The sequence below is a fragment of the Emys orbicularis genome, chromosome 8, assembly GCF_028017835.1.
Source record: "Emys orbicularis isolate rEmyOrb1 chromosome 8, rEmyOrb1.hap1, whole genome shotgun sequence".
In the NCBI taxonomy this organism is placed as follows: domain Eukaryota; kingdom Metazoa; phylum Chordata; order Testudines; family Emydidae; genus Emys; species Emys orbicularis.
Window position 1 is genome coordinate 6,469,370 of NC_088690.1, and position 144,179 is coordinate 6,613,548.

The 144,179-nt window shown below is 43.9% G+C and overlaps 3 protein-coding genes across 4 annotated transcripts; 1 reads left to right on the forward strand and 2 right to left on the reverse strand.

Moving 5' to 3' along the window:
• Nucleotides 1–24,500: 24,500 nt before the first annotated feature.
• TAL1 (TAL bHLH transcription factor 1, erythroid differentiation factor) lies at nucleotides 24,501–41,197 on the reverse strand. 2 transcript variants are annotated; one of them, XM_065409792.1, is made up of 4 exons: nucleotides 41,049–41,197; nucleotides 35,429–35,848; nucleotides 34,021–34,112; nucleotides 24,501–28,170 (listed from the first exon to the last, which is right to left on the reverse strand). In XM_065409792.1, the coding sequence occupies exons 1-4, from the start codon at nucleotides 41,060–41,062 to the stop codon at nucleotides 27,752–27,754; spliced, it is 945 nt and encodes a 314-aa protein (XP_065265864.1). In that variant the 5' UTR covers nucleotides 41,063–41,197; the 3' UTR covers nucleotides 24,501–27,751. The 2 variants fall into 2 exon arrangements, with proteins under 2 accessions (XP_065265864.1, XP_065265865.1); XM_065409793.1 differs by lacking the exon at nucleotides 35,429–35,848 and having other exon boundaries at nucleotides 41,049–41,196.
• An 8,466-nt stretch (nucleotides 41,198–49,663) lies between these two features.
• Nucleotides 49,664–80,530, reverse strand: STIL (STIL centriolar assembly protein). The gene is given in 17 exon segments (XM_065409544.1): nucleotides 49,664–50,495; nucleotides 53,096–53,352; nucleotides 53,858–54,050; nucleotides 57,292–57,517; nucleotides 59,552–59,717; nucleotides 61,310–62,392; nucleotides 64,726–64,840; nucleotides 65,784–65,893; nucleotides 67,197–67,344; nucleotides 68,893–68,979; nucleotides 69,112–69,195; nucleotides 70,151–70,398; nucleotides 72,846–73,033; nucleotides 73,211–73,326; nucleotides 75,216–75,323; nucleotides 79,756–79,818; nucleotides 80,388–80,530. Coding segments are annotated over 17 exon segments (4,167 nt in total).
• A 4,611-nt stretch (nucleotides 80,531–85,141) lies between these two features.
• CMPK1 (cytidine/uridine monophosphate kinase 1) lies at nucleotides 85,142–102,875 on the forward strand. The gene is made up of 6 exons (XM_065409007.1): nucleotides 85,142–85,248; nucleotides 94,778–94,924; nucleotides 97,098–97,250; nucleotides 99,447–99,523; nucleotides 99,602–99,698; nucleotides 101,554–102,875. The coding sequence occupies exons 1-6, from the start codon at nucleotides 85,174–85,176 to the stop codon at nucleotides 101,593–101,595; spliced, it is 591 nt and encodes a 196-aa protein (XP_065265079.1). The 5' UTR covers nucleotides 85,142–85,173; the 3' UTR covers nucleotides 101,596–102,875.
• The last annotated feature ends 41,304 nt before the right edge of the window (nucleotides 102,876–144,179 follow it).

A 144,179-nucleotide genomic window follows, 5' to 3' on the forward strand; every position in this document is an offset into this window, starting at 1 on the left:
GCTAGGCCCACGGACTGAGCCCCGTTGGAGCGCCGATAATCTGCTTTGGCCTTCATTGTGTGGTTTGAAATTGGCAGAGTTGAGGCAAGTGCGATCAAATTTGCCTGATGTGAAATTAAGCACTAGTCTTATGTGGGGGCCACTGACCCTCAACACAAAGCTGGTTTTGTTGTATGTGGCTGACGTAGCCCTGATGGAGAAGCTATTCCCAGGCTGAGACGAAATTACACAGACCTACCCCCTCCAAAGCTATGGTGATATTATTATTAATCCCTTTTAATTATTATAATTTTAGTATTACAGTAGCGCCTGAGATCAGGCTCCCATTGTGCTAAGCACTGTGTCGCCACATAATCAGAGCCAGGCCCAGCCGCAGTGATCTTACCATCTGCAAAGAAGGGAGCATTTTCTTCAGCCTCGTTTTTCGGATGAGGAACGGAGAAATGGAGTGACTTCCACAGGGTCCCCCAGGGAGTCTCTGGAAGACCCAGGAATTGGGCCTAGACCAGGGGCGGGCAAACTTTTTGGTCTGTGGGCCGCATCGGGTTTTGTAAATAGTATGGAGGGCCGGTTAGGGGAGGGGGTCATGGCTTGGCCCCCACCTCCTATCTGTCCCCCCCCCCCGGACTCCTGCCCCATCCAACGCCCCCGTTCCCTGACGGCCCCTCTGAGACCCCTGCCCCACCACCACCACCCCGCTCCCTGTCCCCTGACTGCCCCCGGACCTCCACTGCCCCATCCAACCCCTCCTCTCATTCCTGATGGCCCCCCCCAGCACCCATGCCCCATCTAACCACTCCTTCTCCCTGTCCCCTGACTGCTCCCGGAACTCCTGCCCCTGATTGCCCCCTGCCGCCCCATCCAACCCCCCTTCCTTCCTGACTGCCCCCCGGGACCCCTGCCCCCATTCAACCCCCTGTTACCACCCCAACCCCTATCCACACCCCCGCCCCCGACCACCACCCCGAACTCCCCTGCCCTCTAGCCAACCACCCCTGTTCCCTGCCCCCTTACCGCACTGCCTGGAGCACCGGTGGCTGGCAACGCTACAGCCGCGCCACCCGGCTGGAGCCAGGCCACGCCGCCACTGCCACCACGCAGCACAGAGCACTGGGTCAGGCCAGGCTCTGCAGCTGCGCTGCCCCAGGAGCTCACAGCCCCGCTGACCAGAGCATTGCGCCGGCCGCGAAGCGAGCGAGCTGAGGCTGCGGGGGAGGGGGGACAGCAGGGGAGGGGCCGGGGTGAGCCTCCTGGGCCAGGAGCTCGGGGACCGGGCAGGACGGTCCCGTGGGCCGGATGTGGCCTGTGGGCCATAGTTTGCCCACCCCTGACCTAGACCCATGTCCAGTGCCTTAAAACAAGAGCAGCTTCCTGTCTAAATAAATAGGAATAAAGCAACTAGTTCATAGTTCAGTGCCCCTTTCTGAACAACAGCATCATAGCTAATATCACCCGCACAAACAGCACGTCAGGCCCAGAGAAGATACAGTTGGAGAGGAACCAACTTTCCCCCCTACATTTTGAAGTTACGGCTCTCACATGGGAGAAAAGTCGGAAGAATGAAACCACCCCATCTCATCGTGTGTACTTTAACAGAGCTGCGAGGCAGTGGTGGCGGAGAGAAATGTCCTATGAAAATAATTATCCCAGATGCCTGAATAGAAGAAAATTAAAAGCATAAACTATAATCAGATGTTAAGTTGCTTTTCTTCTACTAATTGAAATAATGTTCCCCACCCCCACCCCACCATACACTCTATCCCTTTCAGATGCTAATCCCTATCAAACATGGACTTACAATTACAAATTCATAGACATCTTTCCCAGGAGCAGAAATGATTTTGCCCCGTAACCTCTAAGATGAGGTCTTAATAGAAATTCACTAGCAGTAGCTGGTAAAGCTTCATTAGCCAGAGAGAATAGACAAGGGCAAGCAGCAGTGGTCCCTAACCACTCTAGGGAAAAATTAATTTAAATTACTTTGTAAAGTGACAAGGCCAGATAATGTGTTTCCTTCTTGGCTGATTGTTTTCCCACATCCTAATGCGCTTGTAGATTAGGTTGCCTTGCCTGTCTTGGTGGTGGGCCATATTGACATGCCTGTGATTTATTAACAACAGCATCCTCCTGGAAAACTCCGTATCCCGTGAGTTGGGAGGAGGTGAGCTGGATGTGTTTGCTTGCATATTTATTATTATTGTCAATTTTGGAGCAATATGCAAGCTGGTGCCCATCTGATGTTATTAAGGGAAGCATTCAGACTGCGACAGGTAGCAAACCTCTTGGGGGAAATTCACCTTCAACAGAACCCAGCAGAAGCACCTTTCTCAGCCAGGGCTCCCAGTCCAGAAGGGCATTTAAATGTTTTCCTGAACCAGTGTTTATGGACCTGACCCAAAGAAGACTGAAGTCTGAAGTCAATAGGAAGAGTCCCAGCTTTGGATCAGGTTTTTTGAGGCCAAATCCTGAGCCATCCCAACTCTTGTTGACTTCGCCGAAGTGCCTAGCTTGGCTCTGCTCCTGCTCCCCTTCACACCAATGGGAGTTTTGCTGTGGATTTCACTGGGAACCCTTCCATTCCAGTGCATTGTCTGTGTATAAACCACATTTTTTAAAATGGAACACTCAGTGACTAAGGTCTACAAATGAAACCACTGAGGACAATGGCGCAATAGGAGGTTTGGCAAAGGAAAATTGACAGTTGTAATTATTTACAGTGCTTTGCTTTTTCAGGGTTTCGGCTTTTTCTTTTGTTTTCTTAAAGCGCTCAACTGTAGCCAGCATTGCCCATTATTAACCTGAGAACTGTTGTGCAGAATAGGCTGGCTGGTGAAATCATCAACGGCAACGTGCGGATAATTCATTAAAGAGACAAAGGTTTCAAAAGGCCTTTCTGCAACTTGGGAGGGACGAACGGGACTGATCGTATGGGCTGATTAAATAGGGTTGCTACTGACCCTGGAGTCCTAGGAGACCACACTGAAGCCTGGAGGAGTTACAGGAGGAGCTACCTGAATTGGAGAGGGAATATATTTATTTATCTGAATATTTTGCTGGCAGAATTACTTAAACTGCTGGAGTGATTGTTCAACCCTTGGCTTACAGAGAGGATCACAATAGCTAGCTAGCTAGATAGATAGATAGATAGATAGATAGATAGAGGGGGTGTATGGGGATAGATAGATAGATAGATAGATAGAGGGGGTGTATGGGGATAGATAGATAGATAGATAGATAGATAGATAGATAGATAGATAGATAGATAGATAGATACTGTAAGACAGTCACCAGGACTAGATGCTTCAGAGGACGGTCTAAGCACCCCCCAGCAGTCAATGATGTCACACACACATCTGGGGTGACTTAGAACCAGCATGTTCAGGCTCAGATTGGGCTGAGTGCCTTTCGTTGGTCATTAGCACCGCCCTGCGGATGAGTGAAGGAAAAGCATGGATGAAAATAACACAGCACCAGACATAAGCAAATGCAACTCCACCAAGGCTGAGCGATGGATTTTGCCCATGCAGCATTGTTTATCTTCTAAGCATTTTGTAAAACTAATTGGTTAATCCTTCCCACCAGCCCCCGAGACATGGGCAGGCAACTAAGTATTCTTCTCCACCAGACTCCTTGTTGTTTTTGTAGATACAGACTAACACGGCTACCCCCTGATACTTCTCCTCCTTGTACAGCTAGAGGAACGGAGACACACACGGGTTAAGTGACTTGCTGAAGTCTACGAAGGGTGTGGGTGTCAGAGCCAGGATTAGATCTCAGGAGCTCCATGCTCCCACTAGACCAGGTCTTTGTCTCCAGGCTGAGACAAGAGTCCCAGCTTATATCCTTCATTTAGACGGTGACCAAACAAAATGGTTTTCTTGAATCCCCTTGCTCTGATTCTCTGGTATTCTGTCCCTTGGGCTTTAAGTCATTTTTACACGCCACATATTCTGGGGCCAGGCAGGACCCTGCTTGGCCACTGGCCTCAGTTGGAGCAGCCTCTTCTCTTGGTCCTCACCAAGCAGGGCCAGCTCCAGGCACCAGCGCTCCAAGCATGTGCTTGGGGCGGCACTTTCCAAGGGGCGCAAAAAGCCGGGAGCCGGCCCTGAGCGGAGGTGACCTGCGGCAGTGGGGGGTGCGGGGAGGGCCGCAGGAAGTAACCCTGGGGGGGGGCAGAGGAACCGCCCCCCACTGTCGCAGCTCACCTCCGCGCCGCCTGCTCCCCTGAGCGTGCCACCGCCACTCCACTTCTCCCCCCTCCCTCCCAGGCTTACCGCGCGAATCAGCCTTGGGGGGGGCAGAGGAACCGCTCCCCCCCCAGCTCACCTCCGCCTCCTCCCCCGAGCACGCCGCCACTCCTCCCCCCTCCCTGGGAGGGAGGGATAGGAGGAGAAATGCAGCGCGCCCGGGGGAGGAGGCGGGGCTGGGGATTTGGGGAAGGGGTTGGAATGGGGCGGGGAAGGGGCGGGGTTGGGGCGGAGCCGGGGGGGCGCGGGAAAATTTTTTTGCTTGGGGCAGCAAAAAACTTGGAGCCGGCCCTGTCACCAAGCCCTAGAAGCAGAGAATAGCTGTATGCAATGTGATCTGACCACGCTCCCTCCACATCCCTGGCCTGCCCTCTGTGTCCCACTCCCTGTGAGTCGGAAGCACCCATTCCCTTTGGAGGGGATTTGAAATCCACACCCCGCTCGCAATGTCACCAACACCCTCTCCATTTATTGGACCAAACCCCAGCTCCAAACAGCCCCGGGGCTTCTGAGCTCCGTCAACCCAGATTCAGCTGCAGGAGCCCGACTCCCCGGCGGGGACCCACCCCACTTCCAACCTGCACCCGTCAGTAATATTAAAAGACTGCCCTGCTTTTCTCAGCCACCCCAGGCCCTTCCCGAAAGGCAAACACCCCACCGTGGGACAGGAGCGTTATTCCCACCAATCGCTACAGCCAAGGCAATTCCCTAATTCAGCAGCAGGGAAAACAAAACCCACCTCCTACCCCCCCCTCAAAACAGACCCATCAGAAACCAGCGAAACCCATCTGATAACCCGCACTTCTATTAAACAAGCTCCAGTTGTTTCCTTATAAGTGTTCTCCAACCCCGGCAAGTGCCTCACAAAAGAGTCACTCTCCTCCTCTGTGGCTGTTAAACAGTCTTATTATGAACCAGTCTGCATCTGCTTCGTGGAGACTGCAACCGTGCGATTACCATAACAGAGACCCAGGATTTTGGCCTAGCCGCTTGGCTATAGCTTTGCAACAGGCAGGCGGGTTTGCTTGGTTTAAAAAAAAAAAAAATCTAACAAAACCACAAGCACTTAAGTCACTTTTTTGGCCATAGACCAAGCAAGCAGATGCAGGTACTAAAGGGGGGGGATGAATCTGAGCACATACATCTCTGCTTCCCATAATCACTATGGGCCTCCCATTGTAATGAGGCAGTGAGGAGGAAGCCAGAAATGCTGAATGGATTTCATATTAACCCAGGGGGACGTGATTTTTAAAGGTATGCGGGTACAGAGGGAACCATTATAAGGAAGCAGCGGCTGCGTGCCTCTGAAATGTCGAAGGTTCTTCCTCGCTGAGTGGGACTGTCACACGTACTGAGCCGTGAGAGTGTTGTAGGGCAGGGGGGCTAACAGCCGGGTGCCCCCAGGGGAGGCAGGAAGAGAAAGAGCTGAATAAAGCAGAGAAATGTCATTGTGTCATATGGTCTCTGGGAACAGCCATGCCCTTTACACTGACGGTGTGAATAGATTTCAAGGACAGAAGTCTGAGACCCCTGAGAGATGCTTTTGCCTGGGATCGAAGAGAAGAGCAGGTCTCCAGGATGGAGAGATCTATTAATTAAAAAAAATACAAAACAACAGAACACCACCGCCAAGAACAAGGCACTGCCCCATTCCCATTCTTCCCAATTGGAAAATACCAAGTTCTCATCCTGGGATTCCCAAATGATCCCTCTGACAATTGACAAACAAGTCTCCCAGGCCATGTGAAAGAGTCAACCATTTCAGGGTCTCACGGAGCAATGGTGCGGAATCAAATGGAGTATCAGTGACACAAATGGCTCTACTTCTTAAAGGCACAAAGTCCATCATGAAGGGCACCATTGCTACCGACAGGTCCTAATTGATTTCCCATGATTTCTTTTCCTTGGATTTTTGTGTTGAGATCAACATGTGATTGATCATGAAGGGCTGAAATCCAGATGTTCTAAATGAAGACAGGCATTTCTGGACAAGTCTGGCACCAGCGTGATTAGAGCTGGTGGAAAAATTATCCTCAAAACATTTTTTCAGTGGAAAAAACTTTTCAACTCCCACAACAATTTTTGTTCATCAACATTTTTTTCAAATGAAGCTAAAACTGAAAAATTGTGATGACCAAAAAAAAAGGGGGGGGGAGTGGTGGTGTGTGTTTTGGGGGTTATTTTTCTTCCTTTTTTCTTTATTATTTTTTCCCCTGGGGGGAAAATATGAAAAGAGCAGGAGAAAGGGAAAGGGGGAGGGAAACAAAGAAAAAAAATCATTTCACGTTATTGAAAAACCAAAAAATGCCATGAACAATGTTAAAATAAAATGAAAATGTTTTCTTTCTTTTCAAATTTTTTGCAAAAAACACTTCCTGATTGTTGACCAACCCTAGCTATGAGGCATGAGAACAAACAGCATATAGCTCTAAATGCAATTATTTCCAGAGGAAAAGTATGGCGTGGAGGCTATATAGCTGCTGCTGCCAGAAATAACGCCCACTAGATCTGTGCACTGGGCTAATTATTGTAAAGCGCTATCTAGCGTTTGCATACCACTGCCCTCTACTGGAAAGACACAGAACTCCATAGATGTTTGTCATAAGCCCTATGATGCTAACAGTAATTCCCCTTTAAGGGGCGGGGCCTGTGCTATCAACGCAGAGGTATGAGTTCTATTCCCACTGTTGCCAGGACTTTCAAAACTGCCACACTGTGCAGCACAGCAATAACCTTGACGCTCTAGGTGGCCACGGATTTATTATGTTACCATGGAACCACGGATGGAAAAGGCCTCTTAGAGTCATTCTAGCCCATTGCCTACAGTATATTTGCTAGTCCTGTGTCCAATCTAGTTTGAAAAGTTCCAAGCAACAAGGCCTCCATCATTTCTCCCTGGGAGACTATTCCACAGCCTAATGCATCTCACAGTCAGGATGTTTTTCTTCATCTTTGGCCTACTTACCTTTCCCTTTTTTAATTTCAACCCACTCTTCCTGACTTAGATGGTGCTGACATGGGTGTTATCCAGTCGCTGTCACTTGACCTAGCATTTCCATGTAAAAGAAGCCTTCTCTAAAACCTATAGAAATAGGCACGTTTTCAGATTTGTTTAAGTCAGTGTTGAAAAACTGCTGCGCTGTAAAATCAAAAGCTGGAGCACTCTGTGAGACGCACCTGAGTCGTCTCATTGTCGAAGGCGAATGATACACACAACATGAACAAACAAACCGCTAGACTGAAGAGCCCATTATCAAATAATTACTCCCCGTCTAGGTACTTAAAGACGGCGACTTGATTGCAGTCTTGGGGAACAAATATTTAATAATGGGCTCTTCAGTCTAGCAGCGAAAGATATAAATAACAGGATCCAACAGCTGCAAGTTGCAATACTTTCACTCACGTTGACCCACACCCCATTCCACACTAGCGCCATGGACATCAATGGGATAGTCCAGGTGTAAAATGCAATTCGCAGTCATAGATTCTAAGGCCAGAAGGGACCATTGTGATCACCTAGTCTGGCCTCCTGTGCAACCCAATCTAACAATGGCATATTACAATATAGCCCATTACAAGTTAGGGTTGCAGAACTCATGGGCAGTGGGCAGACTAGGCCTGGGGAGGCAGCCACCACCGACCTGGCCACCAGACGCCTGGGCTGTGGTGACCCCGCCTCTTCCCCTCCCTGCTGGGAGTGAGCTTCCGCCAGAAGCTTTTGCTTATTTATTATGCACCATGCAGGATCCCGGGTGGCTGAGGAGGAGTCCCCAGGGAGATTACTGATGAACCTGGGAAGCTGAGTAGCAGATGCCACCTCCTCTGCCACCCAGGAACCTGCATGGCGCATATAAAAGCTCTACGTTCGCCGCCCGCCACTGCCTGGCTGCTCCTCTCCAGCAATCCACCCCCCTCTCCAGAGGTCCCTGCTGCCGTTCACTGGTTCATCCTCTCCTCCCCGCTCAGCTGCCCCCCACTGCTCGCCACAGCCCTCCCCTTCTCCCCGCCACCACTCGAGGGGGGAGGAGGGATGCACACGGCAAGCGGCGTGGGGGTGAGGGAGGAGAGGGGAGAAGCGGTGGGCCACACGCGGCGAGTGGCGATGGAGGGACCGAGCCGGGAGGAGGGGGTGGAGGAAAGGAGGACGCACACAGCAAGTGGCGGGTGAGGGGGGCCGAGCGGGGAGGGGGGAGAAGAGGAGGGATGCACTTGGCGAGCTGGTAGGGGGTCGAGCAGGGGAGGGGCCAGGGAATTTAGCTGCCAAACTCTAACAAACCTCGACTGAGCATGTGCAAATTGAGATTTGACCAGAGGCTTATAAATGGGCTACCTGTGGGTTGATTTTCACAAAGATAGCAAAAAGCACATCCTCTCGACTCCTTGTTGTTAAGCGCTGAGGAACGTCATTGCTGCGGCAGCATTGTTACAGTCCTTGGCACTCCGAGGTCAGCGGCACTAGCCGACGGTGCAAGTGTATTCATTCACCAGTTAGTCACAGGAAAGACCACGGGCTCGGTTCAGGGGCAAAGGTGCTTGGCCGGTTAATTGTCGACAAAGCGCTCTATAGGGGCTCAGTCTACGGACCAGGACACTGCCCCCTTGGCTGGCCAAAGCTGCCTCTCCTATGACGTCTCCTTTTATACATTGACACAGACAAGTTCCGTACGACACTCCTGACGTGATTAGTTACCACCCTACACCTTGTACCTGCTAGTTCGAACACAACATCCTCGTCCGTTATCCTGTCACCCCATCCTTATCTTACGAGGGGTCGGCATGTTCCTCTACCATCTCTTAGGAATGTGTTTATGTAGTTACTTGACAACTCTTGGTGTTCTTGTACCATCCTCTGCAGTCAGGAGTGTGCTTACTTGATTAGCCAATATCTAGTGTGTTGTTATTTTGCCGACGCCAGGCCTACTCTGGTTCACAGCCTTTGATTCCCACTGTTAGTTATGCCAAGGGCTCCAGCAAGGCCTACACCCCTCTCCTCCCCCAGCCCAAGTTAAGTTCCTGCTCCAAAGAATGAAGGTGCTAGAGTTCCTCAATGAAATGGCTGTAAGAATTTTTTTAACATGGGCAAAACAACTGATATTTTGCCCTAATCTCATTCTCAGAAATGGCAGAGCCAATCTAGCTGAAACTTAAAACATAATTTAAAAAGTCAGTCTGTGGCACCGAATTAATTAAATTAAAAAAAATTAGCAGGTGCTTAGCACCCACCAGCAGCCAAGCTCTCCCCTCCCCGCCACCAGTGCCTCCCGCCTGCTGATGGCCCCGCTGCTCAACTCCATCCCCTCCCTCCCAGCGCCTCCTGCAAACAGCTGTTTCGTGGCATGCAGGAGGCACTGGGAGGGAGGGAGAGGAGCGGGAACGGGGTGCTCTCAGGGGAGGGGGCGGAAAGAGGTGGGGTGGAGTGGAGTGAGGGCAGGGGCTTGGGGAAAGGGGTGGAGCGGTGGTGGGGCGGGAAGAGGCGAGGTGGGGGCAGGGGCTTGGGGGAAGGGCTGGAGTGGGGGCAGGGCCTGGGGCAGACAGGGGCAGGGGTGTTGAGCACCCCCCCGGCTAGAGGGGAAGTTGGCGCCTATGCTGAGGCAGACGCCTTGCATGGGAAAGTTGAGCCCCAACAGTTAAAGTTTGGCAAAGTTCTAAGCTACTGAAAACTGCATCTCATCCTGGGAAGTGTCAGGCAACCTTCACCAAAGGCAGCGCGGCTCTATTCTGGGCACTGCTGTAATATAGTCAGACACTGAAAACAATAGTAGCTCCCAAGCAAATTGCCACTTCCCATTGCTATCCTATTGCAGCCGTCAGAATCCAATTAAAACCAGCACCGCAATCCTACCAGGTTCCTATCCCCAATGGCTTGACATCGTCTGACCTATAAAGACAATAACAGCTCAGACATCTTAGGGCATGAAGATCAAGACCAGAGAAGGAGCGTTTTCCTATATATACCCACACAAAACTAGCAGTGAAGCTGCCAGCTGGGAGCATTTATATTTGGTAAAACAATAGACCAGGCTCTGTGCCAGTTTACGAGAGTTGCTATTTTTGTGCATGTTCAATTTGTTTTACTAAAAGCTCAGTAGTGGTTCCAAGTTCTTTTGAATTTCTTTAGTGTGAGAGCCATGACTGGAGGTCCGAGAGCACATAGATAAGAGGCGATAACACGTTGGTGGCTATTATACAGTACACTGTGTTGTTAGTTACCATGCATTGGGTTAGTATTTTCTATTATTAGTATTTTCAGTCTTTGGCTCCCTTTCTTATTCACCCGTTGATATGCGTATAGAATCATAGAATCACAGAATCTCAGGGTTGGAAGGGACCTCAGGAGGTCATCTAGTCCAACCTCCTGTTCAAAGCAGGACCAACCCCAACTAAATCGTCCCAGCCAGGGCTTTGTCAAGCCTGACCTTGCAATAGTACTGGGCCATATCACATCAGTTTATAAGCAGAAGTCCACACTGACTGCCTTGCTTCAAAGTTTCTGCTTAAAACTGAAAACACTAACGGTTGTGTTTACATTTGAAAGGATTGGATTTTTATCAGTAAACATCGATTTCACTGTGCACCCCAAAAAGCGACCCTCCCAAAAATTATTTCTAGATATAAGAACTGAAATGTACAGAGAGGCAAAGAAAGAAAAATGCTACTTGAGCACTTATTACAGTTTGATTTAAGGATATGTAGTGTGTGTATTTTGACCTGCGATGTTGACAATTTGCGGTGGAACGGCTGAAAAGCTTTAACTCTGTGAATCTCAATGCCTACCATCATTAAATACTTATTGGCCGACACCTCCCACCCCAACCCCCCATAATGTCACACGACTGTGAATCAAAATCTAAAAAAAATGCTTAAAAATAAACATCGATGTTATCCACTGAAATTATAAAAAAAATAAAAATCGAATTCTGCCAAGCTCGGTCAGGTTGCATTATGCACCTCACATAATATTTGCAGCACAGATCTAGTCAGCATCCTCTCTTTCTCAGGAAGGCAGCGTTGTCTAGTGGATAGGACAGTGGAGAGCAAGTCAGGAGTCCTGTTTCTACTCCTGGCTGTGGCAATGTGCTGCACTGGGCTAGTCATTCCCTTCCCCCTGCTATGTCCCCTCTCACCCGTTGTGTGACTTTTCTATTATATGCTTTTCAGGGCAGGGGCTGCTTCTTACCATGTATTTGTACAGCACCTAACACAACAGAGCTTGTTGGAGTCTCTCGGTGCTAGCAAAATAATGTAATTAACAATAGGGACTAATGGGGCTCCCCTCCCTATAGTACCTCCGTGGCAGTGATAGCATGATGTCCTGTCGCATAAGAAGTGGGAAGCCGTGTTTCTCTCCACAAGCCTGTGGCTTTGGTTTGGAGGGCAGGTATGAAATCGGAAATGCAGACCGCTGATTTGCAAACCAGATGTTCAGCAAAGGGGAATCATTTTGAGTCTCCATGTGCGTTTCCTGATCCCAAGCAGGGCTCTCCCATCCCTGCCCAGAACATCTGCGATAGGAAGTCGCTAACAAGATACAATGTGGCCCCAGAGGAAACGTCATACAACGTTTCTCCATATTTACAGATCCCCTTTCCCTCTTCCTTGAGGAGAACGCAGATTTGGCACGCTGAAGAGAATTGACACTACGTTGTGTGCCGGTTGCTATAATATAACCGCTGGTTTGGGGTGTTAACGTTTTTCATTTCTGCTTCAGTGCATTTGCACGTATTTCTAAAAGCATTAAATACCTATGCTCCAGAATGGTCATACTGGCTCTCAAAGACTCACGCCACAGCATCAGATGCTATAAATGACCCTGTATGAGGAGGCAGGACAGCGTGTGAAAAGTGGCTTGCTCTGAAGCCCACTGAAGCTAACGGGAATCTTTCCACTGATTTCAATGGGCTTTGGATCAGTCCCAAAGCCCACAGTGTGTCATAGCAGATAATTGAAGGCTTTGGTTAGATTGTAGGTCATGACTGGGGCTGAAAGGTGCATAAGAGCTGCAGATATCAGGCCGGAGTCTGCTGGCGTTTGTACCAGTCATTTAGTCCCAATGACTTTAGTTGAGCTGTACCTGATTTACACCTTGGTTGTTTCATAGCGGGTGCACACGCTGTCTGTTTGAAGAGCCAGCTGTTGCTGCTTAAGGGAAGTGAGGGCTGGAAAGTGTGTATCAGATTGACTGGCAAGATCCGAATTCTAACTAAATAGTGGCAGTGGTGGTACTGACATACAGCCTAGGCCCTTTGCATGGGAGGATATTAGAACGGGTAGGATTTCTAACCAGTCAGTTTGGGCACTGATTTGAAGCAGGAACAACCAGCCCAGGATTAGACTATCAGGATCAAGGTGCATTGGCAGAGCAGAGGTCGTGCAGATTCAGAGCGTCCTGCATCGGCAGAGCTGTAGAAGACATAGCAGGTTTGTAGCGCTGGCGTAGGTCAGGACTGGGATGGATTCGCAGCACTATAGGGCAGGGAGGGGCTCAGTATGCAGAAAACCTTCTTGCTTCATGCCAGCTTCACCTAAGTATTTTAGTGCTTATACTTTCCAGAGCACCAAGGTCAGAAACTAAAAAAGAAATCATGTTAGAGAGGTGAGGGCAGTTGCTGTTTGACGGGGCAAGGCCAGATGGCTATAGGAAAGTAGTGAGAAACAGGTATGTTAGCCCCAGGCAAAACAAATCCCTGTTACCATGGTAACCAAATGGCAGTTGCTCCAGGTTAATCAACACACCTGGAGCCAATTAAGATCCTTCCAGAAAGCAGTGGAGACAGCTAGGTTGAGTGGGACACCTGAAGCCAATCAGGGGCTGGCTGAAACTAGTTAAAAACCTCCCAGTTAGTCAGGTGGGCATGCATGTCAGGAGCTGTGGGAGGAAGCTGTGCTGTTGGAGAGACCGAGCAGTACACACCATATCAGGCACAAGGAAGGAGGCCCTGAGGTACGGGTGAAGTGGAGCTTGAAGAAGTGGGGGCTGCTGCGGGGAAGTAGCCCAGGGAATTGTATGTGCCCTGTTTCTAAAGGTCAGCGACCACAGCTGATACTATTAGGGTCCCTGGGCTGGAGCCCGGAGTAGAGGGTGGGCCTGGGCTCCCCTCTTTGCCCCCTCCCCCGATTAATCACTGATACTAGGAGACAACAGAGACTGTGCGAGGGAGGGTTGCTTCTCCTCACCTCCCTCGCTGGCTTATGATGAAAATGGCTCAGTAGACTGTGACCCTTGCCTCTAGAGAGAGAAGGGCTACATGGAGGGTCACAGTGAGCCTCTGAGGCTAACAAAATCCACTAGGAAACGTGGGACACACGGAAACAAGGACAAAGATTTGTCACACTGTACAAAGTAACTTGAATGGGCATATATTGTTCCTTTGTATATTAACGAGGAAGTGCTGTCCAGCAGGAGGCACCCAGGATGCCTGGGTTCTATTTCCCAGCGCTGCCACTGATCTCACTGTGTGGTTTTGGGCACGTAACTTCACTGTGACGCAAGCTAGCCACCTTTAAATCAAGTATGACCAATAACAACACAAAAAGAAGGTTGACGTGTGGCCACGCCGAGATGCATCTTGAGACGGGAGCTCAGAAGCAACTAAACAGAAAAGCTGGTTAGAGGTGATGTTTTAAAGAGAAAAGTTAGCCCTGTGGTTAAAGTACTGGCCTAAAGGCAAATGGGTCAAATTCCTGGCTCTACCACAAAACGTCCTTTATGACCTTGGGCAAGTCACTTAATCCATCAGTCCCTCATTTTCTCCATCTGTAAAATGGGGTTAATAATCCCTGCTTTGTCTTGTCTCTAGATTGTAAGATCTTTAAGGCAGACACTATCTTGTGCTACATGCCTGGCCTCTAGTCACTACTGTAATACAAGTAATAACAAAGCATCTTCAGTAGGTGTGGCCTGGGAAAACTTTAATGACATGAGTAGTGTCATGATTTCAGTGGGACAACCCATGAGCATGCCTCATCATTGGGAGTGAGGGTCTGCAGGACGTGCCCTTTGTGTGCTGGGAGTGACAATTCCTGGCACGAGGAATCAGCAGACCTCGCCACTGCAAACCCAGCAGTTTCCCAGCACCCCTATCTAGACAAATCTCCCGCAAACAGATCAGAGTGCCCAGACACTTCTCACAGAGCTGCAGCCACTCCCTCCTCTTAACTGCTAGGTTCCCAAGGGATTCCCTTTCCCCATATCAGCAAAACAGAGTGTAAAAATAGAGGCAAGTCTGCACAAAAACAATGGCAAATTGTTCCCCGGAAAGGTCACGGTGGCTTCTTAGAACAACTCTCCATAACTAGCCCTGCAAGAAGCTAAAAAAAACAAACAACAAAAAACCAGCGACAAACTTGAAAACGACTCTATCAAGGCATCGATATCTGTATTTCCCTTCCCTAAGTCAAAGGGAGCATTATGAACCTTTGGTTACATTTGATAATAAGGTTCCATTTCTAAATGGCTTACAGAGACTTTACAGGCATGGAGTAGCCTGTGTCCGCTACTCTGTGGTTGTACTATGCCTCGCACAATGGGGCCGTGATCTGGGCTGGTCTCTAGGCACTACCATAATAAACATGATTAATTGTTACAAATGGTTATAAGCATATCAGTGCGAGGTGTTGAGGATCATTATACACGGCGGTTATAAGCAACTGTTGGACTCCATAACTACCTGTAGCAATTGTTGAACCATTTATTATTATATATCAGGGGCGGGGGAATAAAGAAAGGAAGGCAGCAGAGGAGACCCGGTGAAGATCCAGGGAGACGGCCCAATCCTGCATTCCAAGCGCAATTTTGAGGGGTTCGAGGAATGTAGAGCGTTGGGACCTGAATCAAGAAAACAGCCCAGTCCTGCATCCCTAATTCATGCAAGGAGGCCCGTTGAGGTCAGGGGGACACTCATGGGAGCCAGAACAAATGAGGTAAGTAAAAGTTGTAGGATTGGCCCCAGGGTTTTGGCAGCCTCTGTTAGCGTTTTGCAGTAGTGTCTACATTAGATCGGTGGTTCTCAACCAGGGCTCCAGGGCCCCCTAGGGGCCACGAGCAGGTTTCAGGGTGTCCACCAAGCAGGGCCAGCATTAGACACGCTGGGGCCCAGGACAGAAAACTGAGTCCCCCCACCCAGGGCTGAAGCCAAACCCTGAGCAGCTTAGCTTCACAGGGGGCCCTGTGGCGTGGGGCCCCAGGCAATTGCCCTGCTTGCTACCCCCTAACGCCGGCCCTGGCTTGTATATGCAACAAAACGTTTGTGGTACAGGGGGCCATAGAGTTTTTATAGCATGTTGGGGGAGCCTCAGAAAGAGAGGTTGAGAACTCCTGCATTAGATCATGGGCTTGATTCTCAATTAGGGGATGTCTACACAGCAAGGGAAAGGCGCGACTGTAGCACAGATAGGAATATCCATGCCCACTTTAATCTAGCTAGCACTGATCACAATAGTCAGGGACGCCGAGAGCGGGTTCGGGCCCCGGTGAAAAAAATTTTTTGGGCCCCCCAGCAAGGGCAGACTGGCTAAACAGGGCCGACGAAGGGTGGGGGGAGCCGGGGAAGCTGGGCCCCGAGCCCCCTTCCAGACCGCCGGGCCCCGGTAATTTGTACCGGCTTCCCCAACCTCTCGTCGGCCCATAGTGGTGACAACATGGCCAGAAGCCCATGCTGCCACATCTTCACTGCTATTGTTACCCGTGGTAGCTAGATTAAAGCTGGCGCATTTCAATCTGCCCATACTACAATCACACCTTGTGATGGGGTGTACAAACCCCACCCTGGGCAACAAGAGGTGAAGGGATTGTTTTGGGCTCAGCCAGCCCCGCCCCGCCACACCTGCCGCAAATGCTCCATCTGCCGGAGGAATTAAAAGGCAGGGGATTAGCTCATTGGGTGGCAGAGCTGGAGGGGAGCAGACCTGCTGCCCACAGCTCCAGCAGAGCAGAGCAGAGGGCAGCCTAAGACTCTGACACAGCTGCCCAAGGGGGCCCTCCCTGCGGGAATGGAGGACCCACCCTGGAGACAACCAGAGCGGGAAGTATCCTGTGGACTTTCGACATTGATAACCCCCTCTTACTTATTGTGGTTTGAGTTTCCCCACCAGGGAAAGGGAGTGGAAGGGCCCGGGCTCCCCTCCCTACAACCTCCCGGGCCGTGAGGAGTTGCAGCTGTGACCACTAGGCCATGCTCCTCAAGTGAGGACTGTTACACACTTTCACTTGCAGGGCAGACATACCCTCAGACACACTCACTTTAAAGCCCCTTTACACACGCAGTTATAACCATTTTAAGGCCTTAGTTTAACTGAGAATCAATGAGAAAAGACTCAAAACATCTTTTTTCTTTTTTTCACTTGCATTTCCCTCACCAGCCGCCACATGCCACAGTTAGCCATGCCGCAGTTCTTGAATGAGAGCTGCTAGGATACTGATCTCTGCTTAAATTAAATTAATAGAGATATCCTATCTCCTAGAGCTGGAAGGGACCTTGAAAAGTCATCGACTCCAGCCCCCTGCCTTCACTAGCAGGACCAAGTACTGATTTTGCCCCAGATCCCTAAGTTGCCCCGTCAAGGATTGAGCTCACAACCCTAGGTTGAGCAGGCCAATGCTCAAACCACTGAGCTATCCCGCCCCCCCTCTGGGATCATTTAGTAAATATGTCTGATATGGCCACTTTTTCTCCCCTGGGTCCAGTTAGTTTGATGCAGCTTTTGTCCTGCAGCAGGTATATTGAGGCAAGGCAGATAACTAGCTGAGCTCTGTCAAGCACATGGGAAAAGGGACATATTGAGTCATTTCGGAGAGCAATAAATTACTCGTTCCCATTGCTGATTCTGTATAATAATGAGGAGGTGAAGCTTTCTCATCACTCTCGAGGCTGGGAATGTTTGGATCCTGTGTTTAATTTATGACTGTGGGAATCCCATTAACAATACAGATACATGAAAAAAACACTGAATGGCAGTTTAGACTGTCCTGTAACATGATCATTCCAGAAAGACTGCCTTTTTTTTCTAATTATATACAGATAATCGAGCTTAAAGATGAAATCTTCAAAAGTCAGGGTGACCTTACTGTGTTTTTGGTTTTCTTTTGTCTGAACTAAGTATATTTACCAGCTTCTCCTTTGTATTTATTTATTTTTTAATCTAACCTCCATCCCAGTTTCTTTGATGGTTGCAAGCACTAAATAAGAACAGGCACTGGGGATTAAATTGACAAAAACAATGGATCGTGAGGAAGGACTTGAATATTTCTGGTTGGTTACACTGCGTATTCTGGTGCATCGTGAGATCTTTCTGAAAACGCCCAGCTGGAATTCTATCACTGAGCTTTTAGGGCATTACCTGGTAGACACTTGAATGAACAAACAAAAACAGAATGCATTTTTCGTGCCTTTGAATTTTTGGGCTTAGAGTTTATGAAACAAGAGGAGAACCACTGTTTGCCAAGACATTTCCCATGGTGAAAGCATGCCAAAATGCTGATCACCTTTGGAAAGGATGCATGTAGCCAATTAATTTGTCCTGACACTGTTATTTGTGAAGGCTCATCTCACAACTCTTTTCAGGGAGGTCCCTCCCTCCCCACTGGAAACATTTACTCTACCAGTTGCTGTGTGGTTTATTCCCTTGTAGGAGAAAATGATGCCCTAACATTCTATCTACAGGTCTCTAATCTGTTTCACGTAAGTAAGCATCAAAAAGAACAGTGATGTATATTGAGCCTGTGAATATATTTCAATTCTCCAAGCCCTGTAGTTCAAAAACCAAACAAATACATCTGGTCAAAAGCGGAATTATTTCCAGTGGGAAATTGTGAAGTATTTGGATGAGGTTTTTTCAGAATTCCCTGTGAAAATGTTTTGCAAAAAAACCCAAAAACAAACAGGGGGAAAGAAAACACAACACCCTACACACTTTTTGGTGTTCTAAATACCAAAAAAAAATTGGTAAAAAAAAATTGGGGATTTTATTTTTCATCAAAATGCAGAAAATTTTGGCCACTATGACCATTTTCCATGAAGGTTTTCATTGAGCTGTTTTGAGTGAAAAATGTCTCCGCTCTCCAACACTAGACAAAGGTTTGTCAGTAGCCAATGGCTGGAAGTTGAAGCAAGACAAATTCAAGCTGGAAATAAGGCATACATTTCTAGCAGTGAGGGCAATTAATCATTGAAACAGTTTACCAAGGGTTGTGGTGAATTCTCTATCACTGGCAATTTTTAAATCAAGATTGGATGTTTTTTCTAAAAGATCTGCTGTCGTTCCAACAGGAAATAGGTCAGAGACGTTTCGATAACCTGTGTTATATGGGAAGTCAGATAATATGGAACTCATGGGCCAAGCTCACATCTTAGGGACCATGGTGATCAAAATGGACAGTTGACAGCAAGCACCTGCACTCACCACAAGCCCCACCTCTGTATTAAAGATGTGGACAGCTGCAATCTGTTCTTCTTTGTACAAATAATGGGACTGAGCCTGCGTTCTCTGTGCATCCAAATTTCACATGGATTCCACTGGGAGATTTGGGTGTGTACGGAATGTCAGACTGGAGTCTTTAGAGCATTTGGTAAGCAGCCAACCCAGCCCTCGATAAGGGCCTGACCCTTGATTTCAGTGGGCTTTGGATCAGGACCTACGGAAACATTTGTAGGGCATTCTGTAGGGGCTCACTCATTTTCCACATGGGTTATTTCCAGCAGAGTGGGCTCTGAAGGCATTCGAGAATGTGGCACAATCAGCCAAGGCCCAGTAAAGTACTCCTGCCCCAGGGCAGACCTTGCCATCCACGCTGACAATATACATTGGTTCTATAAGGCTGAACTCTTCCACTATTGAGTAAACAGCTGCTGGCAGACATTTTGGGCCATCTCTACCTTGCAGGTGATTGGATTAAAGTAACATCTGAATGATTCCCCAGTGTCCTATTTTTAAACATGTCTTCACTCAGCAATGCCACTCTGAACAGCAGCTGGGAAACCATCACAAATAAGAACATATTTGATTCTTTTTATAACATGTTGCTTGTTTACGAGGAAGATGGATCCAACAGAGATGGGCCTGGACCAGTACCCAGGATTGAAAACTACCCCCCTACCTTTGGGAAAATTCAGATACAAGCATGGAGCTGAATGTTGCTTCTCTGCCTTTCTCTAGATTTGCGGGAAGGATTTGGACTGGCCCATTATAAACATCACCATACTTCTGGATCTGAATTTTGCAGCTAGAGTTGGAGCCAGATCATCCTCGAGCCTGGCTTTGATCCTGTTATTCTAGATTCATAGATTTTAAGGCCAGAAGGAAGCACTAGGCTCATTTAGTGTCTCATACTAAGCCGCCTGCATAACACGGGCCACAGCATTTCACTCATTTCTAAAGTGCGGAGAATTATTTTCCCCTAGTATTTCTTCATTTCTATTCATACTCCAGTCTTGGGCTATCAGTGGGTCGAATGCGTCTCCTGGATGCACTCAGGATAAGATTCTGCAGAAGGGCAGCACAGGGTCTATGCAGGCACTACCTAAGCAGACAGCTCCCATTAAAGTCCATGAGAGCCTCATATGCAGGATTTCTTCCCATATATTTATATTTCTTCTTTATACACTCATTTTATGCACATATCCTGGCACTCTCTTATTTTCACATGTTCACCTGAGGTAGATACTCTTTCTCTTTAATGCAGTATTGCATCTGTAGCCTGGATGTATATGAATTAAGATCTACTGCACTGGCATTTGTAGATTTGATCCAATCCTTTTTAAGGTCCCAATCTTGCAAAGCACTTAGGCACACACTTAGCTTTAAGCATGTGAGTAGCTGCTTTGAAAAATATCGAACTACTCGCATGCTTAATGTGAAACACGTGGTTAGGGGCTTTTCTGGATTGGGCTCTATCCTGGTCTGACTATCCCAGAGCACCCTCTCATGGCATGACACAGCATTTCACGTTGCTAATCATACCAGGAGATCAACACATCTATGTCCGCTGGCCTTCTGATGACATTCGTTGGGTTAGTCAATAACACGCTACGGGAGCACCATGTGAATGTTGTTGTCTTGTCCCCATGTCTGAAATCTCGCAAGCCTTTTGGGGGTTAGGCCAGCGCTCTGAACATGTTCTCGTGAAATCCTGACTCACCCTGGAAAGAATTCTGGGAGAAGGAGAACGTCCCAAACATACACCTGATTGCTGATTCCACAAAACAACGTACAGGCTTCACCCGTCCCCGGATATAATGGTACACACTGAGCCATTTTAGAACATTGCAAGGTGGCCACTGTCACCTCCCTTTCACCTTTGGAAGATGAGAGACAACGCACAATGGGACTGCGGCCGCCGGTCGCAAACTATGGAGCACACGGTAAATCAGCGCCCACTTCGATCGTTTGCCAGAGTTCCAGCAAGCCACGCCGAAAGCTACCCACCAACTCACTGATCTGGACTTCTCTTGCCCTCCAACCAAAGGATAGCACTTCGAGCTTCTGCCTCCCTCTCCCCAGGACTTCAGTGGTCTGCAGAGTTGGTGACTCGGCCCTCCAGCCAGGTCACCTTTTAGTTTCATCTCTTCCAGGGTGTCAATGTCCCAAACAAATAATGGCCCACAAAACAATGGCAGACACCACTTCTTCAGCGCCTCCTTTTCAGCCTCACTCTTCTTCCAGAGCAGCAGCTCCCAGGGCTGCCCCTGGAGTCCCTCAGCAACTCTCAAAAAACAGACACAGATACAAGCTACGTAACTTCCACCTAGCCTGGGCTTGAGCTTTGAGACCATCTTAGGTTCTCCCTCCACCCAGGTTCTGTCAAGCCCTTTTCACATAGCAAGAACTCCAGCGTCCCTCACTCCTGGATCTCCTTCCCCTCACTGCAGTGATCTCCTTCCTTTGCACTCCTCCATAAGCCTGCATTTGTAACGAGGTGAGGCCAATTAGAGCTCTAGAGATCTAGTTAATCCCTTCTTGGTTGGTGTGGGTTTTATACATGCCACCACCGGGATGTTAAATTCAGATCCTCACAGGTGCCTAACTCTCATTGATTTCAATGGGAGTTGGGCACCTAAACAACTCGGAGGATCTGGACCTTAGTCTGTTCATGGACTATTTTGTATGGTTTGAACTTAAACTGCTTTGCGAGGGGCCTGATCCCAATCCCACTGAAATCAGTGGGAGTCTTTCCATTGGCATCAGTGGGTTTGGGGTCAGGCCCTTTGTCCCAGTGTTATGATGGTGTTTTGCTGGTGCTTTTAATTTTAAACCAACAGCCCGTTCTCGAGCCCACGCAGAACAAAATGAGCAAAGGAGAACAGGTTCCTGAAGGCAGTTAAGTTTAAAAGAAATACACCGGGGAGGGTGAAGTTTTCCTGGCGAGGAAGAGGGATGGGGTAAGGTGTCAGGGAGAGATAAAATACATGCAAACTATCAGCTCTTTTCCCCGGCGGCTGTGGGATGACAGTGTACGAAAGGGCAGGGTGAAAAGCAGCTGTCAGGCAGCGATCAACCATGCTACCGATAAACATGCAATGGGTGTTTGCGCCACGTTGCTCACAGGCCAATGTCTCATCCACAGGCCAGTGAGCTTTCATAATAATAATTAAAAAAAACAACAACTCGGACAACTGTTTAAAGTGAAGAGTAGAACATGAACAATGTCTGACTTTGCTCCTCAGGGTGTTGCCAGCCAATCGCAGAAGGGGAAGATCAGCGTAATCCGAGTACTGTGCTCTGTTTCAGGCCCATCTGTGCCCTATTTTGGAAGCTTAAGGGGTGCATAGACCTCTTGCTGCTAAATGGTGAATTTCACCGAGAGAAACTAAAATCGGGTGGGTTTTTTTTTAATGAGCTTTCTGGAACTCTATACAAATTCAGGGAGGATTCTTAGATAATTTGCTGCAAATGGTTAATAGAAGAATGCTATTTTTATTCAAACAAATTATTATAGGATAATAGAAATTAGAAGTGGAAAAGACATATAGCTAGTCCAGTCCATGTCGCTGCAAGACTGCACCACATAATGCATGTGATGCTAGCCCTTATCAAATGAGCTGTGCAGTAAATGCAACAAAAATGATTAGGGGTATGGAGCGGCTTCAATACGAGGAAAGACTGGGACTGTTGAATTTAGGAAAGAGACGCATAAGGGGAATATGATCGAGGTCTACAAATGTGTGACTGGTGTGGAGAATGTCTATAAGAAAATGTTCTTGATCCCTTCATATAACACATGAACCAGGGGTCACCCCATGAAGTTAATCAGCAGCAGGTTTAAAACAAACAAAAGGAAGTATTTCTTCACACAACGGACAATCAACCTGTGGAACTCCTCGCCAGGGGATGGTGTGAAGGCCAAAAGAATTAGATAAGTCCATGGAGGATAGGTCCATCAGTGGCTATGCTAAGATGGTCAGGGACATAACTCCGTGGTCCGGGTATCCTTAAGTCTCCACCTGCCAGAAGCTGGGACTGGATGACAGCAGTGGATCACTCTAAATTGCCCCATTCTGTTCATTCTCTACAAAGCATCTGGCACTGGCCACGCTTAGACAACAGGATACTGGGCTAGATGGATCATTGATCTGAACCAGTATAGCTGTTTATACACACACACACACACACACACACACACACACACACACACACACACACACACACACAGAGTCAATAATTGTATGTAACTTAGTTTGTAAGTGCTTTATATCAAGTGCTGTAGGCTCACCCATTTAAAAAGTATTTATTTCTACACATCTCTTGATAATGATCTATTTTTAAAAGCAATTACCCTCCTCATGTATTAAAGCATTTCAAAAAGTTGACTTTGTTTAAATGGAAGCTCAGTTCATTATGCAAAGTAATGCACATTGGTGTCTATTTGCCAGAAGCTGGGAATGGGTGACAGGGGATGGATCACTTGATGATTACCTGTTCTGTTCATTCCCTCTGGGGCACCTGGCATTGGCCACTGTCGGAAGACAGGATACTGGGCTAGATGGACCTGTGGTCTGACCCAGTCTGGCTGCTCTTATGTTCTCTCCACTGAGCCCTCATCAGTTTGTTTCATAAATAAGAAGTGAGGCCAGATGTGAAGGGGGAGTTTTTTCCCCCCCTGGGAATGTTTAGCAGTCAAGCAACGCAGCTAATTTGCTCTCGATCATAATGGCCATGTTTGAAATGAGCACATTAAACAGGAGGGGTCCCTTAACACCTTCCCCCTTCCTATTATTCTTATTTCTTTCGCTTTTAATTTAATTTTTTCTCTATGTGTAGGATTTCTCCCCTTCTCTGCTCCTGCTAAGAGACACAAAATATTTATCATCGGAGTTGGCTGAATCATGGAAGTTAGAAATAGAACAATAATAACTAGCACTTATATAGCACTTTTCATCTTCAGATATCAAAGCACAGTACAAAGAAAGTCAGTATTGTTAGTCCCTGATGGGGAAACTGAGGCACATGACAGAGCTGGGATTGGAACCCAAGTCTCCTCAAGCCCAGGTCAGTGTCCGAGAAACTAGTGTCCAGCGTGTTGCACTTAAATGTAGCATGATGACCACAACTAATCACATGAGTCTCCATGTTACCAACTTCCGTGTGTCTAACGATGTTTGGCGTTTTTCTTAAATCCCCAGCTCTTGGAATCAAGAGGCAGCAAGAGAATCTCAGCTTTTATTTTTGAAAATAAGTGAAATTTCTAATCCTGCTGGTTGCAGAGAAGAGCTGGAAAAGGCAGAGAAAAGGTACACGTTTTATTATTGTTAAAAGGATCTCATGATTTTTTAAGTCAATCTTGCCTTTTATTTTTTTAAAGCTACACTCATGCTTGAGGTTGGCAGTACTGGACTCCCTACAGCTTGAGCTAAAGGCTACGTCTACACTACGGGGGGGGATCGATTTCAGATACGCAAATTCAGCTACGGGAATAGCGTAGCTGAATTCGACATATCCGATCCGACTTACTCCACTGTGAGGACGGCGGCAAATCGACCGCCGCAGCTCCCCCGTCAATGGCGCTTACTCCTACCTGGGCTGGTGGAGTACGCACGTCGATTCGGGGATCGATTATCGCGTCTCAATGAGACGTGATAAATCAATCCCCGAGAGATCGATTCTACCCGCCGATCCGGGCGGGTAGTGAAGACAAGCCCAAAGAGACTGCAGTCGACTCCCATCTTCTGTTATAACACCCACTGACATCCGGTTGCAGTTACAGCTCATGAAAATGGAGGAAAAAAATACTGAATGATAAGCATTAAGAAAAAGAGCAGAGGCTGATTTGTAAAACTTTATTTAGAAATATTCTCGATATATTCATTATATATATATATTTATATATACACACACATTACAACAAATGTGTTTTCTAAATAGCACATCCACAGTGGGTTGCCTAATCGGCTTTACAAAGATAATAAGGGTACCAGGTCTGGTTACTTAACTTCTGCAGAAAAATGCAGAAACCAAAGGAATTTTAAAAAAAGAAAAGAAAAGAATTCATCACAGAGTACAACATTGACTGAAAGTGCTGATTCCAAACATAAATGGGATGATGTTATATACACCAAGACACAGAGCAGGCAGAAGAAGAGATGGAGAAATAGGAGATGTACCATTCAAATCACAATTAAAGTACAACTATACATACCTCAGATATACTTAAGTTGTATTCTGCTAAGAGGCTACAAATATATGTGTTTTGTAAAAGGGTTATAAGTTGTACCATTTTTGTCTTCCTTTCAGATACAAAAAAAAAGGGGGGAGGGGGGATTTCTAACATTTGAAATGACTTGTCTTGGAATATCCGTCCAAAAAGGGGTAAAATGTCATTATTATTTCAATCCCTTAAAAAAAGGAATAAGACTTCATCTTCATAACAAAATGTCTCTCCCTCCTCCCCCAGAAACTACTGAGCCCCTGATCTTGCAAAGTGATGAGCGCCCCCTGCAGGAGTTAAGAGTCCTCAGCATCTCTCAGGCTCAGGTTCCAATTTCTTACCCCACTATATAGTTCCCCCCATCACAGAAAGCGTCCCCGATCGGCGTCTGAGTTGAAGTCAGTGACAACTCCCTTTGGAGCAAGGTCTGGCCTTTAGATAAGACCAGACGGTGAAACTGACCCTGACTAATGCCCACATAATGTAAGTCTCACCTGAGCCCCATTTGAGGACTTTATATGTGCAATGTACTGGCCCTCTGCATAGGGGTGAATTCTGAGACCATTTACGGGATTGGGATCACCCTAAAATATCAATGGGGAACTCAGAGCATCCTCCTAAATATACCCACACACAACACCGAGAGAACCCAGCCTCACTCATATTACTTCCAAGATAGTATCGACCCATTTTCATAAACAGGCATTAAAAAAAAGAAGTGACTGTACCCTGAAATAAAAATAGGGTCAACCTGGCTTTCCAATAGGCAAACTAATGGCTCTAAATGCTCACACATGGAAATATCTGCATTGCCTTGTACCTCAACACCTATGATAAATAAGAGATAGGGTTGTATGAAGTGTACTCATTCTAGTGATTTTCCCTTACAAAGAAGGGGGCTTTCCAGCATTGTGTGGATTTTTCTGAATCTCTGTTGAGCAAGTGGATAACGAGAAAGTTTGTTTCTGGTGCGATTGCTCCATCGATCATTAGCAAGTGGGAAAAAGAGAGTCCTATGTAGGTTCTGCTGTTCATGGGATATGCAGGGTCTAGCTCCTCAGCCTGTGTAAACTGCCATAGTATGGGAGTCAATGGAATGACCCTGATTTGCGCTAGTTGAGAATCTAGGCCACACTTTTTAAGTACTCTGCTTTTTTTAAAGTGTCATTCAATGGACATCTCCAGATGGAGGATAATTTCTTTTTTAAAGTGATCTGGTTATATGTGGCCACCAACTTACAGTACGTCTGCATGCCTGGGAATTGCTGTATGTGTCGCTAATAGCACTGAATCTCGGGCTACATCTACACTACCCGCTGGGTCGGCGGGTAGCAATCGATCTATCGGGGATCGATTTATCGCGTGTAGTATAGACGCGATAAATCGATCCCCGAGCGGTCTCCTGTCGACTGCTGTACTGGATCGAGCTCGGCGAGAGGCAGAAGCAAAGTCGACGGGGGAGCCGCGGCAATCGACCCCATGCCATGAGGATCCAAGGTAAGTCGAACTAAGATACATTGACTTCAGCTACGCTATTCTCGTAGCTGAAGTTGCATATCTTAGGTCGATCCCCCCAGTGTAGACCAGGCCTTAGTGTAAATCTACACAGCAAGAACAAACCCGCGGCTGTGAGTCTCAGAGCCCAGGTCAACTGCTTTGCTTCTGAGAAGTCTAGAGATGGCCACACATCCTTGTGTAGACAAGGCTCCGGCGGAAGTCTTAAGTAGACAAAAAGGCAGGATCAAACCGGGGGGCTAATGAACAGACAGGAGAGGGGAGGGTAAGTGAAATAACCATCCTTTCCAAATGGGTAAAACCCAACAAGTCAAAGCACATAATTAAATCTCTTTTATATCCCTTCTACACACACACACACACACACACACACACACACACACACAATTTGTTATTCCACCCCTGCCTTTGTTTTTAACTAAAATACCAGGATGACAATTGCAAGGAAAATTCCTGCTCGCCCATACTGAAATGTGTAATCCTCGGGTGACGTCTTGTCCCCACTGAAGCCAGTGACGAGATTCCCGTAGACTTCAACAGGGCCAGGATTTCAGCCATTGCGCAGTAGTTGGGAAGGGAGAGAGCAGGAAACATCTGTGTACCTTTTCTTTCAGTGGATACTGCATGATGGTTATTAAACAGAAGTAATTCCATATCATAAATACAACACCTCAAACAATCCAAAGTTAGGCTAAGGTTTTGGGGGTTTTTTTGGGGAAAAAAAAAAAAGTCTCATTCCTTGTAATAGTTCTTTAGTGGGAGGCATTTTTCAGCTCTTTAAAAAGGTACAGTCAAAAGCTCTTGGACAACAAGAAGGCATTGTCCTAGCTTCCACACCGACAAGTTGCATATACGTCATCAGAATGGTTTGGAGAGATGCTGCAGAACTGTTAGAGATTTTGGTAGTTTCCAAGTGCCACATGCAAATGGAAGGGACATGTAGCTTCCATTGGCAGTGAAAGAGGGAGTTGCTGCCTGTTTCTGATCCATGATTATTCTGTTTCAAGAGATCATCATCAAATCACTTGATATTGAAGAGGTGTCAGCAATGTTCCCTCCCCCCATCCAGTATTACATCCATGAACAATATGTACAATAAGATGACTTTCATCTCCATCCGATCAAGTACCTAAATGTTGAATGTCCACTTGATTTGGTCTTGTTCTCCATCAACTCACTGTCCTTTTAGTTCAGGGATTGTGACCTTTAGAAATATTGGAGTGAGAACTTGACGAGCTCAAGTTCCTGTTTTCTTTTTGGAGATGTAGAGCTGAGAAAATAGGGTGTAATTCCAAGACCCAGAGACTTAGGGTTTACTTTCCCCTCTGTGTTTTAGGAGGGATCTGTAAGGTCGTCATCGCTGGGCATTGCCTTCTACAGGAAGAATGGAGTGATGAAGAGTCCTCGTATGCTTTGAATCTAATGTTTCATGTTCTTCTGTGAAGCTGTCCGGGCTCCCTGCTCCATCTAAAGAGCTTCCACAGCTAGAGTTTGGAGACAACATGTCCTGCAGGAGGTCCTCTTGGACTATCCCAGTGTCTTTGTTCGCTTTGCCCCTTTGGTTTCCTTCTTCTTCCTGGTCATTAAGCAGTTTGGCCAGGAAGTTGATGTATTTCATAGCCAGACGTAAAATTTCATTCTTGCTCAGTTTTTTGTCAGGTGGGTGGGTCGGAATGAGTTTACGAAGCTCTGCGAATGCACCATTGACATTCTGTTGTCTCCACCTTTCCCGGCTATTGGTAAAAATGCGGCGGACCACTTTTGTATGGGGACCTGAAATTACAATAGTGCATGATTAGGGGCAGCATTAAACAGATAATTTATCATTTCACTTAACGGTCAAAATTTCCCAATGTGACTGACTAACTTTAGGCACCTACTTCCCTAGGTAGGCATCTCAACAGAAGTGGTCTGGTTTTTAGAATTGCCACAACTTCCGTTCGAGCCAATGGGAACTGAAAATCAGATCATTTCTATTTAGGCGTCTAACTTTAGTCAGCTAAGTTTGAAAGCTTAGGCCATATATGTGATTAGCAGGCTGTTTGTTTTCATCATATCCCAGTGATAAAGGACTTGTACAAGGTTAGCTCATGCAGCTGCCTTATATTTTATACTTCATTAACGTCTCTTAACATTGGCCAAAACAGATATGACAAGAGACAACGTGAGAGAGCAGAGGTTTTGGTGGTTTTATGGTCAGGATACAGATACTTGTCTAAATCATTTATTTGATACAAACCCAAAGCTGGTAGGGAGCTTAAAGCTGTTACGTGTCCATTTGATGGCCTATGTGAAATGAGTTGCTGGTACTCAGCCCAATTCCTTGGGAACAGGTAGCCACATTACAAAACCAGCCTCCCTCCTAGTTTGAGCATTGATCTGCTAAACCCAGGGTTGTAAATTCAATCCTTGAGGGGGCCATTTAGGGATCTGGGGCAAAAATCTGTCTGGGGATTGGTCCTGCTTTGAGCAGGGGGTTGGACTAGATGACCTCCTAAGGCCCCTTCCAACCCTGACATTCTATGACCAAAGCCAAACAAACAAAAATTAGTGCCTCTGTTGGAATTCTGAATGGAGACCAGGAACCAAATCATCCTGGAACCCCTATCAGTTTTAGAAGCTTTCTCTTCGGGTCAGCATTGTGGAACGTTGGCAAAGCAGCTGGAGCGCCTTACAATGATGCTGTCGCTGACCATGTTTTTCCTGTCCTGTAGATACCCTCAACCTGATTCTATTTTGATTGACTTTTGTAGGAGGGGAAACAACAATAAAATACTGCTGTTAATTTAGCCTGGCAAGCAGTGAACTCCATTTAAAATGGCTAGTTTCACCCCATGGCCAGTTTTAGAATGAATGTGTTAACCTAAAACAGGTAACATCCCGGAAGACCAGATAGATAGCAACATTGACTGTGTGTTCTCCTTTCAATGTGTGATCATAACGCCTACTGCCATTGGTGGGGGTTGTATGCATGGAGGGGAAAGATTTATCAGTGGGTCCTGCCATGCATAAGATCCAGGTTGGAGTGCAATCTCAGCATCCCATTTCCCTGGACCAGTGGAAGCATGTACAACCGGGCACTCATTCCAACTATTGGACAGTGCAACTTCTATCCAAATAGTACTCACCGAGTGTATTATTATTAATACATATTTTGCTTTCCATAAATCGTTATTGAAGGAGCCTAGCAGGAGACCTCATGAGGGTTGCCATGGCAAAAACCACTCTAAAGATGAGAGACATGCCTGGAAAAGCACAACACCAAGGACAAATGTATGTATAATATCTATGGGGGTGACACTGAATGACAGATCACATGGCCTTGTACAGAACATGACCACATGCTATACTCTTGAAATCCCTTGTCTGATTACTGCATGGTGGGAATAAGTCCCTGACCAATATGCACCTGCCTGTGGTCAGTTGTTTAGACTGCCCAGTGTTCCATCATCACCCAATGCTCGTGCCTACCAGTGGGATGCTTTGGCTCTAGCCATGTGCCCACTGTACTGTGCGTGTTTTGGTTGTTAACACACACTTGGACTCCTGGGGTGGGGAGTTCAGCTATAGCAAATGGATAATAGACGATGTGCTCTGAAGCTCACTTATAATACTGTTGCAACATACTAATAAAATGCGGCTGCCTCCTGATACATCCACCCTCAAGATCAGAGAAGACAGAAATCCCAAACACTAGGAAATTAAATGCTGGCTGGGAAAAAGAAAACACTGACACATGATGTGTTGTGAGAAAAATCCATTCCATGGGCTTTGCAACTGGAAACACTTCTAAGCAACTGCAGTCATTGCTGCGACAGATTCAAGCTACTGGCCCCTCCAAACCAAATCAGCCATGTATAAGCAAACAGACACATCTCAATCACATTACCAGGAGCTGCATAGTTGAAATGCACAATCGTCCCTTTCCCCTCCCCACCGTTAAAAATAAATCCAACCCAAATAACAACAAGAACAATCACAGAAAATGGGAAGGACTGAGGTCCATCACTACCCACCCCAGATTCCCCCCTCCGCTGCATACGCAGGACATTTGATCGTGTGGGATACGCCCACCTGATCCTAACAGATGCTCAATGCTCCAGAGAAAGGCGAAAAAGCCAAGGGCCCAATCTTGCATGCACAGAATACCCATTGAGTTCACTGGGGGGCTGGTGCCCCTAAGGAATCCATTCATACATTTTTTAAAATGCTGTGATCATCTAAGACAGGGGTAGGCAACCTATGGCATGCGTGCCAAAGGTGGCACGCGAGCTGATTTTCAGTGGCACTCACACTGCCCGGGTCCTGGCCACCAGTCCGGGGGGCTCTGCATTTTAATTTAATTTTAAATGAAGCTTCTTAAACATTTTAAAACCCTTATTTACTTTACCTACAACAATAGTTTAGTTATATATTATAGACTTACAGAAAGAGACCTTCTAAAAAAGTTTAAAATGTATAACCGGCACGCGAAACCTTAAATTAGAGTGAATAAATGAAGACTCGGCACACCACTTCTGAAAGGTTGCCGACCCCTGATCTAAGATGACATCAGGCATAACGCAGACCATAGAATTTCACCCCGATTCCTGCGTTGACATCAGACACAATGCAGGTGTAGAATTTCATCTCCGGAATCCTGCATTGAACCCAGTAACTATGGTTGAACTGAAGCATATCTTTTAGAAAAACAGTCATCCTTTCTTGATTTAAATATTTGAAGTGATGGATAACACAGGACGCTTTATGGATAGGTCGTGAAAAACGGAGGTATTCTTCTAAATGAAATTTGTCTGGTAATTAATTCAGAAGATTGAATAGGGCTTTCTCCGTAATTTGTTAAATATAATAAAAATCAAAAGGAGAAATTTTTCAAAATCCCAACAGAATTTTTTTGCAAACAGTTTTCAAAACTTTTTGTGAACTTTATGTATTTATTTGTTTTGCAGCTGGCTTGGAGAGCGGTCAAAAATTTTAACACTTCGACAAAACGTTTTCACGAAAAAGGATTTTGATTGGAGTTACTTTGGGGGCTTCACCACTGTTCCTCTCTGAAGCACTCAGCTTGTGCAGTTCAGGGCTGAGCCCTGTGGGGGTAAACATGAAGGTTGGGAGAAAGCCAGGAAGCCAGGTGGTTTGTTACTCATGATCCAATAAGCTGAGAGGAGCGGGCGCTGCAGGCGGGGGAAGAATCTGTCCAGCTGACATCGGGAGCTACTGAGACTCTGCTTGCAACATATATTATTTTCTTAGAATCTTCAGACATATTTCTGGGTCAGTGACTGGCCCGTCTGCTATCAGTTTCTTCCAAGTGCAGGTTTTAAACATGCCAGATTAAGCCACTATCCTGGTTGGCAGAGGAAGCAACTGAAAGGCCTAAAAATGGCCACCATACTCTCATTTCTGTACCTCACTTATGCGCTGTCCAGTCCCCTGCCCCTGTGAATGCCAATTCTCCACCTGCTCATTCTGGTTTGATCATAAATCGAACTGACTTGCAAAGCTTAAAACTGAAATTTGCATACCTACACTGCCCCTATTTTAGGAGAAAAAGTCCAGGCCTATTTTGCCATTCTATCTCCCAAAGAGCGCTCCTAGTTTAATGTCTCTGTTTCTCCCCCCAAATGACCCATGTTGCAAATCTTGTCAGATATGAAATACTCCTTGACAGACAAACCATAACTGTTCTGAAGACATTACACTTTCTTGTATCAGCTGCAGTCCATTGATGTCAGTGGAAGTTGCATGTTCATGTTTAGGGGCACAATTTTGCCCTATTTACTTGACTTGCTAAATATAAATTTGATCCAAAACCCCTTGGAATCTTTCCACTGACTTCAGTGGGCTTTGGATCAGGCCCTCTGGGCCTGCAAACACTCACCCATGTAACTTTAAGGTTATTCACATGCGTTAGTGTTTGCAGGCTCAGGGTCCCAGTCTGCTCCCTGAGATACACCCCTCAAAACTATCCTAGTTCAAAGGCCTGATCCGGCAAATACTTAATCAACCAATTTGGGATCCGCAGGATCAGGCCCAATGATTATACCTAATACATTATCTAGTAAATACATATTCACTTTTCTTTCAAATACATTTATACATGTACTGCTCATCTAAACAGTTATTGTGTGTATTATATATAAGTAAAACTTCACATCTACGCTAAAAACAAGTAAACTCAGTGGTAAGGTTAAAACTCTTGCTCAGACTCTCATGACATTGATACACACTTGTGTTTTTATTTGTCAGCCTTAATTATTATTTATATAATGGTAGAACCTAAAGGCTCCAACCAAGATAAGGACCCTATTCTGCTAGGTGCTGTACAGAAACATGGTGAGAGACAGTCCCTGCCCCAACCAGCTTACAATATAAATGGACAAACAGACAGAGGATGGAGGGAAAGGGAATAACATAAATGCAGTGAGACTGGAGTGATGTTTTGCAAGCATTATGTTAGCCTCACAATTTTCTTTTGAAATGTGGAGGACTGGGGTTTTATTTGGATAGGTTAGCTAAAAAGAAAGACAAATGAAGGTAACTGAAATTTCGGGCTTTTGTGGATTTCAATGTTTTATCATTTAAAATGCATTTTCTTTTTATCCTTTCATCTCATTTCTATAGACATCTGTCACTGTGGAGAGCTTTAGGCTTTGATTTAAAAACTAAGGACCTTTGACTGGAAACATACACTACATAGGAGTGTTTACTCACATAGGCATTCCCACTGAAACCAATAGGACTGCACAGGGGTAGGTAGTGAGATAATATCCTAGGCTTTTTAATTCCTTCCATACTTTGAAAGATTTTTTAAAATACATTATAAACTCTGGGCCAGCAGTCTGGAAGCAGAACTGGTCAATTTCAAAGGGCAATTCTGCTTGAGAGCTTCTGGCACAAGGCAAGCCTCTATATGGTGACTTGCTGAAGTGTCTTTGCAATTACTGCACCTCAGAAGAATGGCCCCTATTCAGCAAAGCACTCAAGCATGTATATAATTCTCTCTCACTACAATGGGACTTAGGCCTGGTCTACACTTAAAACTTATACTGGCATAGCTATGTCAGTCTGGGGGTGAAAAAAACACATTCCCTAGACTATGTAGTATGTTGATAAAACTCCCAGTGTGGATGCAGCTATGCTGATGGAGGACCACTTCGGTCAGCATAGCTAACATTGTTCAGGGAGGTGGCCTTCCTACACTGGCAGAAAAACTCCTTCTGTCTTGTACACTGTATCTACACTAGGGGGCTAGGCCAGCATGGGCTCTGTAGACATAGCCTTAAACAAGTGCTAAGTGGTTTGCAGAATAGGGATGGAATTAAACACCTGCTAGAGTGCATTGCTGAACTGGGGCAATATTATTAAGTCCTTCATCATCAGACTGGTTACCAGATGGAGCGGGAAATATTGGCTCCATTATCCAGGAGTCAAGACCCAGGGCAGGAGTAAGCTATCAGACAGTAGGAGTGATGTCATCCTCTCCCTCATCCTTTTATTGCTTTGTATTTTATCCCAACACATGTTGGTCTAAGCAACCTTCCCATGTCACCAACATTAAGCACCAGCTACATCCCTTTGCACTTGATATACACCATCGGGAGCAGAAGAAAAGATTCTCACCATCACTGATCTCCACTTCATAAGGAGACGGTCTTCTTTTCATTCTGTTGTTGTTGTACATTGAGAAGCTGTCTGGCTCTCCAAAAAACCCACTGCAAACAAGGTACAAAGAGAAGGTCAGAAAAAAAATGAGGAGGAAAACACACAGACACACTTCATGAAGGGTTCTCCCGTGTCGCCGGGGTTCTTCGAGATGGACGCTACACATTTCCACTCGTGGGGAGCACCATGGGCATCTGTGCAGCAGCCACTTGAAGAAGAACTATTAGATATTATAGGCCAGATCTTCAGCTGGTGTAAATCAACTTAGCTCCACTGACATCAAAGGGACTTTCAAATCTATCAAGCTATGCCAGTTGATACCAGTTGAGGATATATGAATGCATGTGTGAGTGTACAGATCTAGATACACATACACACATTATACATATACACATTATACATACATTTACATATGCAGCATAACAGACATCTGTCTTAAGTGACCAGGATAAAAATTTGTAGGTCTTCCAATCAATGTGATAGAATTCTAATACTTTTATGTGCACTTTCTGGCATGTCTTTTAAGACAGGAGGCCACCTGATCTCTGGAACAGGTTTCTCTAGATGATATATAACACACATATGCTGAACTACTATTCATTTGTATTGAATGAGAGAAAATGGAATTGAATTGTATTATATAACTGCATTGTAGGGTGTGTGTATATATTTATTTACACACACTACATACAATGCATATTCTGAAGCAATTTCTTCCCACTGTCATGATTATTTGTAGGGTCACACACATCTCACCCAGTGCAAAGAGCTGAGAGATTTCTTCAAGGAAACAAAAAAATTGCCCATTCGATAAATATAGCACTGTCTACGTTTACACCTTTGCATTTAAAATATTACATTTTAATATAATTTTAACGTATGATATATATATATATATATATATATATATATATATATATATATATATTATATATATATATAATTACCCTTGTTCCAAGGGCTACAACAGATGTTTTGCTTTGCAAAATTACATACATACAAACTCTCCCACAATTATCCACACACAAATATTATTACATGCCCAGATAGAGAAAGGTTCCTTTGCCAGACAACCTCCTGTCCTTATGAACTTCGGTTTTTATGATTAGATAGATAGATAGATAGATAGATAGATAGATAGATAGATAGATAGATAGATACGTGCAGGACAGGAAGACAGAGAGAGGTCGGAGAGACAGAAGAAGATAAATAATCCTGCAGTTTTCCGAAGAAACAGTACTAAAGACTTCATCTCAGGCTAGGACAGGGCGCGGATGCTGCTGTAGGAGTGAGGAGACGGACAGACAGACAGAAAAAGACGGACAGCCTCCCGGGGACAGACGGGGAGATCGGGCAGGGCACGGACCTGTTGATGGTGGCCAGCGGCTGGCCGATGTTGTAGAGCATGGCTCTGCCGGCCGCCGGCAGGGGAAGCGCCGGGGGGCTCAGCTGCACCATGCGGGCGTCGCAGGCGGCCTCGGCCGGGGCTCTGCACGGCTCGGCGCCCGGCGCTCTCTGCATCGCCTCGCCGGGCGCCTCGCGGCCTTTTATGTCCCTGCGCACCAGCTCGATCACCGGCACGGCGGCGGCGGGGGGCCCGGGGGAGGGCCGGCCGGTCTCCTTGGAAACCCCATTGAGCAGCAGCTGGGGCTCTCCTGGGACCTCCATCCCCCCGCGGCTGCTCTCCGGCTCGCTCGTGCCTTCCGCTCCCGGATCGTGCTGCTGGGGGGGCCGGGCATCCCGCGGGTCACTGGGGGGCAGCTCCGCCGGCAGCCTCTCCATCGTCCTGGGGGAGAGAGGAGAGGAGGTGAGGGGGGTGGGGGGAGCCGAGAGCACCCCTGCGAGGCGGAGGGACTGCCCGGCCGAGAGGGGGGAGGGAGAAAGAAAGAAAGACTGGGGGAAGGATGGAAAGAAAGAAGAAGAAAAGTGAGGAGGGACGGAGAGAAAAAGATTGGGAGAGGGATGGAAAAAAGAAGAAAAGTGGTGGGAGGGGTGGAAAGAAAAGGGGGAAGAGGGATGAAAAAGAGGGGGAAAGGAAAAGGGGGGGCAGGAAAAAAGGAACAGAAAAGAGGTGACGGTGACAGATGTTGCCAGTTTGACAGCAGCGTCCAGGCAAGCACACCTCGGCGCCCATTGTTCCGGCCTGGGAGCCAAGCTCCCGCTGCAATGATTTCGTAGCAGGAGAAATCATATTCTGATCCAGACGAGTCTTTGGATCAGAAGAGGGGCACGCTCAGCTATTTGTACCGAAGCGCTGGGGCAGCTTCTCCGCCCGGGCAGGACGAGAGATGAAATCCCGGCCCCATTCAAGTCAATGGCAAAAGTCCCCTGGACCTCCGTGGGGCCAGGATTTCACCCAGTATTTAAAAAGATGAGGGTTCACCGGAGCCAGGTGTGGCCAACAGATGGGCTTGGGGCAATCCCCCCAAGCCCAGGGATCACTATTCCTTTCACCATTAGCCTTAGCTTAATATCTCTGTGTGTGTTGCCTATTTAAGCCTCACATTTAATCTTTTCCTTGATCCAACATTTGCTGTTGCACTATCAGGTGACTTAGCCCCCGCTGGAATCGTTTATTTTCTATTAATTGTTTTGCAGTCCAGATAGAGAAAGAGAATAAACTCCAGGGTTTGAAGACGTGGACGTGATGGTGTTTAAAGAATAGCACATTTTTATCGAAGGGTAAACCGAGAGCTTCGGATTTTTCGTTTTATTACAGTTAATGTTGACAAAAGGACAGGGCTAAATAGGCGTTTATTGGCGAGATTTCCAATGGAAACACCGTTTTGCTGCTACCGCAGGTTACGCTTTTGAACTCAACCAACCTTCGTGGAAACTGTTGATTTGAAGATGAATGTATCATGGTTACCAGCTCTAAAGAGCATGAAAGAACGTGTTTATTTCTAATTCGAGAACTGTTTAAAGGGGTATTATATTTCTATCTGGACACATACACACACTGGATAGTAGTATTTACATATATATGTGTATCCTATATTATATATACACGCACATATATACATACACTATAAAATGCAGGGCCATTGTGGCGATTATATTGCATTACAATAAATGTATATACAAATATATAGCATTATATTATAGTACTTTGCTATAAACATAGTATTACGTTTGATTGCTTTAACACTGAACCATTGCGTTCTAATATACACACACATAATGTATTTCTCAGCAAAGTCATTGTGATAATTATGTTGTTATATAGGGAGATATAGTTGAAGTATTAAATTCTACTCATGCAACATAGTGATCACAATGGCTTTGCTGAGAAATATATACGGGGTGTGTATATTTTTATATATATACATGTGTGTGTGTGTGTGTGTATAAAAATATTACATTCTCCTCATGCAAGATTATCACAATGGCTTTGCTGAGAAATATATACGGGGTGTGTATATTTTTATACACACACACACACTCTCTCTCGCTATAGAGTGTGTATAAAATTATTACATTCTCCTCATGCAAGATTATCACAATGGCTTTTCTGAGAAATATATACGAGGTGTGTATATAGTGTGTGTTTGTATATATATAAATATATATATATATATATATATATAGTGTGTGTGTGTGTGTATATATAAAAATATACACACCCCGTATATATTTCTCAGCAAAGCCATTGTGAAAATCTTGCATGAGGAGAATGTAATACTTAATCTGTATACAATGATTGCAATGTTTTGCTGAGAAATATAAGAATGTAGTATTTCCGTATTAACGTAGTAGAATATAATACGATAGATAGATAGATAGATAGATAGATAGATAGATAGATAGATAGATAGATAGATAGATAGATAGATAAACTTCCCATTCATTTCAAACGACTAGCTTTGTCTATAACCAAGATGTGGAGTCTGATCAAATATGACAGCAATGGGAAATAGCTATATTGTTCCAAAACAAATGTCTACTCCGGGGCCTATTCTTGAGTAAGGAGAGCAGCATCGGGTTAATTTGATGTTTCCTATTTGGGGGACATATTACACCGTCGATTTTTGTTTTAAGCAGACTGGCCCATGGCTTTGGGCCGAAAGACCCCAATCCTGTAGCTGTACTACCTGGTCGTATCCAAAATGTGTTAGGTACATTTGAAGTCAACTTGTTTAAAAAACGATCTATAGGCGCCTTCTCTAGCCATTAGCCAAGGCAGGCAGGAGACAGGACCCATCAGCTGGGCAAGGAGCTGATTAGTGGCTCATCTGCCATCAGACAAACACATGGATGTATCGTTACAGAAGACGCATTTAACGCTGAGAAATTATTGTTTCCATTTTGTTTCCTCCTGAAGTTTGGTTTGTTCATTTCAGGGCTGGTGTAAATAAAGGAGGCCCAGTGCTTTGCCGAAGGCAGAAGTCTGATCTGATCCCAGACTCAGCCTTTCTAACCTTAATTTCCTTGGCTTCTGCGGGGTTCAGTTAACCAGGTCGTTTGTAGAGAAGACCTGAAAAAAATTCCAGGGCGCTGGCCCTTTCCCAGCCACCTCTCCAGAAAGGATCCTACGGGTGTGTCGGGATATGGCATCGTGTGAGCGATTAGTCACATCTGTCCTAGTGAAGTAGGAACCCCTCGAGTGTCCTGTTCCAACAAAAGATCTCTCCGGCTCAGGGCTGCCTTCTCTCCTCTCACCTCAAGGATACTTACGACTTGACAAGGAGAAAGGAAACCCATATCGGAATAATGCAGCTAATTCCCGGGGGCCGGGGGAGATCTCTTGCCCCAGTTCCTTTAGATCAACTGCACATTAAAACCTTGGAGCCGGAGAGATCGACATCAAGATAGCGAACGCTGATAGAAAGGTGTGTGGCTACGGATGGCCGCCGTACACCCACCCTAGCCAATCAGAACTAACGGGCTGGGGGACTGGAGCCAAATATAATCTCCCCTTATGCGTAAATTGGGCTTGGAATTTGGATATCACATTAAAAAATCTATATTATTTAGTTTCAATGTATATAGGGATGTTTATATTATTAATAGGGTATATAGACAGAAACACACCCTATCTATGCACACTATATTTATTATCTTTAATTAAATTATATTTAAAATTTAATTAGAGATAAATTATATTTAATTTAATTAAAGATAATAAATATAGTGTGCATAGATAGGGTATATAGACAGAAACACACCCTATTAATAATATAAATATAATAGATACACACAAATATAAGTTTATATATATATATATATATATATATATATATATATATATATATATATATATATATATATATATATATATATATATATATATATATATATATATATAAAATTAAAACACGTTTATAAATACTTATTTATTTGTTTTAAATACAAATTTATAATATATGTAATATATATGGAAATATCTTGTTCTTCATATTCATATATTTCTATTAATAAATGGGTTTAACAGGAATGCAAACCCCTTACTAATATAAATATATAACATAAAGACTTCTCTCTACATATATCCCATCACACATATAGGTCGAAATAAAACAAACGATTTATTTGTATTACCGGACTAGAGCTGAAAACAGGATGTTTGTTTTCAGCTAGCATTTCTCAAACCGTTGCCTGCAGATTTGCAGACATGCTATTAAAAGTGCAGGGCCTAAAAATTAAACCTACAAGCCAGTCGGAGATGAATACGCAGGTTGAAGCTTTTATATAGTACAGTCTTTGTCAGAATTTCTCATTGAAAGTTTGAGATGGGATCCAATCCTGAATATCGGTTATTTTCAGTCCCACCCACACAATAGAAATATTTCCCTCCTGTCAATTACTTTAGCATGACATTAATTATGAATCAGGATGATTTTTTTAAAAAAAATCCCGGTATTTGTGACTGCTTAAAGGATGTAATCCTAAAGGATATATAAACTCCCTGTGTCGATAGCTCTGCCTAATATGTCTGTCTACTCCACATCTCTCTCTATAAAATTGCGAAGTGGAAATATTTCATTTTTGGATCTCTTTCAACGAGTTAAACCAGAGTACAATACAACAAGAAGGAATCAGCAATTTTAAACACATCCTTCCTTTTCCCTTCACAAATATACAAGGCAAAATAACAGCGAAACACAGAGACAATGACCAACAAGCCATTAGCCAAAGCACTTTCTTTTCTGATCATTTCACAGAGCATTTCCCGAGCCTGTTCAAATGCAATAGCAGAAAATAATAATCGTTTCATTTTCCGTAGGAAGATAAATAAGTAACCCTTCCCAACCGATTTTCCTCTTTGCCTTCATAATATTTCACTTTTAAAACATCAGCAGAGAATCTGATTGAATTTGCGTCTTTCGGATCGAATTTGTTACTAGAATAACATGGGGGGGGGTGAATCCTATAATTTTAATGTCTTAATTTCCACTTCTCCTACGTAATTTGTGCTGGTCGTAACCCCTGTCCTAGAGTCTTTGTTTAGAACTGTGGATCTGACGGGAAATTTGTACCCATTAATCCAAGTATTAGTTCATTTCCCCTCCAGGAGCAACAACAACAACAAAAATAGAATGAAATAAAACATTATTTTGGAGTTGCTTCTTGCTAGCTAGACTCAAACAGGGCCTTTCCGATTAACTGGCTCCATAGCAAAACCAGATCCCGATTAAAAGGAACAAAACCAATCCTACCCAAACCTATACACCCATATCTATACTTCGCTTCTGCATCTGCCCCGAAGAAAGGGTTGTTAATCCTGCCTTCTCTCTGCAGCATCAAATATCCAGCTACTTTGGGATCAATTTGCTCAACGAAATTTCCCAAAAAGAAAAAGATCCGTCCCTTCCCCCCTGCCTCCACCCATTGAACAACTGAGAATTGTTTTTAATTTTTGTTGCGCATTTTTACATATTGCGCAACAAACGTGAAAATGCTCGCTCGCTCTCCAAAAGGAAGCCCTGGAAACAATGCGCAAAATACAACGCTTTCCCCTTTATATATACATAAATCTATATACTCACCATTTGCTTTTCATTGGTAAAAGTGAGTGGAGCCATTTTGTGGCCTATTCATTGCTGCTATATTTTTTCCCCCTCTCTCTCTTACGGTAGTGCTGGGTGGATTCACTGGAGCAGGATCTAATTCCACATCACGTCCAGTTTCCTATTTAGTATGGAGAACGGAACACTAGAGCAATGTGGCCAACAGAGATAAAGCCCCAGCAATGGCCCGCCTGCCCTGATAAGCTTCTAAACCCATTATTTATGAAATGATTCATTATTATTTGGCAATTTTATCGAAGGAAAGCGGGAACTTATTGCAAGGATATGCATAGGAATAACTTTGGAATGCATGCCTTATAGCTTTTTCTGTGTGTATGCTTAGAGGCTCTTAAAAAGACACTGTAGAAAAGAGTAATAAAAAATGCACCATGACTGCCCACATTTGAATAGCAATTCTTTATTTTAGTCCTCTTGGAGGTTATTATGCCCCTGCATTTTTTTGATTAAATATGGAACACCTACTCAGTTCTTAATTAAATTTAATGAGCCAAAATAAATTGCTGGAGATATTGAGTGAGGAGGGGGGGCTGTCTGGGACAATAGGGTAAATAAAGCAAACTGACAGGGAACATTTAAGCAAGCTCCCCCCCTCTCCAATATTTCTTCACTGCAAGCATAAATGGGGGGGGGGATCTCTAGTTTTAATTTAATCTGATCAGGTTTAGGAGGGGGTGGTAAAAGACTCTGCAATCCATGTGGGGCTCGGGGATTTAAAGTGGGGAGGGGAGTGTGTGAGAAATAAAAGGTAAATCCTGGAAAATAATCAACTTGAAACTGGGAAAACACAAAAGCATTTCGGATCGTGCTCGGTCAATATAGCTGGGCTGTGAAACGTGGGGTGGAAGGGACTGGGGGAGGAAGACAATCTGATTATTTAAAACAATAAGACATGGCTGAAAGAGAATGATCTGCCAAGATAGCAAGTGAGTGCCATGTACAAAATAGAAGATCAGGTGGAAAATGATCGCTGTCCTTTAAAGCTGGAGTGCTTTAGGGTATTTTTTCCTATCCTTGAGAAATACGTTGGCTTTTTAAATTCTAAACCATACAATATACGCTGTATCAAGGGGATTAACACAAGGTAAAGAATAAATCTGGATCAGTCATGTGGGGAAGGGTCCACACTAGCTTTTTACAAACGTGCTAACTACACTACCTCGATTGAAATACCAATCTATTCACTTTAAGTATTAAGGTGTAGGTCCCACATAAATGCGAGTGAACCCTACTAATCAAATAATCACCATTACAATACCGAGCGTGACACACAAATAAACAAAACAAGAAATAACTAAGTAAATAACGAAATCAAATGTAGGATGCCACCCTGGTTTGTCCAGGATTAAATCGTGATTTGGTTGCACATGTGCTACCTTTTACAATTGCAGAATGGCCAAGCAACCTTCAGGGAAATGATTGCGAAACAGAGTGTGTAGTTTTGGGGCACTCAACTCCCAATGTTGATTTATTCCCCCCCCCCCCTTTGGAACAATGTGATGGCCGCGTGTATCTCAGGGGTTTTCTGTTTGATCAGCAAAGACACGAGGTAGGGGATAGCTGACGGCTGTGCTGTGAAGGTCTCGGCGCTGGATCATCCTTAGTTAGAGGCTGCCTGGGTTTTACCAGCAGTCATGTGAGATGAGAAAAAGAATCAGCGTTTATTTTCTCTCTCTTACCCATATGCGCCTACCTGGCTACCTTCCGCTTCCCAGTCCTGGGCGGTTCGCCTCCAGGAGGGTTTGGCGTGGGAGGCTGGCTCTTTGCAAGGGATCCCATCATCCCTGTCCTAAAATGCAGCCAGCCTCGTCAATTGTGTGAGACAGAGAAGGCCTTACCCTGCAAACGCGGTGTATTGGGCATTTCAGAACAAAGGCTTCCGAGGACACAGGGCCACCTGAAGCCACCAGAATCCTGGTCCTTTCACACACACACACACACACACACACACACACACACACACACACACACACACACACACACACACACACACACACACACACACACACACACACACACACACACCCGGCAGGTGAGGAACGAGGGAGAGAAAAGATCGGGTTTGGCTGGGGTTTCACAGGCACCTTTGCGTCCAATTCTCCTTCCACCCAAAGGCCGGTCGCTCCCCACGAGCCGGTTCTGATCATTTCGCGCTCGGGCAGCAGAGACCCCCCCAAAACACATAAACCAGAAAGCGGGGGGACGCCAGGCCGTGCAGTTTAGCGGAACCCACAGCCCCCCAGGTAACGAACAACGATTAATTCGTTATTCGCATTAGACCCCCAAAGGTGGGGAAGGGAATGGGCGTGAGGGGGAATGTGATCCTCTCTAAGGGAGCCCGGAAACCTGTCAAGAACCAGGTTCCGTCCCCAAGCTTTTCACTTAGCCTCCTGAGACAGGGGTCTCCCCGCTCCTGGGCCCGATCCCGGGCCCGATCCCGCTAGGCACGATGCCCCCAGGCTCAACCACAAATTCCCCCCCCACACACACACACACATACATCATCTGCTCTTGTCCCCGCCACTGAGCACTTGAGCCTAACTCCCTGGAGGCCTTTTGCTACCGGTTTGCAAAAACCACCGGCTCTTGAGCAAGGCAGCTTGCAGGGTGCCACATCTTAAAACACACGTGGAGCTAAACCAAAGGCTGGTTGTTTTCCCATCGGCCACCCCCTCTCTGGCTAGATCCAGATCTCTCTCTCTCCGGCCAGGGGAAGGATAGATGAGCAGAAATTATCTCATCTCCCCTCCCCCCTTCCATTCCTTGCCAACTCCAAGCTGTCCTTTGGGGGCTCCCCGTTTGCACTTGAGCTGTGGTCTCCTAGGAACGGGCCCCCCCTCGCGTGGAAATGTTTTACCCACGTGCCCCCCACCTGTACAAACTGCTGAGAGGGGAAGGGAAAAGGGCCCTTGAGCTTCCTTCGTTTCAACTTCCCTGAAGCGGCTTTTCGCGGCCCCCGTGGGAGAGACGTACCATGACTGGATGGATTGATGGGTTTCCTGCCCTGCCTTTGATGTTGAGTGTGAATGGGGCGGGAGGGGGGAAGATACGTGAGCAGTCACGACTAGCAGAGTCTTTGCTGTGCGTGTTTCGAGCTCCATCCAGGAAGCACGATCAGGCTCGGCTCCTCTCAGAACAGGAAGCGTTAAAGATAGAACAGACTTGGCTGGGGAGGGGAGATTAGGAAGTCAAGCCTCTTGTGTGCCTCCCGATCCATAAAGCCATGGCTATGGCCCCAGGATAATCCATGTTACATCATTTCTAGACCACACACGGTATAGACCAACAGGGGTCTACATCGCCTTACCCCACCTTCACCATCCCCGTGCCGTGTGAATAGGAGCTGCCTTGTAGAGTTTCATACCAACGCCGCCTTTAGTTATAATTAAGGTATTCTCTGCAGGGATGGACACCGACGGTGAAAGCAAGGTGGTCTAATGGTAAAGGACGCACATTTAACAGACCTGGCCTGGGTTCTCTACTCTGCCCCTGAGCCAAAGCCCACTGAAATCACTGGGGGTGTTTCCACTGACTTATAATTGTCCGTGTTCTAGAGACCCAGGGCAATTATTTAACCTATCTTCCTCCCTTCCCCTTTTAATACATCTTGCCTATTTAGAAAAGAATCTAATTGGGGCAAGGACCCTCACTGTGTGTGTCTAGTTAACTTTAGGACACTAGAGTGCTGATCTCAGGGGAGATGCCAAGTGGCTATTGCAGCAGAGAGCAATATTAACACCTCCCACCTCCACCCCGCGTAGCACCATAGGCTGGATGGATAAAACGGTTACTCACCTTCTCGTAACTGTTGTTCTTCAAGACGTGTTGTTCATGTCCATTCCAATCAGGTGTGCACGTGCATGGCAGCCGGAAGATTTTGCCCCTAGCAGGATCCGTAGGGTCGGCCTAGGTGCCCCCTGAAGTTGTGCCCTCAGGGTGCTCAATGTAGTGGTCTGCCGACCTGACCCCCCTTCAGTTCCTTCTTGCCGGCTACTACAACAGAGGGGTAGGAGGGTGGGTATTGGAATGGACATGAACACCACATCTTGAAGAACAAGTTACGAGAAGGTAAGTAACTGTTTTTCCTTCTCCGAGTGGTTGAAAATGACATGAACAATCAGGTTTCTGTCTATCCCATGATTCTAGAGTTTGTGGGATTTGCCAGAGTCCAACCCCTGCTTCAAGATTGTGCTCTAGCCGTTGAGCTTTTGTTTGAAAATTACCTTTCTAGATATCAATCAATCAATAAGGCTTCAGAATGTCGACAGTCTAAACCAATGCAGTTGCCATCTTCTTGAAAATACTGAACAAAACAAAAACACAAAACAAAAAGAATAGCTCAGAGGTATGAACGGCCTCATCAATGTTAAGGGGATGTTAACTCTGAAACCTAGCAATGACAGATTTAAAACATTAAACCATTTTATTATTTGACCAAACACATCCAAATAGCTAGTGGGCTTATACCTGATTACTAGAGGTTTGTACCTTCAAAAGATTCTATAGGGGCTTCAAAATATGTAGACAATGGGGGAAAAGGGCCTAAGAGCCAACAAATATTCTTGTTGATCATTAAACAATCCACTTTGGCAAGATACAACTGGTCATAATATGGACAGAAATATATATGTTAAAGACCACTGGAGTCTAGATGATGCCATTAAATATTTTGCTTTAAATGGCCAATACCTTACCAATATTCTTATTCTTCCATTAGCCCCACTTGGAGTATAATGGAAGACAAGGTTGTAGCTTTATTGTAACAAATTGCACACAAAAATAACCCTGGCTAGCTCTAAAAAATACCAACCACATCCAGGAGGGCCAAAGGTCATGAGATAGGTGCTTACCTGTAGAGGACTGAGAGGCAGAAGGCTACAGCTGGAAAGTGCATCTGATCTCTTGGTTGCACAGAAACAGAAATTGAGATAAAAGCCATGAGGCCATCTATTCATTGCCCTAGGGCACAATGCAGGACTCATTACAGCATATTCTCAGTACTTTTCTCCAGTTCCAATTATCACAGGGTCCCAGAGCTTGGGCTCCAGCCAGAGCCCAGAAGTCTACACAGCAATGAAACAGCCCGAGCCAGCTGGCACAGGCCAGATGCAGTTGTCTAGTTGTTGTGTAGACACACCCTCAGTGGACAGCTTGATGTTAACAAGCAGACATACTAACCTGTTGAAAGACAGCCCGCTCCCACCTACCACCCCAATCCCCACTCCGTCCCCCCCGCCCCCCCCCAGCTCTTAGGTTGAGGAAAGTTGGACTCTGCTGAGAAAGTCTGATTTCTCTGCAATACCAGTATGTTCCACTACAGATAAATACTTGGAGAGTAATTGTGGGGAGGTGTCCAATTCCCTCATGCCAATCACCCTTTCATTATTTATGCACAGTGGAACAGCTTCAACAGGAGAGAGATCCACACATCAGAATATCCCTTAACTCAGTAGCTAGTGCATGCTCCTGAGAGGTGGGACACCCCTGTCAAATCTGGTCCCCCCTTCTGCCAGAGGGGGCAATTTGAAGCTGGGTCTCTCACATCCCAGGTGAGTGCTCTAACCACTGGGCTAAAAGTTAAGGTGGGCACCTCCTCCAGCTCTTTTGTGTAGAGCAAGACAGACTCCCAACTTATTCTGGCAAAAAACTGTAGGCGCCTAAAACGTCCGACTCCAGGCAGCTGGTTCCTGTTCATGTACTGCTAGCAGTGATAGGTGCCTATCTGTGAGAGGGGGCAGGGCTTAGCACACCCCTCTCGAATCAGCGCCTCCCATAGGCTAGCTTAGGCAGCTACCCACCTAGCAAGCTGGCATTTGTGGATCTCATTCTTAGGCATCTAACTCGGCTTTGTGGATCACAGTATTGTTCTTGGATTTTCTAGGCACCATGATGCTCAGTGTTGCAATGCCTAAGTCCCCTTTATGGATCTCACCTCTAGTACCTGGCTTCTGTTCTAAAGTACAAGCTTACACTTAAGAATTTTTATTCTAGTTATTGTAACGGAAGATATATTTACTGCCCTGGATTCCAGTTGGGCCAAGTAGAGAGCCAGACTTCCAGAGGGTTCACATCACATCCAGAGAGGAAGGAGTAAGATTATCTTCTTGACACGCTGCAAAAATTTCCAGTGCAAGTGGCATTGAGAAAACCTGCTCTCCACAACCCATAGCCAACCCTGGTAGTGCTACTCTCTGTTCTGGAAAGCCTTTGAGGTCACAGTGGAAGCACAGTGGCAGGGAGAAAGCTTGCTGCTTGTACTGTAGCGCCTTTTCACAGCACTAAATCCCTGCTAAGAGTTCAGAGGTAAAGCAATGGCTTGCTTGGTGGTCTAAAGCGAAAGGAGTTCTATGAAGCAATTTTTTTGCTTCCTAATTTAGCAGTTGGGAAAGAAGGTGGGGGTTCTTAGCTCCTGAAGCAGGGTGAAATCTGGGTTGATCAACTGTCATACACAGCCTGTCATTGATCCATTTTGCATTAGAACATAAGAATGGCTGTACTTGGTCAGACCAAAGGTCCATCCAGCCCAGTATCCTGTCTACTGACAGTGGGCAATGCCAGGTGCCCCAGAGGGAGTGAACCTAATAGGTAATGATCAAGTGATCTCTCTCCTGCCATCCATCTCCATCCTCTGACAAACAGAGGCTAGGGACACCATTCCTTACCCAGCCTGGCTAATAGCCATTAATGGACTTAACCTCCATTGAAACAAGTAACTAAATGCTGATTTAGCATAAATACGCTGATTTATCAGTGAGACACTAGATGGCTCTAGTTCCATTAGGGCATTCACTTCATTAGGGAGGAGTTTATTTTCCCCATTTATGACTCACTCCAACTTCCCCTGAATTCAGTGGAAAAGCCTGGCACTGGACTTCAGCAGGAGCTGGATCAGGCCCTTGGTCCCTATTGACCATGACAATTGATTGCTGTTCTTGGAGTCCTGAGCAGAAGCTATGCTGCAGGTCAGAATTAACAGAACTCAGGAAGAATTGTTTTTACATGGCTGGAGAGCACCTGATAAAAAGTAGGTAGAGAGGTTACCACTAAAGTCAGTACATGAAATGCCATTTAAGATTGTAAATAACTTAGTAAGTGAAGCTAGTGACAACAGCCAAAATATTGAACCAAAAAAATCTAAAAGCTCATTACAGAAATGGACCATTAAAGTAAGAATGAATAATTTATTAGATTCATGAACTCAACAAATGTATAAATCTTATAGGATTACAAAAAAAAGAAAAGAAAAGGCTATTTCAGTAATGCACTCCAGAGTGTTGATAACAGGTTAATTTACATATTAACACAGAAGAACAAAGTAAATCAATTAGTTTGCTTGTCTTTATTGAACTCAAGAGTTGTTAAAAAGTTTGAAAACCATGTGAAACAGCATACTTGCAATTTTACTTAAGGTTAGTCACTCGTTTAACAATTAACTGTGATTGCTATATTGTAAGTGTTTTAACAAGGATTAAACACCACATCAAACATAAATAAGCAACAGATCAATAGTCCAGTTTTGTATCATACGGATTTGCTTGGCCTTTTATGATTAACATGTACTTTTCAAATAAATAGACACTCATTCAGTAGAAAAAAACCCACAAAAAAGATATAAACATTGAGTGCTAATTTTACTGACGTCCTTCTTAGGTTTTCATGATACATTTAATGTCTATTATATGTGCAATTGTGGCTGAATTTTAAATAATTTTATACTAATTAAAGTCAAGGTTATGCTTTTCCACATACAGTAACCCTGCCATATGCTTGGGTAAACTTTAAAGTCAGTGCGTTCATTCTATTTGAGTTTAAACTCCCACCTACACATTATACCCTATAGCTCAATGTTGGCACAAATGTATAAAAAGGTCAATGATGCTTTAAAAAAAATGCAAGAATTGAAAAGTTAAGAAACAGGCATCATTAAAAATATATTGGAGCACAGCTTATGTCCAGACTATTCTGAATTGATTGACCTTTTGGATATTAAAGATGTATCCAAATTGTAAACAAAAGTACGTATTTTTCTTTAAAATCTGACAGCCAAATCCCTGTCAGCTGAGCATCTGGTGGACCAGCACTGTATCACATACTCAGTTTTGTTAGTCCTTTGTTGCCAAGAAAGCTAAGTCAGTGTTTCCCAAACTTGGGACGCCGCTTGTGTAGGGAAAGCCCCTGGTGGGCCGGGCCGGTTTGTTTACCTGCTGCGTCTGCAGGTCCGGCCGATCTCAGCTCCCAGTGGCCACAGTTCGCTGCTCCAGGCCAACGGGGCCTGTTGGAAGTGGCGCAGGCCGAGGGACGTACTGGCTTCTAGCAGCCCCCATTGGCCTGGAGCAGTGAACTGCGGCCACTGGGAGCCGCGATCGGCCGGACCTGCGGACGCGGCAGGTAAACAGAGCGGCCCGGCCCACCAGGGGCTTTCCCTACACAAGCGGCGTCCCAAGTTTGGGAAACACTGAGCTAAGTAACCTATAAAGGCAACGTAATCATTGGCTTCTTCTAATCTTGTTCAACCTTGAGAAGGCTTCAAATCTAAGTGCTGGTTGCCAGTCTTTTTTTTCCCCTCAAAAAAAGTTTCAGAAGAGCTTTGGCAACTGTCTGAGGTGTTTTACATCGAGAAAGGTACCAACTGAACTCATGCTGTCTGCCTGATTTAATGTCTCAAGCGTGGGAGTTTGTAGATTTTCAGAGAAGATCCGAACATTTCCTAGGTTCTCCCTGTCAGGTTGCTGAGTGAACTCTACTTTCCCAGCTACAAGTTTGGTTTTTGGCTTTAAATCCTTCAGAATCTGCTGTGAATTCTCATGTGGTTGATGTAGTATTTTTGGAGGAAAGACCTCATTTGTAATATTTCTCAATACAGGACCATCGGATTCTGACAAAGAATAACTTCCAGTTGACTCCTTGTAAGGTTTCAGGTTAATGGATAATCTATCACAAACTCCTTCAGAAGATTCTTTCCAGAAGTTAAAGCCCTCCAACATGGGCTTAAAGTTAGTCTCCAACACATCTTCACTCTTGCTAATACTAGAGATGCTGCAGTTCTGAGTTTGCAGCTCCTCTTCATCTTCACTATTGTCACTGCTTTGTAGGAGCCCGTATCTTTTCATGTACTTCTTGGTTGCAAAGGACATATTGTTTGGTGAAATTAAGCTAAGACCCATCATGTTCTTGTCCATATTTGCATGTAAAAGATTTTGGAAAGATGAATCTTCAGGTTTTTTTTCACTTGTGTGACGGAGAGAAAGCTGCGTCAGTTGACTTTCACTTAGATACTTGAGTGCTATTGCATTTGCCTCCATACTCAGATCAACTCCATTGGGAGTTAACCCACTCATGCCGACATTAACAAATGACATGTAGTTTAGTCCAGGGACCACTGCTTCAGGATTTATGCAGGCCAATACGCTAAAACACAAAGCACCGAAAATTAAGTTAATTTAGCTTTATACTGTGTGCATGTCATTTCAGAATACCAACACAGTGAAGTGTATTTCCCCCCTCCTAAACTCGCCGAAATATCTGGTTTTTAAGCAGGCTATTTGTTCACATAATTAAACACACACCTCACATAGTAAGATTGTGTGTCTTACCTAATGGTATCTACATTACAGAAAAAGATCCACTAGGGCAGTGTTTCCCAAACTTGGGACGCCGCTTGTGTAGGGAAAGCCCCTGGTGGGCCGGGCCGGTTTGTTTACCTGCTGCGTCTGCAGGTCCGGCCGATCTCAGCTCCCAGTGGCCACAGTTCGCTGCTCCAGGCCAACGGGGCCTGTTGGAAGCGGCGCAGGCCGAGGGACGTACTGGCTTCTAGCAGCCCCCATTGGCCTGGAGCAGTGAACCGCGGCCACTGGGAGCCGCGATCGGCCGGACCTGTGGACGCGGCAGGTAAACAGAGCGGCCCGGCCCACCAGGGGCTTTCCCTACACAAGCGGCGTCCCAAGTTTGGGAAACACTGCGCTAGGGGATTGAGAATAATCATCCCTGATCCAATGCTGATCACAACTTCGGTAGTGTAACACGGTGACAGGAAGCCTCAGGCAGGCTTTAGGGCTTTGTATTTTAAGACCAACAGTTCAATATGCCACCTGGAAACTAATTAATAGTTGATCCCTACCCAGAGATGCAATGTGTCCTAGTGGTTAGAGCACTGGCCTGGGACTTGTCCAGGGTCACCCAGCAGGTCAGTGACCAAGTTACAGTACTTCTGTGTCTCAGTTTCCCCACCTATAAAATGGGGATCATATTGGACTCTTTCGTGATTGCTTTGAGATCTACTAGTGATAAGCGCTATGTGAGAGCTGGCTATTATTTATATGTTGCCATGTAGCCCAATATTTTTATCCAGCTGGAAGACAGCCTCTGTTGTAAACCAGTAACTGGTTAAGGATTGCTTTTTTGTCTCTATGGCAAAATAATGCCAGGACATCTAGAGATTTTTTCCAATATACCCATTTCCAAAAGCCTGAAAAGGGAAGTTAAGAGACTTTTATTGTTACTGGGAAGGATATAGTTTTTCAAGAGCTCTTTCAGTATGTGAAGGAAGTTCACTCTTTCCTGTCCTTGCTCCACTAAACTCTTGTAATGTCTAATCCTAAAAATACACGGTCAAGACAAGCTCCAAGATACTGGTGCTCATTACTGCATCTATTACAGGCTATGTGCTTCAGATTAATAAATCCAGTTTCCTCAATATCAAGAGATTGAAGGCATCTATGTACTCTAGTGATATGTGTAGAAAGATGAACTTGTGAGAACATTTTTTGGCTCAAAAAATAGACCACCAAAAAATAAGCAGGAGGAGCCTGGTTCTCAGCTTGCTCCCTACTGTGATGCAGACAATTGTGAAAGAAGATCTCGATCAGCCACAAAGATGACAGGAGGGAGGATTTTCTGTTTTTAAGAGGTATATCAAGAAAGGAGCCCTCTAGTTAGTTTTATAGTATCACACCTATTAGCATGTTAATGGAACATATTAACAGAACACAAGCTTGAGAGTGATGGTGGGGAAGTTTGATACAGCCAGTAATACAGGCTGTCTTAAACTTTGGTAAAAGCACCTGCTGCAATGCAAGTTAGAACAATTCTCAAACTTTTTCCTACTGGGGAGAAGTTCTTGAAACAGACATCTCCTCCCTGCCTGCCTGCCAGCCACTATACCTTCTTTGCAGCAGCCAGAACTCTTAGTTTACATGAATAAAGAAACATGGTCACATTAAGGACGCATAAAGATGAAAACGAAGCTTGCGTTAATGCAGCTGGGTTGGCTCCTTGGTAATCTTTATCTTCCCACCCTCCATTTTTAATCTGTGTCCTCTCCATGGGTTCAGGCCTGTACCTCTTCTCATTGCCTCCAGTTCCCCACTGCTCTAAGCTCTCCATATTACTTTATTGATTGGTTCTGTCCTCATCTCATGTGTTTGCTGTCCCTCCAGTTTTGGTCTCATGCACAAGTTTGATGACAACTAAACTTACACCTGTGAAATACAAGACAAAGGAGGGCTTGAAACAGCCACACAGCATACAGAGATGCTTGATTTTACTTTAAAAGTTTCACTGGTTAAGAAAGCCTCTAGCAATTCTCAGAGTTTTGTACTGGGATATATCTAGCAGCAAACACCACTCCTTAAAGAACAATGAGGTTTTTTAACCTGTGATAGCAGGAACACTGTGGCTAGCTGGATGCACTGCCCAACCCAAGTTTGAGAACTGTTTCTTTTTCTTAAAAGAAAAATTAGGGGGCTATCCTGTATCTAGTGCCTGTGTAAATATCTGGATGGAGTCCAACTTTCCCCACCATTCTCTTCTAACAGCTCTAGTAGTGCCCAGCATGAACTAGGCTGAGAAGGTCAGACCAAGCTTGTGTTCCCTGTGCACGAGTATCAAAAACATGGTCCTGGAGGTAATGCATTAGGCCTTTTCTGCATCACTACTTGCTCGCTGGGGACTCTTGGTCTCTATTTGTCTTTCTATCTGAAGAGAACGAACAGTGAAGGCTAACACTTTACCTGGCATTCTCTACTTTGTGCGCATTTTTCTTCATTTTGTCAGGTGATTCAATTTTTACTCCAAGGTTCCTTAATTGCTTAAGGGTTGCACTAATCACACTATCTTTATCTGTCAGGCCTGGGTCAGATACTGAACTCCTTTCCTTTGGGTCATTAATATTCCGACATGTGGTACCATCATTGTCGACCATTGTTTGTTTTGTACATGGAGGATCACATTCTTCAGAGGATGACTTTAAGAAGTGGTTTACTTGACCCTACAAAGGGGAAAAAGCATAAGCACATGTGGATCAACTAGTCAAGGGCGCAGGAACATGACAAAGGAGTTTACTACAGAATCCGGTTATGTGTTATCTATGGCATATTTACTCCAAATCAAACTACCGTACAGCTAGATCTGAAAATAATTTGACTTGTTTGTCAGAATAAGTTAACTATTGGTATCACTAAATGTTGTGTATTAAGTGGTGTGCAAAAATAAAATACAACATTTATGCATAGAAGGCGTGAAGGGCAGAAGGAGTATTTAAGGCTCCAAGAAAAGCAAGTCACAAGCTTGCCTCTCTTTTGCACTGCAGAAAACATGAAGAGAGGAGATGCATGTGACAACCGTACTCAATTTCAGCCATGTGAAAGCCACAGTAGTGTATTGCATGGAGCCTATTCTGGTTATGAGAACACACTATGAAGGACAAGTGGCAAATAATTGTAAGATATGAAAGACTGCCAGATATTAAAGGGTTTGTGTTAAAATACTTTTACCAATATATCCTGGTAAAACTTTTGATCATCGGATGGGTGTCTAGGCAGTGATGGACCAGCATGCTCAGCTTCTGGTTCATTTGGTTCCACCATGTGGTAGTTAGCTCCCTCCGTGGGTCCTGTCTGTAAACACATGCTAACACTTTCTTCCAACAGTGAATTTGGAGCACATGCTGGGGAAACTGGCTCATTTCTGAAGGAGACAGAACAATGAGTTAATACACCATTGATTTTTTACTTTGTTTGAAAGTAACCTATGAATCTAAATCTTGGAAAATTATATCATCTCTCCATTTCTCTTACTGTTCTCCAAGATGTCAAAAAGACTGGAGTGGGTGCAGCAAAGAGCTATAAAAATGATTCAAAGGCTGGAAAAAAGTGCTTTACAAAGAGGCTGAAGGAGCTCTGTTTAACTTATCAAAAAGAAGATCAAGAGTTGACTTGATTACAATATACAAGTACCTCCATAGGGAGGATATACTGGTTACTAATCTACCAAAAGGAAGGGCACAAGAACCAACAGCTAGAAAGTACAGCAAGACAACTTCAAACTGGAAATAAGGCACAAATTCTTAAAACAGCAAAGGTGATTAACAATTGGAACAAGACACCAAGGGAAGTGGAGGGTTCTTGGTCTCTTGAATTCTCTAAACCTGGGGAAATTCTGCCCCCAAAATTAAAAATTCTGCACACAGTATTTTAAAATTCTGCAAAATTCTGCATATTTTATTTGTCAAAATAATGCAATATAATCATGCTGGTTTCAATTATTTTGGTAATTTATTTAAACTACAGTACAATGGACGGAGAACGGGAGCTGGGAGCACTGGAGAAAATCCCCAATCCCCCTGGCCTAACAGTAATGTAGCTAGGTTTGACCCTTTATTTCTCGTTATTAGTCAACAAATAAATGCAGCCATATGCTCAGTGTTACATCATAGGCAACTGAAGAAGAGCAAGTGAGGCCTGGGGAATGAAACTCACAATTTATATTGGCTACTGACCAGCTCCAGAACGGTCAATAGCAAAGAGTTCATGGAGCACATTTTGATAGAAAATTTTTTCAGTCCAAAAATTTAGACCAGGTCTAATCACTAAAGCACCATAAGCATTTATAAGGCCACTATCCTTTACACCACTCTGGCAATGTAAAGGAGCCTTAACTTTTACACCTATTTTATACACAAAGAAAATGGGAACAATTCACTAAGCAGGCAGGCTGCTACATTCTGCTCTGCCTGACGGGACAGAGCCTGCCCCACTCCTCAGAAACACCCCAAAACCCTGCCCCTCCACACCGAACGTGCTGCAATAGTGAGCAAGAGGGACAGTCAGAGTCAGCCTCCCTCTCCCCCAGCCTCCCTCTCCCCAGCGGTGATTTACATCTCTACCGTCTGCTCCAGGCACCTGAACTGACCTGCCTGCAATGCTGGGGAGGGAGCGTGATCGCTCTGGCGGCTTCTTTTTGTTTCCCTGTCAGAAGCCATTTTTCTGCAGGGAAGCAAAGAAATCTGCGGAGGACAAGAATTCTGCACACGTGCAGTGATGCAGAATTCCCCCAGGAGTAAGTCTTCAAAGCAAGACTGAATGTTTGTCTGATGGATATACTTTCATCATTATGACATTGTGTTGCCTGTGTTACACAGGAGATCAGACTAGATGAACTAGTGATCCTCCCTCTGGCCATCTGTTTCACCTGCTGCATCCAAGTTTCCAAAATGTCAGCATTTTATTGCTTCTTCAAAGCCCTTAAGACTCTTTTTGTTGGTTTTGCTTTGTAGTTCAACACAAAGCCATTTTAACACAAATATTAGTGACAAGTATTGTTACTGTGTTTCACTGTAAACACATACCGATATTTTCACATACTTCAGTTTTAGAGAAAATATCAACCTGGCTGAAAGGATGGTATGTTCACAGTGCTACACACTCAACTGGTTTCTACAATAAGATAAGTGAAGTCCAGACTGAAAAATTTCACTGTTACTGACATGAATAGGAGCTTCAGGGAAGAATCTGATTCCATGTCTTCACACATCAGAAAGGCAGATATGCCACAGTGAACTATCACAGGGCATGGGAAAACCACTGTATCTGGGTGTTATCTACAAATGTGTAACAGTTGAGGCCAGAAGGAATGATAATGCTGGGGTCCCAGATAGATCTCGGGTGACCCCCAGAAACAAACATGAACGATAGCGGAAAAATATCGGAACCCAAACCAATCAACAGTGCATGTTGAAAGAGATAAGATTTAAATCATGTGCTGTGCCAGATAGTCAATGCAGGTTATCAATTACTGCAAGGAGAAGCAATTCATTATCCCCAGCAAAAACAAACAGGTAAAACCCAATGCTACTGTGCATTCTTCCTATGAAGAAATCATCAAAGTACTTCACATGTGTATAAAGCCAAGTTAGAAAACAGTGCTCGAGAGAGTTCTCTCTAAAACCAGCCATGTTAGAAAAGGACTGATTGAGCCAATGCTCACATTAACTAAAACTACATGCGCATGCTACTTCCCCAATTCTAATTCAGAGCCCCAAGTTAGTTAGAAATCCATAGTTTATCAGTTTAATGACTAACCTTTTTCCAGTATGACTATTTTTAGACATTAATTTAATCTGATCTGAATGGTTTGTCTTCACTTAGCCTTTTACACCTGTGAAATGTACTGGATCAGGATTTTATATTTATGTAGCTATCTGAAAATGAAAACATTTGATTCTTTATCAAGGGAAAAGATTGAGAATATCTATGCATGGAAAACTCTAATCTCATTCTAATACTGGAAGTGCTTTGAGTTAAATTCTCTTAACATCATTGTAAAATTGTGAATGGAGGTTTAAAAGTAATCGAAATGGCTTATTCTAGTGCCACATTAATAGATTCTATATTTTGACTTAGTACAGTGAGAACACAAGGGAAAAAAAAGTCAGTGATTAGGTGTGAAACACAGAAGAATCCAGGGAGGTAATCAAGTCATATGACCTTCAACCCTCTAGTCCTGTGGATAAATCAGCCCCTGAGAACCGTAGGCAATTTTAACGCTGGCAGTGGAGAACTCATGTAGGAAAATGATAAGTATAGCAGTGTTTCCCCTTGTGATTTAAGGAGAGGATGAGAATATTGCTTGGAAGATGTCTGCAATTTAAAAAAAAAAAAAAAAAAGTTACCTAGGGGGGTTTTGCTGCCACCAAAGGTGCCCGACTGCCAAGGGCAACTATATTTGGTACATCTGCACAAGTGATTTTGGAGACAGGATTAAAGGCAAAAGGAATTATACAGAACATTTAGTTAAGTCAGATGCCAACCGACGAAGTTCTGTAAAAAAGTCAGTTGCTTCTAAATGACATTACTTAAACGGCGAGTGAACTAAACAGTGAACAAGTACTATCAACCCACAAACAAGATTTTTCAAATCAAATATTTACCTGAGTCCAGCCTGGTTAGTTCCTTCTTCTGCAAGATGGCAACTTTCTACAAAGCTGGGTATGTCAACAGCCTTTAATGAGGAGGCAATACTTGTATTACTTGTATCTTGCTCAGTGTTAATAGAAATGCTTATATCTTCTTTAGATATTTCAGTGTCATCTTGTTTAACTGGACACACAGAGTCTTCTTGCTTTTCACATGGTGCATTCCAAAATAAGCTAGCACCTAGCAGAGGAAAATTAATGCAGTTTGTGATTTTAAGTTTCGAAAAGGTCATTTGTTTTCCAATACATTTATTCTCTACAGCAGGGGTCGGCAACCTACGGCACGCGTGCCAATTCTGAGTGGCACACTGCTGCCCACTGAGGAGGAGGAGGGGTGGAGGGGCCGGAATGCACCACGCTGTGGGAAGAAACGGGGGAGGGGGAAGCTTGGCTGCCACAGGATCAAGCTTCTGCCTCCTGCCCCGGCAGGGGAGAGCGGTGGGGAGGGGGGTGTCCCGGCCCCCCGCCCCACTCAGCCCCCCCCCCCCCGCACACTGCTCTCCCCTGCGGGGGCAGGAGGCAGAAGCTTGGTCCTGCGGCAGCCAAGCTTCCCCCTCCCCCGCTTCTTCGCACAACGTGGTGCATTCCAGCCCCTCCTCCTCCTCCTCCCCCCAGAGGAGCAGAGCCGAGCGGCAGCGTGCTTGCTGCTCCGTAGAGGAGGCAGAGAGAGGTAGGGACGGGCCTGGGGGAAGGGGGTGGAACAGGTCATATCCCTCCCAGCCCCCTGCCATGAGCCGCTCAGGGCAGGGGGCTGGGAGCACCCCCACGAGCCGAGCACCCCAGACTTCTGCCCTGCACCTCCCCACCCCAACACACACCTATCCCTCTGCCCTGCACCCCCCCAGCCCTCTGACCTGACCTTAAGTTGCCCCCCAACACCCAGCCTTCTGCCCTGCATCTCCACACACACCCCAGCCCTCTGCCCTGAACCCCCCACACCCAGCCTTGTGCCCTGCACCTCCACACACACACCCCAGCCCTTTGCCCTGAACCCCCCACACCCAGCCTTGTGCCCTGCACCTCCACACACACACACCCCAGCCCTTTGCCCTGACCTCGAGTCCCCGTCCCCCCCCACCCAGCCCTCTGCCCTGAACCCCCCACCCAGCAGGCTGAGCAGGCTGGCGGCATAAGATCAGCATTTTAATTTAATTTTAAATGAAGCTTCTTAAACATTTTGAAAACCTTGTTTACTTTACATACAACAATAGTTTAGTTCTATAATATACACTTAGAGAGAGACCCCTTCTAAAAAACCCGTTAAAATGTATTACCAGCACGCAAAACCTTAAATTAAAGTGAATAAATGAAGACTCGGCACACCACTTCTGAAAGGTTGCCTACCCCTGCTCTACAGTTATACAGAAATAAAAGCCATTGCTGTGTTTGGTTTTATTTTCACTAGGGGTTTTTTTTGCTTTTGTTTTTAAAATGACAAGTTCTAAAACACCGTTCAGAAAAAAAAAAAAATCTGAGGAAGCTGCCTTTAATTAATGAAATAATTGCGAAAATTAACATTGTTCTTCAATTTAACAGTGTTACTTTATGTACAATAGCAAATAAATGCTGCATTTTATTTAACAAATGAAACAACTAGATAGGAATACAATTAGTCTTGTATACCTCTAAATTCACTTTTGAAGAAAGGGATGTGCCCATCTGTAAGACTGTGGGGTTATCTCCCCCTCCAAACCAGCCACAACCTTGTAATAAAGGTTAATAGGACCAGATAGATACATTAGTTCATGGCCTACTGGCTTCAGTTGTGACACTCACTGACATTAAAGGGAGTCAATTTCCCCCTGAAGAAAGATATGACATCAGTACCTAGCATATAGTATTGGTGGGAAAATGGAGAACCTTAAAGGTGTCCTGGATAAATATTTGATAGTATGCCATACAGGATTAGAACTATTACACCTAAAGCAAGAGTATGTACATCATTTTGCATATAGAGAAAGGGACCAAAGTTATTGTGACTGAGTCATGGGTTGAATGCATCGCCTTCATCTCCTTGTCAAGAAGAACTCCTGTCTGACCTTGCGTGACAACTCCCAAAAGATGGGCCTGATTTTCTGAGGTGCTTAGCCCCTAACAACGGATTGACTATGACTAAAGGTGTTCGGCACTTCTGAAAATCAGGCACAAGTCGAAGCAATATTAAGAACAGGTTTATATCATTGTCATTCTGAAAAGGAATAAAAAAAGGTGTTACCTGTGCTTACAGCAATGCTCACACTTTTTCTCATGTGTAAACCTTGGGAAGATTGTGTTTCCATGGCAACAAATTCCAACTGCTTCTCAGACTGTAGGGCATTGTTACCTATAGTAGTTTTAGTAGAACAAGGTTGAAGAGTTTGTGCTTCCAACAAACGCTGGATCTGGAACAGTTATCAGGAGAGTATCACTTGCACTGCAAGTATAATAAATTCAGGACGCTAGTTGACAGCGAGTTACCATACTAGACTTTCATTACTGAAGATCTGGATTCAAATTCTGATTATGTTGCAATACAAGACAAGTTTAATGGTATTTTAGTTACCGTCAGAGAGTTTGGCATGATTTATAGGGTCTATTTTCAGCTTGGAATAGCAGGCAAATGAAGGTCAGCTGGCAGAACTACACTAAAAAGCTTTTATGTACCTATTTGCACTATGCCTGTTTGAAGCCCCCACCATTAGCCTCTTTTGTATAGCTCCCCCCCTTCCCAACGTGTTAAAAAACATCATTTAGGTTGCAAAGCTAAGTACATGAAAGCTTGGAAAAGCCAGATTTACCCCTTCTGCATCCATCCTGTTCACTAAAGGAAGCCGGGGTACTGTGGAAAGACAGTACATGATCATGTGATTAAATACTGTGTCATAATGCATATGCATAAGGGAGCAGACTTAAGGTTTCATGTGCAACCAAAAATCTAGCATCAACCTTGGAGTTCTTATCTTTGCAATCTAAATAATATTCTTTCAATGTCATTTCCTAGTTTGTTCTTTTAAAAAAAAAAAAAAAAAAAAAAAAAACACACACAGAAGAGTTCTGTTATTACTACAGTTCTTCCACTTTCCTCTTGCATCATCCACCAGGTTTGAACCCTGAACCTTCAACTTGACACTTGAACTACACTAGCTTGCAGAAGGAGGAGGCTATCATCCTGGGGGCCAGGCTGAGGAAGAGAATGGGCCATTGGTACCTCAAGCTAAGTCCATGGTGGGGGAAGGGGATATAATCAGGAGGTGGGGGAGGAAAGGAGCCTGGCTTGGCTCCACCTCCTGTTGCTACAGCTGCTCTGGAAGCAGCCTGGCTCTTTAGAATTTTCTTGTTCAGCTACCATTTTGGCAGGCTGACATTTTCCAGAGGAATGCAAGGGATAGAAGGGAAATGGCAACTTAATTCATCCTGAATGGAATTCCATGGGACAACCAAAAGAAAAGCACACTTCCAACCCCAGTGCTTTGACCCTGCTGAATTTCAACAGCATGTTGCAAACAATGGAGGTATTCGTGCTTCTCAAAAAAAGGTCACACAAGTCTGTTATAAGCTATTAAGTTGCAAATTTGGTTATGGGGGAAGAAAACACATTAGAATGCACCGTGCTTTCACCATATATTTATATTCATTCCAAACTAGTTCATGGCTCATTAAACTGTGCAGTTTACTTTCTGGATGGGTAGAGACAGCTATCTCCTAGTAATACAAAACAGTTTACTGAAAACAGAGCAAATATTTACCTGTGTTACTTGATTGTAATTCCAAAATAATCTAATTAGAAAAATCAAATGAATTTGCTTTCAATTTACTTTAACAGAGACCAATCATCAGTAGAGCTGCCTACTTGGGTTCCAATTTGACAGGATCCCTTATTCCAACCAAAAAGATAGCTATAACCAAGTTATTTTCATTAGTGTTATTTTTAGAACATATTTACCAGAGTGTATTTATCAGTAAGAGGGCAGAGGGGAAAACCTCCCAAACAAACCTGAGCTTGAAGTAATTTCAGCTGCCTGTCTTGTTCTGTAAGAATCCTGTAAGCATCTGGAGATAATCCCATCATTCCATTATCTGATTCCATTTTGGGAGCAGGTGCATGTGTGCATGCTGAATGTGCTGCACAAGATTGGAGATGGCAAGGGCTTGGATGTGAAGAAAGTCTTGACCCAGGTGATAAGCTGCTACCAAGGGGAGAACAATTCCCCATTTTCCCATTGTACCCAGGAGTTACAGAACTACTTGGGGTATGTATTGGACTACAGCAAATATTTGGACAAGTGACATTTTGATGGAAAACTGAATATGCGCTCTCTTGAGGAACATCAGACTGGATTTCTGCATGATTGGTGCCCATTTTAACCAGTCCTTGCCAAGCATTTGTTGAACTGTATTGGATATGTCCATGAAGTGGACAACCACATACACTGGCTGGACAGCAAGATGGCACTTGAGGGACAGGCATCTGCAGTTCTGTTGGTCTTCTTGAGTTCTGGTGTGAAAAAGCAACGTTGTACTGGAGAGGCTGTGTGGCACCAGGAGGCTGCTTAGAATTAGATGTTGAGGGTCTCGTTGCTGGAGGTTCCCCTTTTCTTTGTGTGGCTCTATCAGGATTTGATACAAGTCTTTCAGATGGCATCCTGGGTTGATGCACAGATGTATCAGGAGAGGGCCCACTGCGAGGTGTTGAAGGGGAAGGGGATGATGAAGAGGAAGAAGATCCAGAACTCTTTCTTGTTTGAAGGCCAATTCTCCTACAATTAGGCTGTTGCTGTAGTGGCAGCTGCTTTCCTCTGCAAGGTTTTAAAGTTGGAGTTATCTGGTTTAATTGGCTCGGTAACCTTCTCAATGAAGAATGTCTAGCATGGGTGCTGAAGCTTTGTTTATTGTTATCAAAGCATTGATTTTGGTATAATGGTCCTGTTGAATAGGTCTTTTTATTAGGCTGAGGTACCAGCAGTGGTTGATTTTTATTATTCATGGTCTCCATAGGCTGAGACATTAGTTTTGGTTCCATGAAGCTGCCATCAAAGACAAGGGAGAGTTCAGGAACCGAAGGATGGATCTTAGTAACCTGGATAGGAGACAGTTATAAGAGTGAAGTCAAGCTAGCTTGGGAACCATCATGTCACCTTATCTGATCTACATTTCTAAAAGCACAACTTCTCTGCAACTCCTAGCCAAAATAAATATGGGACAGATAAAAATGTTGCTTCAGGTCAATAAGACTTCTTCCCCACCCGCTCAAGGCAATAGGGAGCCAAGAGTGGGAAGATAGGAATCCTGTAAAAGCCCTGTTCTGAGGCAAAATTCCTGCCACTAAGGAGGCCCGAATGTTGTGTCTACAGAGTCAGTGTGTTACTCTGGGGGATGGGTGTTTGGGAGAGAAACAGCCACAAGACTGCTCGAGTAGCATGGTCCTTCCCTTTCAGGATGGAGTGTGCCCTTCACAGTACTCCCAGCCCAGGCAGCTAAAAAATCCCTAGTGTGGGGATTTTAAGTTAGTGTACTTAAGTCTAGAATGACTACGTATTTACTGATTTCTGGGTATTTAAGTTTATAAAATGCACCCATTCAAAAGCTTTCGGAGCATGGAATAGAATTGAGGAAAAAACAGGTGTTCCCATTAGACAGGGGACCTTCATATCTTCCCACTCAGAAATGTACTGTTTAGTCAGTTTTTCTGCTGCCTCTCCCCTTGCCAAAAGGGAGACGATACTGCTGTTCCCTAACAACTCTAGGGCAAGTATGGTTCAGCTGGCTTTACCCTGCAGGTTCAAGTCTAACACCAGGGTTTCTATTCACAAGTGCTAATGCACTTTACAGCTTTTAATCAGAAGGAACTATATTACCAGCAATAAGAATTAGACTGAACTTGGAGTCAAGATTCTTGGGTCCTCCAATTCTGCTACCAAGTAGATAGCTTAGAAAAGTCATGTCTACCTCCCCCAAGGTGTGGTGAAACTTTATGTTTGTCAAAGCACTTTGAGATCAGATACCAACGCCAGAAGGTATCATTGCGATCACCTAGTCTAACATGTATAACAGGCCATAGAACTTCCCAAAAATAATTCCTAGAGCACATCTGTTTACCCTTTTAAAAAATGTGTACAACATTAACTTTCCTCCAGAACTTCCCCAGTGCTCCAAGACTTATTTAAATATCAACATTAATGATCCAGCGAGCTCCTCAATTTGCCTCCAACAGTTTTAAAAGAGCGGGTTATCTGGACTTACTGATTTAAAATATCTAAGGGTACGTCTTCACTTACATCCGGGTCCGGATGTAAGCAATCGGTTTTCTGAGTTCGATTTATCGCGTCTGGTTAAGACGCGATAAATCGATCCCGGATCGATCCCGGAAGTGCCCCGGATCGATCCCGGAAGTGCTCGCCTTCGACGCTGGTACTCCAGCTCGGCGAGCGGAGTACGCAGCATCGACGGGGGAGCCTTCCTGCCGCGTCTGGACCGCGGTAACTTCGGACTAAGGTACTTCGAATTCAGCTACGTTATTAACGTAGCTGAATTTGCGTACCTTAGTCCGAAGTGGGGGGGTTAGTGTAGACCTGGCCTAACTTTAGTTTCTTTAGCCTCCAGAGATCCTAGTGGAATGGAAAGTGTGTTACCACAATACGACGAGACTACATCATCCATTTTCCCCCCCAGACACAGAACAGAAACATTTATTGAACACTTCTGCCTTTTTTGCATTGTTATTGATAATTCTACCATTTCTATCTAGTAATGGACCAATACCATTGTTGGGATTCTTTTTGTTCCAGATATATTAAAAAAACAAAACCACTCCTTCTTACTATTCTTAACTCTGCTGGCCATAAATTTCTCGTCTCCCTTTGCTTCCCTTATTTTCTACAATTCCTAACTTCTGATTTATATTCAGAACTATCAACTTCTCCTTCCTTCCATCTTTTTTAGTTATCTTTTCTCCTCTAAACCAGGTAGTTTTTTAAAACAGCATGGTCTTCTTCCTCATTTGTGTGATTGTGGCTTTTTGGGCATCTTGTAAGATGTTCTTACATTATTCCCAATTATTCACATTTTTCTGATTAAGTTATTTTTCCCAGCTGATCTGGCTCATAATTGTTTTCAGCTTTGTGAAACTGTCCCTAGTAAAGTACCAAGTTTATATATCACCGGTCTGGACTTAATAGCATTTGTATTGTACAAACAGAATAAAGTCATGACCACTTAAACCCAAGTTACCATTAATTTTTAGTTCTCAGATCACTTCCTCTTTATCTGTTAGAAATATAATATATCATCAGTCAAATATAGAATTCCTCTGTGTTCCCTGCCACACTTTTTGAGTTAGGAAATAGTCATCTATAATGTTTAGAAATGCCCAGAATCCCTGGATGAGAGGCAGTATAGAAAAACTGAAGTTACCTGTTGACTCACTGGATGAGGACTTGGAATTGGTCTCGGAGATAAATCTTCATCTTCCACACCCGAGTCATGATCACTTACTGACAATTTGCTGGGGGAAGAGCCTTGAGGAGGACTAAAAAATAAGAGATCTTTGTGTAACTTCTATTTTAACATGATAGGATTGACAGAGTGCATGAATCCTAACAACATTATCTATTTCTCACTTGTGGTCCATACCAGGAGATCTACAGAGCAGTACTGTTACCAGTTTGGAAGAACCACTGATAAACATCTCTCCTCTGACTGGCTAGGAAGCGTCAGATGGCAAAGAGAGATCTAAGGATCACAAAAAATGTGGAAAAAATAAATATCCCTTTCTGGATTATCATCCAGTTTTTAGTCAAAGAATCTTTGACAGATACAAGTATTTCAGATGACATTTTAAGCCAAGGCACTGATTTATCAGGCCTACTGTAAGACACCGATAGGGAAGGAAGAGTTGAGGAAAAAATATATAAATATGGCTTTAAGCAGAATAAAGGCCATCTTATTGTTAGCTACAAGCTTTGATGGCAAGGTAGATTTATAAAATCCAAGATTCCGGCTATGCACATCTCACAGCTTTGACAAATAAGAAGGAAAAAGGCATTTTACGAATACAAGCAGTTTTCTGTTACAGATTTCCTCCTTGGACAACTGGAACTCACCAACAATAAGTGTCATACAGCACACTAGAAGAGATCCATATTTTAGGAAACATCCACTTAAGTGTGTAAAAGCCTTTAATGCCAATAATATATCTAGTATAGGTACATGCAGGAGTTTCTCTAGAAACATATGGTCAACTTGTAGACCTTATTACATGAAAAGCCATTAAGTTAGTTAAGGTGCAAGTGATCATTAATTAATAGACTTTATGGACAGATAAGACCATTTTATGACAATCTAGCCTGACCTGCATAACACAGGTTAAAGAACTTCACCCAATAACAGATGTTGGGGAAAAAGACTGTGTGTAAATATGACACTTGAGAGAGAGAGAGAGAGAGAGAGAGAGAGAGAGAGAGATTCTTCACCTTCTAATGGAAAGATTCATGGAAACTTTGCTGAAGAACTCAGTTTCTGCATTTTGTTTTTCTGCATTCAGCTCAAATTGAATAGGGTGCTTGTCTGAAGGTTCAACATTCTGAAATTAAATAATGGGTTGCATTAATGAAATCTGAAGCAAGTCAGTGGCATCCAACCTGCTGCCCCAATGTGCTATATAATGGCTATCAAAAACAGAAGAACGTTTGTATTGGTTACCAATTAAAAGATACGTTCCCTGTAAAATGCCCTGCAAATCTGCCACTCAAGTGTATGAATCAGGCTCATCACTACAGGGAGTCAGTAACGATGCCTCCCACCTGTCTCCCATTGCTTCCCCTGCAGCTCTAGAAGCAGATCTGGTGTGAACCATGAATAGTGAGCAGCTGCTGTCCCTTCCTTGTTGTAGCTGCTCAGCAATTCCCCTCCTGGCAGCCTTCAGCATTGCAGGGGACAGTAACTCAGACTGTTCCCCTACCTACTTCCCTGCCAGGATGTAGGAGCCCTACTTTGAGCAGGCCAGGAGCTTGACTGGCTCTGCCTGAGCCCAGGGAAGAGTTAAGGTATTGACTGTGGCCCCTTAACCTTTCTGGACCTCAGGCTGAAAAGGCTGGATACTACTGATGCAATTTAAATTTCTTTGAAAATAGTACAATGAAGATATACTTATATTGTTGTATGCAGTGTTGGTCGCAGGATATTAGAGAGAGACAAGGTGGATGAGGCAGTAGCTTATTGGATCAGCTTCTGGACCAACCTCAAAAGCTTGTCTCTCTCACTAATAGAAGTTGTCCAACAGAGGATATTACTGCACCCACCTTCTCTCATGTACTTATATGGCAGTTGCACTCTTAAAAACAGCAAGAAAGCCACAAGCCAGTCACTATTCCTGACATTTTCCCCTTTTTGCTCAGTTCCTAGAAAATGGAAAGGGGTGGGACAACACAATTTGCTACTCCTTCCAGAACTATCATGCAGCAGCCAGGATTGTTCTTCCACCTACACAGTGTACATGGGACACACAAACTAGTGGCATAACATTGCTCATATTCCTTCTAAATCGGTTACGTCCCAGAGTTTTGTTGACCATACATAAGGAGGGGACGTGCCATGACAAGTTTAACTTCTTGGTGTTTGTCCATATGCAGAATGCTTTTTAGCACTTGCTATGATTAGATAATTACAAACAATTGCTGACTTTGGAAGACATCTTGGGTTTTAAGTCTCTCATAATTTAGGAAATCAGAATAATTACTATAATAAACCTAGATTTAGAGCTACACTAACACTATATTTGTGCAAGTCACATTAGTAATGTCTAACTTTATGCTACAATGTAGCTTTTAATTATCAAAATACTACAACATAACCTTGAGGATGTATTAGTCAACCAAGCCACTTACTTTGAAGAGATGTAATGTTTCTTTACTTGTTAGTAGCTGAAACCCTAGTTCAGTTTGCCCACTGCAAGGAAGGCACTCATAAAACTCTGGTTCCTTGTGGGTCAGCGAATAGAGAACAATAAGGAAACTTCCAGACTTTGAAAGAACCCTACATAAAAGAAAAATCATTCATTTACAATTTTTTTATGTATTTTAGAAACAGGAAAAATCCACTTGGCCAACTAAACTTCCTGTATGGTTCACTGAAAAAATGAGGAACATCCCACTAATCAAGATGATATATGTCAATACTCATTTTTAGCTGAGTTCTGTATGGAACTGCATACAAAAACAGTTAGACCTTTCATTGATGCTGTATATGGAGAGAACAGTAAGTTGTGTTTTTTTTTTTTTTTTTTTAAAAGCCCCCACAGTCTCCTATTTTAGATGACTTAGCATCCAAAAATGGAGGAACTCATTCACAGAGCAGATGTCAAGACATTGAGGTACAATGTTGTAGCATCTTAACTGATCGCTAGGTTGCTTCTAAAAGTTCAAGCAGTGAACCTCCATTTAAAATAAAGTATTTCAATTGTTTCTACATACTCAGTAGAGCTCTTCTATTGAACATACTGAAATGAATGTTTGGGGAGGATGATAACTTAATCCTATAATATACTAACATTTTCTACAGCTGAAGAGCACTGGATGTGTAAGTCCAAAATTCAGCATTTGAAACAAATAAACCCAAGATCAAGAATAAATGAAAAAGTAATGTAGATTGAGGATAACGGTACAGTTTATTCATAAGTTTATTTTCACGATATTTGAAAACAATTTCATTTGCAGGTTGGCTATTTCTTTATGTTTGTGAGAAGTGAGCAAAGACAATCAAGAAGGAAAGTCAAAAATTTTTGATGTGGCTAATTTCAAAATTCCATTAAGTGATATAGCACCCTTAAACCAGTACATCCTGATTTTAAAAAAAAAAAAATTAAGTTATTTTTCTCCCACATTGAATGTCTAAAGGTCTTTTTGGTTAGACAGTTTACTCCCTTGCTAACTTGACTAAACAGAGAAAGAGTGCACTATATGAAGTGCAGTCAAATACAGAGAGTAAGCAAAATGGATAGCAAAATCCTCCTCTAAATTTTCAGTTTAAGTAATTATAGATATTACTGTTACAAGTAACACTTGTAATAAATCTGAACTGTCTGAAATTTTGTACCTATTTGTAAGTTGACTGTAAGTTTAATTTCAGGGCCAATAACAAATTCTAATTTTAATGAATGGTACAAACAGGTCACAGAACTACATTCTTGGCATTTAATCATGTAGTGCAGCTGCCTTAAGAGTCAGGAAAATAGAACTGTGAGGCGTAGTACTCCATTTTAAAAACTAACACCTATTCTCCCCCCTCCCAAAAGTAATTCGACAGATACTGACCCAACTTGCCAATTTTCTGAAATTAATATTCAGGAACATTAGTAATTTATTTTTATATTAATAGATTTTAAGGCCAAAAGGGACCATTACATCATCTTCTAGTCAGACTTCCTAACTAGCACAGACCATACAATTTCACCCAGTTACACTTATATAGAGACAACATTCCATCAAGGGGTGCACGTGATCAAACCAAAAGCAAGTTTTCCATAGCATCTGATGCTAAGTAGCTCAAACAAGACTTTTATCAAATAAAGTTTAAGTCATTTACCTTTCTTGAATTGAAGAACTGAACAAATAACGCAGGCAGCAGGCCCAGACCTGTGGATTGTAGATATGAGTGATGCCACTCAACCAACTAAAGGGACAAGGAAAAACCTGCCATTAGAAATGGATTTGTTATATCCTTCACTAAACACTCACCCAAGTACATGACAAAAATATACTAGTATCAGGAAAAGGCATTATACAAAACTAGCCAAATACTTACATTCCAACCAATGGCAAAGCATAAGCCTTGGGATCAGATTCCAGCACCAGAAGTAGTTTTCGGGTTTGGTCCATTGTAAGGTATCTGGAACATAATAGGCTAAGTGTTTGTTCTAGGACCGAGGGAGTCCAGAACCACATTTAAGGTGAGAAGAAAATCCTGTGCTAGAAGTGTGTTTTCAGAAGTGCTGTGTGAAGGCTTCGGGTGGCAAGAGTACTCATGTCTTGGGAAAGAATGGATATTCTCAAGCTTATTTCGTAGCTATCAACAACCCACCAAGCTGTTATTGAAGCCACTACAGTCAGCTTAATATATTGGTTGCTCTGATGAACCCAGAAAAGTAGTAAGATGTGTCAAATTTTAAGTTATAAAAGAAGGTTAGGGGGAAAAATAAAATAAAATAAAATAAAAATCTATATTTTGAATGGTCAAGGATCCAGGACAAAAATCCTGACAGCACTGAAGGCTCAAACTACTTTATTTTCAGATGTATTTCATAAATGAAGTTCCCAGTGCACCCTATTAACAATAGAACAATCAGACAAAAATGAAGATTCTCTAACGTTATCTTATTGTGAGTCCTTACAAATGCCTTTAAGATTGGTGAGCTTGGACTGAAATGGCCTGATTTTCACTTCTGGGTCTAGCACGGATATTGATATGATAATCAAAAAAACACCTGCAGACTGTTTTTAAAGCTAATAAAACTATAATTAATTTTTCTTTTTCCTCCTGTAGACTGATCTTCCCCCTATTAAAGTCAAAAGCAAGAGCTCTAGTTGAATAGAATGGTGCAGAATGTCCCCTGATTCCTGTGCCAGGAGGACTAGCTTCCTGTGCTCACTGCGTAAACTTTCTAATTCAAGATACTGAAAGCTAAATCAGAAATAATATTCTTTATACTTCCTGCTTCCTCAAAGACAGCTGAAGGCTAAGCCACTGCCACTAACGGGAGATAATTTCCCTGCACCACCTAACTGATCCTAGGACATTCAACTGAACAGCACTTCATGCCTGAAAGTTTTAACATTGAACTTACCCACATTTATAAGTCCCCTGAATCTGTGCAATATTCATATGACCGCTCAAGTTTCTTGCCAGAGCTGTAGGAATAATTGGGACAGATTTCACAGGAGTGTATTCTAAAGTATTTGTTATAGTAACAGCTGCCCAGTGAAAATCAAAGTTTAGATTGTCCATGTTCTCTGTTGAAGCAATGTGAACTCTTATGGTGAGCAGTCTGGAAAGATCCAAAGAGTCTCTACTGCACAAACTGTGTTGAAGTCCCTAGGAGAGGCAAAAAATGCTGAGATTAGTCTTTATACACCTCATTTATACATGATAATAGGATATTACAGTAATGCCTAGGTGCCTGTGTCATGAATCAGAGCCAACATTGTGCCAGGCATTGTTTAAACACAAAGAATCAGCCCCTTCTCCAAACAGCTCATGACTGTATTGAACACAGTTAATAGCAATATGAAATGCATCCATTATATATGTGAAAATGCGTAGTTAGCTATGTTAAATTGGAACACAAAAAATCCACAAGGGCAAACGGAGGGTCCAAGAATTAGTTTAATCAAAAACCTAGCAATAGGACAATTGCTTGCATCCAAGAAACCCTCATAACACAAATGGATGTGCAATCACAAGGAGATTATTCATTGGAACATAAATTGCTTTTTCAAGATATGAAGAGCCACCCCATAAGTACAGTCACAAGGCAAGGGTAGCAGGAAAAAATGGTTAGCTGCCCGAGATTCGCTGCTTCCTTGAACAGCAGCTATACTTGCTGAAGTATCCTCTTTGGGGAAAAAGAAATATCCCTTCTCTCCCAGAAGAGTTTGGCAAGGAAGAGGTTTACTTAAGCTAGGCTTAAAATATTTAAAGATGTACAGCTCCCATTTATACAATTTGTAGAAAAGGAAATTAGTTCAGCCGTTAAGGCTACCAGATTTACATTTGTTATCCTGTTTACACACATACTCTTGATAGTTTACCACATTACTTCACAAGTTATCTATGTAACTTATCTTTTTTTTTTATGTACCGTATCTAGTTACTGGTATACTGTTTCTACACACTAACACGTTAAATGTTTTTCATAGTCTAGATAATACACAAAGTATTGAGAGAGTTAAGGGCTGCACAAACAATACAAGGTGCAACATGCCCTACCAAAGCATTCCTGACATTTTTGTTTTAAATTAAGTGGGTCCTAAACCAATCATACAAACTTGTCTTGGAGTCTGATCTTATAAAGACCTAGCACGTGTTCAACATCAAGCACAGGAATAATTTAATTGATTATTTCTTTCTTTAAAGATGAACGGCAGAGAAACTTTTATTGCTTATGCCTTTTGATGCAAAAAAGAATGAGGTATTTTTCTGCTTTATTTTTTAACCGTGGAAAAAACCCAACATCATCAGGGCTTGCCTTACTCATTTTGCTTGAAGGACCAACTGAAGAACTAGAGAAGGATAAAAATATCTTAACAGACTGAAACCTAAGATTAGCTCTCAGACTTCAGTTGAAATCAGAGTTTGAAATACAATTCTCATAACAGCAAAACTAATCAGTGTAACTAGATATCCCGTCCTATTGTAACTGAAGGTTTGGAAAGCTGCAGCTTATCTTGCTGTCTCTTGTGATATAATTATTTCAGTTTCTCCAGCAACAAAGGGTATGCCTACATTGCAATGAAAAACCCACAGCTGGCCTGTGACAGCTGACTCAGGCTGCGGGGCTGTTACCTTACAGTGTAGTCTTGAGGGCTCGGGCTGTAGCCCAGGCTCTAGGACCCCGGCAAGGTAGGAGGATACCGGAACTCAGAAGTCTACACTGCAATGAAACAGCCCTGCAGTCTGAGTTGGCTGGCAAGGGCCAACCACAGGTGTCTAGCTGCTGTTTAGACACACCCAAAGAGGGTTATAATATAATATAATACAATACATAGAGATATACCTCTCATATAGAACTGGAAGGGACCCCGAAAGGTCATCGGGTCCAGCCCCCTGCCTTCACTAGCAGGACCAAGTACTGATTTTGCCCCAGATCCCTAAGTGGCCCCCTCAAGGACTGAACTCACAACCCTGGGTTTAGCAGGCCAATGCTCAAACCACTGAGCTATCCCTCTCCCCCAAAGGGTTCTTTACTTCCCTTTGGCTTTTGCGGGTCGGGGCTAAAGAACTGATGTTCCTTATATATAAAAAGGAAAAATCCACCCAAAATCATGCATTACTTTCTTTATACACTGTAAATCAACCAATAAAGAGGGTGTAGGGTTTGGTTTTTTGGCCCTTTTTTTTTTTTTGGCACTTTGCGGATCTTTTGATTTTAAGAGAATTTAGTGTTGAATATTGCCTTGCAAACGGAAATAGTTATTCACAAAAATGATTTGGCACCATCAATAGAGCAAGCTCTTCCCATATTATCCCACCATTCTGGGAGAGAGTTTCAGCTAGGAACAAAAAGGAGTTTTGTCTTCATGTTCATCTTGTCTTAGGAATTTCTACTGAGACTGCCAATAAAAGGAGCTTATTGGTGACAATCATGATGTGGACTGAGAACAGCTCTCTTCACATTGGCCATTAAATGGTAACCTTCTGGTCTTTGCTCTTCTAGTTTGGATTTAGATGAATGGCAGGGAGGTGAAAGATACTGAAAGCCATCTAGTCTCCTCTCTGTGTCACTGTTTTAAGAGATCAGAAAGTTGCTAGGAGTGGCTTACCTTAAAAGCTAAGTTGAAGTCTTCAGAATTGTGCACTATAATATCTCCGGAGGAAGATCCCCAAGCGTTAATTGTACATGGAATCAAAAAGTCTCCTGGAAGAGGTGCTGAGGGGACTTTCCCTGAACCATCAGTTACTTCTCGACCAGGATCAAATCTGTCTATTGTCAGTGATACACTTTCATCGTCTGGGGGGAAAAGGTAAAAAAGAGTGGATGTGGAGAAGTATACTGCTTCTTGCATACCAAAACCGTCAAGTTCAGTTCACTGAGACTTGCTCAATCACCAGAAATGCAGAAAGAAGCAAGCCAGTTACAAATGATTTAATAAAACATTCATGTAGGTTAAAAAACAAAAAAAGTTACCTTCATCCACTGCAAGAGTCCCAAGCAAAAAACAGGAAAAGAACTTTCTTTCACTCTGCTTAGCATGGCGATAGGCAAGACGAAGAGCCTTCTCCATCATCAATAGTTTGGGATTTCTGGGGGGGGGGGGGGGGGGACGGGACGCGGGGGGGGGAGAGAAGGAGAGACAATGAATGTGTTTAATATCGACATTAACAAGGATTTCTATGTATATTATATAAACAAGAATATTTTAGGTATAGTTAGGAAGTTTTAATATATAAAATTTTTGTCCTGAATAAACTACTTCAAAGAATAAACCAATATTTTACTACAATGAAACAATCCTATGCCCTAAACAGGAAGAGATTTGGATATTAGAGTAACAAGAAGATAGTAGAATCTAGGTGCAATAAGCTTGAAGCTGCATGTCTAGTTTTGATCGTGAGCTGTCTGTGAAGAACATAAGGTCGAGAGATGACTGTAGACTGAAGCGGTCTGTGAGAATGCTATAATGCGTGGCCCAAATCCTACCTGGTCATGGTTAGGAAAGAGTTACATTTTAAGTCTTTAACATACATTTTTAACCAATGAATGTCTATTTTAGAACTACCTTGTAAAGGGTTCAGGAATACTGTGAGAAAAATCCATAAACGGTGGAGGTGTAACAAAAGTATAGCCTGCTCAACTGAAAAGGAACATGTCTATGAACTACTGCAATGCCCCCTGTACACTATGCCTCACTTTGTTCAATGCTTAATTTCACAGAAGATTCTGTACAAATCTGATTAATCCTCCATTAAAAGAACATTTTTCTGTCATTGACAGGCAGTTATCTAGATGTATCTTTTTGGTGAAGCTCCCATAGCATCTCTAGGCTGCCCAGAAGGCAGACATGTCTTCAACTAGTACTCACCCTGGCTGGTAAAAGAGTATTCTCTCTGCTATTGCACTGCTGCGTTGCAGGATTTTTCCTCTCCTAATGTTAATGGATTTTGTTTGAATAACCAAACTTTTGACACCCTCTTTATCATCTGACCCTCTTAAATCATGAGGGTCACAGCTTTTATTCTCAAGGGCATGCCAGTGCAAACAGGTTTTCCCCTCTCCCCTTCCCAGGTCTGACACACACTGCCCTAGGAACTGAGGAGGGCCAGGATTTGCCTTCTGACTTATTTTAAAGAGTATTTGTCAAAACTTTTGACATGTTAACAGGACTGTAAACATTTTACTTAATTAGGATTTCCAGGTTGAGTTTTAACTTAGTTCAGCATTTTGGCGTTTGCTTTTATCAGGATCACTCTTTCCTGCAGACATGTAGCGGCAGAGAACAACTGGCCCATAGAAACAAGAGGTTTGCCATCATCATTGTACTTTATAGTTTCCTTCCACCTTCTCCCTTGAGGGGCAGATATTTTTCACAGGGGCTTCTCAATCCTGTTGATTGTGCTGATCCACAAGGAAGGGACTCCCCAATCCTTCAGAAAGAAGAAACCCTCTAGCTAGATATTTATACTGCGTTCACTGTGATTTCCTCCCCATTGTTTTTCTGCCTCCCTGGAAGGACAGTTCCTACTAAAAACATGGAAGCAATACAGTGTTAAGCAAACCCCTTTTCTCTCCCCAGAAGCGCAGGCAGAGAAGACAAGTATTTACTGCTTCTGACAAAACTAACGAACATGGATATTTGCCATTGGAGAAAGCCCTTCCTCGCAGTCCCACCCTGAGATGCTTCCAGCACAGAGTTGCTTTTACAGGGTGGGGTTGGGGAAATCAAAATCCCATCTGTGGAAGTGTAAGGGATGAACAGATCCCTACAAAGGTTAATCTTCCTCAGCACAATACAACTCAATAAAGCTTTACCGTCCACACGTGATGAACTGATACTGGAATAGTCTAACAGGGTTGAAAGAGGAATACACCATACCCAGGATGTAACTTGTAGAATAGTGTTCTGCACATACTCAGAAGATCCCCTTCCAATTTAATCATTTGTAGCTTGAAGAGGAACAAGTCTTACTTATACCTGTAATAACTGATGTGTGCGCCAATAACATCTCCCACAGGTGTTGGATCCCAAAGTGCACATTTTGATAGAGGAAAACTGAATGGTACCATCCTGCTTGAAGCAATTCTGTAAAAGAAAAAATAATCAGAAATATAGTAAGCCTAATCTTTTAAGCTGCACTTTATTTGGTTTGGGTTGGGGGTAAGAAGATGAAAGAAGAAAAAAACCAACAACATAAGAACATAAGAATGGCCATACTGGGTCAGACCAAAGGTCCATCCAGCCCAGTATCCTGTCTACCGACAGTGACCAATGCCAGGTTCATTTCCTCTGGGACACCTAACAGGTAATGATCAAGTGATCTCTTCCAATGAAACAGACAAAGAAGATAATGAGATTTCATTTATTTTGCCATTTTAAAGGGCTAATTGCTACAGTTCCTTCATATGGTTTTAGGTGTGAATGCCAAGGCACTAATTATTTTTAGCTAAAGCTTGGGAAATGAAGCTGTTCTAGATAAAACATTAGAAAGAATAAGACATACCAGGAAATAAGTGATTTTCAGCTCACTTTAAATTCAGATTAAGAAAAAAGAAAACTTGCCAAAAGGTCATCTTTCCAGTTTCCTTGATAGTTTTACATAGGATTTGCTCCATTAAAAAGCAGCATGTTTTGAAGAATATTTAAAGAAACATCGTTATATCTGAAGTCAAACAGCATATTACACAGAAAGAGTGTTGTGACCACAGAACTCCAAGTTCACAGCCACAAATAGGACTCAAAAGATGTTCAGAAGCTGTAGCCATTCAAATTTCTTGACAAAGTCTTACAAATTTTATTTTAAGATTTCTCCAAGTTGACAGAAATAATCTTTTAGTAATCCATATAATACAGTTCATAACCCACTCCTAACATTTGACTAAAGACCAACTTAGGACTTCTTCATTAAAATATTTTACATTAATCAAAACAATACACGTAAATCCCCCCTCACACTCTTTTAGCTGCCATAAAAAAAAGATTTCTCTATTCTGATGCCCTACCTCAATCTACTCACTTGTCTCACATGGTGGTTATGATGGAGGATTGGTTATTAAAAGAATGCTGTCAATTTAAGTCCACATATTAGATTCTTTTTTTAAAAAAAAAAAAAAAGGTTCAAAGCCCAACAAGCTCACAGAATTTTTTTTTTTTTTTTTTTTAATTTAACAAACAAAAAAACCCCACAAAACCAAAAAACTTGTTGAATTAAGGACCAATACTTCCCTGTATTGTTTACAACTCAAACACTGCACTTCAGAAAGTGAGTTAGACACATAAGCACCTGGTTTATATTTGCTCAGTTTATTTCTGATCACAAATATTTGCACTGTAAAAAATAAAAGAAATAGTATTTTTCGAGTATTGTAGTGCAATCTCTTTATCATGAAAGTTGAACTTACAAATGTAGAATTCTGTATAAAAAGTAACTGCATCTAAAAATAAAACAATGTAAAACTTTAGAACCTACAAATCCACTCAGTCCTATTTCTTGTTCAGCAAATCAAGCCAATCAAGTTTGGTTACATTTGCAGGAGATGATACTGCCCGCATTGGTCTGCTAAACCCAGGGTTGCAAGTTCAATCCTTAAGGGGGCCATTTAGGGATCTGGGGCAAAAAAATCTGGGGATTGGTCCTGCTTTGAGCAGGGGGTTGGACTAGATGACCTCCTGAGGTCCCTTCCAACCCTGATATTCTATGATTCTACGTCACCTGAAAGTGAGAACATGGCACTTTTGTAGATGGTGTCGCAAGATATTTACATGCCAGATGCTTTAAATATTAATATGTTCCTTCATGCTTCAATCGCCATTCCAGAGGACATGCATCCATGCTGATGACACGTTCTGCTCAATAACAATCCAAAGCAGTGCAGACCGATGCATGTTCACTTTCATCCTCTGAATCAGATGCCACCAGGAGAAGGTTGATTTTCTTTTTTGGTGGTTTGGGTTCTGTAGTTTCCGCATTGGAGTTTTGTTCTTTTAAGACTTCTGAAAGCATGCTCCACACCTCATCCCTCTCAAATTTTGGAAGTACTTCAGATTCTAAAACCTTGGGTCGAGTGCTGTAGCTATCTTTAGAAATTTCACATTGGTACCTTCTTTGCGTTTTTTGTGAAATCTGCAGCGAAAGTATTCTTAAAATGAACATGTGCTGAGACATCATCAGAGACTACTATAACATGAAATATATATCAGAATGCGGGTAAAACAGAATCAGAGACATACCCAATTCTCCCCCAAGGAGTTCAGTCACAAATTTAATTAACGCATTATTGTATTAACGAGTGTCATCAGCATGGAAGCATGTCCTCTGGAATGGTGGCCGAAGCATGAAGGGGCATACGAATGTTTAGCATATCTGGCATGTAAATACCTTGCAATGCCAGATACAAAAATCCCATGCGAACGCTTGGTCTCACTTTCTGGTGACATTGTAAATAAGAAGTGGTCAGCATTATCTCCCATAATGTAGACAAACTTGTTTGTCTTAGCGATTGGCTGAACAAGAAGTAGGACTGAGTGGAGTTGTAGGCTCTAAAGTTTTGCATTGTTACATAACAGCACTCAAACGAAACAAACAAACCAAAACAATAAAAATCAAAATCGACATTCGTAAGTTGCTTTTTCACGATAGAGATTGCACTACAGTACTTGTATGAGGTGAACTGAAAAATACTATTTCTTTTATCATTTTTACAGTGCAAATATTTGTAATAAAAAATATAAAAAGTGAGCAGTGTACACTTTGTATTCTGTGTTGTAATAGAAAATATATTTTAAAATGTAGAGAAACATCCAAAAATATTTAATCAATTGGGATTTTATTGTTTAACAGAGCAATTAAAACTGATCAATCGTGATTTTTTAAAGTTAATCATGTGAGCTAACTGCGATTAATCTACAACCAATTTTTATCCACCCCGACTTGAGCTTAAAGTAAAGCCCACACATAGATCTTTGCAGAAGTGGGGCTCAACTGTGGAATTTAGGTAGTGTTTTTGATTTAGGGTTTTGTGGGTTTTTGGCAACTACTGAGCCAGACAGAAGTTGGAGCATGCCACAATTAATTTTTTTTTTTTTAAGTGTAAAATGTACTTCGCACTGTACAAGACATAAAATTTAGACATTCCCTATGCCAAAGAGTTATATGAAGGTAGGATGCACTGGGAAGCCCAGAAGAATGAATAACTGATTTTTAATTATTGTACATATTTTTTGTTAGCTTATAGGAACTGCAGAGATTAATTTCTTCCATAACCGTCTGGAATAACATGATTGTGGATTGCTCAACCAATATAGGGAGAACATTCCATACTTAGCAAGAGGTGGAAAAAGAGACAGAAATAGGACAGTCGCCACCCTGGTGAAAGGCAATAGCTTGAGACCTCTGGAGATTGAAGTCCTATGTTCACCAAAGTAGCAGCACACCACTGCAAAACTTGCTCACCAATGTTTCCCATTGTTTATTTAGAGGTGCTACTTCTAAGGGAGGCCATCCACTCACGGCAACTTTAAAATCTTAATGTTTTTTCTTAAGTAGCCCTCTGTAGTACTGAATTATGTTTGTCCAAGTAGTGTCATTTGTCATCTCATCTCCATGTCTTCTCTCCCCTTCTGCCCATTACCTGTCACGATGCATGGAAAGTTCTCCCCATCTTGGTTTGTCAAGCTCCCAGCCTCTCCACATTCAAGTCTCACTACTTCTATAGCAATCATAAATAAGCAAAAATTTATAACTATAATAAAAAAAATCAGTTTCAACCTTTATTGAATATTTGCCTCGCTGCTTAGATGGTTACTAGGATTTCAGTCGTGATGGTTTCTGTAACATGCACACCTGTGTACTAGGAAATGGACTCCATACACAGCTTTCAATGGGTATTTAATAATGGTGGAGCCCAATTCTCCAACTAAGTATTCGTTTAAAAAAAATAAGTTAAAGTTAGGGGACCAGGCAGTTAAAAAAAAAAAAAAAGAAAAGAAAAAAGGATGTACACTGCCTGAACCATCCTGCACACACACACTCTCTCTCTCTCACACACACACCCTTCATACACTGTTACTAATAGGTCCTGGTCTTTAAGGGCAAAGATAATGAGTCACCAAACTCAATCATTTTCAACATAAAAACTCTCACTAGTTACAATATTTAGGGCCTGATCGTGAAAGCTGACCTGTAAGGATGAGGCTCTGTGGAGGCACAGAGATCCACCTGCATGGACCAGACTGCAGAACAGGGCCTTAAATAGTAACATCTTCAGAAGAGAGACTGCCATTTAAAGTCTATATGTGCAGCACTCTGTACAAGGGGCCCCCGATCATTAGGGTCACCGGGTATTACTGTAATACAAATAATGCATGATGGCATATTGTTCATTGCAGAGATAATAAAGTTGTGTTATTTGTAGTCCAAAGAATCAAGAGATTTGTGCTTTCTTTGAACGCCTCGTAAGGAAAAATATTAAAATCAAAAGCTTTCCATAAAGTAATTTCTCTACAGAGGAGCAGGTACCTAGGATCTGTTTGGTGATCTGAAACAGCATAAATAGCCTCCATGACTGCAGCCTTCAATCACCTGCAAGGAAAACAGAAGAGAGAACATTACAGAATGGGGCCCTGGCCCATGACTAGGGCTCCTAGGCACTACAGGAACACAAATAATAAACAAAATACAGAAGAAAACAACCAGAACCCAAACCACAGCTTCTAAAGTAACGGATTTACACCAGAGCGGACAACCGGCCAAAGGCTGTCGCAAGGTAAGTGACAAGGTGACCAGGGCTGACCTATGGATCCACCACAGCCTGCGCGTGACCCTCCCGCCGCCCCAGTAAAACCAGCCCTACTTGGACCCCCACGCGCGGGCCCCCACGCAGGACCAGGAGGGGCGAGGTCCCCGGACCGGGAGCTAGCGATGGGTGGGGGGTTGGCATCCCCTCACCCGAGCCCAACGGGAGGCCAGCGGACGCGCAGGCCGAGACCCCAGCGCCTGGCGGAAGGAGCCCTCACGGTCCCCAACCACCAGCCCAGCCCACTCTAGGCGGGGCGCCCCAGCCTCACCCCCGAACGGGGCCCTCTCCCCGCTGCCGCCGCAAGCAGGGGCAATGCCGCGGGTCAAGGTGGGGAACTTGGTAACTGACTCACCTGGGCAGGCCCCTTCCAGGCCCTTCTGCCTGTGGCGGCTCCAACGGCGGCACCGCCAGCCTCCCGCCCCTACGACGCCCTCCAAACAATGAGCGCCCCGCCCCGCCAGGCCCTCTTGCCCAATCAGGAGGCGCAGCCTGCATACCGCCCACTTCTTTTTGCGGCCGCTCAATCAGCACGCCGTTTCGACTCGCCCGCTCAACCAATCAGGTGACACCCCGGGCAACCAACCGCCCGGCGCGCGCAAGCGAAGGGGGATTTAAAAACACTACTGCTTTAAACGGTCACCCAGCGAGCAAACGCTACTGCGCAGGCGCACTGGTTGGGGACGGGGAGGGAGGCGTGGTTTGGATGCCACAGCAACAGTCGAGTTGTCTGAGGTTAGTTTTAAAGAGACACACCCCTAATTATTTTATAAGAAATCCAAACATTCCCATAGCGTTTACATGGGACCCCTCTCATCGTAGGAAGTCTAGAATGTGGGGATATTGAGTAGGCGTGCGGGGCAGGATTGGGGCAGAATGGATTTGGGGGGGAGATACCACTCTGGAACCCCATACTGGATAAATTTCAGAGTAGCAGCCGTGTTAGTCTGTATCCGCAAAAATAACAGGAGTACTTGTGGCACCTTAGAGACTAACAAATTTATTAGAGCATAAGCTTTCGTGGGCTACAACCCACTTCTTCGGATGCATATCTACTGGATAAAGAGGTTGGTTGGTTTGCTCGCTGACAGGGAAAGGCACACTGGAGATTGGAGTTTCATTTGCACAATGGTCCCCAGCGCGTTTTTCGTCTGGGGTTTTGTTAAACCCATATTCTGGCCTGGGTGGATCTTTTCAGCCTTCTAGCAACTGGAAACATAATTTCTTGCTGCAACAAACAAGTGAGCTAACTCATATTGTTGTGAGTTTCGAAACGCTTTGATTATTGACAGGTCCTCTGTTAAACCAAATAAGTGGGTAGGTTTTCCTTAGCAGTCCTCCCCTCCATATAATCGTCCTGGATGGCCTCTACTTTGTTCTGAATTTTCTTTTGAGATTAAAGGGTTGTGTTTTTTTAATTTTCTCTTCTTTACCAAACTGATAATCTCTCATTCTACTCCAGAACAAGTGCCAGAAAACAATACTGTAATTGTATTGTTCTCCTTCTACTGTTCTCTTTGGCCTTTTAAGAGAAAGGGAGAGAGAGAGTGAAGACCTTGTTTTTCATAGCACAAGAGGAAGGAAGGAGAAAGGCAAATAGAGAGAAAGAGACTAAACTACTTGATATTACCAATTTGCACTGAAAGCCACAGGCAACTCTGATATGATGCCCCAAATCATGCACCATGTTCTGTGTGGAACTCATCAGAGGCATGCACCCACCTGAAATAAACTGCAAATCTGGGATCTCAGATTGCACTAATTTGCCTCTAAAGGGGAAAGTATGAGATATATAGTGTGTGCAGCATTTTGCCATGCTACTGTATTAAATTAAATAGTCAAATGAAAAGGAGCTAACTATTAATAACCTCTCTAGAATACCAAAACCTAACAAGTTGAATCTACCATTACACTTCCAGCACTAATTTACACAATTCTATAAAGTTGGATTATTTACACAGTTTGAATTATTTCTCCCTCCCCCACCCCCGAAAAGAAAGTTAGGTATAGTATGCAAATCATATCTAAAGTGTAAAAGTAAAATAACATAGTTCTTCCACCGTCCATAATAATACCCACACACTGACATTTTGCACACTACAAAGAGATGTCTGCCACCAATGCTAAAACCTAAAAAAGAGAAGCAGTTAAGAATTATTTTAAATATTTAATTTACAATACAAGTAGAACCTTATGGGATTAAATCTAAACAAATAAGTGATTTTTTCCCATTATTTATACTCTATTTTTTACATTTCTCTTAGTGGCAATGAAAACAAACTAGTCGGTTTCACTTTTGGTTGTAATCAGCTTTTAGTCAATTTCATGTTCTCACACACTAGCACAATGTTTGGATTACAAGCATTATAGGGAGATAGATATCGTATTTACACTGGACTTTTAAAAAAAGTTAGGGAAACATTTATATTGGCATTAAGGAGTTATTGAACAACAAAAACATAATAGCTCTTACCAAATCTAAGGTATAAGTCACAATTTAACACTAGATAATTGCTTTATTTTTATTACTAGTAACTTAGGGCCCAATACTGCCCACACTAATGCATGTTTAAGTTTGATGACATGAACAGTCCAATCAAAGTTTCCAGCTAAGATGATATTAACCACTCTTACACAAATGTAAGAGTGTCCACACAAGGGGACCAATTTAATTAAATAGATTTAGAAACAAATTTAGTTAAGCAAGTGGAATTTGTGTGTACAGACCAACCCTTGCACACAGGTTTTACTTTACACATGCATTGTGTGGAACAGACCAAAGCAGCAGATCAGGGCCTTATATAAGTTTCCAAACATTAACTAGTCTTTACAATATCCTTATGAAATAGGTGTTGTTATTTCTACTTTACATATGGAAAAATTGAGATAGATAGGTTAAGGTCCCAATCCTGCAGACACTTAACATATGTGCTTAACTTTATAATGTAAATAATCCTATTAACTTAAATTCAGCGCACTCAGGCTGGATAGGGGCCCAAGTGACTTACTCAAGTCCACATAACAAGTTACAGACAAAGCCAGGTTTAAAACCAAGTACCTCTTGGGTCCCACTTCTCATCTTTAACCACCAGACCAGATTAGCTCTCTGTGCGATATAAAATGCCATCTAAATTGAGTATGTAAATAGGATTAAAAATATTTTTATAACAAAAATGAAATGCCAGAAATCAAGTAATACATGGTCACCTCGCATGTAGAAAATACTGATGACTTTGCTATACTGGTGATTAAGAACCAAACCGAATCAGTACTCACAACCGATCTAGTGAAATTAGAGGAAACCATAAGGAAAGCTTCTAAAGTTAAAATATAAATTGTTAATCAAAAAACTCATCAGCATAATTATATAGTCTGTCTTATATCTTAGATAAATCCTTGAACAACCTAACTATAGCCAATTGCTCAGCTATTGTCCTAAAAAGACCATAAAATTCACCTGAGTATTGATAAAAAGAACAGGAGTACTTGTGGCACCTTAGAGACTAACAAATTTATTTGAGCATAAGCTTTTGTGGGCTACAGCCCACTTCATCGGATGCATGTAGTGGAAAATACAGTAGGAAGATATATATATACACAGAGAACATGAAACAATGGGTGTTACCATACACACTACAAGGAGAATGATCAGTTATCAGTATTGATAGTTACCTTTTACTGGTAACTTTCTGTATTATTTGCTTTATACTACAATGAACTTTGCACTATTCTGACTTTTGCTCTCTCCAGCCAGTAGTCTATTAGCACAGGTATGTTTAAATGAGTTATTTCCAAATAACTACAAACTTGTTTCTTTGCCAGGGGATTTTAATGGTTTTAATTAGGGAGAACTATATCTTATTAGCTATATGTTCTGGAGATGGGGAGTTAGTACAGGCGGACCATGGGCACAAATGATGCAGATCCATATTAAGACAAGCCTGAAATTGGACCTATGTAGAAGCCTCATCATTTCTGAATCAAATCTCTTGTATGCATATTGCATAACCATCTTCAGAAAAATAAAAGTCACAGAAAGGCAGTAAGGTCAAGCCCTGAATCTGCCATTATATCATTCCTCCTGAAGATTCCCTGGCACTTATACAGAACTTGTACTGTACTGCTTTTATGCCACATTGCTCAGACTTGAAATTCCTGTTAGTTGGGTGCTCCCGAACAGGTGCTCACTGAGAAGGAGTGCCACCGCTGAGGTGCCAAAACCCAGGACATCCGGGAGAAGACTGAGCCGCATGATCCTGGCGTTGTGAGCCCAGAAAACTGAACAGCCGGCACGGCAGTGCCTATTGGGCACCCTTACTGATTTCCCCAGGCAACTATAGTAGCTACCTCAAAATAGGGTGACCAGATGTCCCGATTTTATAGGGACAGTCCTGGTTTTGGGGTCTTTTTCTTACATAGGCTCCTATTACCCCCACCCACTGTCCCGATTTTTCACACTTGCTGTCTGGTTACCCTACCTCAAAAAAGGGACAATGCTGGCTGGGAACACCTGGGTGGCGTGGGGGGAACCCCCCCATTTCCCTTCTGGGCACCCAGACTGCACTCCTAGCCTCTAGGGCCCTCGCTCCTTCAGTGCAAAGCTGGGGAAATGGGCAGATCAGCAGACAGCTTGGACTTTCACGGGTACAGCGCGCCGCGGTCCGAGAGCAGGGAAAGGAGCAAGACACGTCCCCCCCGCCCCCGAGTTCAGCAGCGGGCTGTGTCACTGCTCCCCCCGGATCTTGTCTGAGCACCCGCCAGGATTGGCCACGTGCCCCCTGCCTCTGAACGGGCCGCGCTCTCAGCAGGGTGGGGTCCTGCTGCACTTGGCAGAGCCCCTGTGCCGGCCGCCAGGCGGGTGTCACGTCATCACTCCCCCACCCCACCCCACGAGCAGAGAGCGCAGCCCGCGCGCCTCCGCACCCGGAAGCACTTTCCCTCACACGTCAGCAGCCGGCGTGTGACAGCCGGCGGCGGTTTGGCGGCCTGGACCTCTCTCCCGGCCCCGCTCCCTGGCCCCCTCTCCCCCCTCCCCCGTGCCGTGCATGTTCTATCGCTGCCTGCTGCTGGTAGCGGCTCGCCTCAGCCCTCGCGCGCGCTGCCTCCGAACCGCCGCCGCTCCTCGCCGCTGCCTCCTCCTCATGAAGCCGCTGGTTGTGTTCGTCCTGGGCGGGCCCGGGGCTGGTAAGGGGACCCAGTGCGCCCGCATCGTGGAGGTGAGAAGCGCAGCGGGGAGGGTCTCAGTGTCCGCAGGAACCCCCCTTCCAGTGCCGCCGCCTCCTCGGAGAGCGAGCGGACTACATCTCCCAGCATGCAACGCGGCGAGGGGCTCTTGGCATCTTCCCTGCGAAGCGGCGCGGGGCATGGCGGGACGGGTAGTCTTGTGGCTCAGCCTGCGCGGGGTCTCGTTTCCGTGGCCCTGCAGGGTTGAGCGGGGGCTTGGACATGGGGACCCCAGGGATGGGAGTGGGAGGCGGCCCGTTATAATTGTCTCCCTGGGGTTCGGTTTCCGTTTTTAGGCGGTTAGGGAAGTTCTAGCTCTCAGTCTTGGGTAAAGGTGCAAAAGGCTATTTTGGGGGCATTTTAAAAGAAACCCCCTCTTGTTTCTCCAAGTGCACGTTGGAGCCCCCACATTTCCCTTCTGGGCACCCAAACTGCACTCCCAGCCTCAAGGGCCCTCGCTCCTTCAGTGCAAAGCTAGGGAAATGGACATCTCTGCCAGGGGGGGGTGTGGTAGAGGCACAGACGCCCATACTAGACAAGTCACACACTCTTGTGTTTGTAGGCCAAGTTCTGTCTGCATGTTATCCACAGTATCCTGGGCAGAGATAAGATTGGGGGTGCGGGTGGTATTGTGCGGGAAGATGTTCATGATTAACATCAATCACAGACCTAGTTAGAGCTGATGGGTGTGCTTGCCAGAGTCTAGGGACCTGTGTGTCCCATTTCCCCTTACCTTTCTGCCAGGGCCTCTGGGTACATTTACACTGCTAAACCCGCAGCATCGACTCTCAGAGCCTGGGTCAGTTGAGGCCTGGTCTACACTAGAAAATTAGGTCAGTATAACTACATGGCTCAAGGGTGTGAAAAATCCACCCCCCTGAGTGATGCAATTAAACCAGCCTCTCATCCCCCAGGCTTAGACAGTGCTAAGTCAGTGGGAGAATTTTCCTGTTTCCCTAGCTACTGCCTTTCAGGGAGGTGGAGTACCTACTTCAATGGGAGAACCCCTCCCACTGGAGTAGGTGTCTTCACTGAAGCACTACAGTGGTGTAGCTGCACTGCTGCAATTTTTTCAGTGTAGACAAGCCCTGACTTGAATTGCAGGGTTAAAATTGCAGTGTGTAGACATTTGGACCCAGGCTCTGAGACCCACCCCCCTTGCAGGGTTTCAGAGCCCAGGCTTTAGCCCTAGCCCAAGCCCAAGTATCTATACTGCAACTTTTAGTCCCATGAGCCTGAGTCAGCTAACCCAGGCCAGCTGTGGCCATGCTGCAGGTCTTTTATTGCAGTGTCCCCTGTTTCTTACCCCTTTCCCCAAGGTATCTTTTGTATGTTTTGTACAGAACCTAACACAACTGTGGTCCCCTCAATGACTGGCCTTAATTACCCCCTACTGTTTGTAGTTCCTGGAAAAGTTGTTGGTAACCCTCCCTCGTGGAGTGGAACACAATCATACATAAACCATTAATAAATTTAAGAGAATGTCCTGCAAAGATACTGCGGGGGGTTTGCAATAGAAGGTACAATGGGTTTATTATTCCAGAGGTATATGGTGCTTTCATCATCATCATCATCATCATGTTCCTATTACGCCTCTGGTGTTTAGGGCTGTGATGAAGCTCATCCACTCCTGTCTGTTTCTAGCAAGTCTTTCAATGGTTCCCCAGCTGTGCCCCAGCTTCCACAGCTCTTCGCCATGTTGTTTTCGGGCAGCCTCATTTTCGCTTGCCTTCAAGTGTCCATCTTATTGCTACTCTGGTGAGGGAATCAGTTTCCATCCGAAGCACATGACCGATCCATCTCCAACGTCTCCTAGCAATGACGGTGCTCAGATCCTCTTGGCTGCACTGTGTCAATAGATCTTGGTTTGAGATTGTTATCAGAGTTGCGTACTTTCAACACTACTTTATAGTGCAGAATACTGGGGAATGAGAAAGTATGACAAGTCCAAACTGTCTTCATTCCATACAACCTGCCTTAGAAAAATCCTCTGTATCTTTTGGCCCAGAACAATCTTAAACCAAATATGGTGCTTTACAGTAGTTTAAATACACAAAGATCCAGGCCCATGTTCCAAAGAGTTTATGATCTAAACGTACAACCAGGGAGTTGATAATTCCGAGGGCAGATAATTTCCTCTGTGCCACTGTAAATTGTGAAAATAAAATTATATTATAAGCAACAATAGAAGTGAAATTTTGCTACGCAGCTGAATGTGATGGAGGTCACAAGTTATGCAGAGTGAATCTTTATGTGCTTTATGTGTGTCCTGTGTTAAATTAATCCTTGTCTTTTCTGCCATCAAAGATTTTCAAACTGGCATTAAGAGATTACATGATTTAATTTTTAGAATTTCACACAACTTTTCTAAATATTTAGAATTCATTTTAGTTTAACAGTACTTGAAGGTGGAAAAAATGTTTAGAAGAGTGGGGGGAATAGCTGATGATTAATAGCTGACAATTATTTACATACAGAAGCAGACCTCTTTAAAAATCAGGATGATGACATTCTGTTCTGTTGGATAGTTATGGTGTATTTAAGGCTAAATGCCTCCAAATAGAGCCTTTTAAAATGGAGTAGACGTGGATATTTTATGCATGATGAGTGCCATAAATGATGGAGGTTTGTCCACACCCACATGAAAGCAATGACTAAGAACCATAACAACGCCCATATTGCTTAAACTACAGAAGGAAAAACCGCAAGTCCTGGCACTAGCATTTGTTTGTTTTCTAGTGATGCGTGGTAGAGTACCGTTATAGTTTCTCCACTGTTCCATTATACCCTAGTTCTCCATACTGTATAACTTGGTTATCAAAATTTGGTCCAGACTGAAAACTGACATTTAAGATTTTATAAAGTGTTGTTGTAGCTGTGTTGGTCTCGGGATATTAGAGAGAGAGAGAGAGAGAGAGGAAAGGATACTGTCTCTCTAATTTAAGATTTTAGCCACAAGTTTTCACCATAAGTTATAAACTCTAACTGAAACAGGTTTTTTAAAAAAAATTAAGTTGTGGGATGTAAGGCTCGTAACTTTCAAAAAGCCTTTTTGTTACTTTGGGTCAAATCCTGTCCTTGGTACACAACAAACAAATAAGCGTCAACCATAGGGAAGTTTTGTAGAGCTGGAGGGAATATAATTACAAGCCATTAATGCAGCCTCAGGGCTGAAGTAGCTTATGTGGCTGCTGCCCCATACTTAGAAATGTAAATCATTTTGGTTTGGTATCCTAAAGTAATTGGATAAAGACCACTTGAGGAGGAGGGAGTCAAATGAGTCATTGCTGCTTGAATTGTATCCACTACCAGAAAAGTATTACATGTTAACTTTGCTAGTAATAAATCTAGGAAGGGGAAATTCTTAGGAGTAAGCAGAGATGAAAGTAAGCCGGTACGGGCCCGTACGGCGTACCGGTAAGAAAGTGGTCATCGGTACAGGCTGGTACACAGCCGATGTTAAAGCGTTGCCGCGGCAGCGCTTTAAGAACCGTACCGGCAGGGCTGCTGACGGGGGTGGGGGGCAAAAGGGGCAGCTGCTCCGTGGCCTTTTAAATCGCCGCCGGAGCCCTGGGCGGCGCGGGCCAGGCAGTGCTGAAGGGCTGGCTAGGGGAGTCTGGCCCCAGCCCTGCCCCTTCTGCCCCCCCACCCCCTTGCCCAGGAGCCCGGCCACCCTGCATACAGGTAAGTCCTTTAAGTTACTTTCACCCCTGGGAGTAAGAGACATAGCAAATAGAACTAAGGCTATGTCTACACTATCAATTGAATGACAAAAAACTTCTACCTCCAACGAGCAGAGTTAGGCTCTCCTGCCAATAAAGCTAACTTTTGTTTTTCAGAGGTGTTAAAAAACACACACACACACACGAAAGACAAAAGTTTTGCCAACAACATCTCCTTTCTTGGCTTCTGGGAGAGAAAATAAATCTCTTTAGCTCCAGTTCATTTTCTAAATACTTGCCTTGCATGACACAAGAGGGAGCACTCCTCTGAGAGCCATAAAGAGAGAGCTTCATGAAGACAGGCAGTAACCTGTTGAGTATCACTTCTCAGCAGTCTTCCATTTAAAGATTGGAAATCAAGACTCTGCCACATTTATTTACCAGATTTAAAACTGTTTCCTTTGGATTTTGATCTCATCAAAGTCAATGAATGGATGTTTTGCCATTGAGTTACTATCATTTATTATTTGCATTACCATAGCATCTACGTGCCTCAATCATCGATCAAGATCCCATGGATGTGCTAGGTGCTGTACAAATAGAACAACAAGATGGTCCCTACTCCAAATAGATTACAATCTAAGTATAAGACAATAGACAACAGATGGAAACAGTGAAACGGAGATACAATGAGACAGTACTGGTCATCATCATAGGCAGTGGTGTCAGCAGACATAAGTTTTCCCTAGACATCTCAGTGAAGGAGAGTTAGAAGAAGGATAATGAGGTAGCCTTATGGATGTTTACAGGGAGCTCCTCCCAAGCATGAGAGGCAGCATGGGAGAAAGCTGGAAGGTGTTTGAAAATTTAACAAGTTCTGGAGGAGCAGCCCAACTAATCCATTCTGAAAAGCATTCCAGATTAGAATTTATTGTAATTAGAAACATCCCTATTTAACAAGCTCACTTTAAAATACTTCTGTCTTGCTCTTTCCTGTTCAGCTATTTAAAACTATTTTAGTTTGCTGTTGTAAAGAGAATTCCAAAGATTGAGTCAATATTTCTTCTTGCATGAAAAGAAAAAATGCTGAGGAAAATTAAATGGTGCTGTAATCCCATGAAACCAAGGGGATTATTTTTTTTCTTCTTCTTTTCTCCTTAATGTTTAACTTAATGTTAAAAATATCATAATTCTTTGATTGTAGCAAGAAGAGCTACATGTTAATTTTGGTTCTGGACAGTAAAACTTCTTGTTTATAAAAAGCTTTACTCTGGTTTATGGCTTCTGCAGTTCATAGTTAATATGTAAATAAGCATATCTAAATGCAATGCCCATTTGAATAAAAATACAGTAAAGTAATAGAGAACGTAGCTAGAGTTTCTCTTCATGGTCATTTAGGGCAAAATCTTGCATGCTTTATTTTTTTTATCCAGCTGTCTGCAGTTTTTTGGGGATTTAAGTAATTATATAGTTTCTTAAATTGTGATTATAGCAAAACTGCCTTTCCAGGCTTCTGTGGGTAGAGTTGGAAAGCAACTAAATGTTTTTAAGCTTGCTTGGTGAGTTGTGTAATGTGTCTGCTGTATTTATTTAGTAGCCAAGTTTTTAAATCCCAAGATCACAGCCATAAAAGGGAAGTATGCACATTATTATTCTGCCCAGGCTCCTTTTTTGAAATTTGCTGTGGCTATCGCTGCAGCCAAGCGGATAACCCTAAAGTCTGTGTTTTTTTGTTCTGTACTGAAACTTAGAGTAAAGATACACATACGTACTCTATTTTGTATTCTTAGAATTGTAATTTACTTTTGGTACGTTCCTAGGTTATGTCTCTAATACCTGTTTTATAGAACCTAGCTATGTGTAATCTTGTTACATTTTTATGTAATATTAAAAACTTACTTTTAAAAAAGACCTTAGGTACTTGACATTTCTGTAGTTAACTGACACTGGTACAACTATCAAAATTCTCCTTTTCTAACTTTTTCCTGCTGGGATTTATCATTCTGAACCTGAAATCTGTTCTCTGTACAGTATGATCACATATGTATTTTATTTCTGGTGTCTAGATTCTGTGGTGATGGGTGCCTTAGAAAAGCATAGGTCTAACACATGCTTTTTCGGTGAGGTTTTATGTTAGAGCGTTTTAATGTTTTTAAAATGCCTTAATTGACCACAAAATACAAGGGTGATAGCAGTATTTAGTCTAAACATATATCTGTATGATATGTTTGCATATAGACTCCCTGCTGTATTTCTGTCTATACAGTTTATTGAGAGATTTCTAATAGCATCAGTCTAGCTGCTTAGCCTGGACTGCCACATCAGCACTAGGGGAAGACACTAGCTTCTCTCGTGGATTACCCATGTCACATCCTGACACTGTCCCTCTCCCTGGAGACTGCCACCTGGCTCAACATATGTGCTGAGTTTCCTGGGTTCAATGTATGCATATAACTGAAATGCATACAAAACAGGGATTTTTTTTTCCCTTTGAAAAATAAGAATAAAGGAACCAGGACAACTTCATCAAAACTACCTAATATACATATAGTTCCTACTACTTAGTATGTTACATCCCCAAAGCATTAGCGAACATTAACTCATTCTCACAACGCTGTTAGGCATTTGGTGAGTAATGTTATCCCCATTTAGCAAATAGGGAAACTGGAGTACAGCTGGGTGAAATTTTTTGACCAAAACATTTTTTGGCAAATATGCAAGTTGGATGACATCAAAACATTTTGCCAATTCACGTCGATTTTTCCAGATTGTTTTGGTCAATGACAAAAAATAAAAAACCCAACAACCCACCCCTAAAAAAAAAATCAAAACATTTTGTTTTGACATTTTGTAAATTAAACGTTTCCAATTTTTTATCAGAGGGGTAGCTGTGTTAGTCTGTATCCACAAAAACAACGAGGAGTCCGGTGGTACCTTAAAGACTAACAGATTTATTTGGGCATAAACTTTCGTGGGTAAAAAACCACTTCTTCAGATGCATGGAGTGAAAATTACAGATACAAGCATACACCACTGACTGCCTGAGGAAACTACAATGCATTGGTGATCTTCCTGAAAACACCATCCTGGCCACCAAGGACGTAGAAGCTCTTTACACCAATATTCCACATGAGGATGGACTACAAGCTGTCAGGAACAGTATCCCTGATGAGGCCACAGCATACCTGGTGGCTGAGCTTTGTAACTTTGTCCTCACCCACAACTATTTCAGATTTGGGGACAACTTATACCTTCAAGTCAGCGGCACTGCTATGGGTACCCGCATGGCCCCACAGTAAGCCAACATTTTTATGGCTGACTAAGAACAACGCTTCCTCAGCTCTCGTCCCCTAGCGCCCCTCCGCTACTTGCGCTACACTGATGACATCTTCATCGTATGGACCCACGTGAAGGAGGCCCTTGAAGAATTCCACCTGGATTTCAACAATTTCCACGCCACCATCCATCTCAGCCTGGACCAGTCCACACAAGAGATCCACTTCCTGGACACGACAGTGCAAATAAGTGATGGTCACATAAACACCACCCTATATTGGAAACTTACTGACTGCTATTCTTACCTACATGCCTCTAGCTTCCATCCAGGACACATCACACAGTCTACAGCCTTTGTCTACATATTGTCTACAGCCAAGCCCTAAGATACAACCGCATTTGCTCCAATCCCTCAGAGAGAGACAAACACCTACAAGATCTTTATCAAGCATTCTTAAAACTACAATACTCACCTGGGGAAGTGAGGAAACAGATTAACAGAGCGAGACGGGTACCCAGAAGTCACGTACTACAGGCCAGGCCTAACAAGGAAAATAACAGAACACCACTGGCCATCACGTACAGCCCCCAGCTAAAACCTCTCCAGCACATCAACACTATCTACAACCTATCCTGGAAAATGATCCCTCACTCTCACAGACCTTGGGAGGCAGGCCAGTCCTCGCTTACGGATAGCCCCCGAACCTGAAGCAAATACTCATCAGCAATCACACACCACACCACAGAAACACTAACCCAGGAACCAATCCCTGTAACAAACCCCGTTGCCTACTCTGTCCCCATATCTACTCTAGCGACACCATCGCAGGACCCAGTCATATCAGCCACACCATCAGGGGCTCATTCACCTACACATCTACTAATGTGATATATGCCATCATGTGCCAGCAATGCCCCTCTGTCATGTACATTGGCCAAACCGGAGAGTCTCTACGTAAAATAATAAATGGACACAAATCAGACATGCGGAATGGTAACATACAAAAGCCAGTAGGAGAACACTTCAATCTCCGTGGACATTCAATAACAGATCTAAAAGTAGCCATCCTTCAACAAAAAAAACTTCAAAGAGAAACTGCAGAGCTACAATTCATATGCAAATTTGACACCATCAATTTGGGCCTGAATAGGGACTGGGAGTGGCTGGCTCACTGCAAAAGCAATTTTCCCTCTCTTGGTATTGATACCTCCTCATCAATTACTGGGAGTTGACCACATCCACCCTAACTGAATTGGCCTAGTTATCACTGATTCTCCACTTGTAAGGTAACTCCCTTCTCTTTATGTGCCAGTATATTTATGCTTGTATCTGGAATTTTCACACCATGCATCTGAAGAAGTGGGTTTTTTACCCACGAAAGCTTATGCCCAAATAAATCGGTTAGTCTTTAAGGTGCCACCGGACTCCTCCAATTTTTTATTTGACATAACTTTTCACTTTGAAATTTCCTTTCTTTTTATTTTAAAAAGAACTAAAAATGTAAAAAATGTTCAAATGAAATGAAACATTTTGTTTGGTTCACAACTGTTTTTTAAAAAAAAGAATGATACAGACTAACAGGGCTACCACTCTGAAAACTATTTTTAGCCGTTTCTTGGAATTGCCAACAGACCAAAAAATCCATTATTCACACAGCTTTTACAGCGGAGTATAAGTGATTTGTCCAAGGCCACAGAAGGCGTCAGAGTCAGAAGTAGAAAGCAGGTATTTCTGGCTTCCAGCACTGTGCTTGGAGCATGCTGCCTTTCTAAATAAAGAACTCTAGTCAAAACATATAGTAGTCCCATATCTGCAGCAAAGGTAGGTAGTTATTTTAAAATACAAGCCTGCCTTTAAGCTTACCAAGTAAAGCAGTTGTTTTGACTCCTTTTCACTTGCAAAATTAAAATTTAATGTACTGGCTAACATTGTCAGTGAATTTCTAAATAGCCATGTATTTTGGGTGGGACTGCAACATGTATCTTTTAGTCTTTTGGTTTACTTTAAACATCTAATTCATTACAAGGGGTAAAATTTTCAAAGGTGTCTAAGTGACTAAGGGCTTGTCTACACTTAAAACACTACAGCAGCACAGTGTAGAAGACACTACCTACACCCACGGGAGGGGTTCTCCTGTTGGCAAAGATAATCCACCTCCCCATGAAGCAGGAACTTCAATCTAGTGCTGTCTACATGGGGACTTAGGTCAGTTTAACTATGCCACTTGGGGTGTGTGGATTGTGCGCACCCTTGACCAACGTAGTTAAACCAACCTAGGTTTTGAGTGTTGACCAGCCTAAGGAGCCTATGTCTCATTTTCAAAAGTCACGTAGGCATTTTTGAAAATTTTTACCCAAGGTGCCACAGTCTGCCAGGCTTCCTGCACATATTGGGTATACTGTGAAATCATGACAAGAGGCTGAAAATAGAATGCTTTTTATCCAAACTGACTATTATTGGCTATAAGTTTGCCTTTATATTAATAGGATAATGAAATTAATTTTAACAGCTAGGTTAATTTAGTATATGTACTTACTCAGAGGAATCTTCATCTGCCTAACACTATTGTTATATGTATTTCAGAAATATGGGTACACCCACCTTTCTGCAGGCGATCTCCTTCGAGATGAACGAAAAAGGCCAGGCTCTCAGTATGGAGAACTAATTGAAAAATATATTAAAGAGGGAGCAATCGTACCAGTTGAGATTACTATCAGCTTGTTGAAGAGGGTAAGAAAAGTGAATGTTGTTGTCTTGATGGTTCACCTTTCCAAGCAAACAAGGTAGTGGATGTAGCCTGAAAAACATTTCCCTCCCTTTGAAGTGAGCAAGAGGTAAATGATAGGCAATGGGTGCATGTTGTTATACCTTGCTTCTCCTTAAAATCACATATGGCTATGTTATGGTCCTTACAGAAGGCAAGAGGTAATGCCTTTCATTACATAAAGCACAGAGAGGGCACTTGATACATTTTATTATTTTTATAATGTTTTCTCTGACGTTTTTAACTGAAACTAACTCAAAACCAAGTACAGTCAGGGTACATTGTATTTTGTAAGAGTACATTTCAGCATCTTGTAGAATATAAAAATAACTTCCCCAACCAGATTTGTGCACAGCATGAGATTGTTGAGATCTTGCTTGACAAGTTGGAGCCCAGAGTAAACTCTTACATCCTTTGAAATTGTAAAACAATGAATCGTGAAGTTTATATCAATAATATTACTGCTAAAGCTGTTGTGGCAAATGGCCGCGGCTATTGTGGTGGGTCCCGCGCTTTTCCTTGGTGTGATGGGTTAGGGTGCTATCCCTTGCCCCCATTCTTGGGCGTTGACAGCTCCGCTAGTGCCCTGGTGGGGGAGAAAAGGGGAGTAGGGAAGGGACCTGGGTCCGCCCTCTACTCCGGGTCCCAGCCCCTTCAGCTTCGCAGGCTTCGTATTCGCTTTCCCCTTGGGCAGGGTTTCTCTTGGTCCTCTGTGCTGGGGGAGTCCCTTTGCTCTGCTTGGGCAGGGTTTCCCTTCCCCTGGTACTCTGATCCTCTGGTCAATAACAGTACTCAGCTCTCCTTACCTTTGGCTGTCTGACTGAAGCAGGGTTTTTTTATTAGGTCTCTGGCAGGGCCATAATTGGCTCCAGTACTCTTAATTAACCTGTAGTAACCTTTCCTCAGTCCGCAGGGAATAAGGCCCCGATCATCCTGGGGCTTATGTACCTCCCACCTATCACTCTCCTGCTGCCCTCTGGCCCTGGCGTATCACACTGTGAAGCAGTGAAATAGTGAGAGTGCCTTTAAGACAGTAGAGGAGTCCATTCTGTAGATACGTGAATGACGAAGTTATGTTGATTAGTACCCCCCACAATACACCTTTCAAGATCCAGGGGTCCTACACATGCCTCTCATAACATGTGGTATATCTCATCCAGTGCACCAAAAGCCCGAATGACAACTATCTGAGTGAAATAAAACGATCTGAAATGAACTCAGACAGAAAAATTATAAAAGAAAATCACCATATCATCCATGGGTGAACATTTTTCACAAAGTGATCACCCCGTATCTGACCTCTCAGTCCTTATCCTCAAAGGAAGTCTGTACAACTTCAAAAGATGAGCTGGGGAGCTTAAATTCGTAGCTTTGCTAGACACTAAATATCATGGACTTAATAAAGACACTCAGACAGGTGACACGTGGGAGGGACACCAGGGGGGACACCAGCTAAAGGGGGAGCACGTGACCCCCCCACATGACTCCTCGCCCCCAGCCTGGGGCCCCCCGCACTCTCACCATCCCACGTTTCCTGGGGGGGGGAGGGGAGGAGCTCTGTCCTCCTTCTGCGCCAGCTCTCCCTGGCATATGGAGCCACTCCCAGATGCTGCCCGGTGCAGCGCAGCGGCTGCCTGGGAGAGGGCAGCTGCCTGGGAGCATGCAGCCACTGTGCTGCACCGGGCAGCATCCCAGGCAGCGTGGCCAGAAGAGGAGAGGCTCTGGCCCCGCCCCTTCATCTCCCCGGCTGCTGGCCCCTCCCCTCCCTTGGCATTTGGGGGGGGCGTGTGACCCTTTGGGCCCCTCCTGCTCTTCCCTCTTTTTTTTGTCCTATGACTGCAGAGGTGTTAACTGGCCACTACATCTTGAATGGTCTCTTACAATGTGTGTTAACTCCTTATGCTAAACAATCTGTTCGACCTTGTATTCAGCTGTGAAAGTCTGGGTACCTCACTTTTCCCATACCTGAAGAGTTCTGTGTCCGCTCCAAAGCTTGTGTCTTTCACTAACAGACATTGGTCCAATAAAACTATCAAGTTAAAAGTTTGTAAATCATGTCAACATCTGACCAATATTTAAGAGACAAATATATTATTTTGTGTGTAAGAAGTTCTTGAACTGAACTCTGCTATCTATTAGGCTATGGATCAAACAATGGCTGCCAATGTCCAAAAGTACAAATTCTTGATTGATGGATTCCCCAGAAATGAAGACAATCTTCAAGGCTGGAATAAGACTATGGATGGAAAGGCAGACGTGTCTTTTGTTCTGTTTTTCGACTGCGACAACGAGGTATTGAAATATCATTGCTGTGTACTTTTCTCACATGTTGTATGATGAGAGGCAGACAGCGAGAACAGTAAAACTGTGTTGGATGGACTGAATTTTCCAATATGTATGAGCATTAGCAACATGAGAAGGAAGTCCTGGACTATGACTACTGAGGATTTTTGGCAGTTCGCTTGGCAGCTATAAAACTTCTTGTGTAAAATGGGGTTAATAATCTGACCTCCTTTTGTAAAATGGTTTTAGATCTAAGTATTGCTGTTATTGTGTTCTTCAGAATAGCAAGTGTCCAGTTGCGTAAAGAAATTATATTGAACAACAATTCTGAACAATTTCGTTTTTCCTTAAGAACCCTTTGAAATCAAAAGGATTGTGTCACATAAGAATACACAAGATGCTCCTGTGACGTTAGGAAAACTTTCCACCTACAGTGTGTATAGCCTGATGCCATAGTTGAGAGCAGAATCAATTTGCCAGCATCTTCCTCTGATCACTTCTAAGGTGCTGGCAGAGTGATTCAGAATTTTTCATAGTTGGTGAATTTTACTAGGACGCTGAGTAATCAAAACAACTTTTCTAAATGAGTAACTAGATTACAATTAAAAGAACAAGGAGACTAACACGGCTACCATTCTGAAACCTAGATTACAATGATATTCTGACAATGATGTATTAAATTAAAATAACAAATGCCATGATATACTCTATAATATGCCATTGCCCTTGAGATGTAAGCATTAAAACTACTCAGAAACTGAAAGTTTTAAAATGTTAGATAGATTGACCTTCTGTGGAACTTTTTATTATTATTTTTTTTAATTTTAAAAATCTACTTTTCATTTTCTTTTCAATTTCAAAATAGCAAATTTTCAATTTTGGGAAAAAATCCCATAGTTAAACTGATCAGTCAAACTTGGGAATTCAAAAGATGACAAGCTGAAAAAAACATGCCAAAGAACAAGCAACAGGCTAAATTTTTCCATCAGAAATTTCTATCAATCAGATACATTAGAGGGGGGGGAAACCTGAATGAAAACTTTCATTTTTGAAAAAAGATAATTTCTTCCCCTCCCCAAAAGTTCTTGTTCAAATTGTTTTGACTAGCTCTAGTAATCTACAATAATAACTGAGTGGTCTTTTACTTTAAGTTAAATCAGGGATGTATTCCATATGAAAAATTGTTTTAAAAGATCCCTCTCTTGCATCTTGACATATATCAAAAATTGTTTGCCATATATTATCAAGATTATTCATTTAACATTAAAATATAACCATAACTTTATATGTATTCAATAACTATTAACCATAGTTATACTTTATTCACAATATATATTACAGATCAGAATAATTTAATAAATACAGTGATATTGACTGAACAAAAATTAAGACGCTTGTCATTCAGACCTAGTAAGTTAACATGTAGTATGTGTACCTTAAATATTATAAAAACAACAAGGGGTCCCGTGGAACCTTAAAGACTAACCGTTTTATTTGGGCATAAGCTTTCGTGGGTAAAAAACCACTTCTTAAAGACTAACAGATTTATTTGGGCATAAGTTTTTGTGGGTTAAAACCACTTCTTCAGAAGTGGCATCTGAAGAAGTGGTGTTTTAACCACGAAAGTTTATGCCTAAATAAATCTGTTAGTCTTTAAGGTGCCACCGGACTCCTTGTTGTTTTTGTGGATACAGACTAACACAGCTACCCCCTGATACTTAAATATTATAGGCTTGCATTTTCAAAAGAGACTAATGATTTTTTTTTTATGTATTCATTTTTAGTGGCCAAACGTGACACTTAAAGAGTCTGATTTTCAGACAGTGCTGAGCATCAGCTCTCTGAAAGTTAGGTATTCAATCTTAGTGTCTCAGATTGGGCACCCAAAATCATTAGTCCCTTTTGAAACTGTAAGCCATCACCTTCCCCGCTCCCCCCTCACCACACCCCTCTTTCCCAAGCCACAATTAAAAAGGCAGGTGAATCAAAAACTAATTCATATTACTGTCTAGATCTAGCTAATCTTTTGTAAAATATATGCACTGAACCATGTGTGTGCATGCTCAGTCTCCCTCAAATCTGTTTTGCACGTTAATGAACTAGGCCTATTGAACAAAGGACAAAGGTTTGTTATTAAGTCTATCTTCAGATATATAAAGATAATAGTCACATGCTTTTAAGAGTTCATTCTGTGTTTGTTGTTAGATATGTATTGACCGCTGCCTTGAAAGAGGAAAGAGCAGTGGTAGGAGTGATGACAACCGAGAGAGTCTAGAAAAGAGGTACTGTACCCAGAACTTTTCATAGTTATGTTTCTTGTTTTCTTTGTATGATGTGATACATGTTTTTCTGTCTTATAGACTTCACACATACCTGCAGTCAACTAAGCCCATAATAGACCAATATGAGAAAATGGGGAAAGTCAGGAAAGTGGATGCCTCTAAATCTGTTGATGAAGTAAGTTTCAAGGACAAATAAATTTTTGGGCTTACAATAACATGGTATATATTTTTGGATCCCTTCTTCTGAGATGTAGAGTCAATGATATCCCTTCTCTCCATCCCTTACATATAGTCTTCCTCTTTTTGGTGTGTCTATGAAATGTCAAATACTATACAACAATTTATTTTTTTTGGTGGTAGGGTTCTTACAAGAGCTCCCCATTTTATCACCTTTAATCACCTCCTTTTCCTGCTCCTCAAAAACTGCCTTCTCACAGGAAGAGAGGAGAGCTAGAGAGGGCTCCATGTAGTAAGTCAACTGGAGTTGTGATGTGCTTCCTGTTCACCCCAGGGCTGAATGCATTGCATCACAATGCTATTAGCCTTTGTGCGTTCAGGACCAAGGCACCAAGCTCTAGTTCTTAACACTGAGACCCAGTGAAACAAGGTATTATGCAATCCCAGACCAGTCACCAGGCTGGATCATAATATAGACTTTTCCATCTGCTCTTCCAAGGCCTGGTCTACACTGGCGGGGAGGATCGATCTAAGTTACGCAACTTCAGCTACGTGACTAACGTAGCTGAAGTCGACGTACTTAGATCGACTTACAGTAGTGTCGTCACCGCAGTGAGTCGACTGCTGCCGCTCCCCCATTTCGCAGCGGTGGAGTACAGGAGTCAACGAGAGAGTGCTCAGGGGTTGATTTATCGTGTCTAGACTAGACGCAATAAATCGACCCCCGCTGGATCGATCACCGCCCGCCAATCCGGCGGGTAGTGTAGACATACCGCAAGAGAGTTCTGGGGAGCAAAGGTGGATCAGGATTCACTTACCTAAACCTCAAGGATGATTGAAAGCTAGGTGTTTGGGTACATCTCTAATTGAAATGGATTCTGTCTAGTCAAATTTGGCCCAGAGTTTAGAATTTGTTAAAATATATTTTTATGAAACCTAAACCCAAATGAAATGTGTTAAGAACTGATGTAAATAGCATCTGAAGGAAGACATTTGCAGTGCACACAACTGGAAGTTTTATTGCTTCTACAAAACTCAGGAACTATGCTTCATATTCATAAGCTCTATCTACTGCCACCTTGACTATTAACTAATTATTTACGTATATACAGATAGAGCACTCCTGTAACAAAATGTTTCCATACATTGAATTTTTTTCCTCCTCAACTGGGAACCAGTTTTGTTTCAAACAAATATTCCCGTACAATTCAAACACTGCAGTTTCTATACCAGCGCATGGAAATATGAAAATGAAGTAAAATAGAAACTAACTAAAAACAAAAATGAAATTTATTAGCCTCTTCATTATTGAAGCTGAATGAAATGCAAAAACTAAACATTATAAGTAGAAAAAAGTTTTGGTTTTACTAATCATTGGTGTTACCCTCATATCAAAGGTTGGGAAATCGGGCCTCCATTTTGCAATTAGTTCAGTACATACAGATCACTTGTAGTCAAGCCAGAAGGGTTCACCTACCTGGATCTTCTTGTGGCAGAGGCCTGGTTTTTTTTTTAAACTGTGTTTTTGTTGTTTAGATTTTGTTTTTTAATTTAATATTCCTTTTGAAGAGTTTTCTGCTAGAGACGGTTTGCTCTCATGCTGCCACACACACACAAAAAATGTAATAATGTTGATAACCTAAAAAAAATAGATGGAAATGAGAGACTAAATAGGATTTGGTGCTAGATTCCCTCCCCTCTATTCTGATATGTACGTCTTTTAAAAAATTAACTACGTATTGTACATTTAAAAAAACATTGATTTACCATCAATAACTGTGTGGGGTGGTCTAACTTTAAATTGCTGAATATTTAACGTTCCATAATTTTAATTAAATGTTTCTCTCTTTCAGGTTTTTGGTAAGGTTGTGAAAATTTTTGACAAAGAAGGCTAGTTCCATTCTTGAAAGTTCCCTTGAAATTTTGCTTGAATCTTGGGTTTAATAGCTGCTACTAAATTCAACACTTTTGTAATCATTTTAAAGGTTTTTTTTAAATGTTTCTTGTATTCACAGATAGTTGGAAAAGCAATTAATTGAAAATGAAATTGTTTTTAAATAGGAATGGATTCATTTATTGTGGCTATAGTAGACAATACATTTCAGGATTCTTCTCTAACTTAGTTCAGTTACTTACAAAATAAAGATAATAGTCAAAATCGATCTGGAGAGACTATCAATCCTTTTACAGTTTGCCATTCATGGGCAGCCCTTCTTATTTCTTATTGCCATAAATCTGTTTTTAAGAGTCCAGTAAATAGCAATGATAAGCGGCAGGGCCTACATATCTTTTTTTTATTTTTAAACAAAACTCTCAGCCTGTTTTTGGACCAAACTTAGGAAACTTTTTCCAAATAAAATTTTATGCAATTGATTGTTCTTTTATCCCACAGCTGAATTCTGTAAACAGAACTGTAAAATTAGCATGTGCATTTGTTTTAGAACTTCTTGTCTAACTAATTTAATACAGTGTGAAGCTGTTCAGCAATAGATGTACAAAGTGCTTTGGTAAAGTGGTACTCTCTTATGACTCTGGGTACATACCATGTGTAGTAACTTATTGAGTACTTAGAGAAAATGTACCCCCTTTGTGTAGTCGTCATATGCAAGAGGTTAAGAATAGAATTGCGGTCAGTTTAGTATCTATGCACTCACTTTGTGATGGTAATTATGCTCTTAAGTATAATGAAGTTGTTAGACAGTGACAAACCTCCAAGAAGATGTATAGTAAAACTATTCTTTTAACAGTTCTGTTTTTGTAACAAATGAAAGGGCATTTCTGTATTATTGAATATTGTATTGTTGAATACTTTAAGGTTTGTTATATAGGGAAAGAGATTTTTATGGTTAAACTTGTAGTTTCCCTAAAATTGTATAATTTTAATAGTTTGTTTTAAAAAGTTTTTTTTTAATTATTGCACTTCGTTTGACCAGTTTGAATTTTTTTTAAAAATGTTTCATTCCCTTAAACAAATTAGTTCATGCTTTATGGCATTATCTTGAATTAGTGCATTTGTCAACAGTAATAGTTGGAATAAACAAGTGACTGGTTGAAACAAGCCATCATGTATTTAAGTATTGTACAGTTGTGATATAGTTATGACTTTCTTTTGTTAAATACCATTTTTTCCACAAGCTTTAATGTTCATAGCCATATATGGGTCCAATCCTGCATTCCTCATGCACCCAAAACTTTCATTAAAGGACATCCAGAAACCTGAGGATGAGTATTTTAACCCTTTTTTTTTTTTTTTTTTTTTTTTGCGTTATCCATTAAGATTATTTTTGCTACATCAGCTGCTGCTATAATTGGATGTGATCCTCTAACAGACGTTGTGATGTATAGGGGAAAACAGTTTTGAATTTTTGGGCTTCAGCTCGTCTTTAAATCCTACTTGGGGAAGTCTTGATTTTTAATCACAAATACTTTGGTCCTGATCCTGCACTTGGATCTGCTCAGGCCAACTCTTGCATGAGGCTCTGTTTACTTTATTGAGGCTTATAAGACTGCGGGTTCAGAGTTTTTAATATGCAATGGAACATAGCTAAAAGAGATTTTCCCCCCAATTTTTAAAATCAGACTATTGAGCACAAATAGTATGAAGCTTAGTAACACAGAAAATATGCACCATGCCTTGTTCCTGAGAATTTGGAAGAGTTTCACAAAATCCTTTAAATGTTTTCACCTGATTAATTCCCCCCCTTTTCAAAACTACTGAACTCTGTTTTCCGTGTCTAAATGTGCTGACCTAAGACAGGATGAAATAGAACTACAGTTCTGATATAAAAGCTAAAATCAAGACTCAATCACTTTTGTAGGCAGATTGAAGAAATCTCTCTCAATATGTAAATATTTATTTTGGTGTTATTTTAATAATATTGGCTTTTAAGAGTTCTACTAAGAATAGATACTCTATTTCCTCTCATCATATACCTTACCATGTATTTAAGAGCTGAAGCCAAATAAGTAGCAGTTACTTAGGAATAAGTTTAAAAAAAACTGTTTTAATAACAAAAAATGTTGGCAATATTGAATTTGGAGTAAATTGTGCATTTTGTCCTTTGAATAATTTTGTCCTTCTGTTTATTGAAGATGCAGTTAATGTGGCACTTAGTTTTATTCAAGATGAGACATAATTGAAATTAAATTAAATTAAATAAAAAAAATAGAAGTAATATATCAATGTGTCTTTTCCATGTAGCGGCGTACTGTACAAAGAATTTGAGTAGTTCGGCCAATACATTTTGCTCTGTGGCTTCATCCAAGTTCCTGGCTTACATTTATGATCTGCCATGAAAAATGACAAATTAAGGATATATTCCTATACTTAAACACACAGGTTCCAAGGTCAGAAAATGAGGCCCCAGAGACCCTACTCAACCCAGGTTAAGACCTGGGAGCATACAGTATTTGAAAATATGGCTTTGCTCCTTCTCTCTGATTTGTATGTAATGTTATCTAATCATGCAGTGATAATTCATCTGATCCATCTGTAAAAGAAAAAGGACCCATCAGTGTTGGGACATGGATCAAAAAAGCTGTTTCTGGTCTACAACTGCTATCAAAAGGATCATATTTCTTTCCCTTCCACCCCCGACCTCCCAGAGCTTTATTCAACCATCAGCTGCTCTCTTTGGTGCCAAGGCACTGCAAGCTCCTGTAGCCATCTCTGTGCTCTCAAGGGAACTTTTCACCTTTGAGCTAGTATGGATATCCTTTCGCTGTCTGAGTTCCCCCATAATTCTTTTCAATGGCACTTGGTCTTCTCTAAGTGTGTCGGCCCCGTGCGCAGCCTGTTGAGTCTTCGATGCCCCATAAATCTGGCTTCCTCAATAGAACCCCATTATTGGCTGTAGACGAGACATTGATGATTCATTTTTCCACTTAAGAGTTGTATTTTTCTCTTTGTAGCTTTAAAGGCACTATTTCAGATGCAGCAAGGCTGAACTTGCTTTTAGGTTTAGTCCCCAACCCTGCTCCAGTGGACATGAATGGCAAAACCTCATTGATGTCAGTGGGAGTAAGATTGGTTCGTTGGGCCCCCAACTTTTTACCCCCTCAAATGGGGTCTGCTTGGAGGTCTTAATTCTTGATATCAGAAACTGCCAAAGCTCTGGTTTAGGGGTTCAATTGCTGAAACCCCTTCTTGAGTTGAGATTCAATGCTAAAAGTTTCCAGCTTTAAAGTGAAGAAATCATCAGAGGATAATGTAAACCAGGGGTTCTCAAACTGGGGGTCAGGACCCCTCAGGGGGTCGCGAGCTGTCAGCCTCCACCCCCAACCCTGCTTTGCCTCCAGCATTTATAATGGTGTTAAATATATAAACAAGTGTTTTTTTAATTTATAAGGGGGGTCGCACTCAGAGGCTTGCTATGTGAAAGGGGTCACCAGTACAAAAGTTTGAGAACCACTGATGTAAACAGATAGTTGGTTATTGGTTACTTTAGTGCATATTCCCAACAGGAGTGTTTGTCATGAACCTAAACCCATGAGTGTAACACTGAGTTACTCTGCAAAGTACTCTGATTTATGCTGCTGTGTAAACTTTTTCACAGCTAAGCAGGAGGAACTGAGTTGAGTGAGGAGAGTTTTATTTATTTGCATGGAAAACCTTAGCTCAAACTGCAGCAGTCAGCCATGAGTATTGAAAAAGGTGACATTCTAGGAGACTAGATTTCTACTTCAAACGTGACTTGAAGTCCTTGCTGAAATGAATTTTATATCAGTGCTGTCTCTATATGATGCCAATAGGTTTAAAAGAACTGCCTATAACAGAGTTGGCAGTCTGTGCTCAGAGGAAGCCAGTACCTGGTCTCTCACCTAGACCAGGTTGTTTCTCCAGGACACAGATTTATAGTGCTGTAGCACTTAGGGGCCAACCAGATTGGGGCCATATTGTGCTAGGTGCTGTACAAACACACAATCACAGTCCCTGCCCCTAGGAGTTTATATCCTAAAACACAAGATATAACAGGTGGGCATGATAAACAAGCAAGTTATGTGTACCTTCTCTTAGCCAATCAATGGCTGTAGATTGCAATAGCCAAGCAGCTATTGGGATTCACTCAGTTTCCGTGAAGTACTTTGTCTATCAATTTTAACAGGGTTCAGGACCTTGCTTGCTGCTGCCTGACGCCTGTCCTCCCTTCCCCCTTAACCTTCGCAATTTACAATTCTTTGGTGGTGGGAAGGATATACCTGGGGAAAGAGGACAGGAGAGGTATTCAAATAAATTCTAGTACTGTCGATCAGTCTCTTCAGAGCACACTCCCTTTCACTGACACAAGTGAGGGAGATCCACTGTCCCATATCAAGCTGTTGTAAAGTTTATTATATTAGTATTTAGTTGATACTTCTAATTATATAATATAAAGTCTCTGTTTATAAATGTTACTCTGTGTTTTCTCCAGTGCAAATGAGATCAGAAATGCCCCTGTGAGCCTGTTGCAGCTTCAAATTGACACATAGCAGACATTACGTGGGTGTACATCCGTGTTCTCTGTATGTTTAGCGAGCCACAATCTATTGTGCTTGGACTGAAGTGAATGAGAGTGAGAACCAAAAGGCAGCTCAAGATCTGAGCATTACAACAGAAAGCCTCATAGAGCCCATAAATCCTACATCATAAATAGGATTTAAGCTTTCCTGGAAGCTTAGTTTTCAGATGTTTACCTGTTAGGCTAAAGCCAAATAGACAGTGTCTATCATATCTTTTCCAGCATAAACTGTGCCAGAGAACCTTCTATGGATAAAAATGAAGAACCGGGAGGCACACAATTCACTGGGTGTCTTCACTCATCATCCCAGTCCCTTTGAAACCCAACAAGCTGCCATGGCAAATTTGACTTTGGGCTGAAGCTGTAGTACCCGGTCTGAATGAGATGAAGACGGACAGAGGCACTCTTGATGAAGGAATAGCCCCAGTGGATTTATTAACCAGGAGTAGCAATTCCAGCCTATTTTTAAATCCAGGTTTATTATTGTAGTTATTGGCAATAGCAGAATTTTTCTCTTCCCCTTTGACACATGATAGAAAGAGGGATGTGCTCAAAAGTTTGCTTTTGTCTGGAACATTCTTTAAACACAGTTAACCATTTAACCCTAAAGCAAATACAGATTTGGGCTGCTCATAACATACAAACAACTGTGTATGTGTGTGTATAGTTTTGTTTTTTGTAATAACGACTGAAGGAAGACAGCTCTTGGAAAATACGGTGGAGCCAGCACAAATGATTTGTGCCCTTCTCTTGAGTGGCTATTTTGAAGAATGAAAGTGTTTGCTCTTTTTCAGGAAATGGAAAAGACAGGTGGGTTTCTCTGCAAGTAGCACAGGAAATGTGACACTCAAATAGTGTGTCAAAAAAAAATCTTCCGCTGAATGGTTCAACGAAGTCAGCTTAATTCATGAGTATGAAAAAGCGGCATGAACGCATACAGTGGAGTCCCTTGGGTTCGAAGCGAACAACCTTTGTTAGACTCCATAAGTGGTGGCTTCAGCCATCTCCTTGTGCTGGAACCATGTCAGATCTCAGATGTGAAGCTGTATCTGTCTAAGGGCTTGGCTATACTGAAAAGGTTTGCCATGTTGGCAAATAATCACCTCCATAGCAGCCATAGCTATGCCGGCAAATCTGAGTGTATAGCAGACCTCAAAGCCCCTCAGGGACCACGTGAGGTATTAGTGGTTCATTGGGTGGTGATCTGCTTGTCTGATTCAGATTGGTAGGCGGGATGCTGCGTGTATGGTCTTCTAGAGACACAGTTGAGGTCATGACCACTCCTGAAATAGCCTGTAATATTTATCTCACACTCATACGAGTGCCAATGCTGAGGCCCATTCTAAGTTCCAACACAGGTAATTACATCCTTCCAACCTAAATTTCCTCTGCAATTTCATTTGGATATGATTGTATTCTACGATGCCTTCCTAAGGTATGGTGTATTGATACCATACGCAGTTAGTTGCAGTCTTCCTCACTTTATATAGAGAGACTCCCTAGTAGTGGGATGATATTTATTTTCATCACAAAATTAAGCAGTCATTGTAAAGTGATTTGGAAGTTAAATACATGGCACATTTAAAATTTTTGGTAAAATTCTACGTTACTTTAGGCCTAATCCCTCTTCTGGCCATTCATTGTAGTCAGTGTTAAAATTCTACTAGGCTTTCATTTAGATTGTAGGCTGCTTTAGGCTCAGATTGTTTTTCTCCTGTGTGCAGCTCTGAGCACAGTCATTGCTGCTTAAATAATGGCAACAAAAAGTCTCGAGGCCTAAACTCTTTCTGTGCTAATCTGGCCTATATCTGGAATAACTCCGTTGAATTCAGTCAAGTCAGTGTTCAATGAAGGTGAAATTCACATCTGGGTGGAGAACTAAGTGAAGCCCTCTGTATTACAGAAGATTCTAAAATAAGATTTGAAGCGATGTCTAAGCCTTGTGTTGGCACTTTGCATAAGGGTGAATTTCACTCTGGTTGAAGAAGTTGAGATAGTTAAGTCCAAAGCTGCTTCAGAAGAGGGATCTTTCAAAACTCGGTGACTGGACAACCAAATGGCAGATTAAATTAAATGTTGAGAAGTACCAAGCAATGAACACTGAAAAACATAATCCCAGACATACATACAAAATATTGGGGTCTAAATTACCACTCAAGAAAGATCTTGGAGTCGTCAGGGAGAGTTCTCTGAAAACATCTCAACGTGCAGTGGCAGTCAAAAGAGCTAACAATGTTAGGAACCAGTAGGAAAGGGATAGATAATAAGATTGAAAATATACTACTACTACTATCTAAATCCGAAATGTTTCCAAGGTTCTGGTTGCCCTATCTCAAAAGAGATGTACTAAAATTGGAAAAGGTACAGAGAAGGGAAACAAAAACGATTAAGGGGTATGGAACAGCTTCCATATGAGGAGAGATTAAAAAGATGGACTGTTCATCTTGGAAAAGAAATGACTAAGGGGGGATATGCAAGAGGTCTATAAAATCATGACTGGTGGGGAGAAAGTGAATAAGGAAGTGTTATTTGCCTCTTCACATAACACAAGAACCAGGGGTCACCCAATAAAGTTAATAGCAGTTAAAACAAACCTAAGGAAGTGCTTCATGCAACACACAGTCAACCTGTGGAACATGTTGGCAGGGGGTGTTGTGAAGCCTAAAAGTATAACTGGGTTCAAAAAAATTAGATAAATTCATGGAGGACAGGTCCATCAATGGCTATTAGCCAAGATGGTTAGGGTTGCAATTCCATGCTGTGTGTGTGTCTCTAAACCTCCAACTGCCGGAATCTGGGACTGGACAAGGGATGGATCACTCATTAATTGCCTTGTTCTGTTAATTCCCTTTGAAACATCTGGCACTGGCCACTGTTGGAAGACAGGATACTGGGCTAGATGGACCATTGGTCTGACCCAGGATGGCTGATCTAATGAGTCACTGCCAAAGATGGGATAAGACACTTGTTTGCTCCTGATTTACTACACTATGCTCAGATCACACCTTTCAATCACAGGGGCACATAAAGCATAGTTCAGTTGGACATGCGTTAGCCTGAAAATTTTAAGGTCTCTGGTTCAATGCTGGGCTTTGGTAGCTCCTCAACCTCCTTTAGGTTACACTAGATGATCGTGTTGTCCCTTCTGGCCTTAAACTCTGTGACAAAGCTGGAATAAACAGAAGCCTTAATTGTGTTCTGGTCTAACCAAGCAGAACTTGTATTTTGCAGTATTCTTCATATAGCAGTTTTCCTGCACTGTTTGTTTTTTGCTCACCTCTGATTCCCCCACCCCATATTTTTCTCTCTTGGATAAGTCCCCTTTGTTTAAGTAAAACAAGCAACTTTTAAAGAAGCTAGGCCAAAATTTACAACCTAGGATTCTTGAAGTTAGGCACCTAAACCAAAGGAGCCTGGTTTTCAGAGGCATTGAGCGTCTACAGCTCCCCGGGGTGTCCTCTGGATCTGTGGGAGCTGGGAAATCCCTGAGAATCGGACCATTCAATTTGCAGGTGCCTAAATTTACTTTGTAAATGGCTGCTCTCATGCTATACGTTCACCTACTTTTCTACAGGACATCTTTCCCACTCCATGTACTGCTGTAGAATTTCCTTAGTTATGAGTAGGCGGACAGAAGGTGGTCCTCCTTTAGCCATGTTGGCTTGCACTCAATGGATCACATGGTAAGGTTTACCAGGTTACCACTTGGCCAACATGCTTCCCAAAGACCAAGCCACCTTACTTCTTTGGGATGGTTACACATCTCTAATACGGGCATTAGAATCCCATGAACTCCCACCTGTTCTCTGGCCATCGTTCTAGTTTGCTTTCCTTATACTAGGTTGGAATTTTCCATTGAAAAGCCTTTGCAACAAAAAAACAGGTTTTCAGCTCAATGTAAAATTTGGATTTTTTCATTGAAATCAGCTGACTGCCCCCCACTGAAAAAGTTCCATTTGGAAATAATGCCGCAGTGCATCATGAGAGATGTAGTGCTGGTGCCTCATATTTCCCCAGTCTCCGCATAGGATGGGCTGGACTACACCTTCCATGATATGCCATGACCAGGGTCTCCCATGATGCACCACCCTCACCCAAAGGGGGACAACCAAATGAAGGAGGCCAGACCATAGGAGAAAATGAGACCATGAGGCACCGTGGGAGCATTTTCAAATCAAAACTTCTTGAATTTTGGCTGAAATGTTTTGACATTTGAATTTCTGTTGAAGAAAGCAACAATTTCCCTGCAAGATGTAGAGAAACTCTTCCCCCCCACACACCCCCGTTTCACTGAAATTTTCCATGGAAAGAAAGAAGCCAATTTTAACTACCTCCCCGTAATGCTGATGTTGGGGCTTCAAATGTTATTCAGAAAGAAGGCCGCCCATCTTGCCTATAGTATGTGACTTCTTGTAAAGGGTCCATGAATCTGGGATGCTGCTTTTGCCAGGGGTAGGAGGCAGCTCCCAGCAATAAACATCTCACAAAATTATGTATGTTCTTCAAGAGAAGTACCAGGACTTTCTGCTAATTGGAAAAATACATAATGAATGCCTACAGCATCTGTTATATATTCTAGAACAAGGTTTCATCCATAAGTAAACTCTGAACAAACAGTACGATTATGTAATTTTAAGTGTTCCTCTGTGTCTGTCACTCATGTGCCCTACAGTTTAATTGTATTTAAAAAATACACATATATTTACGTTGCAGTGGGGGAGAGAGTTGTTTATTGTGCTAGTGTGCTAAAATCCACTACCTGGAAAAGTCTTGACCTAAAAGCTCTGCTAGATTTTTAGCTGTGCCTCTGGAAGCGAGAACCATACGGTCTCTGAAGGTATGAGTTATCTCATTGCAATTGTTCAAATTCACCACCAGAGGGGGTGCTGGGTTCATAAAGAAGGGACACTAGAGGTAATAATGTGTAAGTCATAGTGTACACTAAAAATGTTTCCTATGTGCTGGTATATAAGTGTATGATTTTTATGTTCGAGCATATGTGAAAATATTTGTACCCAATAAACAGGAATGACAACTGATGTATTTTCAATGCAGAGAGAAATCTGCTGTGTTTCTAAAATGGCAATAGTTAGTATTTGAATGTATTTTTGTCAGTTTATTACTTTTAATAGCAGCAATTAGTGAACGTCAATTCCTTTTTAGAGGGTTTGGTGCCACTACCACCACGATGTAGCTTCTTTTGTAAATCTGCTAGCCACCTGGCCTGGATTAATAAACTAGGGTGAAATCTACCCCTGGGTGAAGGACATCCCACAAAATCTACCTGCATTGTGCAAATGCCATAATAAGGCTGTATGGAACACAGGGGTCAAGGATTCCTATGGGGCCTGGGAGGTGGGCTCTGTGTTGGATGTGAATAGGGTGCTAAAGAGGGGAGTACAGGGGATGAGGCTACTTGGCACAGCTGATCGGGAAATGGTGGGGGGTCCCGTCCCCCATGACATTTTTTTTAGAAAAATGAAATAAATTGGCAAATCAAAAACTTGTTTTGCCTTTCAGCAACTGAAAATTATGGGGTTTTGGTTTTTTTTTTCACAATCCCATCTTCATCCCCACCAATGGGCAGTTTCCGTTTTGATGAAAAAGCCATTTTGATGGGAAATGTACTAATAGTTCTACTCCTAGAGCCATGCCTGCCTGGATCCATCGATTGGGAATCCCCGTATGAGTGCCCCCCCCCCCCAGTTAATATATCCCCATTTTACAGATGGGGAAATGGAGACTTGGAGAGTGAAGTAACTTGCCCACAGTCATGTTTACTGCTGTTTCACCCATTGCAGCATCTCTGTAGATGTCCCGGTGCTGCACTTTGCAGTGGGGCTAAGACAACTCCTTCCCTAAGGAGTGATCCTGCTCAGCCAGGTGCTAGTGTTTACTTGATGCAAGAACTCAGTTATTCCTTTACCCAAGCAGCTGCAGCCACGCCCTGGGAAGAGCTGATGTGTAGACTTCTACAATGGAAGCCATTTGCAGTGCACAATACCACCGTATTGCCAAACCCAGCCATTCAAAAATCATGAGGGTTTTTTTGAAATGATACATTTGGGGTTCTTTCTGAGCCTTTACAATGTGGCCAGGACATGTTTTCTAGTTTTTTTTCCACAACCAGGGATAGAAACTTACTTTTTATAAAGGAAAGCTGAGAATCTCCGGTAATCACCTGACTCCAGGAGCTGGGGATTTAAGCAAAACACCAAATATTGCAAGTTTCACAATAAAATTGCAAGAGGTGGCAAGAATGCAATAAGTTTTATTGGTTGGACAAAGCTCAGGAATTATGCTACATTTTCTTGAGTGCCAGCTTCTGGTCACTTGTCTATTAGCTAATTGTACATCTATACAGCTAGAGCTCTCTTGGAGTATGTCCCACCTCCTTACAAAACAATGACAGCTGCTCCATGCAATACCTATCCTCATATCTCACAGCTCAAACTTTCCACATGTATCCTCATCGTTTGCCAGAAATTAAGCCACCTGCAGCTAAAATCAGAGACCGGGACTTGAAAATAACCAAATCTACAAATAGGCACTGTCATAGCTTAGGGCTCTATCATAAGTATTTTACTGGATACAGGAATTAGCAGCTGTCTCAGTCCACCTTCTCAGAACCCCTATGCTTTTTAATGTACTCAGCCTTGTTTCAATACAACTCCTGCAGTGCTCTGTATGCAGATATTTATCCCCTTTGTGGAAGACCATTAAATATAAGGTAAAGGGCTGGGGCTAGCCATCTGGCTTGAGGATATCGCTTAGTTCACATTGAGCGAGGGGAATTTGAAGCATAAAATCTGAACCGAAATACAGGGTAAGAATTGGAGCTGTCTGGAAAATGGAAATCCCTTCCTTCAAAATCTTTTGCATTTTTTAACAAAAAAATCATCCCAAATCGGGAGGAAAAGTACAAAAACAAACCCCCACAATTTTTGGCAGGAAGGGATTTCCAGAAAAAGAATCCATTTTGGAAGACCTGAAATAGTATTTTTCGGCTTCCAGCTTCCTGCTTGGAAGAGTCGTGTCGATTTCTCTCTTTCTCCCTGCAGGCGAAAGTATAATTGATTAAGGGCCTTTCCCACGTCCCCCCAGTTGCCTGAAAGTGCGTTCCAGGTAGGGAGCCTTCATTTCATTTTTCCCCATGGAGAATAAATTTTGATTTGCATAATTGAAATTTTCCCACAGAAAATTTTGATTTTTGCAAAACGGGCATTTTTCACTGAAAAACCATCCTGATGGAAAATTCCCAACCAGCTCTAGTAAGAACAATAGTCTGCACTTACATAACCCCTTCCATTCGATTATTTATTATTGTGGCACCATTTAAAGACTTCAGCCAGGAATCAGGCCCCATTGTACTGTGTAGTGTACAAACAAATAACACACAGATAGTCCCTGGCCCGGGAGCTCCCAACCTAGGATTTTAACACCGTGCAACAGGTGAATAAACTCGCAGCTGGGATGTGTGGGGGAGGAAAGTAACAGTAGAGACAAGTGTGTTAAGCTGAATCTAAGCAATGTAGAGTGCTTAACCCAGGTATGTTGCATTATCCCCCATTACAGATGGGGAAACTGAGGCACAGAGCGATTCTTGGCCCCGGTCACAGCCTGAGCCAGTGGTGAAGAGAGAAATAAGTCCAGTCTACACACAGAAATGGCACTGAATTGGTTTATAAATTGATGTAGTGAAATGGGTGAAGCTCCATTGAACATACTGACATCATCTTAAGAGAGCCTTATATTGCTGTAGCTTAATTCATTCAAAATGGTTTAAGAGTTAGTTACGGCAGTTAAACAACGGCGATGCAGGAAACAGATATTGGTAAATTGCTGCAATTTCTGTGTAGACAAGACCACGAATTGGATTAGATTGGCAAAGGGTGAATCACCCAAGGTTTGGTTTGTGCTGAATAAACATCCCGAAGCTCTGATTTTTGTCCAAAGTGCTTAGTGGAGAAATTTAGCTGGGAAACTCCCCAAAGCAGGCTCTCTGGTGAGATTGCCTGTGTCAGGAGAGACATACCTTGAGAACAGATTAATGGGAGTTACATTCATAGGCTGAGAACAGAAGTAAGACCCCCCCCCCCAAACTCTTATCTCCTCACCTTGCCTGACCCACACCAACCAAATGTTCATCCCCACTGAGGAATGAAAGACTTGATAATTACACTTCAGATGACATGTATTTTAGAGTGAGTAAGGACGTCATTTAATTAAACCGATAAGGCCCAAGTGACCTTAATAAAAAATTGGAAGATAACCTCAGTCTTCAAAATGAGGTAAAAAGTGACTGAGTGAGGACTACAGCTGACCTTCTGATAGAGATTATTACAGGCGATAGTGAATGCCTGCAGGTTGGGACAGTAGGTTAATTTCTGCCACATGGGTATGTGTAGGGGGTCACCATTGCTGTTAACAATAGTAGACAGAAGGCATATTAAGATGCACAATTAACATGGTTGTCATTCTTCCATCAAGAGTGATTAATTAACTGGTGTCTTATCTTGCCTGCAGTTCTCTTCTGGACTGGCCAGCTCTGCAATAAGGTGGGATATGAAAAAAAATTATAATAAAGCCTAGGTGGGGAGGGGAGGGGACTGTATCAAGGAACCTGATCCTGTCAACTTTATGTAACTTACCAGTGACTGTGTTGTGTGCTTTTTCCACAGAGGATAAGAGTTTGTTGCTAAGCAAGCTCTTGTCTTTAGCTCAAGATGAAGCACTTTGTGCTTTCAGCTCTGAAGGGCCCTGGATCAATCCCTGATGTGTTCGCCAAGATGATGACCAAACCTGTTTGTGTAATGAACTAAGCATAAGGGGCTAGATTCACAAAATGACTTAGGTGCCTAAATCCCAGAATCCAATGGGATTCACAAAACCACTGCTCAGCTGCCCCCAAAGCTTTGCTTGGGGCCTAAATTTTTGCAGTAAAAATTCCCTAGGTACCTGTGTTGCTGCCTCTGAGCATGAGCACTGCAGCCCCACGCCAGGCAGCCGGACGCCTAAGCCCTCGTGCAATGCAGAGAGCAGCGGAAGATAGCTGTTCCTCCATCTAACTTGCCTGCGGGCATGGGCGGTGAATGAACCTGTTTGGGGAGGCTAGCCCCCGGCCCTGCCCCTTCTGCCTGAGGCCCTGCCCCTCCCCCACTGGAGCCCCGAGCCCCCTACCTCTGGCCTCCCCACCCCAGCTGCAGGCACCCAGAGTGCCCACAGTCCCAGAGGACCAGGTGGCGCGGCCCCAACACCCCCAGCTCCAGAGCTCCGGAGCGCTGGGTGGGCAGCCCCAGGGCTGGGTGACCCGAGCACCGGCCCCAGCTGCCCCAAATCCTGGGCTGCAGGCTGGCCTACCCAAGCCCCAGCCCCAGCCTGGGCCATGGGGGAAGAACGGGAAGCAGGAGGGGGTCTTGGGGCAGAGCATGGGTGGGGCCACACCTGGCTGTTTGGGGAGGCTCAGCCTCCTCTGGCCTGCCATACCCACCGCCCATGACTGCGGGACCTGTTCTGGTAAGTGTGCTCAAACCTGGCCTACTGGATCAGGTCCCTACTCGGGGTTGGCAGGAGAAGAACCTACTGTATTAATGCAGATGGACTATATGGGCCTGAAGAGCCAAAGGTGTTTGACGTGACTCTGAAACCGTCCAACATTACATTAAACAAGGTTCAGGATGTGGTGTTCAGAGACCTCAGCCTGCAAAATAGGGCAAACGCACCATTACAAAACTTTTAAACCTTTTATTAAATATACAAGAGAGCAGAAAAAACAGCTGATGCATTTGAGATATAAAGTATTAAGTAAGGCTTTCAGTGTAACAATGTTGCTTGTTTCCTCTCCCTTTAGCTGGAGAGAGTTTTTAGAGAGGATTAAAGAGGTGATCATGGCAAATACAGGCCAGTGAGCCTAACTTCAGTACCGGGCAAATTGGAGGAAACAATCATAAAGAACAGAATGATCAGACACATCAATAAACACGATATGTTGGCGAAGAATCAACACGGCTTTTGTAAAAGGAAATCACGCCTCACCAATCTATTAGAATTCTTTGAGGGTGCCAACAAGCATGTGGAAAAGGATGATTCCACTGGTATAGTGTACTTGGATTTTCAGAAAACCTCTAACAAGGTCCCTCAGCAAGGACTATTATGGAAACAAAGCAGTCATGGGATAAGAGGGAAGGCCCTCTCATGGATCAGTAACTAGGTAAAGGATAGGAAACAAAAGGTAAGAATAAATAGTCAGTTTGTACAATGGAGAGGGGTAAATAGCAGGGTCCCCCAAAGATCTGTACTGGGACCTGTGCTGTTCAACATGTTCATTAATGATCTGGAAAAGGGAGTGAACAGTGAAGTGGCAAAGTTTGCAGATGATACAAAATTATTCAAGACAGTTAAGACCAAAAACTGGCTGGAAGAGTTACAAAGGGATCTCACAAAACTGGGCAACAAAATGGCAGATGAGATTTGACACTCATAAGTGCAAAATAATACACATTGGAAACATAATCCCAACTACACATATATAACGATGGGGTCTAAATTAGCTGTTACCAAACAGGAAACAGATCTTGGAGTCACTGTGGATAGTTCTCTGCAAACTTCTGCCTAGTGTGCAGCGGCGGTCAAAAAGGCTAAGAGAATGTTAGGAACGATTAGGAACAGGATAGAAAATAAGATAAAAAATTATAATGCCACTTTATAAATCCCTGGTGCCCCAACACCTTGAATATTGTGTCCAGTGCTGATCACCCCATCTCAAAAAGGAGATAGTGGAACTGGAAAAGGTTCAGAGAAGGGCAGCCGAGATGATCAAGGATCTGGAATGGCTTCTATACGAGGTGAGACTAAAAAGATTAGGGCAGTTCAGCGTAGACAAGAGATGACGGGGATGAGGGTTATGAAGGAGATCTATAAAATCATGAATGGTGTGGAAAAAATGAATGGGGAAGTGTTACGTACTCATTCCCACAATACAAAAACCAAGGTCACCTGGTGAAATTAACAGACAGCAGGTTCAATACAAACAAAAGGAAGTCCGTTTTCACTCAACACACAACTAACGTGTGTAACTCATTGCCATGAGATGTTGTGGTGACTGAAAGTATAGCTCATAACTTCATGGAGGAGAGATCTATCAGTGGCTATTAGCCAAGATGGTCAGGGCTGCAACCCCATGCTCAGGACAAGCCTAACCCTCTAACTGCCAGAAGCTGGGAGTGGGAAGACAGAGATAGATCACTCTGTAATTGCCCGGTGGTGTATTCTCCCCTGAAGCTCTGGTATGGGTCACTGTCGGAGACAGGATACTGTGCATGGGCAGCGTATGACTCCTCCTTTTGGGGAGGATGGGCGTGCCCGGACTGTGGCCCCGCTTTGAGGCCCCTCCCTGTTTGGCCTCCTCCCCCTGAAGCCCCACCCATGCTCCACCTCTGGCCCCACTCAGCCCCCTCCCCCACCACTCATGCTTTTTTGCATCCTCTCCTGGCCCCGCCTGCCTGCTGGTGGGCTAGCTGCTCACCGCTTGCATGCGCCTCTTCATGCAAGAGGCCCCCATGTGGCGGAGTGAAGATGGGAAGAGGCGGAGGGAGGGCGGGGCCTCTGGGGGAAGAGGACAAGCATGAACGAGGCCCTAGCTGGGGCACCCACCCTTTCGGCAGCAGCGTGCTCCAAAGGCGGTGGACTGGCTGTTTGGGCAGGCTTAGCCTCCCCTGGCCTCTTATGCCCGCTGTCCATGATACTGTGCTAGATGGACCATGGTCTGACCCAGTGTGGCAGCTCTTATGTTCAAACGTGTGAACAGTCCTTCTGAAGTCCGTGTGACTACTCACCTGCTTAAAGTGGAGGTGTTTGCAGGATTGGGACCTAAATAGTCAAGACAAAGAAAATATTATCCCCGTTCTACAGGTGTGGGAGGGATTGCCAAATACAGACGTGCTGTGTAAACACGGAATAGTCCCTGAAATGACACCCAAGTGACATCTCTGGGAGTGGAAGATGCCACCAATAAACAGTGGAAATAACTTTTTTTTTTTTTGAAGGCTAATAAAGCCAAAAGCTTTTTATTATTTTAAGGGAGCCTCTCCAGGCCTCTGACCTTTAAGTACATATTGAAGACTAGCTGCCATGAAGATTTAGTCTGGATCCAAATCCCGTCACCTCTTGCCTTTCTTCCCTAGAATGGGAGCTGTCATCACGCTGCTGAAGCTTTTAAGTCGGCTTGAATGCTGGTTGTCTCTCTTGCTTAATAAAAAAAAGACCAGAGTCGGCGCATGAGGTCATGGTTCTATTTTAAGGTGGCTTTTCATATTTACCTGGTCTCCACCTCCTTGTGATTCAGGCGAACAAAAGTTCCTGATGAAAGGCTCATCTGACTGAAAGGCAAAAGCAAGGCCTGTATCTCCCTCAATAGAGCCGTTGTTCCCGACACCGAGGCCTCCCGAAGCGAATGTCGTTTGGGGGAGCAGGGGGGGAATGGTTTGTTGTTAACTCTTTGGCTCGTGTGTGAGCCCCCTCGGTCCTGTCTGGCTTCAGAAGGAGCCCTTGACCAATGCCTGCCTCGCAGAGGAATAGTTTGCAGAGCCGTGGCAAGTAGCGAATGTTTTCCTCTCTTCTGCGATTGACACAGGTCCTGCAGTCGATGGTGCACCAGCCAGAAATCCTTCATTCACAGCTCCGGGATGAGAAACATTCCCACGGAAACTGTTGGAAAATATTATTGAACACATCCTAGATAATAAAAAGCAGTCACCAGTGAATAAGAAATTCTCACTGACAAAGCAGCTGATGATTTGGCCTTGATCTCTTCATCACCAGACAGTACCAGGAGCGCAACTGGTCTGGCTCAAGCTATAATAGGATGTGGAACACGTAGCCCCTGGCTACAGCAACCGCTATCGCAGCATGGACATCTGGTAATAATTCCGCTGCTCCAGCCACCAGAGCTTCTCTTTCGAGAGCCATAATCTGAAGCTATCGGTTGAATGGACAGACAGGAATGAAGGCAGTGGGCTGGCACTCGGGAGAACTGGCTTCAAATCTCATGCCACAAGCTCCCCGTATGACCATGGGCAAGTCACTTAGTCTCTCTGTGGTTCATTTGCCCTGCTGCAAAAAAAAGAGGTAATAATACCGACCTTGTCTGTTTAGACTGCAAGCTCGTTGGGGCAGGTACTTTCTTGTGCTATGCATATGTGCAGCGCCCAGCACAATGGGGTCCTGACCTTGCCTGGGGCCCCTAGGCCCTACTCATATACAAATAATGAGGAACAATATTATTCCTGAATACCAGGAAACCCCATTCAATAAATGACTGCTCTGCATTTCTGATCCTTCTAGCCAAAGATCTCAAAGCATTTTTGCAAACATGCTAATTAATTTAACATGGGAAGGGGGAAAAATTCTCCTCTTTGCTGATGGTAAACTGAGGCACAAAACAGAATTATTTTTACCCATTATCCCTTGGGGCAGAGTCAGGCATAGAACTCAGACCTTTTGATTCCCATTCCTGATCCTTAGTCACGAGACCATTTACTTAGATTGTAAGCCTCTTGTGGCAGGGAACTACCTTTTTGTTCAGTATTTGTACAGCCCTTAGCACAATGGCATCCTGGTAAGGCTCCTAGGTGCAGTGGTAATACAAATAATAAATCATAATAATCATTCCTTTTCAGGTACCTCTTGCTGTTGCATACCTATGCCAACATTATAGGCATGGCAATGCCAGATATATAATCCTTTATAAAATTTGTGATGCCTGATCAGCCACTGCTATTATTGATGGTGGATACCTGATCAGCTGGAATCAGACTTAGATCACTCTGCCATTTCATATAGGCCATTAAACCCAGGCCTACAGATCAATTCTGGCTACTTACTTTGCTGACATAGGCTGAATCTGAATCTGGACCCAGAGATGAAAAGTTGTGTGCAAATGGACACCACAAAAAAACAAAGTCCGGTTAAAACAGTAATCAACCAAACACACACTATGTATTTGCAAAAGAAAATATTGATGGCTCAGTGGGTGTATTTTTCTTGTAAATTACCAAATCAGCTGATTAAAGCATTGGTGAGGCAGCCCTAGTGGGCTCTGGCATATACGCGGCTGTCCAATGAAATCATTCGCAGGTAGAGAGACAGCACGGTCCAGTTAAAAAGGGCACTCGGGAAACCTGGCTTCTGTTCCCAACCCTGCTACTGCCCTGCTGGGTAACCTTGGTCAAATCACTTTCCCTCTCTGTGACTCTAATCTCCCTTCCATGCTTCGTCAGTCTTGTCTGTTTAGTCCTTACCCAAAAGAACTGATGATCGATCTCTTAATGTGTTTATACTTTGGCTAGCATGTTGGGACTCTATAATACCAATCCATACCTGTAGCTCCATAACAGGAGGACCCAACCGTAGGATCTAAGCAGCCCTGAAATTTGCAGGGAGAAAGAGGTCGAAATTTGAGGGGAAAGGGTTTCCATTTGGAGCAAGTCTGAGTTTTGCAGCTTGGCACGATCTCTATCCTAAACCCACTTTTAGACTTCTGGTTCTTCAAAATCATTTAACCAATCCACTGGATGACAATACAAATTGTGAAATGCAAACAGGAAATGTTCACAGTAGTTTCCAAGCGCCCTTATGTCAAGAGAGGAAGAAACAAACGGCCAAAGAGTCCATTAAATGAATGGCTTGACAGTGAAATGGGGATTGCTTAACTGAAAACGAAAATAAAAGGTCATCTGAGCTCCGAACAGGACCTGGCTGGCAGCTTGGACAAAAGGTGAAATCTTGCTGCCTTTCGTGTGTCAGGCTAATGAGAGGTGATCTCGCCAGGTCATTCAGAAAATCGGGTTTGCTGGTAGAGGAAGAACAGAACGACATTGAACTGATGTTATTGTGGTGTCTGTGTGGGCAGTGGAGGAGGTAATTTATCAAGAGAGAAATCAGATGCTGGATTTGAGGGATTTGGGGCCTGTCCTGAAACACGGAGAAACTGCATCCTTCAGTCACTATCTGGGGAGTACAAAATGCAGCTGCCCTGAACCATAGGTTAGTATGAATCCATCGCCGCAGGGCCAGATCTGTGTCCTGCATGGGCTTAAGTCTCTTGCTGGACAGGGGCCAGCATGCTCAGTATCATGTAGGATAGAACCCCATGGGAAAGGAAGAGCAATAATGGGCCCCAACACTACAGGGACTATTTAGATCTACACCTTGTTTTCATATACATGTGAATAATAAAACATCTGTTCACATTAGGCTTTGTAACCACCAGCCCCACTTCTTTTAAAAGAAGAGCTAATTGTCTTGGCATGAAGTATTGTATAATGAGCTTGATCCATGGCCCATAGAAGTCAATTGGAATTTTCCTGTTGACTTCTACGGACTTCGATCAAGCCTAGTGTCCCTTTAAAGTTTTAAACCATATGAGCCTGATTCTACTGAAACGTGCTCAGATTTAATCTGGTTAGAAAATCAGGAGCAACTCCCCTGCAATAGCTTAGGTAGTCACATGACCCTCATTACTGTGGTAGCAGAGCATCTCACGCTCTGTAATGTATTTACTGGAGCTGTGCAGAGAATGCAAATTCTTTCATGGAGGATTTCAAGATTTTTGAGGCTTGTTTTCATTCGGATCAGGAATGAAACCCCCGAATTTTGAAATCTCCGTGAAATAAAAGTCTGGGAAACGTTTTTGTGTTGGGTCGATCCAAATGTTTTGTTTAGACAAAATTGAAATGCTTCGTGTCAGCATTTACATTTTCTAATGTGTCGTATAAAACCACATAGAAAAATCCCTGAAACAAAAAGTGATTTTGAAAGGAAAAATGGAACCGTTTCATTATTGTAAGACCTCTTTTTTCCCTCCCCAAACAAAATTTCAGCCAAATTGATGTGAGATTTCAACAAAACTGACTGTCGAAGATTTTCCAACCAGCCTGTACCCTCACGACTGGAGGGGAAGTGCTATTAACCCATTTTACAGATGGGGAACTGAGAGACAGAGTTAAAATGACTTGCCCAAGTTTTCACAGATAGCCTGTTGTAGAGCAGGGAATTGTATGTAGGTCTATCCAAGTTCCAGATTAGTGCTCTCACCACTGGATCATTCTTAAACTTATGTAGATTAGAGGAAGTGTCAAGAAAACATGGCCCACTGCAAGTATGAATGAATGAAAAATTGATGATCAGCATGTGTCTGGTGGATTTAACACTGCAAATGACATTTTCCCGTAACAGTAACTATAACTTATTGGGTTGTTATTAAATGATAGACTCTTTTTTAAAAAAAAAGATGCAATTGCATGAGTAGAATGAACATTCTGAACGTGCTTGCCTTTTGTTAAGCAGACGTTTGTTAAATATGGGTTTGTGTTGTATAGCAGAGTGTGTTGTACAATGCGGGGGGGACCCTGAGCAGTAAAAGCAGCATGATTAATATGCTGCCTTTTTATAAAGTAATCTGGAAATAAAATATGATTTGGTATTCTGTGTTCAGTTTAATTATTTCATATGAATTTGCTCTCTGTTTCTATGCAGCCCCATCAATTCCACATGTTTCCACTCCACTTTTTGCCAATAAAACTGTTTGAGTCATCAACTAGATAAATAATTGGCAGCTTACAAGAGCAGACCTCCTAAATCTTCATAAGCTCCAGTTGCTGGTAGTCCTGGCATAGCTTGGCTGCTGATGGCTGTTTATAGACTGTAATTCTTAAACCCTAGTAATTTGCACCAACCTCATGGGACAAACAAAAGTTAGACTGTGTCTCATTAAAACCATGTCTTGGCTCATCTAGTAGAAGAATTTAACGCATTGCTCTGGAATATAATATTAGTATTTATCTACCAGGCTTTCTAGCATCATAGTACCTCACATATATTTAGCCTCACAGCGCACCATTGAGGTTGGGAAGTACAACCATCCCCCTTGTACAGATGGGGAACTGAGGCACAGAAACGCTAAGTGACTTGCCCAGGTCACACAGGAAGTTTGTATTGGAACAGGCTGATGAACCCCTGGCTAATGCTCTAATCACTGGAGCATCCTTCCTCCCTGAAATTATTATATTGCCTAGTGGCCCTAACCAAGATCAGGACCCCATTGTAAACACCAAGGCTATGTCTACACTATAAGATTAAAGAGGCTAGGACTCTTCAGCTTGGAAAAGAGGAGACTAAGGGGGGATATGATAGAGGTATATAAAATCATGAGTGATGTGGAGAAAGTGGATAAGGAAAAGTTATTTACTTATTCCCATAATACAAGAACTAGGGGTCACCAAATGAAATTAATAAGCAGCAGGTTTAAAACAAATAAAAGGAAGTTCTTCTTCACGCAGCGCACAGTCAACTTGTGGAACTCCTTGCCTGAGGAGGTTGTGAAGGCTAGGACTATAACAGGGTTTAAAAGAGAACTGGATAAATTCATGGTGGTTAAGTCCATTAATGGCTATTAGCCAGGATGGGTAAGGAATGGTGTCCCTAGCCTCTGTTTGTCAGAGGATGGAGATGGATGGCAGGAGAGAGATCACTTGATCATTGCCTGTTAGGTTCTCTCCCTCTGGAGCACCTGGCATTGGCCACTGTCGGTAGACAGGATACTGGGCTAGATGGACCTTTGGTCTGACCTGGTATGGCCGTTCTTATGTTCTTATATAAGAACGACAGAAGCACAGCTGTAGCACTGTAGTGTAGACACTTCCTCCAGCACCTCTGTAGCACTTCAGTGTAGACACTACCTCTGGCGGTGGGAGGGGTTCTGCCATTGATGTAGCTAACGAGAGGTGGTAGCTCGGTTTTTGAAAGAATTCTTCCATCAGCCGAGTGCTGCCTATGCTGGGGGTTAGTTCTGTGTAGATTTCCTCTGAGAGATATAGCTATGCCAATGTACATTCCCAATGAAGACCAGCCCTAAATCTATCCCCTCGAGCAGCAGTAGCTAGGTTGACAGAAGAATTCGTTCCTTGACCTAGCGGTGTCTACGCCATGGCTTAGGTTGCATTAACTACATCTGTCAGGTGTATTAAGTCAACCTAAGTTTTAGGTATAGAGACAGTCCCTGCCCCACAGATCTCACGGTATAAATAGAAGAGACAGACAAAGGAAGGATCCTTCTCTCTCTTTTACAGACAGGGATCTCGGTCACAGAGAGGTTCAGCAACTTGACACACAAGAAGTCTATACAAGATTAAGGCCTTGACCATAGATTTCATGAGTCCCAAGCCACATGTCTACTCACAAGATTTGCTCTCTCCCCATGGAAATGGCTTATAAACATGGATCATAGACACTATGGAAAATCCTAAGTCAGACAGGTCAGAGAAATTAAAATGGGAAATAGATTCAACCATATTTTGCAAAGCTCCCAAAGTTCTGGTTCAAATGTCAAGTGACAGTGGTGGGGAGGGAGGCTCTGTTTTATTCAGCTCACTCATCCCCTCACTTCTCACCTGCCTGAGCCCTTCAGCCACATTCTGCCCTCTTCACCATCACATTCAGTACTGACAATCACCCAACCTTCTGTGGCCTGCCCAGTTTTCCTCGGCTTTGTTGTAAGGGGCTGGGAACCAGCCATCACCTGTGAACTGGAAGTACATCTGAGCTGTTGGAATGATTAATGTGTCATTTTAATTACATATACACATACTATAAATTGGATGAGATGAAATATTAAACTATGGTGGCTTGGCAGGTTTGTATTGCAATTGCTTCTCCAGAGATGCTCTTCTATTTGATGTGAGATAACCTGATGACAGGAAGTTACACATGGACCTATAACCAAGGGGAAAGGAAGGAAAGTCCAGTGGTTGGTTAGAGCACTAGCCTGAGCCACAGAGATTGTAGGATCAATGGACTGCTCTGCTACAGACTGTCTGTGTGACCTTGAGCAAGTCACTTAGTCTCACTGTGCCTCAGTTTCCCCATCTGTACACTGGGGATAATAGTGCTTCCCTCTGCCTCACAGCGGTGTTGTGAGGATAAATACATTTAAAGATTGTAAGGCGCCCAGAGCCTATGGTGACAGGAGCCATATAAGATCCTAAGAGAGAGAGGGCAATCCTTATATCACATGCTTATCTATTCTATTTAGGTTCTTTTATCTCCCTCATCACCACAGCACAAAGTATCTGGGTGCCTTCCCGCTATGCATTAAGCAATGTGACTAACAGCTGTCCTGTGTGGTTTGTGCTTTCTCTCCTATTCTCCCCAGGGGGATAATTTTGTGTGCAGGGACGGGTTCTGGTTTATTAGGGTGTCCAGTATATATATACATACATGTGTTGCTATGTAATATATGGGCCAGCTCTTGAGCAATGGTGATTTATAGCTGGCTGAGAAGCTGGCCTACATGTCTGTCTGTTTTTCAGAAATCTTCCATGTTATAGCTTTCTCCGAAGTGTCGCTGGCCAATTTCACCCCCTCCAAACCTGTGCTCTCGTGCCAGCCTCCCGGCTCCGGCGTGTGATCAGCCCATGAAAAGATGAATGGAAAAATGGAATGACGAGGTGCAAGCAGCGGTAGGAAGAGCGAGGCGTAGAAGTGGCGTTGTGTGTGCCCAGATATTAGGGGGATTCAGTGGAGTTGAAGGAATTCCCAAGAGTTTTTCAGTCTGTCTTTGCTAGGGGAATCCAAGCGGCAAGCCGCCCCCGGCCAACTGATGGGGTGTGGGGGACCACCCACTACGACGGGGATATAATGTCAGTCCTATGGTTAACTCCAGCAGGGATTCATAGGCTTTCTAGTGTAGAAGCGCTGAGCCTGGCACAGAACCTGGCCCTTTGATGTTGCTTGACTGAAGACTCAGGACAGTTGCAGAATCGTTCTCAGCTGGTGTCTTTCCATCAAAGGCTGATGTTAGGAGTGCGTCCGTGAAGAGCAAGGCGAGGTCTCCTGCATCTGGCCCAAACCGGACGTTCAGATCTTGGACTCTCCCACCCCAAAAGTTTGGGGGTAGCTCTGAGTCAGCTTATTTATAGAGACAGGCCCTCAGCAGAAGGCACGTTGAGCTGCAGCCCGCACTGACCCAGGGGGGAGTTCTAGGGAACACTTCCTGAAGCGCCCTGAGATACAGCAGCTTCCGGCCCAGCTAACCAGCTCCACTGGCCAGTGCACTGAGTGAGAGAGAACCGTGGTCCTGCGACCCCTCCCCTTTGGGGTGAGAGTCTCCTTTACTTCCTCTTACTGCACTGTGTGGCCACAACAGAGCCTGAAATGTTGGCCTGGATTTTGAAAGCCGCCCTGCAGTTTGCAGGTGCATGGAGCAGGAGTTCCAGTTTGGTACCAGCTCTGCTTAACTCTCTTGTATTCCTCGATTGCAAGGCCAGAAGGGGCTGTCATGGTCCCTGTAGTGAGGCGGCCTGGCTCCCAGCTGCCCCAGAGAGGGACGAGCCCCTCTGGATGCCAAAGTGGGCGGAGCCACTGGAGCCTGCTGTGGCGTTGTGCAGTCTATATGGTTTTATAAAAACATAATAAGAAGTGAATATAATGTAACTGGAATAGTTTTATAAAAATATGATAAGTGAATATAATGTAACTGAAATATGCTTCATGCAAAAGGTCTCTTGTAAGGTATCATTACAAAGCTTATAATCTACTGAGTGTGATCATCCTATTTGTATAAATGTACCACTCTTGTATCTAAAACTAGAAATATGAACTATAACTCTGAGGGCCTATTGTAATTATGCAAAGTGTGGGCCATTAATAGTGGTTTGGAATCTTGATGACTCCCATTAACAAGGACCATTGTCTGCAGATGGCTGTGTTTACCTGTTAGTCTTCCTGTATATGTGTGTGCTGGCAAGTGGGCAATGAAGTCTTGCAGTGACATGTGATCATGTCACCTGACCTGGAATCCATCTTTAACCTGGGTGCTTTTCCAGTGAGGGGGGGGGGTGGAAACCCAGAGGGACAAAGGGTTCCCGCCTTATGCAAAAGATATATAAAGGGGTGGAAGAGAACAGAGGGAGAGAGGAGCCATCATGAAGAATCCCCTAGCTACCACCTGAGCTGGAACAAGAGCTGTACCGGGGAAAGAATTGTGCCCAGGCCTGGAAGGTGTCCATTCTGAGAAAAAGCTTACTGAAGCATCTCTGAGGGTGAGATTATCTGTATTCAGTTTGATTAGACATAGATTTGCGCATTTTATTTTATTTTGCTTGGTGACTTACTTTGTTCTGTCTGTTACTACTTGGAACCACTTAAATCCTACTTTCTGTATTTAATAAAATCACTTTTTATTCATTAACTCAGAGTATGTATTAATACCTGGGAGAGCAAACAACTGTGCATATCTCTCTATCAGTGTTATAGAGGGCGAACAATTTATGAGTTTGCCCTGCATAAGCTTTATGCAGGGTAAAACGGATTTATTTGGGTTTAGACCCTATTGGGAGTTGGGCATCTGAGTGCTAAAGACAAGCACACTTCTGTGAGCTGTTTTCAGGTAAACTTGCAGCTTTGGGGTAAGTGATTCAGACCCTGGGTCTGTGTTGGAGCAGACGGGAGTGTCAGGCTCAGCAAGACAGGGTGCTGGAGTCCTGAGCTGGCAGGGAAAACAGAAGCAGGGGTAGTCTTTGCACATCGGGTGGCAGCTCCCAAAGGGGTTTCTGTGATCCAACCCGTCACACCTGCGCCTGCCCCCCAAAGGTCAAAGCGCAGGACAGGAAGTATAAAAGCCCCACCCCAGGGCTCAGAAGCTGCCTGGCTGCCAGAGAAGCCAGACGCTGGGGGCCTTGCTCCCGCTGGGGAGACTCTTACAGCCTGTGACCGACCCGAGGACTGGCCCTACCAGTCAAGGCCTGATGACGACCAGACCCTGGAGAAGCTGTTATGCCTACCGGTGAGAAGCGACCCAGAGGAGCTGCCAAACTACCGCTCGCTGAGTATCCTGAGGAGCCCATGGTGCTTTAAATAAAAATTTTAAATATGGAGATATACCTATCTCATAGAACTGGAAAGGACCCCAAAAGGTCATCAAGTCCAGCCCCCTGCCTTCACTAGCAGGACCAAGTACTGATTTTTGCCCCAGATCCCTAAGTAGCCCCCTCAAGGATTGAATTCACAACCCTGGGTTTAGCAGGTCAATGCTCAAACCACTGAGCTATCTCTCCCCCATCCATGGAGGACACCGACCAGACACAGGTACTGCTAGAGGGGGAGGTAGGAAGTAGCCCGGGGGCAGCCAACCCGAGTCTGGCTGCGGCACACCCAGAGCCGATGTCAGTGTGTTGCAGCCAGGATCCCCACTGACACAGCAGCAGGCTGCCTGCCGCTGTTAGGGCCCCGGGCTGGGACGCAGTGGCGTGGGCGGGCCTGCGTCCCCCCTGCCACCCCACTTACGGGTGGCCGTCTCCCCCAGACGCTCAGAACCAGGAGCCTGGGGTTTTGTTCCTGAACTATTTGCTCAACCCCTGCCTGAGGGCCTGAGCTCCAGACTGTGTGTTGCCCAGCCCTGACCCAGGGCTTGGGCCTGATATTGAACTATTTGCTCAGCCCCTGCCTGGGGCCCAAGCTCTAGACTGTTTGCTTACCGCCCCGCCCTGACCCAGGGCCCGGGCTTGGTCCGGAACTATTTGCTCAGCCCCTGCCTGAGGGCCTGAGCCCTTGACTGTTTCCTGCCTCACCCGGCTAATTCCCCGACTCAGCGGACCTCAGTAGTGAGACGGCCTGGCTCCCAGCCGCCCCAGAGTGGGGCGACCCCAACCGAACCCTTCTACGGTCCCCTAGTCCGATCTCCTGCATCACACAGACCATAGAATTCCAATCAGTTACTATTAAAAAGGGTTTTTTTGGAGAAGGCTGAGGACATGTTCCCAGAGACGGTGGCTGGAAAGCAGCTTTTTAGTAGCTAATTCAGCTGGTTGTGTTGAATTAATTTGTTCCTATTTGACTGTTTGTAATGCTTCTGGGTATACTGTGCTGTTTTAAGATTGTCCAAAGGGCTGTGTAGAGCAGTCTGAGTTTAATATTACGTAAGTCTAAGTAAATACAATATACAGATCATTAACAATGCTTTCCTTTAAATTAAAAGTGAAGCAAGCATCCAAAATCATCCTTATTCTTCTGGAAGCAACATCTGTAAAGCCTTAAAGTTTGGGGGCACAGGGGAGAGGAGATGTATAATCCCTACTGAAATATTGAAACAATTTTATTTCTCAGCAATGTAGCTTTGCTTGAAACATTTTTGTTCCCCATTTAAATCACTCCACTAACATTTTCACTGCCATGTTTCATAGTTTTTGGCCGTCTCTGAATGCAGGAGAGGAAGATGTTTTCTTAAGAGTAAAAAAACAGATTTGTGTAGCATGATTTCTTTTTGGCAAAACTAGACATACCCAATAGTAAACAGATCCACGGGCCTGGGCCTAGGAATGCCCCTCAACAGAATGCAGGCTGTGCACAGGAAAATATCACGTACAAAGGACAGATCTTGCAGACCTTGGCCAAGTCTGCTGTTTGACACCAGAGTAAATCAGCAGTAACTCCATTGCCTCCAGGGCAGAATGAATCTTTAAGCAGTGGAGACATCTGAACAAAGATGAAGAGTGAAATATACATACCTTGGCTAAGGAATGATTCAGGAAGGGGGTTGTGTGGAGGACACCTATAACAGCTTTCATATAATTGAAGGGGAGAAACACCAAGGAGAGAATGGAATTATTTAGGATAGTAAAATGTGGTAGAACGAGAAGTAATGGGATGACATTATGAAACAGATGTAGGCTGAATATCAGGAGCTACTTCCTGATCTGTGGAACAATCGCCCTAGGGATATGGTGAAAGCCCCATTCCTGGGCACACTTAAAATTAGGATGGAAACTGCAATACAGTACAGGTACTGCAGGGAGCAGTCCTGCTCTGCCAGCTGGAAGAAGCATCAGGGACCCACAGCTGACCCCAGACCCAGTTCATTGCCCTGAGCTAACAAACCTGGCCTCCTGATTGGCTGAAGGCTCCAGAAGGCCTGGCATCCTGGCTGGTCAATAGTGCTCTATGCCCACAACTGTGGTTCTGATCCTGCTCTCAACTCCCTTCTTGCTCCTGGTTCCTGCTCACGCCTGGCTCCTGCCCCTGCTCCCTGGACTTGGTATTTGTATTTTGACCATGGTTCTGACCCTTGTCTCCTGGTTTCTGGCTCTTGGCTATGGCTTGCTCTCTGGACTTGGTATTTGTGTTCTGACCACGGCTCTGACCCCTGGCTCCTGGTCTCCAGCTCTCAGCTCCGGCTCAACCCCCACTTGATAATTCAGCTCCTGATCTGGTCACTAAGCCTGGCTACCTCTCATCCAACCATTAAGCCAGCCTCCCCCCTGACCATTAGGCAAGGGTGCTCACAGCCTGGTTGTTACAATAAGCCCTTTCCACTTCTAGAGTCCATGACTACGGGGAGCAATCTGTAAACCCACTCCACGATGTTACACCTCAAACACTTGAAATACCAAATCTGTGGTTTGGATGAAGTCTCAACCCAACCTCTTCCCTTCATCCATGCTGCCCGGCCTGGGCAGAAAGAGTATCTAACCCTATTTTCACTGAAGTCACAGTGATAATGCCATTAACTTCTCTGGTACAGGACTGGGCTGGTTGTGAACTGAAACCAATGCCATGGCCTTACTTATATCCCCAGACCATTGTTTCGTGTTTATAGTGCATTCCCTTCCTCGTTGTGAACAAACGATGAACTGTTACCAGTGGAAATAAGGGGGGGGGGGGAGATGAAAATAGCTTGCGGGAAAGGTGGGCGTGGTGGAAATCTTGTGAATTTGCAGTTCTCGGTTCAGTTCCTAGAGCAAAAGAGGCAGATCCTCAGCTGGTAGACGTCAGAGGTGCCACAGCAGATGAGGATCTGGCGATATGTATACCACATTTTGGTTTGGATACTGTACGTGAATGAGGATCTGCCCAACAGTCAGGGATTAGATCAAAATCTTAACTCAGAATTCTGACTTTGATGGCATCAGGAACTAGTTCTGAACACCAGTGGGGCACCCGATCCAAATTTTCTTATGAATGCTATCAGATAGTTCTACGTTTTGGTTACTTCATTTCAAAACTAGGCCTGTGTATTGACCAGCCCTACCCCCAGTGGGATCATGTCACAAGCAAAATAGAGACCTTGATACATGAACATTTGGCTGCAGATCTCTCTTGCGGCACCCCAGTTTCCTGAGGACAATGTGTCCCTGTTCGTCTGACGTGGAGTTTGGAGTCTAAAATCTTGCGCCAAAGCCCTATATCAAGATCAGAAGTAGGATAAAATGTCCTTGAAACAGAGTCACATGACCACATGCAACCAGCAAGCCATCTCACAGGATTCACCCTCCAGAATGTCATTCCAACCTGCTGCCATGGAGGAAATGTCTCATGGTGCAGCCCTGATTGTAACAGACCATCAAGTTTGGCGCATTCTTACTTTTTGCATGAATTTGGGTTTGGTTACAATAGGGTGACCAGATGTCCCGATTTTATAGGGACAGTCCCAATTTTTGGGTCTTTTTCTTATCTAGGGTCCTATTACCCCCCACCCCCATCCTGATTTTTCACACTTGCTGTCTGGTCGCCCTAGGTTACAATATGGACGACACATGGTGTCATCTTTACTTCCTCTAAATATCCCGCTGCAAGGCCAATTTGTGCCAGTCTTGACTCCCTCCCGAACAGTGTTTCTCAACCTTTTTTGATTCTAGGGATCGGCGTGCTGCCTTCCTAAACTGTGTCAGGGAGATCTCAGGGACTGGCACCAGTCCACGGACCGGTCGTTGAGAAACATTGCTCTAGAAGGCCTTGTAGCTGAGAAAATCACTGTTAACGTGTGTGTTATGTCTGTATTCATAAGAGTAAAACAAAACAACCACTCGCCAGCAGAAACTGTCGTGTTCTTTGTATGAATTATGTGCCAGTGAAGGTGCTGCATTGATAGCCCTGGAGACTAAGAGTATGTCTACATTAGGAGTGTACCCATGTCTTGACTTGTGTGCATTCATCCAGGCGTCCGCTAAGCCCATCACCAGAATCCACACTGCAGAGCTGGATGCGCGCCGTACCCGATGTAGCTGCATCCACACTAACGCTGCAGCTACATGTTGTTCCGTGCCTGCATTTGTAGGTGCATATCCCATAGTCCTTAGCGTCTTCACCCCATGGACTGCTCTAGAGCTAATCTGTCCTTGCCCATCCCCACTGTGGAAGTGCTTTCAGCCCACCATATTGTTAATCACATCTGGCTGTACAACCTGTTCAACTTCTGTCCATTCCAGCCCAGGGACTAGCCACGGCTCCACCTCATCAGCTGCTCCTGTTTGCGAGTGAATGGTTTATCAGTGGGGTAGATGTTTGGTGCGACGCTGGGTGGCGTTTCAGGAACAGTTTCGGAGATGAAGAAGGCAGAGGGATTCTGAGGGTCGCCGCAGCTTATTTTCCATGTGTGGAGTGATATGGAGTGACATCCCTTGTGCAGGATAACTAGCACAGCATGGGGGGACCACAGCGTCCTGCAAACCTGGGATGACCAGCAGAAGATCCAGAACTTCCACATGAGGAAACAGATCTTCCTGGAACTGTATAAGGAGCTTGCTCTGACCCTCCAGCACCAGAACACTTAATTGATGGAGGTCATACCAGTGCAGACACTGGTTGCAATTGCTCCCTGGAAGCTGGCTACTCCATACTGCTCTAGGTGCCTGGCTAACCACTTTGCTGTGGGCAAGTCAACTGTGGGGGTTGTGGTGGTGGAGGCTTGCCAGGCAGTTGTTACTGTGATGTATCCACATGTTGTTGGCTTTTAGAAATGTGCTAGAAAAAAAGAGCTGGATTTCAGAGCATGGGGTTCCCCAACTGCTCTAGGGCTACTGATGGCCCAGAATGTGCCTGCCACAAGGAGCAAGCGAATATGTTAAGTGCAAAAGGTACTACACCATCATTCTTCTGGCCTTGATGGACCACCGAGGCAGGTTCATAAACACCAATGGGGGTAGCGCTGGCAAGACACACGACGTGATGGTTTTCAGGAGATCTGGACTGTACTTAGCTGGCAAATGTGAGGGGAGGGATAGCTCAGTGGTTTGAGCATTGGCCTACTCAACCCACGGTTGTGAGTTCAATCCTTGAGGTGGCCACTTAGGGATCTGGGACAAAATCAGTACTTGGTCCTGCTAGTGAAGGCAGGGGGCTGGATTCAATGACCTTTCAGGGTCCCTTCCAGTTCTATGAGATAGGTATATCTTATTTCCTCCTCTTAATATTGTCAAGAGGGGGCATATGGTGCCGGCTACTATTTTGGGGAACCCAGTGTGCTTGCTTCTAACGTGGCTCATGAAACCATGCCAACAGGCCAGCAACTGGCCAGAGATGGTTCCGTTACATGCTCAGCAGTTGCAGGATGGTTGAGGAGTGTGCCTTTGGCAGACTGAAGGCGAGATGGTCCAACTTCCACAGCTATTTGGAAGCCACAGTAGCTGCTGCTGTCTATCCCATCGTGGCCTGCTGCACCCTCCACAGCACCTGCGAGGCTAAAGGCGACGTTTTCCTATAAAGTGCCCAGAAGACCCCACCCCACCGCTTTGCAGGCCAGGTACACGCAACCAGAAAACGCACTGGCCTGGTCCTCTCTGGGTCTGCTTCCTCGCATGGAAGTGAAGTGAGGGATGACCTCTGAGCCCACATTTTTTGCCATCAGGGTGAAGTTAATGAAATCCGATGATGTCCCGTTGTCTCTACACTGTGTGAACCGTTAACAAATGTTACTTCTGTTGCCAGTTTTCACATGTCAGTTACCAATCCGTGCATTGCTTTGTAGGGGGCTGGGGGAGAGGGCCCCTTAATGCTGGGGACCATTACTGCATGCACCACGGCCTACGTGTGTTTGGGACCCTGGACGGTGAATTACTGTAACCTGTGCTTCCCCCTATCAGATATTAACCTCTGCATGGGTGGCAGTGGGGACGACGACAGCGTAATGCAGGTGCCATTACCACCCCAGAATGCACCATGGGTCCCCTTGTGGGGTGACTGAACCCCAATATGCAGCCTCTTGATGGGGAGTGGACTGAGGGGTCCTCCACCCAGAAAGTAAATGGTGATGGATGCAGGTGCCACACAAGGCTGGATAGGTGTCCGGTGAGTGGGGCCGTGGGTGTCTCTTCTTCCTCCCATAACCCTTTTGTTATGATCCTTGCAAACGCCCACCATCCATTGCGGAAAAAGGGATAAGTCTCCAATGGATTCCATTAGTGCAGGATTAAAAACTCTTGTTGCAACATACCAGCAGGAGTCAAGGAAAGACGTCGCCAGGGTGCATTACGGCATATGCCCAGCAGAACCCCCCTACAAAACAAGAAATAATAAATAATTCCATGGCATAGCTTTGGAACATGGCACTACAAAGTCTGCAGCTGTGGAAGACAAGGAAAAGTAGAGTAGGATGGACGACGGTGCCATTACGCTTCAGTGCACTGTAATAAAGAAAAGGAGGGGGGAAGTCTGCAAACTTGCTATGCACATCAAAGCCCGTTCAGGCCTATGAAAGGCGGTGGGGGGGGGGACCCCAGAAAACAAAACTGTGCAGCAAAGCACAAGTGCAACTGAAGTTACTTCTATTAGTTTAGAAATGCCGGACGGGCGTTTTTGGTTGTTGTTTTTTTTTTCAATGGTGGCGCAGGGATTAGCTGGAGTGAACTGTGGGTTCAATCCACTCACACAAAAGTGGAGGGTTGAACACTGCTCAAGGGAATGTAAATATAAGGTAACTTCAGAGGCAGGGCTAGCCCATTGGGGGCCCTAAGCAGGAATATTTTTGCAGCCCCCCCGCCACATACTAAAAAAGCAAATGGGGGGGCCCCTTAGCAATTGCTTAGTCTGCTTATGCCTAGTGCTGGCTCTGAACGTCCAGTCCGTGGAGAAAGTGGGAGGGAAGGGAAGTAAGGAGTCTGAAAGGTGGGAAGATACAGCCCAGGGAATTGTGGGAGTGACCGTGGAGAACTACATAGACTAAAGGGCAGTTCACCGCATCATTGCTACAGCCGCATCACAAAGTGGGTGTCAGGGAAATGGGGTATGTGTGGTCTTGCCTAGTGGTCACAGCTGGGCGGGGTCTGTGCAGCAGGGATGGTAGTTGCTGAATAGGAGTTGGAGGAATTGTAAGAGCCAGGTTCAGTAAGCAAGAGTCAAGGTTAGAGTCAGGCTGGGATCAGAAACCAGGGATCAGGAGACAAGGCAAAGTCTGGACTCACAACAGGCTGAAGTCTGTATGATTGCTCAGGCAACATTCTGGGGTAACCCCCAGGGTTAAATAGGGTGCTTGGCCAATCAGAGGGCTGCAGGATACTGTCACTCTGGTATGGAGGGTAGGGACAAAAATCCATGGCCAACCTGGGAGCAGTATTGCAGTCTCTATTCTGTCCTCGGTGTCTCTGCTGAGACTGCCTACAATTTGTGGTTTTGTGTTAGTCTTTTTTATTACCAAAATTTCCAGATGCCAGACCGTCAAATATTTTTTAAAGCGTTTGGTAAACAGTCTCCATTCAAAACTTGAAATGTTTGTCAACAATAACGATCAAGTGGGCACTTCAGAGAAGACACTGAACATCTAAAGACAACATCCAGAATACTATCATTTGTATCTGAGTTAACAAAAACGTATTGCTACTAACCTTATCAAGCTGGACTGCCTTCTCTTTGTAAGCACATAGGAAGCTGAGAAAGCTCTGCTTCTATGCACATCCAAACAGAATAAACTGTTATTGACACTGACTTTTTAAGGTTAGGAACGAAAATAAAACTGAGAATGGGAAAATAACTGTCCCTGAACAGTGCAGAGTTCAGTCCAGTCTAGTCCACTTCTTCAATGGTTGGTCCCCCGGCGCCACCGGTTGGGGCGGCTCCTCCCTGGTACAGTTTGGTGACGATGGGGTTGCAGAGTTTCTCCAGCTCCTTCTGTTTGTGCTCGTACTCTTCTTTCTCGGCCATCTGGTTGTGGTCAAGCCAGGTGACCACCTCCTGGCATTTGTCAAGCACCTTCTGCTTATCTTGGTCGCTGATCTTGCCCTTCAGCTTCTCGTCCTTCATGGTCTGTTTCATGTTGTAGGTGTAGGACTCGAGGGAGTTCTTAGCTGCCACCCGGTTGCGATTAGCTTCATCCTCCGCCTTGTACTTCACTTGTTTTTGTGTTAGTCTCTAGGCCCTGGGCTGATTCTGCCAAATTCATTTCTCACAGGCCACCAACTGGTGCTAACTTTTAGTGACCTGGGCTGCATGTCAACCAGAGAGAACAGGCTCTGCTCTTGCTCACCCCCTGAGCTATCTAGTCTCTCAGAAGTAACCAGAGGTGAGTTACAGAGAGTTTCAATCCCACCTCAGACTCCCAGGTATGCTTGAACAAGAACAACTCCGTGACGCTGCTAGTTTGATGGCTGTCCAGCTCTACCATCAGGATGAAGATCCCGAATGGTGACCGTGTGTTGTACTTTATATCGACAAAGTATCCAAGTATCCCCCATCACTGAGGATGAAGATGCGTCGGTGCTTAGAGCTGTATTCCTCTCTCTACTTTGGAAATGGTTCACTGCAGCTTGCGAGGAGCTCTGTTGCAAAAGGGGGAAATCACCATGTCAGATAAAGCAGGCAAAGCAAGAGGGTGAAATACACTGCTGTTACTCATCAGCCTCATTTCACCGGAGCACGAGTCTCTTTAGATTATCTGCTCTTTGTATGGGAGTTTGAGGATTTCTTCTCCAGGAGGCCAGTTTAGCTTTGTCTTTTTCACTTGGCTGGGGTATCCCTCTGATTGCACCTAAACACTAGATTCAGACTCTCTTAGGTTCTTAAATGCATTCCGAGTAGTTTTCTGATCACTTTGGGCAATATTTGTTCAGAAAGATTCCTGCTTCAGAGGAGCAAGGGGAAATAGACAAATGCCAGCGGAAGCAATGAATATTTGATATGGATTAAACAAGCCAGATATCAGCCAGTTTAAAATGAAATGACTGCCACTCACACTGCTGTTTTTTTTTGTGATATGGACATTTGTCCAGTAAGAACTGAACTTCGGACCATTCATTTCAGGCAGGCATTTGATGTGAGCAACTTTTGGTCACTACAGACCTGGGCTGGCTTTGAAATGGTGGTTTAGAGCAAATGGGATGATTTTAAAAGGTGTTTTATCGGGATTTGCGCAGCGCTGAAAGTGGACCAGGTACTCACCAGACAAACATGGAGACATAGAGTCTGATTCCCCTGTCTCTTCCAAAGGTTTTACACCATGTTGTGATTAATTTGAGCAAGATTGTTGTCAAGCTTAAGATGAACACCAATATTGCCAGTGTTAGGCCTAAAACTTCCGGAAGCTTTATAAAATGAGCTTTGCAAAATTATCTTTAAAAAGCAAGCTTTGCAAAATGAAGCTACAACTTGTGGTCAAGAGACGCTGCAGCCAAAGAACTGATTCCTATGTGGGTTTGATGGGCTAGGCCTTTAGGCATAGGTCATCAAGATAACCTTACTCACAATCAAGCCAATAGCTCATTTAGAGGTAAGTTACCTAGAAAACTAAGGGAAACCACAGTCGAGACAGTGGGCTATATAGAAATAAGCTATCTCCTTGAGCATAACTTATAAAATTAAAACAATAATTGGCTACAAGAAAATAAGTAAGCATGAATTATACTGCCAAAGCGATAACACTAAATTTGGCCTAACCTGATTGGTTGACCTGCTTCAAAGCACGGCGGGCAGATGAGATTAAATGTGTAGAACCTCAGGAGGGTGTGTGTGTGTGTGTGTGTGTGTGTGTTTTGGACTAAGAAGTTATTCTCTTTGATCGGTCTGACCCGCACCCCCTGAACCGAGGAAACCTGAACTGCACCGACTATCTGCACCTGGCCAATGCAAAGAGCGGTCGACTAAAGGGTAACGTATTCTTGGCAGGGTAAGGTTTTAAAGAAAAAGTCTGGTTGCATGCAAAATAAGGTAACGGAGTAAAGAAGTCTGGGTTGCTCGAGCTGTTTTGATCTCAAGTTGTGCTGACACTATAGTATTAAGAATGGTAGTGTTGGGATAATTTGATCTCAGGTTATATTAATGCTGCAGTATTAAAAATAGTAGTAAAAGTTTACTTGTACTTGTGCTTGTTTGCGATATAATTTGTCATTTATATTAATCCTTATTCAATGCTGGTCTTTAATTTTTCTTTTCCTATTCTGTCTGTGTTGCATTTATAGCCGTAAGTCATTAAAAGCCTATCTTAAGGAATAATCAGTAGTTTTAATTTCTTTATACGGACACCACTTAACCTCATTACATCTGTGTTGGGTGGTGGGAAGTAGCGATCACCCAGAGCCCCATTTGGGCCCTGATGTGTGTTCCCTTCTTCCTATATCTCCGCACATGTAACACCAATGACTGTAGCGGGTTTATTCCTGATTTACTGGAGTCCTTATCCCAAACACCATAACATCTGAGAAGAAGGTTGGCCTTGGGGTAAAGGCATTGGACTCAGGAGATCTGTACAAGAATATGCCAGGGCATCAGCAAAACTCAGGCATCCCTTTCCCTCAGGCTCAACACCTGCTAATGGATGCCATGTTTCAGAGAAATGCTGCCAGCAGTAATACATGGGTATAGTTTTAAATGTTGCCGCAGTAGCCAGAGAGCTGGAATTGTTATGTCATTAATGACTGATTCTGTTCTGTTCTAACTAGTTTACGATGCTGCGCCCCTCACCATGATACCCCATAGCATCCTTTCCCACTGCTCTTTCTGTAAGGTCAGTCTCTGTAGGTTTCCTTTTATGCACAGAGCAGTCCCCATCATGCCCCCACCCCATTATTGATCATGTGTCACCAGGGCCGACTCTACCATTTTTGCTGCCCCAAGGAAAAGGAAAAAAAAAAACCCCTCGGACTGTGCCGCCCCAAGAATAGCCGGAATGTCGCCCCTGAGCATGTGTCGCCCCAGGCACGGGCTTCCTCCGCTGGTGCCTGGATCCAGCCCTGTGTGTCACTTACATTACGGTAGCCCTTAGAGGCTCCAACCAAGCCCCAGGGTGTTGTTCAGTTCTGTATAGGTTCTTAACCCCTTTCGTCGCTGTAATATCTGAGCACCTCCAGGTCATGCATTAAGTGACCTAACATCTGTCACATGTGGTTTGTTCGTTCTCTTATACCTTAGGGGATAACTGAGTGTGTATTTTTTTTTAATGGAAATGCAGTTTTTGTGTTCTAGATTCTGTACAGGCCTGCTAAACCCAGGGTTGTGAGTTCAATCCTTGAGGGGGCCATTTAGGGATTTGGGGATTTAGTTGGGGATTGCTCCTGCTTTGCGCAGGGGGTTGGACTAGATGACCTCCTGAGGTCCCTTCCAACCCTGATAGTCTATGATTCTATGATAGGAAGAGACAGTCCCTGCCCCAAAGCAGTTACAATCTAAATAGACAAAACAAAGGGTGGGAGGGGAAACAGAGGTACGGAAAGGTGAAGTGACTTGCCCAAGGTCACACAGCAGGTCGGTGGCCAAGCTAGAAGTAGGATCCAGGTCTTCTGCATCCCACCTATTGCCTTATCCTGTAGGCCATGCTGCTTCTTCATGTGACTCAATCAACGTGACTTAGCCTTGACCTGGAGAAATCACCTCCGAGTCGCTGTTGGCTATTCATCCTTTGCTGGGGCGACCACCATCATTAGAGGGCGACCACCATCATTTTCCCCCCTCTGCATATGCCACCAAAGAGTCTTCCAATGCTGACAGCTTTTGGTCACTATCGACCCAGGAGAGCTTCAAACCAGCAATCTAGGGGTGAAAGGCAACGTGTTTCCCTGGCATCAGACGTTTTCATGGACATCTGTCCTCCTACCTGCTCCCAATCCAGGCGTAAACGTTTTGACTGACAGATGTTGCTAAATGCCTTCAGGTTCTTTTGTGCTGGGAAATGCGACATGCAGTGTGGGAAGGTCACGCTGTTTTCTTTGCAACTGTCAACTGCAGTTTGGCTGTACAAGGCGCTTGGTATTCGATGGGACATGACATAATCCTATGCAGTGGGGAGGTTTTTGTGTGTTTATTATTGTGGTTATTATTATTTTAAGAATAATATTATGGTAGCTGACGGTTAATCCGAAATTGTGGATACCTGACATTGAAATGAGAAAACAAACCAGCACTTAAAATGAGTGACATGCCAAACTCAGCCTTCAGGACTCATTTGACCTTGTAACCAGACCTCCTAGACTGACTGACAGCCTTTTATGGCCAAATTAGAGCTTAGCTGACCTTGTTTATCCTGGGATCCACCTGAGAAACTGCAGACATTCCCAGGTATATTAAGTCGCAAGCTGAAAATGTTTGCTCAGGTATTACCGACAGAGTTAATTTAGACCTCAGATCCTCGGTGTGGCACCAGCTACTGTTTTAAGGACCAATGTTTGGTGGGGCCAATGTCAGTTGTTTTGGACTCTCTTTAGAAATTGGTGTCGTTTTAAAGGAGAGTTGGACAAAGTTTGGATTCAGTTCTGAACTTTTTCAAAGTTTTTCAAAGTTCAGTGGTTGGTTGGGCCCCTGGCTTTTGTTAGCGATGGTTCTGCGCTAGGGTATAGGCTCTGAACAGGCTGGCCCCTCTGCCCCTTCTGTCATTAAAGCAAGGAGAGCGTGTGTTCAACAGTTATGATTCTTTTATTCTTGCCGTGTAAAACATCTAACACCCACGCAAGCTAGACCCTGCCTGCCACTGCATCCTGCAGCAATCTGCTCTGCCCAGCAGCCACTGAGCCAACATACAGGGTGGCCTTTTAGCTCATCAGCTACTTCCCACATCCTTACACAGTTACACCAGCTACTCCCCATTTGGGTGGGGGGGGAAAGTGCCACTTCTTGTGCCCTGGCGCTATCTCATTGGTAGGGCTCTTCCCTGCTAGTGCCCTACAGCGCTAGATGCCTGGAAAGAGACAGGGGGTGGGGTAGGGTGAATCATAGAATCTCAGGGTTGGAAGGGACCGTAGGAGGTCATCTAGTCCAGCCCCCTGCTCAAAGCAGGGCCAATCCCCAGACAGATTTTTGCCCCAGATCCCTAAATGGCCCCCTCAAGGATTGAACTCACAACCCTGGGGTTGAGTATCAGAGGGGTAGCCATGTTAGTCTGGATCTATAAAAAGCAACGAGTCCTGTGGTACTTTAAAGACTAACTCTGGGTTTAGCAGGCCAATGCTCAAACCACTGAGCTATCCCTCCCCCCTGTGAAGGCAAGGCCCAGAGACAGTACGCTAGAGGATGTAAGCGTGGTGCAAGTGTGTGCTACCAGAGCTCCCCTGCAGGAATTCTGGCGGAGTCAGCCAGGATTTCTCTGAGGAGTCCGGCTGCTGTGAAGCACCCTCTGTCCCGTCAGTGCCATCCTTGTATTAATGTCACTCTAAAAGCTTAACTCCGCCTATGACAGAGCCCCTGTTTATAGCAAATCCATATCCCCCCCCTGCCCACAGAGCAAGCTGCCTAAAGACCATACGATCCCCTCATTTCCTTGCCGTGCGTCTAGAATCTCATATTCGCTGCCTGCGGGAGTCCTGCATGGACAGGGCGAAGCAGGGCGTCAAGATCTGCCATGTGGATCCAAGAGCAGCATTTTGTCCTCTTACTCAGCTGCCGAGGTTCGCACCAGATCTGCAGCCTGTGCCCAGCAACCGGGAAGCGATTAGGGGCTTTTGCCTTGAGCCACGGTGAGTGGAGTTGAATTCTAGCCCAGTGTGTCGTAAGCAGCTGCCTCTCTCTATACAGAGATCGCTTGTGTTTTCGACTCCAGACGCCTCAGCCAACTTGGCTTGCAGAATTTCTGAATATTTTATTTTTGGGGGAAGCAGCAAGAGACGAGAAGGAGCCTTTACTGAGACCCCTGGACACAGACAGATCCTGTGATTCTCTCTGGCTCCCTAGCTAGCTGCCATCTCACTGGGCCTCTCGAAGTCCTGGCCTGGATTTAGCACTCACGGAAGAGGCTGAGTAGCTGCTTAGCATCTTCAGGAAGAGTGTTGGCCAACATTTTGGGCCCTAACCATTTACACAGGATTTTATTCTGGCATGTGCTGTGGGATGTCTATCAGCAACTGACTCCGCTTCCACAAAGCTGCCTCTCCTACTTTAATGGACTCCACTGCCTTTTAATTCAAAACAATTTGGGCGTCCCAGGGATCTCTTGTAAACGGCTTTGTGCTAAACCCACCCGGCAGAGGTCACATCTGAAGATGGTTATTGCCATAAAAGCCACAAGGAAGTGATTATTACACTGCAGGCTTAGAGGAGGGAACAATCAACCGATACAGAATGAGAAGGGAGGGTGGGAAATGTAGCCACAGCTGTTATAGTCAAAACACTGTAAACCACACACGTGGCTTTCCCCGAGGTTGCTTAAAGCTCTGACTACGGACCAGCCCCTTCTTCATTTGTTTTTAACTGTTTGCAGTCATCTGACTATCGGCCCCTCCCCTTTCTTTCGAAAAGCCAAGTTTCCGTCTCTGAAACCCTAACCGCTATTCCTGATCTCCCAGTGTGGTGGTTTCTATAAAGTGAAGGAAGGGCCGTATTAGGTGTTTTTGGCAGCAGAGTCTTGGCGACCTTGATCCAGCATGGGGAAGGATCTGACACAAGGACGCTTCTTGCTGGATTGCTTTGAATTTTTAAGGCCCGGCTTGACAAAGCCCTGGCTGGGATGATTTAGTTGGGGATTGGTCCTGCTTTGAGCAGGGGGTTGAACAAGATGACCTCCTGAGGTCCCTTCCAACCCTGATATTCTATGAATTGGGCTCCTGGGAGCTGGAATCACAATGAGGGAGAAGGATGGCTTTGCGATTAAGATACAGGACTAGAGCGCTGGGTTCTCTGAATATTTTAGTTTTGAGGGAAGCAGTTTCGGAGTGGAAGGGAAGAGAAGGAGCCTTTACTGAGACCCCTGGACACAGACAGATCCTGTGGTTCCCTCTGGCTCCCTAGCTAGCTGCCACCTCACTGGGCCTCTCCAAGTCCTGGATTTAGCACTCGTGGAAGAGGCTGAGTAGCTGCGTAGCATCTTCAGGAAGAGTGTTGGCCAACACTGTGGGACCTACTAACCATTTCCACTGGGTCTTATTCTGGCATGTGCAGTTAGTGCTGAATACCGCTGGGTGTCTATCAGCAACTGATTCCGCTTCCATAATGTCGCCTTTAATGGACTCACTGCCTTTTAAGTCAAAACAATTTTGGCATCCCAGAGATCCTGGTTTCAGCAGAGGCTGCCGCAGTGTGACAGCCCTCACAGAGAGAACACGTTTCCTGATATCGAACCTACATTTCCCTTTGTTAATTTCATCCAACTTCTCCTTCTACTTCTTCTAGATTCCACCTTACAGAGACTCTAGATCATTTGAAAGAGCTCAGATAACTGTGTTCTCCCTCTATCTTTCATTTGCACCCTGCCTCTGCACAGAGCCAAAATAGAAGGCCAAAATGCCCAGATGCTGCAAAAGAGTTATGGGTCTGTTATGGGATCCTGTGCAGAAGCAGGAAGTGCCAGGAATCTCCTGAAGAAGCATTTCCTTGGAGTTCTCTAAGTCTGGAGAAACATCTCCATCTGTAGCTTTGCCAGTTCACCTGAAACGTGAGATCCCCACTAGGTTTCTTCACCTTGCTAGTTGAGTTCTCAGCCCATTCATAAGTCCAATTATTTGTTGTCCGTGAGTCCTCTAGCTTTTGGGAGCCCAAAACATCTCTTTGAAGAGCTCGGTACCCATCTCTGAATGTGCACTATGCTCCGGTAAATAAGGAGACTTCAACGGGAGGCAGTTTGTTCTGGATCCCAAATTCAAGTGCATCTCAGTGTTAGGAGCTTTATGATATGGCAAATAAGGACTGGAGGACTGGACCGTTGATGAACAGTAAGAAGATTAAAATGGCCATACTGGGTCAGACCAATGGTCCATCTATCCAGTCTTGTGATACTGGCCAGTTCCAGATGCTCCAGAGGAAATGAACAGAAC

What these genes read in the sequence shown, in the direction of transcription:
- TAL1 (XM_065409792.1), bottom strand. An exon ending in CCGCTGGCCACCATCAACAG is followed by an intron (nt 34,113 to 35,428) that starts GTCCGTGCCCTG and finishes CCTTGTTTGCAG; the next exon opens with TGGGTTTTTTGGAGAGCCAG. An exon ending in TGAAGTGGAGATCAGTGATG is followed by an intron (nt 28,171 to 34,020) that starts GTGAGAATCTTT and finishes TTGTAATTTCAG; the next exon opens with GTCCCCATACAAAAGTGGTC.
- CMPK1 (XM_065409007.1), top strand. Translation starts at nt 85,174, where the DNA reads ATGAAGCCGCTGGTTGTGTTCGTCCTGGGCGGGCCCGGGGCTGGTAAG. An exon ending in AGTGCGCCCGCATCGTGGAG is followed by an intron (nt 85,249 to 94,777) that starts GTGAGAAGCGCA and finishes TATGTATTTCAG; the next exon opens with AAATATGGGTACACCCACCT. An exon ending in TTTTCGACTGCGACAACGAG is followed by an intron (nt 97,251 to 99,446) that starts GTATTGAAATAT and finishes GTTTGTTGTTAG; the next exon opens with ATATGTATTGACCGCTGCCT.